Below are 144,179 nucleotides of genomic sequence, written 5' to 3'. Positions count from 1 at the left end.
CAAATAACATTTTCCATCTTGAAACCATTAAATTAACAGCTAGAAATGCATGGGAATAAACCTCAATAAACTTGTCACAAGATCATGTAAGAAAACAATATCAATCAGTTAAGAAAGCTAACAATCTCATCAAAATAAGGTATTTTAAGGGCAGGTCGTTCGTTGGAATGTTTTTATATTGTTTTGAAGTCGTGGTTGCCTGCGATGACATAGGAATGGCATAGGATGGATTTGGCGTGTAGCTTACGGATCTCTACAGTTGTGTGGCAAAGTAGGAGATCTAGACTCTAGAGCTTCTTCTTCTTCTTCTTTTTTTTCTTTTTTTTTTGGTCATCATCATCCTATGCGGTGAGGTTTAATATATGATAATTCTTTTATGTTATATTGTGAGTAAAATCATTTAGAGGCTATAATTAATCCTTTATTTTATTTTTTTTAGTTTTTACTACTTTGCTTTAAAGAAAGACAATTAAAAATATATAAAAAAAAAGTTGGATGAAGATTTTAAAATTATCAACTTGATTTCTAAAAGTGAAAAATAATTTTTATAGAAGAATATTAAAGATATATTAGTCAATTTTTAGTTAAGAAAAAAAGACATGACTTTGAATTAACTACATTGATAACTTTCCAAATCTCTAGAAGATGATGAACATTATTATTATTATTATTATTAGTTTTTTTTATTAATATAAATGTTCGAGCTAATTTATCTGTATATTAACTAATTTTATGAGTACTGAAATTAACAATTATATAAATCTCTAAGTAGCTTTAAAATTTATAAGAATTAAACTAATAATCTTTAAAAAAATAAATTTAATATTTGATTAGTTACCTACACCTAAAAGTTGACAAATATTATTTTTTTTAGATTTGCACCAGCTATTAGTTCGTAAAATTCAAGGTTTTTTATGACTTTTCCAGTTATATTCATTCTCCATGTAGGACAATTGGTGGCTATTAAAGCCAGTTCTCTGCTGTCGCAAAACACTACCCAGACCAATTCAAGTAACTATTTGTAAGGAAGTCAAGTGTTTGATATGTACGAGGTGAATGAGAATACAGTATTAATTACTTTTTAAAATATTAAAACAATATATTTTTTATTTTAAAAAAATTAATTTTGAATGTAAAAATAAAATAAAATAAAAGTTGCCCAATTTACCGAATAGGGGCTATGTACTATAGAAGTACAACTAAAAAGAATACTAAGTACAATTCTGTTACCTTTGATTGCCAACCACATCAATATTCATTGCTAATCAGTCACATATAATTTATAATATTTTTGTTTTTCAAAAATTAAAAACAATTCATTTAATTTAGTTTTTGAAAAAAATATTTATTTTATGTTATTAACAGGTCAAACATCACAATAGTAAATGACCAAACATTTAAGTGATTTTACTTATATCACAACATAACAGCCATTTATTTAATCTAACAACACAAGAAATAATTTTTTTTAATTTAAATAAATTACTTAAATCCATCAGCTTAAGTGATTTATTTAGTTTCTTGAAGAAAATAATTATTTTAAAAAATATATCTTTAGCGATAATTTTAAGCCAAACAATACAAAAATAAATTATCAAACAGTCACTCCAGCAAAAGTATAAGAAAATTAAATGCCCGGATTTTTTATAAATATGTGCCTAATTATAATTACAGTTATGTGATAAAAATAGTAATTCCTTCAACATAAAAAATCAATAAACAACATAAAAATGAACATTTAGTAAAGACATAATAAAAACGAAACAATCATTCTATTCTTAAGAATTGAGTATTATATTTAATTTTTAAGAATAAAAAACTTTGAATTTTAATTTTATTTTAAATTATTTTTTATATTTTTGAATATGTTTTTAAATAAAAAACAACAGCTATTATTATTATAAAACAACTCATAAAATTGTAAAAAACAACAGAAGTTTCTAACATGATTGCACCAAAAAAAAAAAAAAATTCTATTTTACCCCTGTTAAAGTACTTCCAAAAAATCAAAAGAAGGGAAAGGAAGTTAAACTTGATTCGCAATCTATGAGCCAAGCGAGAGAATCTATGATCCTATAAGCTAGAGAATCTAGCTGAACTCGAACTTGTCATCACCCATTAACCACATAAAGCAACGAAATGGTTGCATGGAAAAACAAAACAAATAGTTACTGCTACTGAATAGTAAATACCGACGCTGCCGCGCAGGTAATAATACCCTGCCTTTCACAGAACCTGTAGCAATCGAAAACAGTATACAAAACAAAAACAACAACTGATGATGAATCAAAGAAAGTGAACGCAACGGTCGTGCATAATTATCATACAGATTTTTTCTATTAATAAAAAAAGAAAGAAAGAAAGAAGAAGAAGAAGCAGACACCTCTAGGAGAGATCTCGAATTATTTTTCTTTCATTTGATTTGTTTGGTGTTTTCTTGTTGGGTTTGACAGGCTCGAAAAGGATATGGGAGAAGAAGCAAGTGAAATGAGGTGTGCGCCCCCTCCAAAAAGTCTAAACCCCACACCACTAAATCACTCTTTTGTTTGTTTCCTTTTCGTTTATCCTCTTCCTTGTGTTTTTATAATATTCCACACCTCTCTTATCTATCTCCTCATTTCCACCCCCGTCTTTGTTTCCTCTTCCTTTGTTAATTTTTCCTTATGCTGTTTTCAGCGCAACAGTACCTGCTCCATTGCTTGCTATATCTTTGTGTGTGTCGTTGGGTTTTGTTTTGAGATTTGGGGTTTGCTTACAAATTTTATTTTATTTCTTAATGTTTTCGTTTGTTGGGTACTATGATTGGGATCTGTGCTTCTGGATGATGAACTAATAATGGTTTTTTTTTTTTTTTTGGGTTTTCAATATCTTGACATGTTATCCTTGAATGGGATTTAGGATGTTGCCAGAAGGTTTTTGAGAGATGGCAACTGTTTGGTTTTGAGTTAAGCTGTGGTGTTAAAATGGAGATTTTGAGTGAAGAAGAGGATCAATTCTTCGACACTCGTGAGGATTGCCCCTCTGCATCTGATCCAGGCTCTGACTCCCCTGACAATTTGGATTCTGATTTTGGGGTTATTGGTTCCTTGCCTGCTAGTATTGGTTATGAGGTTTGGATCAAGAATCCAGGCTGTATTCGTGAAAGGCGCAATAAATTTTTTAAAATGGATGGGTTTGGATGTGGATCAAGCGGGGAAGGGTGATCCTGGCAATACGTCTTCCAATGAAGTGGAAGTTGAGACAGATAGGATTATGGAACACGGCGATGCAGTTCTAAGATCATACAGTTTAGATGACGGACTCTCATCGAGTCAGTCTTCCATGTCGATTTGGTCCAATGATGCCCAAGAGCTGTTAGATGGGGCAATGGAGGAGAATTTTGTGTGTAGGATTAGGAATTTGGACAACGGGACAGAGTTTATTCTGGATGAACTTCGGCAGGATGGCACGTCAGGGAGAATTCGTGAAGTTGGTTCAAATCGGTTACTAACTGTTGCTGAGTTTGAGAGGAGTCTTGGGTTTTCCCATTTGGTTCAGCAAGGGATGCGAAGAGAAGTTGAAGATGTGCCCAATTTGGGGCTGCCAAGAAAGCAGGTAAAGATGGGATGGTTTAGGAGATTAGGTGCTGTCTCTTGCATCGTTGACAGGCAAGTGGAAGCTGGTGGTAATGGTCCTTATCCTGTTGCAGGGGCTAGAAATCAGATAGTTAGGGTTAAATCTTATAAGAAGCGGTCCAAGGAATTCTCTGCCCTTTACATGAGACAAGATATTCCAGCTCACGAGGGTTCAATATTGACTATGAAGTTCAGTCCTGATGGTCAGTACCTTGCGAGTGCAGGTGAAGATGGAGTTGTGCGTGTATGGCAGGTGATGGAAAAGGAGAGATCAGATGAGTTTGGCATCCTTGATATCCATTCTTCCAAGGCCCACTTCACGGTTAATGATCTTTCTGTAGCTCCCCTTAAGGTGAATAGAGAGAAAAAGGGTAAATTCAAGAGTATGCTAACATCAGACTCGGCTTGTGTCATTTTTCCTCAGAAAGTATTTCAAATATCGGAAAAACCACTCCATGAGTTTTTTGGGCACTGTGGAGAGGTCTTGGACCTCTCATGGTCAAAGGACAACGTAAGTAGTTACTCGACAGCAGTTTAGTTTTTCTTGTTTGACAAATAAACTATGTTTCTGATTGTCCCATTACCTTTGCAGTATCTCCTTTCATCCTCAGTTGATAAAACTGTTCGCTTGTGGAAAGTGGGAAGCAACAAATGCCTTCAAGTTTTCTTCCATAATGATTATGGTGTGCTCTTCTGCATGCTGCTCATTCTCCAATAAATTTCTTGTCTTGATAATTGTTATGAGTAGTTAATGTTGGTGGATCAGTTCAGGCACTTTTGATTTGTTTAAATTCTAATTGCCTGTCTCTGTGCTACATGTAATCCAGTTACCTGTGTCCACTTTAATCCTGTGGATGAAAATTACTTCATCAGTGGTTCCATAGATGGGAAAGTACGCATCTGGGCAATTCCTGGTTGTCAAGTTGTTGACTGGACTGATATAACTGAAATTGTCACGGCTGTGTGTTATTGTCCTGATGGAAAGGTTTGTGGATGACCTCCTTTTTCTGCTCCCAAATGTGATTCACATGTGAAATTCTTAGAGCACTCTCTGTTTTGTGCAGGGCGGAATCGTTGGCTCCATGAATGGCAATTGCCGCTTTTATGACGCAGCAGGTTATTTTTTCTTATTCCAAAATATGTTATACAGCAAAGAATTGGAATACATTGCAGTCATTGTCGTAGTGCAGGAGTACTGTGCTGTGGTTTGCTTCTCCTGCATGTGTGAGTCATGAAATAATTCTATTTCTACACTGGTGAAGAATCTTGTTAAAAATATCCTGCTCATTTTTTTGGTTGGGCAATTGGTTTGCCTTTCACTTTTGGGAAATAGAAAGAAGAATTTAATTGAATGCACGAATTTAACATCTGTGGCTTTGCATTATGAACTTTTCACACTGTCATGCTTGATGCACCTCCTGAGTTCAGAACAAAGACTTTTACTTTGAATAGGTTGCAGGTGTTTCGTCAATTATTTTGATAGGATCGTTTTTGTTTTCCTCTGTAATATATATATATATATATATATATTCCTGATCAGTAATCAGATAGCTTTGTGTTTTCTTCCCTCACAACAAATGCTGGAGTTTGTGGCACTTAACGCAGGGGTGAAAATTAGTTCCATTGCAGACTTCCATACCCCAGTTAATGTCTATGAAATCCATCATAGATTCACGTTTCAAAATTGATTTTTATGCCATACTATGATGCAGGAGGGTTGCTTTGGTGCTAACTAGTGTATTTTGCGTGGATCAGATAATCGTCTGCAGCAGTATACACAAATATGCTTGCAGGGCAAGAAGAAGTCACCATTCAAGAGGATAACTGGCTTTCAGGTGATGATTTTTATATCTGCTAATTTTCCTTTTCCATCTTACACCTGCTTTTCAATTCAAAATCGTTTTGATGTGCTGGTGCATGTCGTTTGGCTTCATTCTTATGCTAAATGTATAATGTTAGCTTTTCTTATCCGCAGTTTTCTCCAAGTGACCCGACCAGGTTAATGGTCACTTCTGCTGATTCCCAAGTTCGAATACTCCATGGAGTTGATGTGATACGCAAATATCGAGGTGCGCACAACTTAGTTTTATTTTTATTTGATGGTGCTGGTAATTATGGTAAACAATACATTCAGTTTTCAGAAATAGCTATTTCTTCCCTCAAATCTAGTGTCTTGTGTGCAGGCCTCCGTAATGCAGGAAGCCAGATATCTGCATCATTCACGTCAGATGGGATGCATATTGTTTCAGCAAGTGAGGATTCTTATGTCTATATCTGGAATTATATTAGCCAGGATGGGCCTGTGGCTCAGGAGAAGAAGAGCAAGTGGTCTTGCGAGCGTTTCTTCTCAAACAATGTGTCAGTGGCTATACCCTGGTGTGGGATGACTTCTATGAATTGTAGCAGCTCCTCAACTGTCACTGGAAAATCCCCATCCTCCATTGTCTCAGGGCCGTGTAGTGAAAAAAGTGTGTTGCTGCAATCTGAGTTGGTCGAGAGTTCACAATGGAAATTGCCATTCTCTTCCCCTGAAAATTTATCACTCAGCCACGGATTTTTCTCTCACTCTTTGCCCAAGGGTTCTGCAACGTGGCCAGAGGAAAATCTTCCTGCAAGCTCATTGGTTGTATCATCTGCAATGTGCAAATCGCAGTACAAGTTCTTGAAGATGTCACGCCAGAGCATGCATGGCTCCCCTCATGCATGGGGTTTGGTGATTGTAACAGCCGGATGGGATGGACGAATCAGATCATTCCAGAATTATGGATTACCAGTTCACCTTTAAATAGAGAGGTTCAGCACATCATCGCCAAAAAACAGTGGTTGAACTTGCATGTGATTGCACGCAGGCTTGACACCTCAGGTATTGAGGGAACAGAACTCTTGACATGCACCGATAGCCGCCCGGAGATGTCTACTACATAGGCACCAGTGGTGGTTAAGAAGTGGTAGCAACCTCGGTTGTTTGGTCGGATAGCCAAGATTCCTCGGTGTATGACAGTTGAATCTTATCTCAACATTTTTGTGCTGTACAGGATTTGCTTTCCAGATCAATATATATATCATTCATTAATTTATTTATTTAGCAGCCCAGTACGCGATCAGAACAGTAGAGCTTATAAGATGGGTTAATAATTAAGAAAGGCTCTGTTGGGAGTTTTCCTTCTCTAAAGAAGGGTGGCATTATTGGTTGGGACCTGGGAGATAGATGCCTCTGACTTCCTTGGTGGGGATTCTTGCCTTTTTATGATTTGTTAGGTGTTCGAAGACACCTGGCTTCTTTGCCGGTGCATTGACAGTTTTTTGACCTTTCTGTTGGGCCCCTGACATTTTGTAGGGGACTGATGTCACCTCAAGCGCGTTCATTAGTCTCTTTCCATGGTAGCGCCGTGTTTGGATAGACCCAAGTAAAAAAGCTGCCTTTGTTTTGCGAGGATTTGTTTATTTCTGTGTTTTAAAGTATTTTTAAAAAAATTTAAATTTTTTATTTTTTATTTACTTTAAATTAATATATTTTTAGTGTTTTTAAACAATTTTAATATGTTAATGTCAAAAATAATTTTAAAAAATAAAAAAAATATTATTAACATTTATTTTGACATAAAATATTATTTAAAATATAACTATAATCACACTTTCAAACATGCTTACTCTAGCAGTGATGATGGTAGGCCCTAATTGCATGATTTTTCATTTAATTTTTTGATGTGCGAGCTTCTGCATTTCAAAGATTCATGGCAACGCGGGCGTGCACACGAAACATTGAAAAACTTGAGATGGATTATTAATATGAACAGTTAGCTACCTCAAGTTTTTTCTTTTCATTCAAATTATTTTTTTATTGGTGTTTTTTTCATTCAAGTCCTTTTTTTTAATGGATCTTTTGCTTTTCAGTTTAAAGTTTACAATTAAAATTTTTATTGAAAGTAAAAAGAGACATTAAATGCCCTGTATAAATCGGCGCATAATTGCAAGTGTCATGTGATCCTGAAAACTGCCGTGTTCAGTTGTCAAGCACATATATAAATGTCTTCATTTAATGGGAGATTCTTCCTAATGGCTAGAAAGAAATCGAGATGCTTGAAATTATGACATGAGGGAATTTATAAAATTGTAAGATGTTGCAGAAGTGCCTCATGAAAATTGACAGTGACAAACACCGATTGTACGCAGGGGTACAACTGCATGATGCTCCATCGTTACCAATAATCTTTTCTGCTTCCTTGTATGAAAATGGGGATATTATTGCCTGTTCAACTACAGACTGTTGCCTAGAGCACAAATTGCTTTTGATGGTGGCTGGATTGGACCGACCCTAGGCACAACTCTATGGACCTTCTCGATTAATATCTCATCACAGGCCAGGAAACTACTACGAGCCTGATCCAAGCCGCCAACAGTTGCGTCCAACCCAACTGAGCATTCGGTCCTTCCCATAAGTCTCGCTATCAACTTTTATATTTTCTAAGGGACTCCACATTCTGCCCCGGTTCACTAGAAAATAAATTACCGTGTGTTTTGCTATAATGATTTGTATTTTTTTGTCTGTATACTTTTTTTTTTTTAATTTCACACCCGGTTAATTAAAGCATATTTATTATGAAATGAAAAGATTAAAGATATGAGAATAAATATGAAATGGACAGTTAAAAAAAAAAGATGGTTTTGATCTTCAATTTTTTCAGTCCCTAATAGTTTATGAAATTCAATTTTTATCACGAACTTCATTTTTTTTATTTTTTTATTCAGATTTGAGAAATAAGAGAGAAAATGGTCGGAATCTGGTGGTAGTTAGAAACAGTCTCTTTTGAGACTAATTTTTAACAGCATGAAAACATGTGGTTTTTTGTGCCAATTGGTTCCTTTTGACGAAGAAAGTTTATGCAATGTGTTTTTTCACTTAAACTTGCATGAAATGGTAGATCTAAATAAAAAAAAAAAAATTGTTTCTAGTTAGGTGTTAGAGTATATGAATATGTTTTAGAAGGTGCATATAGTATTTTTTTTTTTTTCGAGTCAAAATATGATTGAAAAATGGTTTCTTTTAGTCTAAAATAGACCAGCCTGAATTTTCGACAAATCTAGATAATACAGGCAAGGCAAGCAATACGTCGCCTACAATTTTTTTTTTTAAGCATTAAGAAAATGAAAAACAAATAAGGCCCATAAAGGTGAGACGTTTTAGGCTCACATGTCTAGGCCTTTTAGGTTTTTTTATTGGAGACTCAGGAGCTTTAGGTTTTTTTGTTTTTTTTTTTTTAATGTTTCTATTTATATTTGTTAATTTTTTTTGATAGTGTGCTACCTGGAAAAAAAAAGAAGAAGAAGCAAGGGATAGAAAATCTAAAAGAATAATTAAAAAAAAAAAAAACCCAACAGCCTAGGTGAATGCACAGGAAAAACAAAGAAAAATTTAGTAAAGCACAAATATAAATACACGAGTGATTCGCTATAAAAATGGAGGAAAAAAAAACGTGGAGCCTGTCGCAACAATCAGAATTGTTGTCATGGGAAGAAGCTCTTGCTAGTGTTACCCCCCCACCGTTAAAGTCATAATAATAAATAAAAAAAAATCATATTGAAAACCAACACAACCACATATTATATGCCATTCAAACGACAGACATGGACACAAGCACTAGCAGTGTACAGCCATGCAGAGAAAAAAGAAAAGAATAAAAAATATCGCAATGTATTAAATACTTTCCAATAAAAGTATGGAATTGGTCTCTCATCGATTCAATTATAAGGTGAAAGTTAAGGTTTGGGTATAAAACCTACTAAAAAATTATAAAAAAACAAAAAAAATTAGCTTGTTGAGTTTTATACATAAATAAATTATAACCAATCACAATCTTAACTACAAAAACTAAAACAAATACACTATTAGTAGGAATTTCTAGTTGTACCTCGTGCTTCTTTCTTTTTTATTCTTTTGTTCACCCAAACAGTCCTATTGTCTTGAACTCCCTCACACGCTAAAGCAACTTCTTCTTCTTTTTTTTTTTCCCTACTATTTCAGTTCATTTTTAACTAAAAAAGTAAGGATGTAATGCTCTAAACACCCCCCCCCCTCGCAACTCTACATGTCTGGCTCATCTCAATCACTTTGGTTCCTCATGAGCAGCCAAAGCAGGGGAAAAAAATCAAATCAGAAAGAAGGTCTGACTAATCCCGATAAATTTCGTTGAGCAGCACTGGCAGTAAAAAGAAGAAGAAGAACATCCAATCAGAAAGAAATCGACAGAGAAAGACAGGTGATGCGATTAAACGGCAAGACAAGAATCTAATCACATGTAGTTTCGTTGTGTCTGTTCGTGCCCAATTCGTGTTTGACATTAGATTATGCGCAGCACCGGTCCACGAGAAGATATTTATTGGCCATGCTTGCATGGGAAGGAATTTCACTAGAGCCATTGGACATTTTTACAAGAAACAACTAAATTAATTGAACCACTAACTGCAGATCTTAAGCTCAAGTCCCCAAAATTCAACCACCCCACGTTCATCCACTCGGGACGAAGCATGAGGCAGCTGGTGGAGCCAAGGCCCTAGGAATAAAGTTAAAAATCCTTTCAACTGGGTGTACTTAATTCCACTAATTTTCAGTAAATTGCACATAATAATTGAATCTTTTTTTTTAAGTACCGGATATTGTTGAATTTTTTAAATTTGAATGCTCTTTGTGAAATTAACTTGTACAGCGGTTGCTTTTCAAATAACTTTTTATATCAAAATGCATGAAAAATTATGATATCAGTATATCAGAACGATTCAGACAAATGTTTTGGGAATATAAAGCTTCAAACACTGTAAATGGTTGTTTAACTAATCCTTGTGTTTTTAGTAAAATAATTAATTAATCTTATTTGTATTGTGTCTTTTTATTCTTATATTAGTCTATAACTTATTGTTATTTTATCAGATTTTTAATGATACTTTTATTACTCTACTCATTTTTAGTTAAGATTTTAAATTTCATCAATTACGGATAAAACAAAGTAAAATGAATATAATTTAAAAAAAAAATTATTTAAGAGAGAGTTGACTGTCACCTTTGATCAAAGAATTAATTTATGATTTCCGAAACCCAAAAACTAACTAACGAATTCATAAAAGCACAAAGACTTGAGTATAATTCGCTATGGATTCCAGCACCGATGAGAATATGCATCATCATAAATTATTTATTTATTGTTACCTTTTTCTTTTCTTTCTTGTCCTCAAACTCACAATGATTTATTTATGATACTTCGATTTAGCGTTTACATCAGCATTAACTTTGATATGTTGTTTATTAAAATAATTTTTATTTAAAATATATTAAAAAAAATTTTATTTAAAAAAATATTTTTTATATCATCACAAAACGATCCAAAAATAATAATAACAATTAACTTGAAAAAAAATCAAATTTTATGAAAAGCATGGTTAGTTGGACTGCAGAGGCAAGCAGTCTCTTAGAAGTCAACTAGACGATTAACTCGTGCTAGGTTGTGGGTTAAATTAATTTTTTTAAAAATATAAGAAAAATGTTTGATTTAAAATTTTTTTAGTAAATTTTTTTTTTAATCATGTGGAGGTTGACCCAAATTGATCCGTTTCAACTTGATGGGTTCAAAAAACAATCTATATTATTGGTAAAAATATATTTGACTAAAAAATATTAAAGAAAATATCTTTTTTTACAGTTATTAAGACGAAAATATATTAAATTGATTGAGTCAACCTAAGTCATGAGACCATGGTAATAATATAAATTGAAACAAATCTTGAAGCTCAATTTTCAATCAACTAAATGTCGAAGAATTAAATTTAAAAAAAAATAACTCGAGTCAACTCAAATTAACTTGTGAAATCCACAATCAAAGTCATGAGATCAAGATAACCTCATAGAAAGTAAATTAAAACAAATTATGAAGCATAATTCTCAATCAATCCAATATTGGAAGAAGAAATTTGAAAAAAAAAATCAATTAAAAAAAGATAGAAAAGAAATTATCAGAATCAATCCGAGTCAACCTACCAAACTTATGACTTAGATCATGGATCGGGAAAACCTCATAAAAAACATACTAAAGAAAACAACCTGAGTCAGCTTCGGTTAACTTACCAAACTTGCGGTTTGATTTATGAGTTTGAGATAACCCAAATAAAATAAATCAAAACAAATTATGAAACTTAATTCTTAATCAGCACATTGATAAATAATTAAATTAGAAAAAAAAATCAATATAAAATAATGACACTATAAAAATGATCCGAGTCAATCTGGATTAACCCACAAAACTCGTGGTCCAGGTCATAAGATTCGTATAACCTTGTAAAAAGCAAATTGAAATAAATCATAAAGTTTAATCCTCTAGTCAACCTAATATTGAATTATAAATTTTTTTTAAAAAAAATAAGAAGCATGAGTTAATAAATTAACTCCCCAAACCTTCAATATGTATCACGAAATTGGAATAATTTTTTTTATAAAAACAACCCGTAATAAATCATAAAGTTTATTCTCTAATCAATCCAATATTAAATTATGAAATAATAAAAAAAAAAAGCCCGGGTTAATAAATTAACTCGTTAAACCAGCAACGTGAATCATGAAATTAAAATAATTCTTTATAAAGTAACCAGTAATAAATTATAAAATCTGATCTTTAATAAATTAAATGTTGAAATGTAAAAAAAATATAGATTTTAGAAACAAATATCTCAAGAGCAAAAAAAAATCATTTTTAATGAATAGTATGATGTGAGATGGTGATAATAATTTTTTGTTTATAATAATAAATGTAGCTTTTAACGCAATGGACGGTCCACATTGATGTTGATCAATTCATGGCAATATTGGAAGGAGAAGGGCAGATAGGAAGAAGGGCCGTTGAGCTACGTGCACATTAATTACAAATCTATAAGTCCACATGTTTTTGCTTCTAGAAACTACTTGGTTTTAGAAGCCAAGGAGAATTATAGCTCTCCTTGTCCTTTAATTGATTTGCCAATCGTTTAAAAGGAGCAACAAATCTGTAGACTTTGTGTGCTCGTGAGTCGTGACTTGAGCTCTGGTCCCTTCCCAGCTTTTGTTCTAGCTTGCTACCTCTCTCTCTCTCTCTGTGTTTTTCTCTTTCATATTTAATATTTGAGAGAGGGAAAAAAAAATATACAAGCAAGGACATGGGAAGGGCTCCTTGTTGCTCTAAGGTGGGTTTGCGTAGAGGACCATGGACTCCCAGAGAAGATGCATTGCTTACAGAGTATATCCAGGCTCACGGCGAGGGCCATTGGAGGTCTTTGCCTAAAAAATCTGGTAATTATACACCACTATCTAATTAGTGGAAATTAAGTGATTGTACATGTTTCGCTCTTCTTCTTTCATTTTCCTTTGCTTTCGATATTTGCTCGAGCACTTGAAAATGTTGCTGTTCCAAAAGAGAGATAAAATTGTGGAAATTGGAGAGAGCTTTCTCGACGAGTTTCTTTGCTTCTTCTTCTTTTCCCTTGACAAAATCTCCAGAAATATTCAAATCTAGTAAAATCATTCGATCGTTTCCTTGGCTTTCCCCCCTCTTTTCAAACAAATTATCAGGTTTGAGGTCTGAATACCAACTATTAAAGGGAAAGAAATAACTTGCATTGTCGTGTGTATTTGGTGGTGTGCAGCTTCAACCAGCCATAAGACTGAAAACATACTGCTAGTCTTAAATTAACTTTTAAAAAGTGTTCAATTCTCGTCTTGACTCTATTGATGAAGCTATAGGCCATTATGTTTGTGATCATGATGTCTCGTCATGTGCTGCAGTACCTTTTTTCTCTCTCTCTTCGTGCATATATTTTCTTGAGTACATACTATTTATAACAAGAAGAAATTAAAACGAGACTAATCATCTGACCTATCTCTCACCCTTGTATTTCCAAAACTAAATGAAGGTCTCCTCAGATGTGGAAAAAGTTGTAGGCTAAGATGGATGAATTATTTACGACCAGACATCAAGAGAGGGAATATAACTCCTGACGAGGATGATCTCATTATTAGAATGCACTCCCTACTCGGTAACCGGTGGTCTCTCATTGCTGGAAGACTTCCAGGTCGAACCGATAACGAGATCAAGAATCATTGGAACACCCATCTCAGCAAGAGACTTAGAAGCCAAGGAACCGACCCCAACACGCACAAAAAGTTAGCAGAACCAGTAAAACGTGAAGTGAGAAGAAGGACAAGCAACAACGACAAAAACACCAGCAACAAGAAACAAAGCAAAGGCAAGGCTAAACCAGTGCCAGCTGAAAAGCATAAGATCCACCTCCCTAAGGCTGTTAGGTTTGCTTCTTTATCCTTGCCGAGAAATGACAGCTTTGGAAGCAGTACAGCTACTAGCCTGTCTCCAAGCCAAGGAAGGGATCAAGGGTACTGTTTCGGTACAGAACTTGCAGTGGATGTTTCTTGGAGTAATTTTAAGGATTGTGATAATGGGGTTGCCTTTTTTGTTGGAGATGTTGATCTTGTTAATGGTTCAGATCTTGAATGCCAATCTCTTCTGCCTACGACAGACACCTTAGAGAAGCTATATGAGGAGTATCTTCAGGTCCTGAACACAAATGAGCATCAAGATCAAGTAGAATTAAACTCCTTCACCGAGTCACTTCTGGTATGACAATTAAATTAAAGAAAGTAATGAATTGTGCAGGAATGATCAGCTGTAATATATTTTCAAGTTTCGTGGAGAAGATGAGCTTGATTGGCCTGTAGTTAATTTTCACGTGTTTACCAGCCTTCTCTTGCTTCGCTAGCAATAAAACGATCGAGTTGGAGTTATTCGAGGGTCCAAATCCTGTGATTAGATGATAATTATATGTATGACAGCGTATGCGAGGGAATTAATCTTGCGCGTTCTGTAATATTACCTTCAATGCCATATATATAATAAATGAACTCCCGTAATTAACAATAAGTATAATTAAGATAATGATATGGGATTTAGTTACGCTCAAATAACTTCAATCTGCACCATAATGCATCATGTTGATAAAATCCAAACTATATATTAAAAATATTTAAGATTTTATTTTTACAATTTTAAGCGTTTATTTGCGAATTTGCAATGGAACGCACTTCTATTCCAAATATGCTTCCCAACAGGAAGGAGCGAGGTGTCTTTTCCAGGGGAGGCTAAAATTAATATAATAATATATATTATTAAAAATTTTATTTATTTAAATTTAAAATATTAAATAAAAAAAAAATTTAATATGTTTTGCAGGGGCCGGGCCCTGCTTGCCACTCCTTGACTCCGAATACCCATGTTGAAACTACAGAGAGCATCCTAGGTTTTTATACGCACTTCTCGAAAGCTTCAAGGACTTTATATTTTTCTTGCAAAAAAATAAACTTAAATTCTCTAACTATAATCAATAATAAAAATGATTATATATCTTTATCTCCATCAGAAAATAAAGTTATTGGCTGCCCATGAATATCAAAATGAATAGGTTTGAATGAATTTCTTACTTTACATGATTTTCTCGTGGAAAGTAAATTTAGTGTTGTTTGCTAACAACACATTCTTCATTAACTTGAGGAGGAGCTTTAATTTTAGGAAGACTCGTCATCATATTTTTTTTAATATAAATACATGAATGCGTAATATAATAATATTTTAAAAATATAAAGGTGACACTCGACTTGCCATCATGCTAACTTTATCAATTAAGCCTATTTTGTCATCTTCAATTCTACATGCTCCATTTTTTAATATAAACTCTGTAACATTTTTCTTGAAGTTAACTAATGCTATGTAAATTTATTTTTAATTCTAGAACAAAAGGAGTATCAAAGTTGATATGAATAATATTCTTCTTGATTTTAATTTTTACCATTTATTTTCTCTTATTAGACTCATTATCAAACTTTGTAAAATCTTAATAAGATTCATCAAATTCAAAGAAGAGTGACTTATCTCCACTCATATAATTACAACACCTAATGTTAGATTACCATAAATTTTGGTGATTTTTCTCATTCATATAACAAGCCATCAATAAAGACATTTCTTTTTTTTTTTCCTACAAAATTATATTTTCTACCACCATTTCTATTCAAATTAGTTTAATATTCAAATTTATAATGTCCATACATGTGACATCTAAAACATTCAACGTTTGATTTGTCCACTAGCTTTGACTTGTAAAAGGTTGAATGATTATTATCATATCATTTTCATTTTCCTTTTTCTTTTTTTTATTTGTTTTTTTTTTTTTTTGAGGATTAGGAAAAAACATTATCTATGAATTTTGGATGTCAATTGTTGCTTTTTGCCCCTTCCTCTTTCTTGGCCACCTTTTTGTAAAGTAGAAAATAATTATAAGATGAAACTCATAAGGCTTGCTCTTACTTATCTTTGTCAGCTTAACCTTTTCTCATGAATTAGCAAGGAACTTTTCAATTCATCATTGAGATTTCATTAATATTCTTAGATTATTCTATTGAACTTATAATAAAATTGAATTTTTGTGCCAACAATTGAAGAATTTTCTCAATAATAGTGATATCCTCTATTTTATCATCATGAATTCATATCTTGTTAAAAATCACTATCATTCATGAAAAATAGTTTATGATCGACTCTCTCATATTCATCATAAGTAATTCAAATTCCATTCGAAGAGCGTGAAGTTGTTGTCTATTTGCTCTAGTTGTTTCTTGATATTTCTTTTCCTTAAATCTTAAATATCTTTGGATGGTTTGTTACAAAGAAGGGTTTTCTAGATTGGTTGGTCAATCTATTGGAAAAGATAACTTCTTTGTCTTGAAATCTTGTAATCATTGCCCTTCTATCTATTGTTTTTTTACATATATTATTGTTAATCTAGGTGTTATTTCAATTATTTCTTGAGAAATAATTTGTCAATACTCCTTAGACCTTAAAAAAATATATTCTATTAACATGCTCCATTAATCATAATGACTATCAAAGTAATATATGGTGGGTCAAACAAAGTTATTAGAAGTTATGATTTTTTTTATATCGAAATTGTTACTGGTATGTGAATTGTTGAAATTTTATTGCTACAAAAGAATTATTTTTCTGCTACTGCATGAAGTTTTTTATTACTTCCTTACTCTTTTAATTATCTAAGCTTTGATATCAATTATTTAAAAGAGAAAACTAAACACACAAGAACCTTCCAAGCTCTTATTAATTAATACACTCTTAAAATTATAAATACATTGGCCTTATATTTTTAGAGAGATTATGAGTTCCAACTATCATATTAATCTAATAAGAATTCTAATTAACTAGTTAAACAATAATTCTATACATCAAACCTATTTTTATTGATAATTCCCAATTGGATTAGAATTTCAATTAATATCTAACATTCTCTCTTCTTCTTTTCACCTTATTTTTTCTGTTTTATCATTATCATTTCTATTAGTTTTTAAAAATAACTTATTTTACTTTCAATCTCGTTGTTTGAATCTAGAGATTTTAAACCAAAAGAAGAAGAAGAAGGCTTCTGCGAAGATGAGATGGGTCAAATCTGATTCATACACTAACTTCAGCTAGTTTATTTTATATATATATTATTTGACTTAAGGCTTGAATTTGTTATTTTTCAAGGGTATTTAATTTCTTTTTTTCTTAGTTTTCTCATTTGGGTTTCATTTTTCTAAATAGTTTGGGGATTAAATAGGGACAAAGGAATACTGTAATTTTATACTTTCCAATTCATCCAATTTGGTATAAAATAAGTTTAAAATTTCAAGAAATTGGTTCTGTTTTGAGATGTATTGTTATTAGTGTTGGTCTTTATCATGGTGAAAAATTTTAATTCGATTAAAGAAGACACAGTATTTGGAAGAACAGAAGAGAATAAGGATAATTGGATTTTCAATTTCAAATCACGGGAACCATATTGTCCATTTTCTCATATATATTTGTAGCGTATCGTGAATTCCAAGTTAATTTTCAATACAAGAGCAGATGACATCATTGTTTTCTCAAATCATAATTTTTTTTAATTAACAAAGATAAGAATCATGTCTTTGCATAATAAAATAGATTAAGAAATATTACAAATAGATTTTTTTTAAAAAATGTTAAATTAAAAAGAAAAATCAATTTAATAAGAAGCCAAAAAATAAAGATTAAATCAAGAAAAAAAATCATATACCTTAAATTAAGATTAAAAAATAAAAATTAAGAACAAATCAAAGTTTTATAAAGAATGAAGAATAAAAATTAAAAATCAAAAGAATATCTGTCGAAGTCGAAGAGCAAATTTTCAAGAAATGAAAGAGAAAAAAAAAAAAAAAAACATAACATGAGACAAATCATGCCACCAACACGATGAAAGGGTGATTTTTTCCACCAGGTGGAGATGCACAAGCCACTTGAAGGTCATAGGTTCCTTCCACGCGTTAGTACCTGTGCAATAAACGCCCTTTTATTTTTTCTTTTATATTTAGTTAAAGATTAAATTATCCTAAATTAATATTATAATAAAAAAAAATATTTATCCGCATTCGAATTAATAGTAATTAATAAGTTTTGTGAAATATGCTAATGTTTTTCAGTACAGTGTTTTTCAGAACTGTTTTTAATATTACGAATATTGATGAAAGAAGGAGAGATTCACGCAACAGCATGGATGCTTCATGACTACCTCCATATATATATATATATATATATATATATATATATATATATATATATATATATATATATATATCCGTCCTGTTATTATGAGATTTTTTAGAGATTTTTAGTATGGTATAAATATAAGAGTGGAGAAAGTGGGAGATAAATTCTTATGAAAATCATATGTTAAAATTTATTTCACGAGGTAGAATCTCTAAAATCGATGCTCTATATGCTATGTTATTTTAAAATCTTCTAATTGCATTTCTTTCAATCATTAGGTTTGAGATATTTTCGTTGAGACCATAAATTTATACAAAGGGCACACGAACCTCACAATGAACAAAGAAAACCTCGCAAGTTTCAATACTAGCAAGTGAATCACACGTGTCACCATCCCTACACACAACGTGCCACCTCTGATCTGGCCAGATTCTGGCCATAAGCAAGGGTAAAAAAGCATATTCCCCTTGGTTTTACATTTTCTTTAAATATCCATGCGTATTTAATGTGTTGGGGCCCACAACGTAGCAACCAGGGTTTTAAAACCGTTAGGGATTATTCTGTTTTTGCTTTTCAAAATCAAAGTTTTGAAAAAATTTAAAAATATTTATTTGTTTTAAATTAAAAAAAATGGTATTTTAAAATTATTTTGATATATTAATATTAAAAATAATTTTAAAAATATATATTATTGTAATATATTTTTAAATAAAAAAATACTTTTAAAAAAAAATAATAATCACACTATTAAACATACTAAGATTAAATAAGCATTAAAATCAATATTGGGGTTGAGAGGGGAAGGATGACTTCAGTTTATTAAAGGCATAATGATTTGGCTTTGATGTTAAATTTTTACGTGTGATTCGTTATGAAATTTATGCCAAAATAAAGATTTATAATTAAATTTAACAAATGATAGCTTTTTTTAAAAAAAGAAAAAATTGTTTTGTTTGCTTTGATTTAATGTTTACGACTATGTTTATTTTTTGAAAAATAATTTTCGGGAAATCACATTTCAAACTTTCTTGTGTTTGTTTATCATTAGAAAAGTTGATCAACGGAAAATACTTTCCAGTCAAATGAAAATTTGACTTGGTTTCCAGGAAAGTGTTTTTCTGAAAAATCTGGACAGAAAACACTTTCCAGAAGTTGTGAAAAATTTAGAAATATCATATTATTTGCTTATTATATCAAATTTGGTCCTCAAACTTTTGATTGATATATATATATATATATATATATATATATATATATATTGTTTTGAATATATTTTTTTTCAATTTCATCTATTAAAATTTAATTTTTATATTAACTTTAGTCCTCGTTTTTATAATTTTTATTTGTTTTTTTTTATTATTTTTTTATTAAAATTTTTATTTATTAAATTTGATCTTTATTATTTTGATTGTTACTTATTTTATTTGAAATAATTTATGAAATGTTAAATATTATTATTTTAATTTCTTCATCTTTTTTTTAGTTTTGATTATTATTTATTTTATTTGAGATAATTTATGAAATTATATTTTTTTTTTCAATTTCATTCTTATTTAACTTTTTAATTTGTAAGATTTGTTCCTCGTTATTTTAATAAACTTAAAAAAATAATATATTAATAAGTTATTTTCCATCTTATTTTTCATGATATAACTAAATATTTGAAACTGTTTTCTTATTTATTTTTTATGATACTATCAAATATCAGAAAATAATTTTTTTTAGAATTTATTTTTTTAAAATTTATTTAAAAAAAAAAATATTTTCTAGCAAACAAACAAGTCTGTCATCTCTCTCGTGGAACCGAACCGTCCTTGTTGACTTGAGGTATTGAGCATGGGTTGTAAAAACGAGCTGAAGGGTTATGAAAGTCCAAGCTTGGTTTTCCAACAACTTCTTACAAAATCAATACCACGAAGCACATGCGCCACCATAATCATTACCACGTGAATCACATGCGCCACCATCCTTACGCAGCCCCACGTGCCAGTGTATGCCCTATCTTGTTGGATTGTATTTGTACGTGCCAGTGTATGCCCTATGTTGTTGGATTGTCCTATGTTTAAAAATATATTAATAATTATTTTTTAAAATATTTTTTATTTAAAAATATATTAAAATAATTTTTTTATTTTTTAAAAAAATATTTTTGACATTAGTATATCAAAACAATATGAAAACAATAAAAAAATAATTTGAAATAGAGAAAATTAAAAAAAATTTAATTTTTTCAAAATCATTTTTGAAAAACAAAAAAAAAAATTTATACATGTATGAAGTGTTGGGTTCATATTATTGTATGAGAACCATGGGGTTATGAAGTTATTAGAGAATTATTTTACAAGGTTAAATAAGGATTAAAATTAATACCCTATTATTGGGTTGAAAGGATCACAATGATAGGTTTATCAACGAAATTTTATTTGGCCTTGATGTTGAAATTTTATATGTGGATGTGTATGTTTGAAATTTATGTTAAAATAAATATTTTTAATTAAATTTTAACAAATAATAGGTTTTTTTATTAAAAAATACAAAAATGTTTTTGTTTGCTTAGTTTAAGTATTTTCATGTGCGTGTATCGATTCAAAAATCCCCAATGATTAATGGACATTTAAATATTTTTTAAATTATTTTGTTGCGTGTTAATCATCCTATTATCCAGAAATCAATTCAAGATAGTAAAATTATTTATCCACCCTATCCTAATTAAATGTTGACTAATGGATGATAAAAATAGTTAACTCATCACATGTCTTTTATTATGTGCAATTTTATGTATGTTATTTGTTTGTTATATAATGAATTAATTTTTGTTTTTTTATGTGAATCAATCCAATATATTAAAATTTATTATGAAATTAGTTGAGGTCTATATAAATTGATCTGGACATTCACGTAAAAAAAAAAAACATTATAAATCCTATCATTTAGAAATTTAACTGGTTGGTAATAAAATAGATTAATACAAGATTGTGTTTTTTCTTGTTTGTGCAATTTAATCTTGATGCTGAGAATGAAATTTATATTTTTATTATATTTATATATTTTTTAATTGTTTATCCAAAATTAACCTGGAAATTGTAAGACTTTTAATTAAATCCTATTCCTTGGATCACGCAAATACAAGTTAATTAATACATGACACCAATTTCTATATAAAAAAGCTTTTTTTATTCATGTCGTGTGTGAATTGTAACATGCTGGTTCAAAGGAGCCGTCAACGGTAATATCTTTTGGAGCTATTATTTTGACTACTCAGTTAATTGTTGTTTACGTAACGGGACTATCTATGATGATAATATTATTTTTAAAATTATGAGTGTAAGTATTTATAAGACATTAATATTGGATCGGGTCAGTCTGAGTCCATCAGGGTTATTGATGGTGAGTGGTGGTCTTCGAGTTTAATTTGGACATTATCAAAGGAAACATGCCAAAACCCAATTAATCATTCACCATCATCATGGGTTTAATATTGCCCTTAATTTTAAAGTATTTTAGATAAACAATTATAATCCTCATTAATTAATTGCCTGATCTGTCCTTAGGTTTAAGATCCACCATTCATTTGTTACGGTATAGTTGACTATTATTCTGTTTGATGAGACTAGAATTTAAAGGCAAACTTCTTTTATGTCTGTCACGTGACAGCAGTGGAAAAGGAAGGGTTTTCCTCTTGCCTGGTCAAGAGGATGCATTTATTGAGAGAGGCTACTGATTAACCGTGCCTAATTCAACTCTTTGTTTAATTTTATAATCAAAGGGCATCTGCACGTTTATCATGCTGATTTTACTTGGCAGAAATTCGAAGGCTAACTTATTAGCCTTGCGGTGCATTAAAAATGCTTCCCACCGGTTCATGGGTGTATTTATTTTTATGTTTAAAAAGAGTTTTTAATTTTTAAAAAAAAATATTAATTTTTTTTTAAAATTTTGAATCAGTCAAAAATAAAATTCAAAAAATAAATAATAATAATTTTTTGATATATTTCCAATAAAAACACATTATATATATATTGCCCTCAACAATACTAAAATCTCAATCTGAAAGCTTGTCTTTTGACCACTATGATTATAGCAGAATTGCGCTTCTTTCTTCTTCTTTTTTTTTTTTTTTTTTTTCACAGAGCATTTACTGAAAAAACTTATGTATATAACTGCCAAATAATTTCTATCTTTTATACTTTATTGCATTTTAAATTTTAGTTTTGTAGAAGCTAAATTAAATAATTTAATTTTTAATTTATAAATATTTACTTTTCATTTATTATATATATATATATATATAAATTCATTTAAAAATTTTAACTTAAACATATATTTTTTTAAAAATTTACATTTTTAAAACTATAATAAAAAAAAATTTACTTTTTTAAAACAAAAAACCACGACAAAGAAAAACCACCCTTGTCTCAACCTTGAGGAAGAATTAAAGAGCATTTATATTCCTGACATTCCAGTACACAAATATTCATCATCGCCCCAAATAGTATACTCACATAGTCAGATGAATTATTGATTCTGTGCTTCTTGTTTTTTTCGTTTTCTTGCAAAACACTAACTTTTTTTAAAAAAATAGTTAACACGTGATTAAAAAAAAATATACTAAAAGGCGTGGGTTCACTTATTAATATATTATATTATTATAATTATTATATTATATTATATTATAGAACTATCAGTTTTTTTTTTGTTTTTTTAATGAATTTTTCTGATTTAGTTTGTTAATATTAATTTTTTTTTATTTAGTTATTAGATTTTCATGATACGGATCCTAGATTTGATGAATTAACCTAATTTGACGGGTGAATTCAAAAAAAAAATTTTAATTAATTTTTTTTGTTTAGTATAGTTTATTAATATTAAATTTTTTTTCTATTTAATTATTAGATTTTCATGATACGTATCCTGAACTTAATCGGTTAAATATTATTTGAAACAAAACAAGTAGAGGATCGATCGATTCATTATATTTCATTGGAAAGGGATTCAAACAAGGAAGGAAAATCATTTACCAGCAGCTGGTTATTAGGCATTCCGAATATATGGTTAGTTTTTAAATTAAGTTTTGAATTTAGACGTACATTACAGGGATGAATTATGATTGATTAGCGTGCGTAGTTTCATTTCAAGTTGTTTTCTGCACCAGTCCTGGACCCTGGGCTAGAGGTTAGATGAGCTCGTGATCAACTTCCGTTCCCGGGTTGGTGCGTGAGACTTTCTAAAATGGACGACTGGGTGCGCTAGCTGTCGAGGCGGGCAAAGGTTGCTATCAGCGATTTTTATCTTTAACTACACATTTACTGTCAGCAGAATCGATTAGGACATCGAACGGGCGAGGGACGATGAAGATACTCTGTTGTAGTAATGATTAATTGACTAAAAAGAGAGGAAGAGACGGAGAAAAAGTCGAGCGATGCATGTTGCCAGAATGCACGTAACGAAGAATTATTGGCGATTAAACATTTCTCCGGTCGCCGACAATCTGCCCTCGGATAAGATCATCACGTCTTTCAATCTATGATTGCTAGTAATCATTAAAAAAAGACAGTAGATTGGCCTAACTCCAAGCCCAGTAGTCCACATGGGAGTTGGGAGCGAATTTGATTTCTATCTCACTTAAAGAACGTTTCAAATCAAATCATCGATCTATTCGAGATGTTATTCTAAGTTGCGGCCTGTTTTTTTTGTGTTTGATTGGGTTTATTTTTAAAAAGATATTATATTAATATTCTTTTAATAATTTCTAAAGATTTTGATAAATTATTGTCAATAATTAAAAAAAATTAAAAAAATATTATAATGAATTTTTAAGTTAATTTTTTTTTAAAAAAATACATCGCATCCTAATATCATAAACACCGTAGATGAGTATGTAGGAACACTTGCGATAAATGGTGCCTATACTTTTCTTTTGTAAAAAAATCATAAACACGGTAGATGAGCATGTATGAACACGTGCGAGAAATGGTGCCTATACTTTTCTTTAAAAAAAAAAATCATAGACACCATAGATGAGCATGTATGAACACGTGCAGCTTTCTTTCGAGAGAAAAGATAGATAGGGTGATTGAGTTTCAATGTGTTCCCACTCGTGCAGCATCACAACAAAAGAAGTAGATTGGAAAAACACCAGCGGGGAAGACCACGTCAATTTCAATAGTGCAATAGGAAAGTTATGCAATTTATAGGTATTAAGCAATTTTTTAAAAAAAAATCAAAAAATCATTTTTTTTATTACAAAAACATATTAGATTGAATTGGATCAACTCGAATTAACTCGTCATATCTATTACTTAGGTTATGAGATCTTCATAAGTCTATAAAAAAAAAAAATTATACTCAATTATTAATTATCTCGATGTTGAATGATGAAATTGAAAATAAAATTTAACTTAAAAAACAAGTTGAGTCAACTCGGATAACTTCATAAAAAGCAAATTAAAACAAACTATAAAACTCAATTGATCCACTATTGAATGGTGAAATTAAAAAAAAATCAATTAAAAAATAACACAAAAACCCACTCGAGTCAATTGACCAAGCCCATGATCTGATTCATAAGATCGAAATAACCTCATAGAATACAAACTAAAATAAATTATGAAGCCTAATTCTAAATCAACATAGTATTGAATGATAAAATTAAAAAACAATTATATAAAACGAAAAAAAAAAAACTCAAGTCAACTAGCCTAACCCGCAATCTCGAGTCATAAAATCATGATAATCTCATAAAAAGCAAATAAAAATATAAATCTCAATTCCAATTCAACATAATTTTAAAGGATTAAATTGAAAATAAATAAGAATTATATATGTTAATAAATAGATAATAAATTTGTTGATATCTATCTAATATTGAGTTTAAAAGCTGAAATAAAAATATTATTTTTTAAAAAAAATATTGAATACTTTTTTTTAGCTTGAAATTGTATCCCAACATCCAACATTATTTTATATGAACAATGTTCCCACCAAATTTTTTTAATGTTTTTATAACATATATAGTTTATTTAAAAAAAAAACAAATAGCAATTCCCTGTCCGTGTTGCTTATCATCGTGATTGTTTGTTTGGGATCAAGGCCCTTCATTTCTAGAAAGAAAAAAAAAAAAAAAAAAGAAGGAAACGACGAAGCAATTCTTGCTCTAGCATAGTGAAAACCTGCTCCTTCTCCTTCCCAAATTCTCTTCCAGGTTTCAGGCCGCTAAACACCCAAAATCAAGCCAGTTGAAATTATTGAAATAAGAAAAAGGCCCATATGCTGTGTGTAGACTTGGCACAAAAGATGGCCCATGAAATACCATTGCAAAGTACTGTAGCACTTGGCAAAGAAAGCCCAAAACGCCTTTCCTATTTATTATAAATTTCTCTCCCTCAAAAACAGGAGCAAGGACTAGATAGCAGAAGCAGCGAGCGAGCATGAAATGGGAACAGTAACCCCATCTCCATGGAAGCAGCTTCTTCTGAGCGCAATAGAGTCAAACTCTCACCTCAAGCACTCTTATTTCGTTCAATTTGTATGTATGTCTCTCTCTCTACTCGTAATTAAGTAACGCTAATTTATTAGTTATTAATTGCGATGTTGTTTTCTTTCAGGCAACAATTGGATCTAATGGCAGACCTTCCAATCGCTCTGTCGTTTTCAGGTCCTTCCTCTTAATTTTCAATGCCTATCTTCTTTTTTTGTATTATAAATTGGAAGTTTGTTTGTGTTTTACGAATTTTTAAGGAAGATGTCTGCTTGTTTATTGCTGGGTTTTCTACTTACAGAGGATTTGAAGAAAATAGCGATAGAATCCAAATCAACACTGATTTCGGTACACTCAAGGTTTTCTTGCTACTTCACCCCTTTTTTTCCCCTTTAATATGATTATTAATTATTGTGCTATTTGAATTTTTTCCTTAAAAAAAAAAAAACCTCGATATGCAGATTGAAGAGCTTAATCACTGTCCATTTGCTGAGGTAATAATAAATATATGACTCTTTTGTATTTCAGAATTTTTTTACTTTTCAATTTTCGATAGGAATGCTACTTGGATGTAACTTGGCTTGTTGTCAGAATTTGTTATTCTTCAATTTTCGATAGGAATTACTTAGATGTAACTTGACTTGATGTAGATATGTTGGTATTTTACCGACTCTTGGGAGCAATTCCGGATCAATGGAAGAGTTGATGTTATTGATGGGTCCAATCCCAATCCGGCAAAGCTTCAGGTTCTATCCCTTTATCCCTTACATTAAATAACATTTTATTACAAGATGTCTTTCCATATATATCATTGGTGTTAAATAAAGAAGTCAAATGGTAATGTGCTATTCTTGGGCTTAAGAAAAAGACTTCTGATGCTGAATGTTAAGTCATGGCTTGTTATATATATTCCACATTATCTTGTGCTTGCACAAAAATTAGAATTTTATGAGCCTTTTAATAGTGTGCAATGTATGAGAGAGAATATATTAGAAAGTTACAAACAGGGTAATGAGTGATGACATCTATTTAAGAAGAGAGCCCAGCATGAGAGGGTATGTGTTAATTGGTTTTGTCACTTGGAAGAGTTAAACATGGTGCAAAACATTTTTTTTCAGAGTGGCTAGTCGTACTTAGTTTTGCAAGAGGACATTACTCAAGTAAACAACCTTGTTAAGTTATGACAGTCACGAAAAAGTTTGCTTTGGATTTGAACCCCCCTTTTTTCACCTTGTTAGTTCCTTATGCCTTAGACTGAATCCTGCCAATGGGTTGCTTTGACTGTTTGAAAGTAAAAAGGGAGGGTTCCCAGCTCGATGTACCTCATTGTCTGCAAGTTGAAAACGTTACCCTTCCAACAAAGAAAAAAGGACCATTTGTCAGTTTCATGGCATTACTTTACTATAAATCTTTAATGAAACACAAGATTATCTTCATTAACATGGTGTTTTAGTTTCACCACTACAGGTAACCCATGAATCATAAAACAGAATTAGTTGAAAATCACATGATGTCCACAGGACATCTCCTGTTAGAAATGGCAAAACAAGTTTTGTATGGGATGGTGCTTGAATTACTTTTTTTTTAAATCAAGATAATGACTTCTAATGTGTTATGCAATTGAATTTTCCATCTTTTAGCATTCAATCTCCTGGATCTGCTTAGAGTTTGCTCATATCTTTAAATTCATGATGCAGCAAAGAGAGAAATTGTGGTTTGCTAGTTCTATAAAATCAAGGCTGCAGTACCTGGGACCTAATCCTGGTCTTCCTTGTCTAAGTGAGCAATCTCCAGCTGAATTTTTTCTTGACCCCTCTTCAGGCCCAGTCGCCACATTTTGTCTGCTGGTTTTAGAGCCAGATCAGGTTCAACCTTATACAATCTTGAATTGATTGATGACACTTTTAATTTTCTTTTAGTCTTTGTAAAATCCATCCTATTCACAGGTTGATTACTTGAATTTGAAGAGTAACCAGAGAATAGTGTCCACCTTGTCACGGAGTGCCAATGGAGAAATGTGTTGGAATTCAGAGATGATCAATCCATAAATCTACATGAGAAAGAGTCGTTAATTTGAAACCTTGTGTATCTATAGAAGATATAAAGAAGGAACTTACTGATGTTTGCTTGAATCAGTTTTATATAATCTTTTGTTTTACCTTCTACAAAAGAACCAATATGTGTTAGCTATAAAAATCTTCAATTTCATCTGAATGTGAAAGAACCTGGATCAGGCCCTTGGATTCGTAACTGTTATCAGAACTCAACTTTTATATCTATGCAAATTGCTACTTTGATGTTAAATTGCTGCTGCAGATATTTTTAGTCTTTGCCAGCCTCCCATTTAGAACATCTTGCCTAAATGTGTATCCCTGTCCTTCAGTTGAAAGATTGGAAGAGCAGATCGGACTCGATAATTCAATTATTATTTTATTTGGTTTTATTTTAGGTTTTAGTCCAAGTAGAATATGTTTTATGGTTAAAATGGGGGTGTTAAAAGTCCATTTGATATTTTCTTTGATTTTTTTTGTTAAAATTTAGGTTCTGAAGTAAAAAAGCTTGATCCTCGAATTTTTTTTTAATCATCAGAGCCACTGGCTCCAAAACTCAAATTAAAACGAATATAAAAAATTACTTGCTACTGCACTCGAAGACAAAATTTGCAACAAACCCTTGTAACTTGCATCTTTGTAAGAAACAAACCGTATATACTGCTACTGATGAAGGATTATTTAATAGCTGAGGGACAAAGGTGATGAAACTTTTTTCCATTTGTTCTTAGCTTATCTGATTTGTTACAGGGCAACAGAGACAGAGCCATGGGCAAACCATGTCTAGCTTTTTCACTTAGAAGACGAGGCAAAGTTCAGGTTCCATCTGCACGCTGCAACTTTTTCTTTCATTTTTTTCCTTTTCTGGATGACCATTCCCCAGCAAATGCATATAATTACACATAGCATTCTCAATCACAAAATAAATGATTCGGTGCCACCATAGCAGTCTTGCTGGCTTGATACCAACAATCCCATCACTCCACAATTGGATATATTTTTTGTATGCTGATTCTGTTGACTGATATAAGGAACCCAGTTCTTGGTGCTTTTGTTGTTTACTGTAACAAAGATGTATCTATTACAAAATCCTCTGAATAATTAGCTAAACTGCATTGTTCTTCGTCTGTAATAGCAGGAAATATAAAATTGCAAACAACGAAAAAGTAGTGTTTGATCTCTTCAGCCCGGTCCAAAAACACCATCCCTGCATTAGACAAATAGCATCGCTTACTTTTAGTATAAAGCTCAGGTCATGATTCAACGTTGACAACTCTAAAAAGAAAGCACTAACTATTTGCAGAGAAAAATGTCCATATTTAATACTATCTAAAATCTCAATCATTAAGTTTGGAAAAGCATGGCCTCAGAATGCATGACATAATTTGGCAAGCACTAATCTGTGGAGATCAAGAACAAAAACTCCCTTCCGATCAATGGCACAATTCATTATTATTCTGCATCCCAGTCAATGCCAACATGACAGTATAAAAACAGAGATATCACAGGATCATAGAACGAAAAGTCCCCAGTAGCGGTATAGATGTTTCAAAAGTTAAAAGCAGTCACATGATTTAGACTGCTGAAGATACGAGGATTAGATTCCTCGAAAGATCCACCTTTACTATATTCACCTGCACTCAGTAATAACCTGCATGGAAGTAAAAGGAAGACCAACTACCTACCGAGAGAAAGCAACAAGAAATCTAAAGTCTAAACCTGACCTTAAAGATGGCTCCTTTAAACGATTCGTTCGAACTAAGAGAATCTCCAACTGCAATCATTTACAATATCAATTCACAAGCCACGAATAACTTTTTTAGACAATGAATTATGACGATCATAACGAATAAAGAACAGGGTTCGAGAGTTTTAGCTGAGAGAATATCATAAAAACCACACCGCAATCAGTAAAAATAAAGGCCAATTTTGCAATAACACACAAATTACAATAAAGAACATCTTAATCATAGCAAGATTAACAAAAGAAAAAGAAACATCTTGCTTGATTGATAGAACATCAAAATACAACACTAAACACACAAGAAAAGAACAGCAAGAGTAACGGGTATTCTTATTCTTATTATCATTATTATTATTATTATTATTATATAGAACTATTTTGTCCAAGTGCTACAGAAATGAAACAAACCCTAAAAAAGAGGGTTAATTATCATCTTGATCATCATGATGATCAGACGGAGAGCTTAGGGGCATCGCCATTGATGGTGGGCTGGGCATCGAGGTGGTGATCGTGGGCCGAAGGCTTGGTGAGCATGAGAGGACGGTCCCTGGCTTCTTCATCGTCTTCAGGATCGGTGGTGTTAAGGTTGATGCAAGAGCATCTTTCAAGAGAAGCAAAGAAAGCAGACGCCACGTTGACCCCAACCCAACTGGCGACCCGATCCAGCTTTTCACATGACATGAAATTGCAATTGTTGTTATTAGGATTTGTGGTGGTGGTGGTGGTCGTGCTGTCCATCTCTGATTTATTTATCTCTTTCTTTCTATTGAGTTGTTGTTGGTGACGACGACGACTGGTTCTAGAGATTGCGCGAATTTAAGAGAGGAAAAAAGGAAAAAGGAGAGACGTGCAGAGGGATTAAACGGTATGGCTCTTTGCTTTCGGCTGCTTTTTATTAAGGCCGTTGTTATTTGTCCTTCAATTTGTTTTTAGCGGTGATTCCTGAGGCCCAGCTGCGCTTTAGCTTACCGATTATTACTAAGGTCATTTTACGTAGAAATATATCATTGTAAATTTTTTTAAAAAAAATTACTGTAAAAAAAATATATTTTTTTTGTTTTTTTTATACTTGATATTTTTATTATTTTACACTTCATTTATTTATCACTATTTTTTTGTAATATTTCTTTTCAATTTTTTTTTGTTATATTTGTTTTCGGAAAATAAATATTATTTTTAATTTTTTACAATTTAAATATTTATCACTCTACACTTAGCCTATTTATACCATTTTTTTTTTTATTCTTATCTCTATTCTTTTGCAATTTATTTTTTTTCTTACACTTTTTGTTGAGAAATTATTATACAAAAACTAAGGACATAATATTTTACTAGTATTATTCCATTCTTCTGCTATGTTAAAAATTAGTTTAAGATCTTAAATGTTATTATTAACGCATATGATATTTACTATATTTATTATATGTTAGTAAAAAATATAATCGTGAGTAAAAAAAATCAATGCTAAATATTAAAAACCACGTTAATAGTATCTACACATTAGTTCTTTTGCATTATAAAAAAAATTATTCGACCTATAATGAGATGAATTGAATAAACATATTAACACTTTATTTTTTAAATTTATTGACATAAATGATTCTTGATGTATTTAATTAAATGTATACATAAACCTTTTTTACTAATTTTGTTTCTTTTTTAGTCCCTTTGTTTGAAGGGGAAGAGAGAAACTAAAAAACAATAAATGAGGGAAAATGTCATTGATTTGTCGTGTTATGAAACAAAAAAAGTTAATTTTAGAGTTAATAGATTTTATTCTACTAAAGAGTTCTGTTGAGGTGTTTTTAGACATTCATTTTACCTATAAAAAAATAGATTAGTGTGGAGAGAATTTATTTTATTTTATTTTATGTTTTTAGATCAATTTAAAAATGTTTAGAGTTGTCATATTTTACTAAGAATGTTTTTAGACTAAAGTGAGTTAAGAAATGGGTTTTTAAAGCTAAAATTCTTCCGGCCACTTCTCCAATATCTGGAAAAGTAGGCAAGAAAACAACACATTATCTACTTTTAAAAAAATAAAAAGGAACGGTTAACATGTCGTCTACTCTTAAAAAAAAGTTAGTTGTGTGAGTTTGGCCTCGCAAGCCCACCCATTTGTAGCCCTTTATTTGTATACCCTAACCCTCTATGTGGGTTAAGTGCTTAATATTTTATTTTATTTTTATTTTTTTGGATTTAGATTTAAATGTACTATTAAAAAAATTATATTACATTTTAATTATTATTGAATTTTATCATGTTTTTATGAGAATAATGACATTGTTTTTCTAATTTTTGTATACCTAATATGAGAAGAAAAAATATAAAAAGATCTCATGAATATTCAATTAACATAGAAGTGATGTTTTTTTAATATTTTTTATATAATTTTATCACATTAATCAAAGAAATCTTATCTTCAATCATTATACAAAATCCTAAGATGTTATTTTAATAGTTTTTAATTTTCTTTTTAAACATGATAGATTTTTGTTTAAAAAACAGTTCTTGCAATTTAAAAATGTGTTTTCGTTAAAACAATCAAGAAAAGCATTAATAAGAAAATAGAATTTAAATTAGAGAAATATTTTTTTTCTTTTTTTTCAAATAGCTGAAATTTTGTATAAAGAGGGTATAAATTATTATTGTTTTTAAAATAATATTGGCATTTAATTGTTAAAAATTAAATACATGCATGTGGCACAAGATCACAAATGTTAATCTGCATATAATTACTGATTTATTTTATTAAAGACACACATTAAATTTTCATTTTATACTTCAAATATTTTGATGTTAAAAAAAAGGCAGTATCACCATAAGTATCTTATAATAGCTTTGTTTTGACTTTAAGCCATCAAAATTCCATAAATTATTATTAAAAATCCAAACATGATTACATTACAAAAGAAACTATTAAATTATTATCTCTATTTATCTCATATAGGATACTTATAAAACTTATCCAGGGTTCACAAACTTTATTATTTCTCTTGACAAACCATACTGATATTGAAAAATGCTTTAATTCATGTCTATATCATTAAATATTAAGATGCTAATATGCCCGCGCGCACGAAAAGCCAATATCACTATAACCATGGACATATTTTTCATTTTTCAATTCACTATAATAGTGAATGCCCTTCCCAAGAAAATCCATATGCCTTTATTCTAGAGATATTTTAATCTTTTTACATGATGCATTAACATCTTTTTTACAATAAAATGGTATAATTACCTTTAAAATAAAAACAAAATTATAAACTTGGCGGGAAATGGTAAATAAGTCTTTTTTATTTGTTAAATACAATGAATTGACAAGTATACCCCCGGGGTAAGAAAATTTAAACCATAGGGTGGGGCAACTTTAAGTCTTTTTATGTTGGTTTTTTGGGTAAATATTGGGGTAATCAATGACATATATGTCTTTTCATCCTTTAATCCAAGTGTAGTTTTATTTTTTCTAATTTGGTTCTTATTATTATGATTTTTTGTTTATCCTTTTGTTAATTTCTTTTTTGTTTTTAATTTAACCATCGATCAAAGAATTATTCTTCCCTTCTAATTTGTTTTTAATTTTGATTTTCATCCTTATTATTTTAATTGTTTTTTTTATTTGAGATCTTTTCATTTAATTTATTTTTTTTCCTGATTTTATCATTCAACATTTGATTTGTTAAGTATTAAATTTCTCGATTTTTTCATGTATTATGTTTTTAGTTTAATGACCTCTATCATAGATTTTAAAAGTTATCTATCACATGGTTTTTAAACACAACTCAGGGATCGACTCAGGGCAATCCAAAGTCACGAGTCAACCTGATTTTTTTATTTTATGAAAATGTAAAAAGGACATTATTGTGAAAAAAAATTAAAAAAGAAAAAGGTCAATGAGTTTTTATTGGGTTTTCCTAGAACTAATTGGGTTGCGGGTCAACATAGTTTTTTTTATTGAATCATACCGGGTCAATTCTCTCTTTATTTTTGTTGAAACTTGGCACAACCCAAGCCCCGAATCACCCGAGTCATAGGTCAAACTGTTGGGTCATGGTGGGTTTTAAAATAGTGATATCTCGGGTTATCTGATTTTATTACCTGGATCACAAGTTTTGCATGTTAACCTACTATGACTCATCTTTTATTACCTAATTTACATGTTTATCAACCAATCTCGGGTTTACTCGAGTCGGGTTATTTGTATCTTTTTCATCTAATTACATACTTCTAAAGGGTTTTTTTTTTGTTATCTGGTCATTTAAAAAAATTATTTGTTTACCAGTGTTACTGATTTTTTTACTATTTTCTTAAAAGAAAATAAAATTATTTAATCTGGTCAGGACTATATATGTCCCGAGTCATTTTATTTTTTATTTCTTTTAAATCCATGGGCGACCCTGCAGCGGTTCACAGGACTATAAACCTAGTTAACATGCAAAATGTTAATGGTGCTCTCAATCAAAATTTAATTCGCACTTTATTTATTAAGCATACTTAAATAGATTTTACGTGATAAAAGGAAACTTTAATTAAAACACATACAAGCGTGAGAATAATTTTTTATTATTATTATTATGCTGGGTGACTAACTAGTTATATTTATTTTATAAAAAAAAATCAAAAATAGAAACACAAGAGAGAAAAAAATAAAAAAAAATGTATATATTTTTTAAGCTTCATTAGTGTGACAAGGAAGAAGCACATTTGCCGGGGGCCTGACTCTTTTCATAAAAAAAATAATGCTAGGGTGTTACAAACAAGTGTCAAAGAAGAAGAAAAATTTGTTATTCAAGTTATAAATCTAATTGGGTAAAATAAGTTGGTTTTATTTTATTTAAATAATAAAACAATATATAATAATAATATATGGACCAAATTACAAAAAAAGAAGTGATTGTGATAACCTAGAGAATTTGGTTTTTTCAAAAGGGACCAACGATGCATCTTAATTCTTAACTTATTTAATACAGAAAAACAAAATTGATTAAAAAAAGATTTAAGAAAATCAATCTGGGTTAACCTAAGTTAGCAAGGTAAATCTATAACCCTGACAATCCGGATCAAGTCAACCCATATTATCTTGTCAAACCTACAGTCTAGGTTATGAGATTCGGGATAACCCAATAAGAAAAAAATAATAATTTAGAAAGCCTGTTTAAAAAAAAAAAACAAATATCAACCCGCATTAACTTTTCAAACATGTGGCTCGAGTTATTAGACTAGAAGCACTCTATCTAGAAAAACCATGAAATTTAATTCCAAAAAGAATTTTAATTATAGAAAATGGTTTTAAAAATAGCAATTAAAAAAATAAAATAAAATTGAAACATAAATTAAATTTTATCTTAAGGGTGAAATTAAAAAGATAAATTAATTTAACAAAAGGATAAAAAAATCAAAAGATTGACTATAAAATTAAAATAAGAAATACAAACAAGTTTTTTACTGAATGGTGAAACTGAAAAGAAAAATCAATTTAATAAAATATTAAAAATTAAAAAAATTAAAAATTAAAATTGAAATATCAAAAAAAAAAAAACTAAAAAAAATTTATTAAGGCGGAAAGAGAAAAGAAGAAGAAAAAATCACCGGCAAACCACTCATTATTGTTTACACATGTCGCAACAATATAAAAAAGACACGACAGCGTTTTTAATAACATGGCAGAAGGAGGGGTTTTGGTAATTAGGAGGCGCCGCAAGCAACAATAACTTTTTGTATTTTTTTTTTAATTTCTATATTTAACAGCAAGTGTTAAGATTTTTTGGATAAATAATAAAATCATCATTATATTATTTTAGTGAATAGTGTTTTCACCCTGTGCAAACAATGTTTTTTGTAGCTCGATTAGTTTGTGTTAGTAGTGCCCTCCCACGGTACTGACCAGGGTTCGGACACAACCCGTGCTCCTTATCCTTGTACGATATGCAAGACAACATCAATTCAAACTTCTTGGTCGGGACTGCCTGCTCAATCCAACCTTTACTTGAAGCAAGATACAACATTGAACATGAGAGTTTTGAGTCATTGCCGTGCCATCTAAAACAGATCTAAGTTAACGACCATCCAATTCCACGGAGATCTTGCGTTGCATAAAGCAAATATACAAAAAGTGACCATGGAGTTCAAGTCACTGCAGTCTTTATATTTCTATAATAGAGATGTAAATTGATTATCATCCAAATCTACAAAGATTCAAGTCCTAAGCGATTCAACAAGACTGAAAATAATAGGATGTACGTAGCCATCATATCTCACGGGATTGTAGCAATCAATCAGCAAAAGTGCCACCGCAAAATAATAGGATTTTTTGCCATCATTCTAAAGAATTCGAGGTATGTATCTAAAAGGAAGTTGAGTGAGAGCGGGTGAGCCTTGACTTAGCAATCTTCTTGTCCTCTTCAAGAGATATCATTAGAAGATTGGAAGGATTTTCTACCATCATTTTAGCAACCAAATAGCCAGCAATACTCCAGGTCTGATATTTCCTTGCTTGCTTCCCAACATATCTGCCGGTCTTACCATCATAATACTCAGGCCACCCATCTTTGGACAGCCGCTGCTCCGCCTGCTCTATTGCTCGTTTTGCAATTTGTGGCCTTCCAACCTTAATGCACGCTGCTGAGAGTAACCATAGAAGCACTACGAAGAGCACAGTTCAGCAAGTCACAAGCATGATTTAAACATTGTAACTGGCGAAAAAAATAAATAATCAAGAACAAGTATTTGTTTTTGTTCACGTTGAAGTTCCCGTGCATAATATGCCTTGACATGCATGGAGTCTATGAAACTCACTTGGCCATGATCCACCGTTGTGGTAACTCCACCTTGTGTTTTTAGGATCAAATCCAGTGACCAGCCTCCATTCATGTCCCTCCAGTGCTGGATATGTGATCTTCAAAGGCATCTCTCCAATCAAGTCTTCCCACCGCTCCTCGACCAAATCCATAATGGCTGTCGCCTGTGCAGGTGTAACCAGGGAGCTCAAAATGGCAACGCAGTTCCCAACTAAGAACCAACGAAAATCCATGCGAGCTGGGCTGACATTGCCTATCAGGTAACCTCCTCGCAAAGGCATGAAATCAAACACCCAATCAGGAATGGACTCTGGGATGACATTAAATTTATTGACAGCAGTGTGGGAGTACTCCTCCGTTTTGTAGCGGTATATGTTATTTAGCTGTGTGAAATCCAACCAATAGTATGTCTGAATGTGGTAGCTGAGAGCTGTGATGCGCTTCTCAATTCGCTCAATAAATTCCTTGCCATCGAGTTCTGGTTTTAACATCTGCTTCGCACACCTTAGTGCGAAATAGAAAAGTGCCTGTATTTCAATTGGATACCCGTATATTCCCTGTTCCAAAAACAAATAGAAGTTAAACTGCAAATTCCATTCCATAAAGAAATTACTATTTAATTTTCCAGACAATCTGTCAACCAAGATTAGAATGCACACGTCGTATACCAACTTTAATAGTCTCCATTCCGAATCTCTTCACTGATGCCAGTTGCCAATCAGAAAAACCATTACAATCATAGCCGTGCTCTCCAATAAAATAAAAAAGAAAATGAACTGAATGGGCTGTTATTTTAAATTCAATTGATAAGCTCTCTGCATTTGATTTCATTGAGAGGAAGAAGTTGTAGAATACAAGGGGAAACCTAAATTTACTTTGGGTTAAAGTGAATGACTCAATGAACAGACCAGTACTCTAAAGTCCGGTTCAGAATTATCAAGTTGGATTGGTATGGTATGTATAGTTTCCCATATTCTATCAAGATTGTGGATAATGATGAAGAGAAAACTCACCATCCTCCGGTCAATCATGCTACACCCATCTGCACATAGAAGAGTTGGGAAAGTGTCGAATCCATCCGAAAGGCAAAGTTTAAGTATCAGCTTCATTCCATTCTGCACCTCCGGGCGATCTAATAGTGCATAATCACGAGTGCGTTTGATATAGGACCTAAGAAGAATTATCCACCAGAAACCTGAATCAACAGGTGCCACTCTTCCGATTGCACTGGCACCAAAATCCACAAGCAAGGTTTCTTTTTCTTGATCAGAGTCATAGAGGACCTTAAAACTTGCAGGCAAGACACCTTCTCCAAGAGTGAAGTTATCAACCCTTTTTTCTAAACCCTGGAGGTGGAGGGTCTTCAACAGAAAATTCCTCACGATCTCAGGTTCTGGAGGCTCCTTCATTAGACATGCTAAGCCGGTAGGAACAAAATCTCTCACAAAAACCTGCAAGTAAAAGTGGGGGGGAATAAGACTAAAAGTCACTGAAAAGAAAGAAGCAGCTGGGGGCAGTCTGGAATAAGTGAAGTTACATAATATAACCATGAAAGCATTTGCACTATGATCTGAAACAATCCAAAATCATGATATGAAAGTTCCTATTAGATTAGAAAGCTGAACAAGGCACATTGCAAGCACCGAGTTCCATATCGAAGGAAATGAAAGCAGCTTTCAAAAGTGCAGAGTGGGTGGCTCATCAAATATGTGATCAGATGAGATGTAATTTCAAACGTATTTGGAATGCTGCAATATCAACAACTTGCTGTTATCCAAGTCATGTGCACTATGATCAAAGGACCATCTATCTAGACAGCATGAAAGATGGATTTGAACCTGAGGAGTCTTCAGGGAATCCAATTGATACATTTAATACACAATACACAGATCGGACTTTCTATCCTTCTGGAACTTCAATAACTCTGCGAAGTATTCGAAATAAGCAGACGCCAAACTAGCAAAAGTCTTTCTGGAAATTTCAGATAAGATTCTGCTGCTAAGTAAGTCACAAGTTAAAACACCCTTTCATTTAACATTTCTGAAATACTAAGACATCCTTAGATCAGCAACCGGAGAATACAAGTATAATGGGGAACCATTGCACCTAGATCATTATGAGAGACACGCTAACCCACCAAAGATGATTTTTGCAAAATGTGTTGTCAATTTCTATAACTAAATATAAAAATCTATGGAGGAATCTCATAAAATTAAAGACTAATTCCACATAGTTAGACCAATATTCTGACAGAGAAATTCCAATTGCAGTCAAGAGCAACGTAACTAAGTCATTACATTCTTACATTTGCAAAAGGACTACATTGAACATCAGAGTTCATCTTATTTGCAAGCTAGCCCCCTGATACCTAGTACGTTGCTCTCAAAGTGCACAAGTGCAGCCATAGAGCTAGGGATTAAAACTCTGAGATGAAGAAAATCTTGAATTATTTTCTCTATACAAAATAGCAACATGCCAACCAAATGAGCAGATATTACCTTAGACACACACATAACTGAAGTGAAGATCACACCGTGCAATTGCCAAAAGAATTCAGGAGAGAACGAAATAGAATAGTGTTCACGCAACAAGCAATTTGCATCACAAAATTATATATAGAAAATGGAATCAAGAAATTGAATTCATAAGAACCAATGCTTTAAAATCACCCACTGTAATATGAAGTACTCTGAAAATAGAAAAAGCATTTCATTCAATCTTTTCTCAAATAGCAGAAACAATCTGAAATGGATACAGAAAAAAAATTAAAACACCATACCAGTACTTCAAAATCACAAGAAATTGAATTAGATACCTGGTTGTAATTCAACGCATCAGCACTAGTATCCATAGCAGCTAGAGTCCCAACAGGCTGTCCTTTGAAGTACACGTAAGATTTGTTGAGCCTCTCCCACGCTTCATCCACCATCGTGAAACTTTCTGGACTCATCAGAAGCCCTCCACCGTTCAATCTTTGAGATATGTTCAAGTCCAAGACGTCCAGCTTCACACCCACACTAGGACACTGTTTTAACGCCATTGACTTGGCATTATCAGATACACAAACATTGCTCTGCACCGTCACCGTCGCTTCATCCTTCTCCGGAATCCTACCTCTCACAACCTCACGCGAAGTAATTACCGTCGATTCCTCTGACACAGTTTCCTCTCCTTTCTCTTCGCATTTCTCAACTGACTTAGCAATTACTTTTTCCAAAGAAGCTGAAGGCTCCTTAGTCAAATCAGTTAGAGTTACAGGCTCGATTTCTAAATCTGAAGAAACCTCGCTTAATTGTTTACATTTTAGATCACTAGAGAATGAAGATTTCTCCGCCGTTATAAGAACTTCCTTCACTGAAGAATACGAAGGTTCGCTTTCTTGAAAAGATTTATCAACAATCGTTGCAGCCGCAGGTTCAAGAGTTATAAACTCCGATGATTTCTTCAATTCTTCTTTGTCAAGATTCTCGTTCAGTTTAAGATCCAGTAAAGAAGCTGCAGGCGCAGTGACTTTCTTCAAGTTTTCTGGTGACTGTTCTTCATCAGACGAGAAAAGCGGCGAAGTATTTGTCGAATCTTCTTCATCAGAAATATCTCCGGAAACGGAATAACGGGTTGACGGACCTGGAAATGGAGGCTGAGAAGCCTCGTTTTCCCTCTCGGCGACCAGAAGATCTCTCAATGTGGTGGACATTCTATTAAAAACGTAATTAAAGGATCACAAGAAATCAGATAGAATTAATTTGTTGTATAGAGAGAGAAAGCACAAGAAAGAGAACAGAGAGCTTGCCTTCCTTCACAGTGCTTTGGTGATTGCTAGCTAGAGAGAGAGGAAATGTAACGGTCTAGAGAGAGAAAATGTGGAAAAGTCGATTACACAACCAGGAGGAGAGAGGGAGGGCAGGGTGAGTATATAGAGATTAGAGAGAGTTTTTGGATGGCATGTGAGAGTTGTGATCTCAGGTGAACGGGAAGGCTTGTATTGTTTTGTTTTTGGCGGTTAGATAGAGAATTCAAGAAGAGGAATGGTCTTCTTCAAAGGGACTATTCCAAGGCTTTTGTTTTGTATATTTTACAACCATGCCATTGAAGATTTTGCATGGATTGAGCAGTAAATATGGAGGAGGATTGGTTAGGTATTAAGATATTTCAGTAGGGGTATTTTAGGAATAATAATGTTTTGATTTGGAGATGTGGAGTGCATGTGGATATTGGTGAGCTTCAATCAGTTGGGCTATGGCTTCGAATTTCCCTACGGTTTATACCTTACGAATTGGACTGAAAGAACCACTTATTTCACTTTCGCGTTTATTCTTCTAATATGTGAAGCTTACCAAAAATATTATTAAATTAAAAGAGATTAAGAGGGTGGTTGTTTTCCACTTTCCAGTCAAATTTTTACTGTAGCAATAAATTCAACGGGTGGCTGTTTTTGTAGTTATAAATTCCCTGTGAATTGAAATAGTAAAAAAACTATTTTGTCAAAGTTAACACACCATAAATAGCTTTTGAATTGGGGGTATAATAGTATTTTTTATTGTTTATTGAATAGCAAAATAATTAATATACCAATGGAGAGGGAAAAAATGTACTGACAGCAGGGTTAGTTTTGAATTTTTTATTTTATTTTCACAATAAAATTACCATAAGGCTCTTGAATGAGAATTGTATTTGCCTTGGTTTAAGGGGTATTTTTATCTTTTTATTTTAGTTTTTTTGTAGTTATCGAGTATGGCCATACATAGTTTAGTATTTTTACATAAATAAAATATTGTTTGATCCGGAAAGAAAAGAATAGATATGGAGTTGTTGCAGGTGCGCATGAATTCTCCCATGGTCTTTGAATAACACATACAGCGTTATCCAATGACCAAACTCTAACTTCCATAATAGAGTAAAATCTTCATGACATTGCCTCCTTTCCTAGACAACACATGCGACAAAGATATGTCGTGTTTTACATCGACAATCGTTTTTTTTTCTTTTCTTCTCAGTTTCAGAGCCAACCCCTATAAATTTTTAAAGCAACCCTTAGATTTATTTTTCTTTTAGATTTGTTGGTCCTTATTATTTTTATTTCTATTTGTTTTATTTTAGATTATCCATCAAATTTTGATTTTCTTTCCATTTAATTCTTCTTTGGTTTTTCACATTTGGTCTCCATTATTTTAATTTTGATTTTTTTAATTATTACCTTAATTGAATTATCTTTTCAATTGCATCCCTCAATGTTTTACATCATTCTCTTAATTGGATAGTTTTTTTTTCAATTGCATCCTTCAATATTTTATATCATTCTCTTAATTAAATTTTTTTTTCAATTGCATCCCTCAATATTTTAGTCCATTTTATTTTATGTCAAACTTTGTCCTTGTTTTTTTTATTGCTATTTTTTTTGTTTTTAGTTCTTTTTTTTAGATTTTTTTTTTGTTTTATCCCTTTGTGTTTTATTGATAAAGATTTGTTAACTCTTTAGGCCATGAGTTTGAAAAGATTGGACCGGGTTAGCTTTTTTTTTTTTCCAGGTCTTTTTTAACAATTAATTTTTGCTAGTACCATTTTTCTGTAAAGTTATCTCAATCTCACATGTCAGGTTACGGGTTTCACATGCTAATCTAGCTTTGTTCTAGGCAATATTTTTTTAAAAAATTATTTGTTGTTGTTATTGCCTCTTTTTTTATCATATTATAAATTAATCAAGGTTTAACTAATTATCAAATTTTTCTTATTTCTTTTAAAACTAATCATCTCTTGAACCTTTTTTTAGGGTTGAAACAAAGTTTGGCCTAGCTCATGGCTTCACACATGCCATTAATATGGTAGAAAAAACTAACTGCTATTGAAAAATCATTGCACATCCTTTTACATACTATTATGGACTGCTAATTATTATAAAAGAATCAATGTGTACCTTTCACATACAACTGTGGACGAGAGCAATAGTTTTTTTTTTTTCAAATGTCGCATGCAAATCAAGAGAAAAGGAGAAAATGGAGGAAATGAAAAGAAAAGAAAACAGGATAATTTGAGCCATGCCATCAACTCACTGACATCATACGCCATCCTGAGATAAAGAACTTGTCGTAATGATTCTAGCGCTATCCAACGAGTTTTTTTTAAGACCCACAAGATGACATACCCACGTACTGTCACGGGCTTATAAAATAAATACACTTGATAGTGTTATAATTATGAATCAGCGCTAGATTAGTAATAGAAACTAAAGGTATGATGGAGCAAATATTTCATGATGGAAAAAAAAAAAGATTGTGTTGATGATTAAAAACTTAGAGACTGAACAAAATGATTTATAGCAATCCACATTATTTTGTGATAAAAGATACAATGTTTTCGTCACATGATTTAGCTTTTTTGTTAATAAAAAGCAAAAAAAAATTACAAAGCTAAATTCTTTACCAACTTAATATTAAAAAAAAACTGACAAAGATAGTTTTGGAAGGAAAAAAACCCTTGAGGAAAAACATTGTAACAATTGACAATGTTTTATGTGGAAAACTATAATGCTTTCCCCAATAAAATAAAATAAAAAACCATTTAGAGAAATACTGTAGCAATCCACAATGTTTTGTAAGAAAAACTACAACGTTGTTCCTATATGATTTAGCTTTATTTTAATTATAATTCTTAATCAACTCAATATTATAAAAAAAAATTGACAAAGATAATTTTGAAAAAATCATCATATGGGAAAACACTACAACAATTCATAGTGTTTTAAAGAAAAAAATTATAAAGTTAAATTCTTAATCAGCTCAATATTAAAAAAAAATCAGCAGAGATAATTTTAGACAAAAAAAACACAAAAAAAGGGGAAAAAATCGTGTTGGAAACACTGTAGCAATTCACAGTGTTTTGTGATGAAAGCTTTAGTGCTTCCCTACATGATTTAGCCTTATTTTTAATAACTTGTAATTGTAATTCTCAAACAACTCAATTATTAAAAAAAAAAGTGACAGATAATTTTGAAAAATTATAAGAAAAAAAAAACCATGTGGAGAGACACTGTAGCAATCCACAATGTTTTATGAGGAAAGTTATAGTGCTTTCCCCACATGATTAAGCTTTATTATAAAGTTAAATTTTAACCAACTCAATATATAAAAAAATACAATCGACGAAGATAATTTTAGAAAAAAAGATTATAAAAAATGAAAGCACAAAAGGAAACTAGAAAAAAACCATGTGAGGAAAAATTGTATCAATCCATAATGTTTTATGAGGAAAAACTTGCATTTACTTGTAATTGCAATTTTTAATCAGCTTAATATTTAAAAAATAAAATTGACAAAGTAAATTTTAGAAGAAAAAAAAAAAAAAACAAAAAAAACCATGTGGAAAAAAATATTGTAGCAATCCATAAGTAATTTGCGAGGAAAGTTACATTTTTTCGTCACATATTATAACTGTAATTTTTAACTAACTCAATATTAAAAAAAAAAAAGATAACTTCGGAGAAAATTATATAAAAAAAAACAAGAAAAACCATGCGGAGAAAGACTGTAGCAATCAACAATGTTTTAAGGAAAAAAAATTACAAAACTAAAATATTAAAAAAAAAATCGACAAATATAATTTTAAAAAATAAAATAGAAAAACTATGTGAGAAAACACATTAGAAATATACAATATTTTAAAGAAAAAAAATTACAAAATGAAATTTTTAACTAGCTTAATATTTAAAAAATAAAATCAATAAAATAATTTTGGAAAAAAAATAAATGAAAAAAAAATAAAACAAAGGAAAGTTGACAAAAAAAAGTGATTTTGGAAAAAAAAAAAAAAAGAAGAAGGAAAAGTTGGGGTAAAAATGCAAAAATAAAAGAAAAAAATATATATTATAGATTACTGTTGTAATCTATATTGATTATTGATTTTAGTGTAGGGAAACAATAATTCCCCACACATAAATTGGATCTTGAACAGGGTGACCAAATTATTTCTCGTCTATCTTTGTCAAAGGAGCCACACCAAGATACTCTAACATGGGTGGAGTTGGAACCTTGACCATGTAAGGGACCACAACATGCTGCAAAGCCAGATAAATAAAAAGCACATGAATTGTGCTAACATATTATTTTTTATGCTCAGCTTTTATTTTCCTTTCTTAAAAAAAAATATTGACACAATATTAAGCAAATATGTTAAATAGCATGACGTGTTGTAAGGATTTTTTTTTTTAGTCTTTCTTTATCATTAATGATTCCTTTTTTATTATTTATTAACACATATGATAATTGATTTATTTTAATGAATACAATAATCGAGATTTGAATATGCATTTGTGATTTTCCATCACCAATAAAAATGACTTCCACGTGTTTTTTAAAAGCTTTAATTGACTTGATCTAACCCACAATGTAACTTAAGCACCAGAACTAATATGAATTTTAATTATCAAGAAAAGTCCAAAAAATAAATTAATTTTTTCTTCATAAAATAACAAACAGCAAACCATAAATCCTAAGAATTACTTATTGATGTTTAGGAAAGTATGTATACAATTATTTCTGAAAACTTAAAAATTATGATTTTTCAAAGATTATTATAAGTTAAAGGAGTAATAGGGTGAACTTAAACAACTGAAATACCAGCAAAGCAAATTCATTAAGAAGTTTGGGGATCCTTTGATATATAAATTAGCTAAGGTTAGAGATAAGAGCTTTTGTGATGTTATGTATGTTTGAGTCCCCAAGAGGCGTGGCGTGGTGGCAAAGGATTTGAGATCTGCACAGCAGGTCTCGAGTTCGAGTCAGGACGTGTATCTCTTGTAAGAGTTTAGGACAGCCGGAGTTTTACTCATTCACTTCGGCCCACAAAGTGCATTTTTTGAAACGTGGGGTTTCCTCGAATCCAAAAAAAAAAAAATTTGTTATGTTATAGAGACTATCCATGTTTTAGTAAGAAGAAAATAATGGTTTCTTTTCATCAAAAAAAAATTTAACTTGTCTTGGAGTTCAAAATTATTTATATAGCATTGAATTCATGTGCGTATGTCCATATAAGGGTGAGATGGTCAATTTACTTTTCATATTTGGTTTTGGATTATTTAAGAATAAAGGCATAGAGTGATAATAGGTCACCATAAAAGCTATCAGAGTTTTGAGTTTTGTAAGTTGTATATGATTATAATGATAACCAAACCAGCTTTTAAAGTATACACAGTTACTGTATATTGCCCTCATTTAATGCTTGTATATTTTTTCCTCATGATTGTTAACGAGTAGACTATGTTTGACTAGGAGATAATGCATTCAAATGTAACAACTAACTTCAAGTGTATTAGTTATATCTTAGGTTCAGTCTGTCTATGGAATCTCAGTGAGCTTTTTATTTAGGAGTGTTGTCATGTTGGACCTTGTGGACCAAAGGTGATTATTTTTTTTTTTGTTAAGTTAAGTTTTTTATTAAAAAAAAAATAATCAAATTGAATTTTTTTTAAAAAAAACCGAAACCGATTCAAACTGACTTGTTTCAGTTTATTTTTTAAGATAAAAACTATTCAAACTGGTTTGGTTTGATTTTTTTTTTTTATTTTATTTTTCGATTTCAAATTTATAAAACCAAAACCAAATCAAACTGGTCAGTTTTTTTAAAATTTTAATTGGTTTTTTTATAGTTCGATTTTTTAAGTTTTATTTTTTTAAATTTTCTTAATTTAATAAGTTTTTTAATTTTTTTTACTTACCCCGTTGAATATCCTGAGTCCAATTTGATTATAAGTGTTTTGGAATTATTAGGTCATCGGGGCTCCTATGAGCCTAAAAATCGATGAGCATGTTCTAGGAGAAAATTAGGCTAAGTGATACGGCAGCTTCCAAATAAAAAAATGGATAGATATGAGCTTTATTTAGATCTTGGATACCCGAGTTTTGTGCCACATCATGGCTTTGTGATCATATCTTTTGCTAGTTTAATTTTAAATATTAGGACATTCGTCGTGTTCAAAGGGTACAAAGTACAAACCCTAGGCCCATCAACTTTTTTTCTTAATTTTTTAGTTCAAATCTTATAACCCGAAATTAGAAGAATTTATAAATTCATATGAATGCATTAATCAATGTGGAAGAGTTTGGTTTTAAGACAATTCAGAGAGAAGATTTAATTTAAGTTAGCAATGGAAGCTTACTTAAAAATACCCTTTACCATGAAATATAAAAATTAATCCTAACAAATATTTTTAATTTCTTATAAAAAAAAATATATTTAAACTACTCTTGAAATATCATAAATAAAAATGCTAATTAATATTTTTTTTAATTATTTTTATTTTTTTATAAATAAGTATTAAAACTATCCTTGAAGTATCATAATTAATTTTTTAAATTTTATTTTTTATAAAAAAATATTTAAACTACATTTGAAGTATCCTAAATAGAAATGCTAATTAATTTTCTTTTATAAATGTTTTTTTATTTTTTCTAAAACAAAAATATTTAAACTATTCTTTAGGTATTCTCAGAAATTCTAATTAAGTTTTTAAATTACACTTGAAGTATCATAAACAGAAATGTTAATTAATTGTTTTTCTATTTTTTTTTTTTTTCTATAAAAAAATTAAAACTATCCTTAAAGTATCCTAAAAAAATCTTAATTATTATTTTTTAATTGTTTTTATGAAAAAAAAAAACTATAAGTATCATAAACAAAAATCTTAATTAAGTTTTTTATAATTGTTTATATAAAAAAACATTAAAATTATCCTTGAAGTATCCTAATTAATGTTTTTATTTAAAAAAATATTTAAACTAATATTGAAGTATTCTAAACTAAAATGCTAATTAAATTTTTTTTAATTGTTTTTTTATTTTTCTAAAAAACTATTTAAATTATCCTTGAGGTATCCCAAACAAAAATCCTAATTATTATTTTTTTTATTTTTTATAAAAAAATATTTAAACTATCCTTGAAGTATCATAAACATAAATACTAGTTAATTTTTTTCTAATTTATTTTTGTAAAAAACAACATTTAAATTACCTTTGAAGTATCCTAAATAATGTTTTTATATTTTTTTTCTATTTTTTATATAAAAAAATTAAAATATCCTTAAAATATACTAAATATAAATCCTAATTAATTATTTTTATAAATTAATTTTATTTTAAAAAAAATTATTTGAATTATTCTTTAAGTATCCTAAATAAAAATTTTAATTAATTAATTAATTTACTTTTTATAGGCTTTTAGGTCTGATGGCCAAGCAAAATTTAAAAAACTTAGGTCTGATGATCATGGCAGACCCAAGAGCCTTGGATTTGGCAATAATGTCAGACCTAATGCTTGATCTTTTTTTTAAAAAAATTAGATTCATACCTAACCCGTGTTATTTTGCAATGAACAATATAATTTTCTAGGAGGAGAGAGGGCAGAGGAGGCAGGGAAAAACCCCCTCTCAAAGCTCTTCCGTGGGCCTTCTCGCCACATGCGCCCTGCCACTATTCTTGGGGTGGTGAGGTGCATCAAAAGACACCATGTAAGGCGGCTCTCGATTCTGTTTTGGAGCCGCATGTGCCACTCGAATAGTGCAAGCGGCGCCCACCTACTGGTGCATGCCCAGCATGCTTCGGCCATCACCCTGCTTCAACATGTATTTGAATTGTTTTAAAGAAAATAAAAAGGATGAAGAAGCCCTGACTGCATGCTTAATAAATTTCTTTAATAAAGACAATTTCATTATGACACCTCTCTAATTCACATTAATCTTTGTCTATGTGGATAGAAAAAGGGTGAACACTAAAATGTTTTTTTGGTAGCTAATAAATTATTTGTGTTATGTTATGGGTAGTAGCTCATAAGTTTTTAATGAAACAGAGAAACGTGTTGGTATTGTGAATTTTTTTTTCTTGTGCTACAAAAAATTTTAATTGAAAATTTAAAATTTGACAATCATATTTAATAAAACAATACAATGAAAATTAAATAAACTAATAAACCATAAAAAAAATATTTTTAATGCTAGCTTAAAGCTAAAGTAGAAAGTTCAATTATAAATGCATATGAGATATTAAATTTTGTGATATGGGTGCTCTTCAATTTTTTTTTCTTTTATTTATTTATACAATAATATTTTTTTTTTATCATAAATGTAATAATTTAATTTTTTTGGAAAAAAATTAAATGTTAGTATGAACTTTCTGTTTTTAACTAGTGTGTGTGTGTTTTAATTATTTCTTTAGCTATGTTATGTTGTGTATTGCATAAATACTACGAGAAATTAAAATTAATAAAAAAAAATCAATGATTTTAAATAAGTCTAAAAGAAATATCCCTTTAATAAAAACCTGTTACCTTTAGTGATGCTTTTCTTTTACAAAACATTTTTTTATTACAACTTCTATTTTTTAAAACAAAAACTTATCATAAATTTAAATGCAAGTTTTGATAAAAATAAATTAATGAATAATGAATTGATAATTTTAATGTGAATGCATTAAAAAAATATAACAAAAACTATATTGAGAAAACTATGTAAATTATTTTTAATAAAAACTTTTAAAATAAAATTCTCATTGGCATTTAGAAAATGTTCATATAGCACGCAAACCCTTCAAGTTTTTTTTTCTCTTTTAGTATTTTTTTTATTCAATTATTTAAAACATATTTAAATCATTATCTAATTACACCATTATTTAAAAAAAATAAGCATCTTCCATAATAATATTGGCAATTCATTTTTTTAATATATATAAAAAAAAACTTGAAGGGTTTGCGTGCATGGGTTGGACATGCTTGCCTAGCTCAACCTGAAAACCCAGATGTGCCCGATTTTTTTCTTAAGGGATGGACAACACGTCATACCCTTCAATTGTTATTTTTTTCTTTTCAAATTTGTTGGATGACATGTCACCGCCTAGACAAATAACTCACTGATCATCATCGTTCTTTTTTAATCACCAAAGGTGGCTGTAGCAACTGAAAAATTGAGGTTCAAAACCCATATTTCAACCAATTTTTCACGTAAGAACATTAAAAAAAACACACCTCACGAACCAATATAACCATGTCTCTATCAACAAAATATATTCTAATCGACTTAAAAACACAAAATCAAATTAAATAAAAAATATTTAAAAAACTTTTATCTATTTTTTTCGATATCAATGAAGACAAAAATCACTTTTATTAAGCTCTATTCTGATGCATCCATAAATACTAAAATCAAAGTTATTAGTAGCCAAAATTCTGCCACCCAAAAACTTTTCCTCTTTTAAAAAACTTCAATGGCTTTCTTTCTCATCTTTTAAGTCTTAGGGATTGAAATATAAAACAAATGAACTTTGTGGTCTAAATAAACATTACAAAATCAAATCAAATAATAAAAAAAAAACTTTCTAAACATTTATTTATTTTTTTCGGTATCATTGAAGATGAAAAACCACCTTTATTAAGCTTTATTCTCGAAAACACATCCGAAAATGCTAAAATCAAAGTTATTAGTAGCCAGAATCCTGTCATCCAAAAGCCTTCTCTCTCTTATAAAACCTCAATGGCTTTCTTTCTCATCTTTAAAGTTTTAGAGATTGAAACGTAAAACAAATGTATTTTATGGTCTAAATAAACATTACAAAACCATAAGGAATTGAACTTAAAAAAAATTAAAATTAAGGGGTAAAATGTAGATTCACGTGTCTTGTAACAATAAACATTGGAAAAAAGGTTTTTTTTGCCAAGTATCAATATGGGTCCTTGTTCTTTTAATCTTGTTCTTTTTTTCTAATAATCCAAAATTCTCCTATGCAAAATCAACATAACATTCAATAACAAAACAATCAGAAACACCTATAAAACATGATAAAAGGCTATCCAAAGAGAATGAAAAAATCAAGAACAAAAATAAAAAAAACTTTTGAGGATCAAATTGTAAGAAATCAAAGTTATATAACTGAACCAAATCAAAATAAAAAATAGATGGACCGGGGACGAAGACTTGTAGAATGAACAATGCTAGAAATAAAACCCTGAGGGGTGTAGCTTAACTGATCAGGTTCTATATTTGCTCTTTAGAGGTCATCAGTTTGGGTCTCACAAACTTCAGAACCACTGGAGGCTTATATAATTGTTAACTTCAGGGTTTATAAAATTAGTCAAAATACGTGCAAACTAGTCTGAACACTCATGTTAATAAAAAAAACACTAAAAAATAGAAATAGTGTTTTATAAGAAAATAAACAATCTTTTACACAGTAAGAACCTGTAATCTGATAATTTCTTTTAAAATTAAAATTACCTCTAAAATCACCCGTGGATAGATACGCAAGCTTGAATCAAATGAAGAAACGCTACAGGGGAGAAGGGTTTATCGGTTTAACAAAGCAAGGGGGCAAACAAAAAGTTTGAGCAACTCCGAAATCTTTTAAATTGAATTGAATTTATCCCTGTTTGAAAGTACAATTCAAATAAAGATACGTGAAAATTCATTTTTTTTAATTAAATTTTTTTATATTTTTAGATTATTTTGATTTGTTAATATTAAATATAACTTTTAAGAAATAAATAAATAAATAAATATTATTTTAATATATTTTTTAAAAAATATACTTTAAAAAATAATCACAACTATATTTTAAAATATTATTTTAAAGAAATTTCATATTTAAATTTTTTTAAGTATTAAGAATTGAATTTTAAATAAAATAAAATTTATAAATATACAACAAAAACAAAATCTCTTATTTACTATTCCATAAAAAATTAATATTAAAATTACTTTACTTTTTACTAACAAGCAGACACAGCCTCTGATTACGGTACTGCCCTGAAGCAGGGATCGCTGAAGAATGAAGCAAAGCATCCTGTTCTTGTAGAACGTAAAAAGAAAGGAAGGGGAATAAACAAGAGAACAGCACAGTAAAACTCGACAGTGGTAGTGTAGATGGTTTTTGGGTCTCTGTTTCTCCCTTTTTCGTTGTAAAGCTTGTTGTCAAAAGAAAACACCTGAACTGCTTCATCATAAGAAGTATCTTCCAAGCCACCATCAACCACCACCGCCGCCGCCGTTAATAATCAAGCCCTTTGTGTCAGAAAAGAAAAACCCATTAATTTTGCTACTCAATTTATCCAAAAGCCAATGTGAATCAAAACGGAGCCACTTTCAGCTCTCCATTGAACCGTAGAAACTAAACTGTATTGTAATATTGTAACTATGTTGGGCCTAGTCTCTGCAAAAACCACACCCAATGCCACCCCATTGCACAATTCCTTCCCTCAGAACGACAATCACATCCATGAAAACGGAAATAAAACCCCATCTCCGCTTCTAAAGCGAACCCCATCACCCTCCTTCTCCAAACCAAAAATCAAACCTTCCAAAAAGACACTGCAAGAACTACGCATCGATGAGTCGTCTCTTGATAACCCGGATCTGGGCCCCTTTTTATTAAAGCTTGCCATAGACACCATGGCTTCCGGTGATAACCAGAATAAGGCCTTAGATTATGCGACCCGGGCGTCAATATCGTTTGAGATATCCTCTGGTCCGGGTCTGGACCTGGCTATGAGCTTGCAAGTGGAAGCTGCAATCTATTGCAGCCTGGGCCGATTGGAGAACGCAATTCCGGTTTTAGAACGGTCTATTGAGGTTTTGGATCATAAAAGCTGGTCGGATCATGCGATGGCGAAGTTTTCCGGGTTCATGCAGCTCGGTGACACGTATTCTATGCTAGGCCGGGTGGACCGATCCATATCGTCTTATGAGTCCGGTTTAAAGATCCAAATTGAGACTCTCGGGGATTTGGATCCAAGAGTTGCTGAGCCTTGCAGGTAATTATTTTGGCATGTTTCGTAATGCGTGAAAATTATATTTTTTAAAATTTTAAATGTTTTTGTTATTTTTAAATTGTTTTGATAGGTTAATATTAAAAATAATTTATTTTTTAAAAAATGTTATCTAATATATTTCTAAATAAAAAATATTTTTTTAAAAAAATAGGTATGGTAATTCTAAAGCACTCCTTTTTAGCTTTTGGCTTATTTTAGTCTTTTGCCTTGTGGTTTGCGAACTTGCGCTAACCATTCATAAGTGTACGTTAGTATGCCAATACTCTAACCAAATAGGTCCCATTTTAAACAAAATGCACTTATGAAATGTACCCAACTAATTCAATTAAAATTCTGCCGTGCAATTTCAATTACCTTCTCAGTTAAAATAAATTTGTTACTTGTAGTGATTATTAAATATTATTTTTTGTCCTGCTTTTCAAAATCTATTTTTTAAACTATTAAATAAAAATTCTAAAGAATTTCAATGATTTAAGTTATATATAAAAAATATATTTATTTAGTTAAAACTAGATTTTTGATTGCTCCATCGCGGACTGATCAATTTTTTATGTAAAAAAATTGAGACCCAAGCATATTGGTTCAATTAATAATTTAAATGAAAAAATAATAACAATAAATAAATTAATAAAAAAAATAACAATAAAAAAAGGTAAAAAACTCAACTCACACCCATTCAAAGTATAAAAAAACTCAATGTTTACAGACGAAACTAAAAAATTAAAAAGAGCAACAAAAAACCCCCTAGTTAAACCGGATTTAACTCGTAAACTCTGTAAACTATGAATAAAAAATTGAAATAAGCCTTATAAAAACAAAAAGAAAAAGGAAAATTTAAAAATCAATTCCTGATAAATCAAATGAGAATATAATAACTCTATAAAAAACAAAATAAAAAGGAAAAACTAGAAGCTTAATCTCTAGCAAATAAAATATTGTAAGATGAAAACCAAGAAAATAAATATATAATTAGGAAAAAGGTTGAAAAAATTCTATCCAAACCCACACGGGTCAAGATACAAAATCTTTGATCTGGCTGTGATACCAGGTTGATCGTTTTTAAAAGCAAACTAAATAAAATCATAAAACTCAATTATTGAATAACATAATGTTGTAAGATAATAATAATAATAAAAAAAATGTGAAAAAATATGAGTAAACTCAAAGTTAATCTGATAAACTCGCAACCATGAATACAAGATCGTGATAACCCAATAGAAAGAAAAAGCAAAAAAATTATGAAGATTAATTTTTAATAAATAAAATATTATATGGTGAAATTGAAACGAATTAATTTTAAAAAAAGACAAAAAAAGTCAATCCTCATTAAGTTTTGAAACCGGTGACTTTGGTAATAAACTTGTGACTAATCTTATAAAAGGTAAATAATGAAAAATAACAAAACAAAAACTCTAGAAAAAAAGGGATAAAAAATAAGAAAATATAGGCTTAGAAAAAAAAAAAAAAAAACAAAGCAAACCTGGACAATTCTTCTAAACCTGGTTTAATATCTATAACTTGCAACCCATAAAATCCTGGACCCGAGTTCAATCAAAAAGCTTGACTCCCAACCAATTTAATTTTCAATGACAAAAATCATAAAAAAAAATACCAATCTAAAAAACTTGTCAATGCTAAAAAGATAACAATAAAAAAATGAGAATCAAATTTGATAGAAAAAAAACCCAAAAATGATGAAATTATATATATAAAAAATTATAAATAATGATCCAAAACAAAGTAAATAGTAATAAAAAAGAATGGAGATCAAATTGGAAGACTAAAAAAATATAGAAGGTGAAATTGAAAAACATTTATAATTCAATACATTATTCAAAATTAAAAAAAAAATAGTAGTAAAAAGAACAATGACAAAATGTGGAGGAAAAATAAATTGTAGGGTTTGGCACTGAATTCAAACAAGAGAGAGAAGAGAAAAAAAAGAATGTCAACACCAAACTAGAGTCGTATTTGTTACACTTTCCACCTCAAAAGGGTATTGAAACTTTTCAAATATTGTCGCGGAAGACGGTATTTAGTGGTTGGACGACCTCGCACATGTCGCTCAAGTGGTGTTGGGCCCGTTCATTAGCTGACCAATGTGAGCCCGTGCCATCATGTTTTTTAATTAATGTTTAATATATGGTTAATTATAAAATTACCCCTAATTAACCTTTAAATTAACAATAAAATCAATGTAAAATGATAAAAAAAAAACCTTAGGAGAGAATTATGTTGATTTTTTTTTCAAGGATAACAAAGTAATTTAATTATTTCAAAAAAATTGACAAGACCATAAAGCCCCTACTCGAAATTAATTATTTTTTTTATTTTAGAGGTAAACCGGTAAATTTACTGTGAAAAAATAAAATCACTAACTTAACCCATCATAAATTATTAAAGACAATTATATTATGGTGAAAAGATCACATTGCCTCTAATGTCTAATGTCTAATGTAAATATTTTTTTAATTCAGGGATAATTTTGTCAAATCATTATTCAAATGAATAATGATTTGTTCCTAGAGTTACTCTGACTTTTTCTTGTCTTTTATTTTTTTATTTATACTTTTTTTTTAGTTATTTAACATAACCATGACCTTTTCAATACAATGATTTTTCAATTCAAACTTGAAACAAGAATTGAAATAATTTAAATTACGAATTGGAAAATCTTATGCTTTTTTTTTTCATAAGCTTGTTTGTTCATATAAAAATTTATTATGATTTGAAAAGTAATTTTTAACTTTGAAAAAAAAAAAAAAACATCTCGATTATTTTAATATTATTATAAAATTCTTAAATTTCTATTTGAAACTGTGTCATGAGGATATTAAATATCATCTTAGCAATTTTATTTAAAATAATTGTTTAAAAAAAAAAAAACAAAAAGTCAAGGGGTTAGGGGCATGCGGCCAGGCGCGCGCAGGTTGGAACCTGGAAGAGTTTTTTTATTTTAAAAAAATTGATCTACGGCATGTCGTCTTCCCGGACTAAAGTTGTTAAAAATCTTTGTTCCCCCGACGTCCACAGGGTGTCTGAGTCTAGGGAACAGTGAAACACCATTTTCATTTAATATCTCTTATAATTATAATTATACGATGCTTGCTGTGAAACTTGTTTTAATAGTGAAAATGGCAGGTATTTAGCCGAGGCTTATGTTCAAGCAATGCAGTTTGACGAGGCAGAAAAACTATGCCAGAAGAGCCTTGAAATTCACAGGGAGCATAACGCACCAGCATCAATTGAAGAGGCAGGTGATCGCCGGCTTATGGCTCTTATTTATGAAGCGAAGGGGGAATATGAATCTGCTCTTGAGGAACTTGTACTTGCTAGTATGGCGATGATCGCTGCCGGTCAGGAAAATGAAGCAGCTGCTATTGATGTTAGCATTGGCAATATCTATGTGTCCCTCTGTCGCTTTGATGAAGCCATTTTTTCATACCAAAAAGCCTTAACAGTCTTTAAATCTACAAGGGGAGATGAATACTCTACTGTGGCGTCGGTCTATAATCGCTTGGCAGAAGTGTATTATAAAACAGGCAAGCTAAGAGAGTCCAAATCATACTGTGAGAATGCGCTGAGAATATTTTCAAAGCCAGTGACTGGGATTGCAACCGAGGAGATTGCTAGTGGTTTGGCTGAAATCTCAGCCATCTATGAAGCTTTAAATGAACACGGGGAGGCGTTGAAGCTCTTGTACATGGCCATGGAGTTACTGAAGGACACACCAGGGAAACGCAGCATGATTGCGGGAATTGAAGCACAAATGGGGCTGATGTTTTACAAGGTTGGAAAGTATGGGGAGGCTCGAAGTTCCTTTGAAAATGCTGTAGCAAAGCTCCGGGCCAGTGGGGATGCTAAATCAGTCTTCTTTGGGATTTTGTTGAACCAGCTGGGACTGGCCAGTGTGCAACTGTACAGGATACATGAGGCAGTTGAATTTTTCGAAGAAGCAAGAGAGGTTTTAGAGCAGGAATGTGGGTCATGTCACTCGGATACCCTTGGAGTGTATAGCAATCTTGCAGCAACTTATGATGCTCTGGGAAGGTGAGAATTCTTTTGTACTCAGCCGCATGATCTTTCTTACCTCATTACCTGTTATAAACATGCAGCTTCTTGTTGATCTGTATTGCAGTCACTTGTTTGGTTTTATCGTAATGTCATTTCATCAGAACCAGACAAAACTTTTTATTTTCTACATACCATGTGGTAATCATTTTGGGTATGATGGTTTTGACGAATGACATGTATATTCTCTAAAATGGGATAACACTCACCCTTACTATTGATTCACAGAAGGTGTCTACCAGGAATAACAATCACCCTTTTCACAATATCTACTCCAGTTGTTCATGGTTTGTCATGAAGTCCTTGTTTTCTGCTTTGAAAAATCTTCGGCCCGCCTATTTGGGACCTATTTATGATTATGATATTTTGCTATTACATGTTTTGGTTTGGACCATCTACTCCCCCATCTTACTTTCTGGATGATCTTTGAAGCCATAGTGTATTTACTCAAATATTATGTGGCATAATGCTTTGCAAAAAGTCCAGCAAGTCCCTGATGCAAGTTTCAGTGGGTTGGCTAATTGGAGAAACTTTTGTGCACTTGTTGGTCACATTTAAGCGTTCAATTCAATCGTGGTAAACTTTACAGGGTCGAAGATGCAGCTGTGATATTGGAGTACATACTAAAGTTAAGAGAAGAAAAACTTGGAACAGCAAATCCAGAAGTTGCTGATGAGAAGAAAAGGCTAGCCGTGCTCTTGAAGGAAGCAGGGAGGGCTAGGATCAGGAAAGGCAACTCCCTTGTAAATCTCCTGGATTCCAGCTCCTAGAGGATGGAGGAGGAGGCTTCAAAGAGATGGTCTGGATTTGGTCGTAGAACTTGATTTGAAATCTCACCCACACTTTTTTCCAAGAGACTCGACTGTTTGTGATATAGAAAGATCATGACACAATGTACATATACAAAGGAGTCTTCGATTTTCTTGGGATTCCTCTTAACAATTCATTTCCTTGGTAATTTTCCTACTTGTTTCAATATTTTGTCCTTCTTTAAAAGCCAGCTATAAAATGAAACAGATCTCTGTCGATTCCAGGATATGCATGTCATTCAAAATTAGATTGATCTTTACTCTATTATGCTGTAGGTGCTCGTTAATTGTCAATAATCTACTCTGGTATCATCCTTTTTCTGTGATGTTGCAATTCATAGCACAAGAGGGTTTTTGTTTTTCCTTTTGTTCTGTGTAGCACTAGCGCTCTCCATCATAGCCAATTCGTAGTGTAGAAATACAAGTTTAGTTTGCCCCTTGAGCGTTTCTTTCCTCTCCTTGCGTCTTTCCATGCAGCAAAACGACCGACAACCACCTTTCTCTTGCTTTCACTTTCGGTGCCCAAATGGCAATCGACGTTGAGGTTCCTCCTCATCAGACACTTTGAATATAATTTTGTTCAAATTTCAGGTGGGAGAATTCTATGTTTTCTATTCGTGGGCGTTTGTCGAAAATAAAAATAAAGAAAGAAATTCATGAGCAACTGAGTTTCACGAGGCCAAAACTCGAGTGCACCTTTTCTTTTAAATTTTATCTATTACAATCAGTCTTCAAACTATTTTACGGTTTCAATTGAGTCCTGAAGTACACAATTAAGGGTTTTTTTTTTATTTGTTCACAATTTAAGCTTGATTTTATAGAATGAATTTTAAGAATAAGCTCAAGCTTAACTCATTATTCTTAATAAATAAAGCTTAAGCAACTTGTTGATGGCTTGAAGTTAACAACCTCTTGTCATCTTATTTGAATGTTATTGTTTGTTTGATATTGCAAGGAATAGTAATTTTTTAAAGTGGTTTTTTATTTAAAAATTATAAAAATTATATATATTTTTTATTTTTTAAAATTTATTTTTAATATCAATATATCAAAATAATATCAAAATATTAATTTAAAATAATTCTTTTCCAATATAATACTGCCACTATAAAGATAATCACTAAATTAAAATGTGCACGATATTTGATTAATTTTATATTTTTTTATTAATTTAATTATTTTGATCATTTAATGTACACCTTGACTAATCATACATCTATTAAAATTAATAATTATATAAGTTTTTAATGTATTCCTAAGATTTATGAGATTTAAAATAATAATTTTTAGAAAATGAATCTAGAATTTAAATAAACTACACCTTCAAGATTAGCTGATATTTTTTTTTTTTTTTAAAGGGTACCGTCGTTTTAAATTTATACTTTGAAAAATCAATTATTAAAACTACTAACTAATACAGTATAAGGACTCGTTTATACCTTATAATTCTTCCTTCTCGAAGACAAACGGTTACTATCGAACCCGCGATTATATACACAGATCCGTCACGTCTGTCTCTCACTAACTCTCTCCTCGCATCACAGGCGAAACCAAAATGCCCGAAACAAGCACTGCCTCTCCTACTCGAGCCTCAATTAACCCCACCGACCACCTCCCTCTCTCTCTCTTAAGATCCGACATCATTCCACCCGCCCCGACCCGCTCCGCTTCCACCATCGACTGGTTACCTGACTTTTCCGGTTACTCATGGGTTGCATATGGGGCCTCCTCTCTATTAGTGATCTCTCACTTACCCTCTCCACTCTCTCCCGAAGAAGCCGCTATCGGTCCCATTCTTCAGCAAGTCTTCGAGCTCTCCGGCGACGATTCTTCCCCTGTCAAATCCGTTTCCTGGTCTCCGGTGACTCCGTCTATTGGTGAGCTTGCGGCCGCGTCAGATAACTGTATATCCGTGTTCTCGCATGATTCAGCGAGCTCCAAAGGTAAGTTGCGAAGTTGAAATTTGATATTCCGTTTGGTTGCTGAGAAAATGGAGCAAAAGGAATGAAATGAACTGTAATCGGAAGTTTGAATTGTGTGCATTTTGCGCAATGTAGACAGAAAAGTTTCGATTATAATTTGATTAGACTATACTTCCGATCGATATTACTGGAGAACTTGAGATAAATGCTGGCAGATGAATTTAGAGGTTTAATTAAACTGATTTGTTGTCTTTTCTGAGAGAAAGATGGGAAAAATGATTTGATTGCGTAATCAATATGGTTTTTAATTTTACTAATATCATTGAACTCTGTAATTGCTTTCAGAGAATGGATTGTGTCTGCAACTTTTAATTATTTGATGTGGTAAATATGAATTAAAATCTTTTGCCCATACCGATGTTGTAAATATGAATTAAAATCTCTTACTCATATTCAGGTTCTTTTTGTTGGAGTCAGAATGTAATGCTTGTACAATCTACAAAGGTGGGAGCAATCACATGGACAGGTTCGGGGGATGGGATAGTTTCCGGTGGAATTGACGTGGTTTTGTGGAGGAGGAGGAACATGTCTTGGGAAATAGCTTGGAAGTTTAAAAGAGACCAGCCTCAAAATCTGGTTTCCGCCACTTGGTCAATTGAGGGACCTTCAGCTACTGCAGCTTATCCGAGTAAAGTAGATGTTAAAGGATCTGACCAGACTAGCAATTGTGTGCTAGTATGTTATGGTAATGGAACATCTGAGTATGTGAAAACTGAGTTGCATCACCCTCAGCCTGTCTCAAAGATTCAGTGGAGGCCATCAACAGGAAGACAGGCACAGCAAGATAAGAAAGATTTGCGTAGACATTTTCTACTAACATGCTGCTTAGATGGAACACTAAGGCTATGGACTGAGGTAGACAGTGGAAAGGTAAGAAAGTCAGGCAAGGACAATCATGATCACAAAACAGTGAGAAAGTCATTTTGCATTGCTGCTGTAATTGAGATAAACCAGGTCTTGAAGGGAACTCTGGGTATGGATGTATTTTTCAGTTGGGCAACAGAAATTGGGGGTATATATAGAATTGGAGAAGGTATTAGCCAGACATTTTCAGTAGAAGGCAATGGGCACGACAGAGTTGGCAGATGTGAGTGGTTAATTGGGTTTGGTCCAGGCAGAGGAATTACTTTTTGGGCCATCCACTGTCTTGACGATATCTCTCCCATAAGGTTTCCTCGTGTTACACTATGGAAGACACAGGAACTAGAGGACCTTGAAGCAGGACATCTTCATGGTGCTGGTTTTGCAAATTTCAATGCCTGGTTACTTCTGGATAAGGTTGTTATCTTGAGGAACTGCTTGTCTGGCCCGCCAAATATATGCAGTTTGATGCATTTTTCACCTTGTAATTTCTTGGTCAGGTCTTTGTTTTATTGCCAAACACCTAGTGATATAGAGGATGAATCTTTTAATAAATCCAAGATAAATAAATACTCATCATGTTCATCTGGTGGTGTTTTAAATGGAGGTCATACAGGAAAAATACTACAGGTTGCAATGCACCCTCATATTTATGAAGTGGAACTGGCTGTTTCTCTGGATTCTGATGGACTGCTTCTATTTTGGATAGTTTCTACCATTTCAAACTGCAGTTTGGGTCCCGCAAAACTGATACCTGGATGGAAACTTTCTGGAAAACTTGCAACTTACGACTCTTGCTCTAAATATACAAGCTTGAGGTGGGCACCTTCAACATTGGGCGAAGACCATGTTCTTCTAGTGGGACATGCTGGTGGAATTGATTGCTTTATAGTTAAGATTTCTCAAATTTGCAAAGAAGACATAATATGCCACTACATAGGCACTATACCTCTAACTGGTCATGGTCCATTTGAGGATGGTCCCACTAATATCTTTGCAGTTCCCCTACCCTCTTCTTGCAACAAGACATTCAGATACAATAGATTTTTGCTCTTAGCGATATGGTTGAAGGGTTTTCAACCAATTTCATGGGAAGTTACTTTACATTCTTTTGACTTATCAGGAAGATGTTGTGACTGTAAGTTTGACGATAAAAATACTCCTGTACTGAATTTTGAAAATACTTTTGCTGATAGAAGATATTGTGTTGGTGTCGATCCATGCTCATCACATTTACCAGAGCCATACTGTCACGACCAGATTACAAGTTTTTCTGTTGTGTGCCCAGGAGATTTCATTTCCATGCCAGAAAGCTTAGGTTCCAATAAAGATCTAAGCTCTGGTGTTCCTGCATATGTCATGGCAACAGGCTGCTCTGATGGTAGTTTGAAACTGTGGAGAAGTAACTCTTCTAAACAGTCAACTCCTCAAATACCGTGGGAGCTTGTGGGTAAGTTTGTTGCACATCAAGGCCCGGTAAGTGCTATATGTTTGACTGCTTGTGGTCGGAAGATTGCAACCATTTCTGCAGGTAGTCATTTAGATGATACCAGCATTCTTCATGTATGGGAAGCTGTACACGTTATAGGGGCTGGGAGTTTTATATTAGAAGATAGGTTAGCTGTTGGAAGAGATGTCATTTCTTTAAACTGGTTAACATTAGGCAATGGTCAGTTTTTTCTTGGGATTTGCATGCATAATGAGTTGCAGGTATATGCACAAAAGCATCATGGTGGACAGACTTTGTTGAGCCCTCAATCTTTGAATGTCAACAGCTGGTCTTGCATTGCAGTTTCTCATACTTTCCCTGCTATCCGTGACTTCCTTTGGGGGCCCAATGCGACAGCTATTATTGTCCATGATAGCTACATTAGTCTACTAAGTCAGTGGTTATTTCTTGAAGGTGATAAGCAATGGGGCAAATATCCTCCAAATGTTATAAGGGAAGGTTATAAAGGTGGAAAAGACAAGGAAATCCTCTCTTGCATATTCACAGATGGTGAAATTGATCTCAAAGAAACATTAATTGAAGGTATTAGTAGAGGATACAAATCCCCAATTCATGACAAACTTGATGCAAAAAATGATTGCTCTACAAGCAGTTTGTTTGTAGCCATGGCTCAACTCAAACATCATTCAAATGCTGTGCGAGGGTTTTGGAGTCTGGTAGAAGTAGCAGAGAAGTTAACGGGAACTTTAGCTGTTTATCACCCTGAGGCACTTATTATGAACATATATTCAGGTACTTAAGGATAGTGATTTAAATCATCACAATCCATTTTGAATTCTTATAATTCAGAAATTTGAATGAGCCACTGAGGTTTTGCATGAATTATTCAAATTGCAGTGATGATCACCTTTTTAATTAACTTGTTTTTGGAAAGCTGTGCGAGACTCTAAGCTGGCTTCTTTTACTTCATTTAGGCTGATGACCTGCCACTTAATACAAGTAATCTCTGATGTGTTTAGGAAACTGGAAACGTGCATATGTATCTGTGAGGCATCTTGTTGAATATCTTTCTTCTGGTTGTGCTGCTGAGAAGATATACAACTCTGCAGATCATAGCAAAATTGTTCCACAGATCCTTTTGTCAAATTATTTTGAGGGATTTCTCCTGAAAGATTCTGGTTCAACTAATAAGGGATTTCAGTGGAGTGCTGATGCAAGATTGCCAACTTCATCCTCACAGTTTTTTGCCTATAATTTCACCTCTGATGCTTCTAATAATATGTTTGCTGCATCTTCAACGAAATCTGAACTTAGTGCTTTTGCTGAAACTCTAGAGAAGTATGATTTTGAGTCTCTAACCAATTTAGAGAAGTCAGAAATGCTTGCAATTATAGATCTTCTCAGTGATGTTCAGCACTCTGCTTGTGCCTATGCAAATCTCGATGAACCTGGGCGAAGGTATTTCTAAGTTTTGTTGATTGCCTAGTTTATACAATATTTCCTCTGAGATATATGTATCTAATGATTGTTTATCATGCCCATTTTAGTAAAGGTATGGTTGCTCCACATCTGGGTTTGAATCTTGTCTAGCAAGATTTGTATTAATGTTTGAATATCATGAAGGGATATAGCATAATGGTGGTTGATCCATTAGGGAAGGAAATGCTTTGGAATAATGCATTTGAACTTTTGTATGAACAGTAAGATAGCAATGCTTGGAATGTAAGAGAATAAAAATTTTGGTCAGAAATTTTATATATCTGGCCAGATCAAGATACATGGTTGGTGTGAAATACTACTGATAGTGTACTGTTTACTATACAATTGAAATTACTTGAAATAACATATGGAACCTGATCAGCCAAAAAATAGAAGATGGTATGTTTATGACAGAATTAAATTTCTGAGATTGATCTTTCACTTATGGTGCCTGTTCCATGTTTGTTTTTATTAGTGCAATACTGAATCATCCGATTCTCTCCTGAGTGCCTGTAAGTACTGATTTTATTTGCTTGTTGCTTTCTAGGTTCTGGGTCTCGTTAAAGTTTCAGCAGTTACATTTTTTTCGAAGCTTTGGTAGATCTCCTTCCATGGAAGAGTTGGTTGGTGACTCTAGGCTGATGAGCTGGGCCTTCCATTCTGACTGTCAAGAAAATTTATTGAGTTCTTTTCTTCCTAATGAACCTTCATGGAAAGAAATGCAAACTCTTGGGGTTGGATTCTGGTTCACCAATGTTGCACAACTGCGTGCAAGGGTAATGCTTTTGGATATTGTTTCTTTATTCTCTATATTATGAAAGAAGCTTCTCTTGCCTTTCAACTGTAACTCTGTAAGAGAAAGTTCTGCCCCATATTTTTATGCAACATAATTTGGGTCATAGTATTGGTTATACCAATTGGCATTAGTTGTACTTGAGCATGTGTGCCATTGAAATTTCATGTCAATTAGCGAAACTGTTAGCAGTTGAGTAACAAGTAGCTGAAACACCAGAAATGCTGACTTTTTACCAACGGATGGACCAGCTTCCTGACATGAGGAATGGTAGTTCCTATGAAGGCTGTCCAGGCCAAGATTTGCAAGGTGTACGATTGACTTTGATGCAAATTTGAAATCAGTCTGCTTGCAATAGGATTTCTAATTCAGAAAGCATTTGCAGTAGATCTATTTGCGCTGTTGATGATTAATTCACTGTGGTTGATGTTTTTTCTTTCATGCAATTTGTCAATCTGTGTAGCAACTGATGTTGTGTCAGGGATTTCATGTGTTGATGAGCCACATATTCTTCAAAAGTACATTTGAGGACTATGCTGATGAACAGATATTGTTGCAATTGATGATTGTATTGATAGCGAATAATCAACAACTCCTAAACATTTTGATCATTGTATTCAAACTGAATTTTTTCCAGCTCTGTTATGTGGTTTTCTAATAATTACATTATTAAATTAGTTTTTCCAACCTCATCTCTGGCTATGTGCTCGTGTCTATGTCTGCACACCTCTTTTTGTATACGTTTCTTGTTACCGAGTCTGGTTATTTTACTGCAGATGGAGAAATTAGCAAGATCACAATATCTGAGAAAGAAAGATCCCAAAGATTCTGCCCTTTTGTACATTGTGTTGAATAGACTTCCAGTATTGTCTGGTCTTTTTAAAATCAGCAAAGATGAAAAGGATAAACCCTTGGTTGCATTTCTCTCTCGCAATTTTCAGGTATGTGCCAAGTCATGGATTCCTCAATTTGTGACTTAGTTGCTGAGATAGTTCAGAAGAGATTGTGAGGCCAGAGGTTCTCTCCAGTTCAACAAAAAGAAAAAAAAAAGATTGTGAAAAGCCAGAGAAAATATCTCAAAGAGGCTCTCATTTATGCCTCTAGCATGCAACATCTTCTTTCTTGCCATTGCTCGACCATTTAGATGGACATTCAGTTACATTTCCCAAATAAACATGTTGTATAGATGCATAATTACTCCACATAAATGCTCAGATATATTCTGTCAGCTAAAGTTTTTTTCTTTTGTTTAGGAAGTTTCATGTTTTTACTCTCTTTTTTTTTAGTTGTCATAAACTTGTATTATTGGAATGCAACATGCCTACATGAAAAGAGGGGAAATAATATCAGCTGTCTTTTTATGCCCTTTTATCATTGTTACAGGAGGAAAAAAATAAAGCAGCTGCTTTGAAAAATGCGTATGTCTTAATGGGAAGACATAAGCTGGAGTTGGCCATTGCTTTCTTTCTGCTAGGAGGTGACACTTATTCCGCTATCACCATATGCGCAAAGAATTTTGGAGATGAACAGCTTGCCTTGGTAATATGTCGGCTTATTGAGGGTCGTGGTGGACCATTGGAACATCATTTAATTACAAAGTTTATACTTCCATCTGCAAGTGAGAGAGGCGACTACTGGCTTACAAGCCTGCTAGAGGTCTCTGGATTGTGAATATCATCCTTGTCTTTTCATTATTTTTTTTTGGCCTCTTTAGACTTTAGAGACTTCTATACAGGTGCAAGCATGGCATGTGCCCAGTTTTTTGATTTTGTAATTTGTTTGCAGTGGGAATTGGGCAATTATTCTCAGTCTTTTCTGAGCATGCTTGGTCTCGAAGCAAGTTCCATGACTGACAAGTCTGCTCTTTCGTCAAATAATGCTGCTTTCATGGATCCCCATATTGGTCTACATTGTCTTTCACTAGCATCCAAAAATAGCATGAGGAATGCTGTCGGGGAGCAAAATGCTGCAATTCTTCGCAGGTGGGCCACGATTATGGCAGCTACTGCCTTCAACAGATGTGGACTTCCTGTAAGTTCACTTTTATGCCATATTTGATAGACTGCCGAGTCTTTAATGTATAAATATTTGATTTTTCTATAACTGCTAGTGTGTTTTGCCATTTTACTTTCAATGTAGGGCCCCTCCTATCACTTCCCATGCAGGCATGAAAAAGTATTTTACTTGATGAATTCATGGTTTCTATTTTACCAGTTGTGCGAGTCTTTGGGATGCTGGGGCTTAGAATCATATTTTTTGCAATGACTTCCTATTTTTTATGGTTGATAATAATTTAATTATGTCTGAGGTCCTATGTGAATTTCATAGTCTTAAGAATGTTCTCTTTTGGTTCGTTGTATTAGGATATAAAATTCTAGTAGGACAAAAAGTCTATAGTCGCTACTAATGCCTATTTGATCTTGGCTCTGTATCTGAAGGCAGGTGTCATTCTCTTCTATTTATCTTTTCATCTCTCCACAGATTCTTGCTCACGTATTTTTCTTTCTACTTTTTTTTTCTCTCTCCTGTTTTGCAAGAACTGCTGTTTCTGTTCATAGAGCCCATGCAAGCATGCTAGTTCCATTCTTTTCTTGTTATTCAACTTGAATTCTTACCCCATTACCTAACTGCTGCAAAACCCACCAAATTATTTTCTCAGTCCTACCTGTTGATTATTCCAATCAAATCCAACCATTGATAATTTGTTGCTGCCAGGAAATTTTAGCAACCCTGCTGTATTCTCATATTTCCAGCTATAATATGTTTTTACCCTTTAACCTCACTTATTCAAGTGTCCATTGAATATACAAATGCTAGAGCCTTTCTTCTTAAACTCTAAACCTTTAAGTCATCAACTTTGCAAATCCCATCTAAAGGAAAACAAAAGGTTGTTAAAGGTGAAGTCACAATAAAAGCTTGATGGTAGAAGCAATGTTTTAATTTTAAATTAAGGATGCTTTTGTCATTCAATAATTTTAACCCCTCTAAACCTTAGACATTGAAGGTTAAGAGTTTTTATCTAAAGGGTGTGAAACCCTCCAAAACTCTACCCTTCCCTCTATTAGAAGTGAGAGCCAAACAAGGGTTGGGAGTTTTAACCCCACCTTTTCATTCCTTCAAAACATAGTGTAGTAGATGCACCAAACAATCCTTAGCTTTTTGCAAGGGAATTTAGAACTAGGAAGTCCATTTAGACTGTCCTAAGCTACTCTACATTATTTGAAGTTGGTACAAGTTTAACAACATCAACCTACTGTCTGAACAATTCAGTACTTTGTTGTAGCTTGTTGCATGCATCCGTGTAGTGATGTGTTTGATTGATTTTACAATTTTTATTCCTGATTGTAAGATTGAAGCTTTGGAGAGCCTTTTGCCTGCTCCATGATGTTTTTGCATGTACTTGAGTATTCTTTTGCTTGTCATGATTATTATTATTTGTGTGTGTGCACTTGTGAATTTATTTTCTTGTACTTCTAATTGTAATTTGACGAATATCATTTAATATCAGCTTGAAGCTTTGGAGTGCCTTCAATCTTCTTTGAACATTCTTGGGGGTATTGATCCAGGAAGCGTATCAGATGTTGATCAGTCTCAAATTTTACATGGCATTTTGAATCCATTTGCTAGTGAATCCTGTAACTGGCTGTCAGGTGATGTGGCTTTATGTCTGCAGTCCCATGGTAAATTAGATTTGGCTCTTCAGTATTTTTCAAAATTGATGAGTGAGCATCCTAGTTGGCTTAACACTATAGTAGGATCCATTCAACCTGGTACATCCTCCAAGGATTGTGAAATTCACCAACATGAGAAATTATTAGAAGAATTTCGAGAAAAATTATACACAGGACTTTTAATGTTTGAGCAGAAGTTTTTGGTGGTTCCTTCCTGCGTGATCAAAATGGTATGTAGCTTGCAGTTCTAATACTCGTACCTTATCATCAAGTCATTTGACTTATTCTCCCCTTGCCTTTTCTGTCCCATGGTGATTAATTTTGTTTTAACTCTGCTTTACAGATTTTAGTTTGGTCATGCAGTAATGGATTGCCATTTATTGGGCATGATCTCATAGTTAACTACGCTTCTCGAAACCGTACACAAGATAAGAGCGATGGTGTTGAAAGTTTCATCTTATATCCACTTCTGCATAAGCCTTGTTTGAAATTTATGGAAGATGCTTCCCTGTTACTTTCAAGATTTATTACTTCGTGCAGCATAACATGCTTTCAACCTAAACCGTTTTATATTGAAGGAACTATGTCTGTCGAAGTTAAATCCATGTGGTCAGACGTGCATGGGTTTTATTTTCAGGGTATCATGCAGAGATTGTGGAGTTTAAGAGCTGCTATGAGGATTTTTTCCAGCTCAGAAGATGTCTCAAGATCCCTTGTTATTCTTGATTTATTTGAGTATTATATATATTTTGCATCTGCATGGCTTCGGCGAAAATCAAAAGGTCTATTGTTGATGGTACAACCCCTCTTGATAACCTTGACTAGTGGGCACACTCCTTATGAAGTTGATATTGGGAATCTCAAGAGCATACTCCACCACATTGCAGAGTTGCCATTCAGTTTGTCAATTGATGATGCAGGATCAGGACATGAGGTTGTAAAATGTTCATCACATGAACAAGATGGACAAACAATGCTCTCATTTTCAGAAGATGAAAAATGGCACGTCGTAGGGGCTTGTTTGTGGATGCACATGTCTAGATTCATGAAACATCAATTACATTTGCTGTCCATTAAGCTTGAAGATGGTTGCTTTTCTGGGGTTTCACATGGCAATGTTTCTTCCTTGGCATCTAGTTTGACAATTTTTGGATCTGATAGCATCAGCAGAAAGGAAGAAATTGGGTTTTGCTCATTGATATTGGCTAAGTTACTAAGGACCACGCTTGTACATGTTTCATCTTATCATTTAAAACTACTTGGGTTATTCCTGCAGCAGGAAGTAGAGAATAGATTACAAATACCAACTCTAGCATGGATGAAAGAATCCAGTCTTTCTCAAGCCAAAGCTCTCTATCAGGATGTCAGTGCAGACATGATGAATAGCAAAGATGAATTATCATCTTTTGATGTGTTGTGGGATGCCTGTGCCGACCCTCGCATGGTATCTGAAGGTTTTGTGCAAGAAGAAATAAATTTATCGCTGTTTTTCAATCATAAATCATATGAAGGATGGAGTGATGAATACATGAGCCTCACTGGAGAGCTTGAAACTGAGGATACTTATGAACATGAATTAAATCTTGGCAATCACCCTTCTGGCGATGAAATTGGATCGCCTTCTATTGGTCTTTTCAGGAATGGCCGTGCTTTTCTAAGTTCCTGGCAGAAGGATGCAGTTATGACGAAGGAGGTGTCTCATTTTCAAAATGCTAAAGTAGTACATAAGAGAGATGGAGAGCTTTTGGAGGTAATTTTTATTACATCTTTTATCCTAACCATAATCCAAGGCTCTGGCATTAATTCGGTGCCATTAGTCAGTTAGTTTGAAAAGTGAATAATATCTCTTGAGTTTCCATTATGTTTGATGGTTATCTATTCAATTCTGCACAGGCACTGTGTATCAACTCTGTTGATGAAAGGCAAGCTGCTCTGGCCAGCAACCGTAAGGTTAGTTTTTGCACACATATTACTTCTTTTGTTCTGAAGGATTAAATTTTATGGGTGTCCCCACCCCTTGGAAGAGAGAGTTTTAATATCTAAGAAGTATCTGAGGTTGTTTGACCACACTAATGATGCATGGTCACGTTTAGTCCCATCCCATGCACATCATGCCAAGCTATTGTCAAGGGGAATCACAATTGGTGGTCTCTAACATCTGTCATCTTCTGTGCCTGAAGATTCTTAGAATAGCAACTAGGACTTCGAGATCAGTTTACATCCTCTAGTTTTGGCCATCAAGGACATTGCAAGTATGCAAATGATATATTTGCATTGGATATGATTGCATTAATTTTGCATTGGATGACATTGTGATTACAAGATGTGATAATTTAGTTTGACTATTGAAGGATGTGTATGTTTATATGTCGCTGTGATGTCTAAGTAAGACCAAAATTGTATGAAAATGATATGTGTTATCTTAACCTTTCATTATACAGATGCCTCTCTTTAGGTTTTTTATCTTCCTTTTTTCACCCAACCGACTTCCTCAATTTTTAGTCTTTATTTAGTTAGTAAATACTTACTGAAATAATCATCTGATACAGAATATGAGTGTCTATTGCTGAAATTCTCATGACAGTGTTGAAGATTCATGTGGAATATTGAAGAATCAGAGGTGGACTTTAAAAAAGATGTATGACAGTGACTAATTTTGTTTTGTTCCAAAAAAAAAACACAAAAACTAATTCTTCCAGTCAATATCTAATGAGATTCTTTCCAAGTAGATTCTTTCCATGAGCTTGATATAAGCAGCAATAAAGTGGAAAGGAAAATTTTATTGGGATCGCTGTCACAGTGTGTGTTGGAAGTTGCTTCTCTCCTTTTCCTTTTCTGTTTGTTTTGTTCTTCTACATATTTTTGTCTCCAATATACAGTCAATATCTAATGTTGAATTGTACCTATTTCAGGGCATAGTTTTTTTTTCTTGGGAAGATGGGATACCTTTTGGAGATCAATCAGAGTACATATGGTCAGATGCTGATTGGCCACCAAATGGCTGGGCGGGTGCTGAATCAACCCCAATTCCTACATGCATCTCTCCTGGTGTTGGTCTTGGGAGCAAGAAAGGGGCACACCTTGGGTTGGGTGGGGCAACTATTGGTGTGGGTGCTTTAGCAAGACAAAGGAGAAATTTGACAGGCAATGGAGCATTTGGCGTTCCAGGTTATGCTGGTATTGGTGCCTCAGGCTTGGGTTGGGAGGTTCAAGAGGATTTTGAGGAGTTTGTTGATCCACTAGCTACTGTGGAAAATACAAGTACAAGAGCTTTCTCCAGTCACCCCTCAAGGCCTTTCTTTTTGGCTGGTTCCAGCAATACACATATTTATTTATGGGAGGTATGGAAATATGATCAAGAAATATGGATGTTACTTCTATCATGCCCCCCTGACAAAACCCAAGTTATGAAGAAAAGAACACAAGTAGAATCTTTGTGAAACAATTTTTTTTTAATTAATTAATTATAATATTAATAGCCTGTCTGGCATGGCTAATGATGGTGCTAAAAGGCACAAAACCAAATAGAAAACAGGAACACGAAGTGCTAATTAACAGTTGAAGACCTTGAACAACTAGGGCTAGTCATTAAATGGGTGAACCAACCATGATCGGAAATAGCAGTATGGAACAAGATTTCTAATAAGCTGCTGACTACTGAATAATAGAATTCCTACAAACTGCTGGATATCTTTAATAATCAATTGTTGATAAATCCTATGTTATGCATGCGTGTAACACTTCTAATGACAATTGCATCTGTTGCACTGTTCTTTCCCTTTCAGGAATTTTCCTTTTGAATAAATCTTGCAAACAAAAAAACCATATGGAAAAATTTTACAAATAGAGATAGCATTTAATGCAATGATGTCATTATATGAAATCATACCACTTATGGCTAATAATAGCACCATAAATCACATCCCTCTTCATTTTATAAGATTTTTCTACACAATTTATTTTCATGTAAAGCTTTTTCCTCTTTTTGTTTCTACTTTCTTCAAATGTCTGTCTTTTGTAAATTATGCAGGTCAGCATTTATTTCCACCACATAGTATTATTACAGGGATTTTTGTGTTTTTTCTTGGCTTGCACTGATAAATGGTATTGTTGATATCAGCTATGCATCAAATACAATCAAAGACTAGGAAAAAAAATGAAAGGGGATAAGACTTGCTTTTGTCTTGTGAGGCATTTCTGATCTTCTTGCTTATATCGTTAAGTTTCTCGCAAATTATGGACAAGTCTTTTTTTTTTTAAAAAAAAGGGACTGTGATGATACAATTGAAATAAAAATCATATGGCGGAGCTGTTGTCTCTTATTTTCCCCAACTGCCACTGTTGTTTTTAAATGATCACTTAATTATACATCATGCACTACTTAAAGCACCGAATCAGTGCTGAGGAGAAAGTCACAAAAGGCTCTTCAGATGGAGAGTCATTGAAGATTTGATTTTTTTTCCCACTCAGAGAAGCTTTTGGTGAATTTTTTTTGTCTTACATGCTGTCACTGTATGGTACCCATTGGTAATGTGCAACACAATACTTTGCAGTTCGGTAAGGAAAAAGCTACTGCAACTTATGGGGTGCTCCCTGCTGCAAATGTTCCCCCACCATATGCTCTTGCATCAATATCAGCTGTGCAGTTTGATCACTACGGACATAGATTTGCTACTGCTGCATCAGATGGAACTGTCTGCACATGGCAGCTGGAGGTTGGAGGAAGGAGCAACATCCATCCGACAGAATCGTGTCTCTGCTTGAACGGCCATGCATCGTATGTATACCATTCTTTCTACTTTGCAAGGCTACACTGATCCCTTACTGGGTTTCTGGGAACTGTTGAAGTAGTCCAAGGAACAGATTCCAAATGCACTTGATCAAAAAGATCCCTTAATTCTCCAAAACAATGAAAGAAACTTCCTCTAACTCTTGCAGGAAGTTTCCTCTTATGGGAATGTCCTTTGTTTTATTTCTTCTGTAGCAGTATAGGAAGACTGAAGAATGCCCACTAAGTGTTAACCTTTTAACCAGTGTTTGTTTCCAGTGCATCTGTGGTTGGTTAAGATACTCGACCAATTTACATGATGAATCTTCTTTGATGCTAAAGAAGTTCTACCTATGTTTCAACATGGTTATTAATATAATATTACCTTTGCAGGGATGTCACATACATTACTTCCAGTGGATCAGTTATTGCTGCAACTGGATATAGCTCTAACGGTGCTAATGTGGTTATCTGGGATACATTGGCTCCACCCACAACCTCACGAGCTTCCATTGTTTGTCATGAAGGTTTTCTTATTCTAATTTTGTAACTGCTTAATGCTGATTGTATGCGTGATTTTACCATGTCTTCTACATTCCATTGCATGATCATAGACAAAATAAGCAGCAGACCACTGTAAGCTAAGGTGGCTGGCCAATTACTTATCCTCACACTTAAGATACTTTGTCGGTGCTGACTTAACCAATTGGTAAGATTGACAAGGAATGCATGGTGTACAATGACCAAAGAATCCAAGTTGAAATTTAGTTTTCTGGTTCCCAAAAGAAATATAACTGATGAAACACAGAACATACTCATTTTATCATCTCAAGCATCTCATGCACTGTGTATTTAGTTACCAGATATTCTTTCATCTACACTGGTACCAACCCTGTGTGTGCATGACTTTGTGAAGGTGGTGCCCGCTCCATTTCTGTGTTTGATAATGACATTGGAAGTGGTTCTATTTCTCCTCTTATCGTAACTGGTGGTAAAAGTGGTGATGTTGGACTTCATGACTTCCGGTACATAGCAACTGGAAGGACTAAAAGGCACAACATGAACAGCAATCTCCCTTCTAATATTGACATGCAGACAGGAGTTGGTCGCCAATTGGGAGGGCAGAATCCAAACGGGATGCTGTGGTACATGCCAAAGGCTCATTTAGGTATGGAAGCTTCTTTTTAATGAAAAATAAGCTTACATATGGATTTTTGGTTTTTGAATCTAACTTTAAGTTTATAATCTGAGTGAAGGAAGTGTCACCAAAATATCCACAATCCCTCATACCAGTTTGTTCTTGACTGGAAGCAAGGATGGAGACATTAAACTTTGGGACGCCAAAGCAGCCAAGTTGGTTTGCCATTGGCCAAAATTGCATGAAAGACGCACCTTTTTGCAACCAAGCTCGCGGGGTTTTGGTGGAGTTGTCAGGGTAACTAGCTGCTATTGAGCTTTGTATCAGAGGATTTGGTTTTGTTTAAAAGTAGAATTGACTTTGTCAGTGTGCTTCTGCTAAATAGATCCTTATCTGGATTTTGCAGGCTGCAGTGACAGATATACAAGTTGTTTCTCATGGTTTTCTTTCCTGTGGTGGAGATGGCATTGTAAAGTTTGTTCAGCTCAAAGATACGCAATGTAGGACAGGATGAGTTACTGATTAGGAGCTGTTCTTGGCAAGATAAGAAATCCAGAGAACTTTGAAATTCATGGAACTGATTCTTGGTGGAAGTTTGGTGTTGTTTCCCACCAGACTGCTATATGTTCATCCAACGTAAACACACAAGTTAATTTGCATTGGAGAGCAACGTTCTTGTCAATTGATCCTTGATGAACAATTTTTGTCGGTCTCATTAAAGTCAGTCTGGACTAACAGAATAGAAATGAAACCCAGAAAGCTAACTTGAAGCTACTCAACTCATTACTAAGTCCAGAAAGTCAGAAAGGGATCAATTAAACCAATCAGACTGGCCACTGGTATTGATGTTTGGATTGGTGTCAATCGATTTTCACTGGCGTTGACCAATGCTCTTGTAAGTTTTTTTCTGAACCCTGCTGGGACGACGTTTCTGAAATATCCAAATTATAGAGAGTGTTTGGGTTATCGTGGTATGACATTTTGATATCAACTTTATGCATGTGTAAATGTGTGTATGTATGAGAAGGGAACAAATTTGTACATTCAGAGCTTCCTGTTGAATTTGTGGAAGCATAGTTGCTTCGTAGTTTCTTCTTTTTTTTTTTCTTTTTTTTTTTTTTATTGTTTCTGATACAAATACTATGTATACTTGACATTGCAAGTAATGAAAGCCCTTCCTGACAATTAGTCAACCGACATTTTCAGTCATCTCAGGATTTCATTTTTCATGTGTTTTCTGGTCCGAAATATGCATGTAATTTTTTTTAAGGTTGCAAGGACAGGCTCCAATTATCGGAAAGAGGGAGACATGGATGTTATGTTGGAATTGGTTTATAAAACATATGTGAGGTCTATTTATATTTGGAGTTAATATTTTTGTAATTTAACATGTGTATTTTAACAATGAGATATTAGCGTGCTTTAAAAAGTGAATGAAAATTTATTCTAAGAATAACAAAAGTTTTAAATTCAAAATTGCTTTATGATTGAACAATAGTATGTTGACTCATGAGTCTTGGTTTAAGTTTAAATAATAAAAAAATATTTGTTATTTAGTTCTTGTTTTATCAGTAGTTTCTTTTAGTTCCTAAAATATATTATATGATGAGAATAAATATTATTATGAATAATTCATAAACCATGAATATTCATTAATTTTTTCATGAAGTATATGAACTATGAATATTCATAATTCATGAACTAGGAGTATTAATATTTTGATTTTCAAGTCTTATAAACATGTGTTTTGGATAAGTGAAATAGAATCTAATATTTTCCTTGAGTTATTCTCTCTTTATTGTTGGTGTTTATAAATACTTGTTCTTCATTTTTTTTCCTTATATTTTAGAGTGTAAGTTCAATTTTTATAGAGAAATATTGAGTATAATTTTTTTGAATTCTAGACCTTGTTTAGGAATACACCTAAAACAAGATAATGTTATTGAAAGTTTAAGAGACTTGTGAAAGTTTTTTTGCATCAAGTGAAGAACAATGAAAAATTAAAAACAAAGAATTGATTATCAACAATAACAAAGCTTGTCAATTTTAAAGTGTTTCAATAATCAAATACCCATTTTATTTTTAATTTAAACATATATATTTTATTTACTAGTATCCTTATTAGAACTTTGGTTTAAAATTAATTACAAGTTTGAATATATACCTTGGATGCATGCTAGGTTTCTACTAAATTTTTCATGATATATATGTTTGCATGCTTATAATCTAAACTTGAATGTTCTCTAGGGCATCTAATTTAATCAGTATGGTTTTTATTTTGTTAAACTAAACAATATTTAGTCACTATATTTAATATTAGTTTTGGATTACATGTTCTGTTATGTAGCCACAAGGCTCATGGCAGTTGTAATGATGAACTATGACTTCAGGATAAGACTATAGTGCAAATATTACTTGGATGTGAGCCACACGCGTGTAGCTTGGTACTTGTTTATATTTGATCAAGGCCATATCTATCTTCCCTTTTTTTTTTTATGAATTTTTTTTTATTATTATTATTATTAATATAAATATTTAGATCAATCAATTTACCTGTATCTTAACTAATTTTATAAATTTTAAAGTTAATAATCATATAAATATTTAATAATTATCATATTAGCAATCTGATAATTTAAATCTGAAACTATATCTTTTATCATTGAATCATATCTAATAGTCTATGAACTCTTTTTATGAGGACGGTTCCTGGGTATTCATTGATACGGTCGAAACTTTTCTCACATGGCTCCTTTGAAAAGTGAATCCAGCTAGGAAAAGTCACTTAAATGGTTGCCTTACTGATATCGCCTCTTAGATTAGATTTTTTTTTATTAAAAAAAAAAGGCACAGGAGCCATTTCTTCCTTCGTTCTCGCCAACGCGTCATAGCCTAACACTGGACCTGCTTTTGTACAAGGACTTTTTTTTGTCTTTTCATTGTTTTTTTTACATATTAAATGGTGTAAATACCCTTTAAAAAAATATTAGCTTTTTCATCTTTTCATTTATGACACGGTGAAATGACATAATTATCTTTAAAATAAAAAATCTAATGCTAGTGTTTAAGGGCATTTTTATTGTTTGGTAATTAATAAATATAAATATAATTAAAAAAAATTAAAAACATTTTTGTTGTACATGTAAGCATTCACAAGATCATCTTGTAACTAAACACAACCTTTCAAGACGATGTTGGGATAATCACGATGGCCCTTCATGATTAGATGGTTCGCGCGGCCAACAATCCTTTGCTTTAGTATATGGGGCTCTTTTTTTTTTCTTTTTAATTTTCACACATTACCTTTCAAAATTTCAGGGCATCCCTACAATTGTTTTCTCTTTCAAATTTAATTTATGTTCTTTTGATTATTATTTATTTTATATATAATAATTTATCAAATTGGATTTTTTTTCAATCTCATCCTTCTTTAATTTTTTTTTATATGTCAAATTTGGTCTCAATTCTTTTTATTTTTATTTTTTTTATTTAAGATAATTTTTAAAATTGAATTGTTTTTTGTAATTTTATCCTCTAATTTCTTTCCTTTCAAATTTGATTTTTATTGTTTGCTCCAAATCTTTGGAGCTCCGTCTCCAGTATGCTTTTTGTTGCGTTTTCGTAGATTCTTTGCCTACCTTGAATCTTGAATCTCTCTCCTTTCTATCAATCACAAACTGACACATAAATTTCTAGTTGAAAATCTGCCCTCTTACGCCATTGTCGATCAAAGAAACCTTGAAGCAAGAACGAAAACAATGTGCACTCGCTACCATTGATCTTCCTTGTCAAGCATCCGAGTTACCCACGGACTGCCTAGTGGCTACTGTTAAAAAAGTTGTTTTGAAACTGTGGTTAATTGGAATATTTAAGTATAAAAGTAAAATAAAAAATTAATCTGAAAAAACTCTTTTGTTTTTTTTGAAATTCAAAACTCTCTGTGCTGTATAATAAAAATACAAAATTATTTTGTAGTTGATATAATAGTAAATTGAAGGCTCAATACACTGATTTGACCGAAATAAGATCTCAGATTGACATTTTAATACACGGATTTACCATAATAATAAATAGAGTCAATGGCGACTCCGCCGTGGAAAGAGCCGCTTCTTTCTTGCTTGATAGGATGGGCTTCCATTCACCACCGCAGACTAAAAAATAACTAGACGACATTTGGCCTAGGAGAAGCCGAAAGGGTAGATGGGGACCTGGGATTTGCGTGGCACTATCAGTTGATGGTCCCCCAGCTAAAAGAAAGGAGGGAGGTCCTATCTTGAAAATAAGGGGTGGACCCAGAACCCTCATCTATGCTAGTGCTATCTTAATCGACTGACACGTGTAATATATAATTCCAATTTAATATGTGTAATTTAAATTTAAATTTAAAGATAAATTAATTTTAAGTTATGCCATCCAAATTTTAAACAGAATCAAAATATAATTTTAAAATTAAAACATTCAAGCATAACTTTTATGTTTTAAATTTTTCAGATCAAACGTAAAAAAAAATCTAAATGTAATTAATATTTTTTCAGTAGAATTTATTTTTAATTATATGAAAATTGACTTGATGTGATCTAATCGAGTCTCAAAAAACATGGGTGATTGATAAAACACATAATTTAACTAAAAAAAATTCAAGATGGTTTTTTTAGAAAAAATAATAAGACGACAATATATTAGATTAACTCGGGTCAACCTACGTTAACTTTTCAAATTTACAACCTAGATTATAAGTGTTGTTCAAGGATTAATGCAACTTAATATCTAAAAAGGGGGATGAATTATGTGTATCATTAATTTTACAATTATAACAAATTACTTCAAGTAAATGCAATAACCAATAATATAATTAAAGAAATTAAAGAAAAGAGTTAGGAAAGAGAATTTGTAAACTCAATTTAACGTTGTCGGCAAACCTACATCTACACCTTGAATATCAAACTATACTTGGGTATTACAATTTAAAGTTTTAATATTTCTATACCTCACTAAATAGCACTTATAAGATATAAAGGTGTTTAAATATAGTGATAATGAAATTGAATGCTATTTATGCTAGAATATAAAGCTTTAATAGCATAAACTAGAGTATGATTAATGATTGATGATTTTGATGTTGTTTTACTTTCATAATAGCTTGTATATTATATATATTCGGATTCTCTTTCTAATTTTGTAATTAGACAAGTTATACATACATATATATTTCTAAGAAAAATTAGTCATTTATAGTCTTTACAGTTCCACTAAAAGCTAAAATGGTCTATCAGTTTAGATTAGCCAAGCCAATTGGTCGACCAGTTCCTGAAAAATTCCGAGGTGTTCATTACTAATGAATAAGCAGTTGACCAGTTCATTTGATAATCTCAAACAATCAACAGGTTCATGCAGAATTTTAGATTTAACAGTTTAATCTAGAGGAATTTTTACAATTGTCTAACTTATATTTGTATGATTATTATCGATCCTTTAATGCATGTAGAGTGAAATGTGTAAGTTCATTTTAATTGTGTCATCAAGTAAGATATAAAGATTAATATTTAATCACTAAAATAAACATTTATTATAAGTCTTCACTTTGCTCTCTTCTTGGATTTCGAGATTGAGTTCTTCATGTAATCCATCATGTTTGTTGATATGGTCTTTGTATAAAATATGTTTAAAGCTTATTCTCAATCAGGCATATTATTAGTTTATTTTTATTTTATTGTTATCATCAAAATATATAAAAATATGAATGTGTGACTCTAAAAGTCAACAATAAGACCATGATAATCCTATAAAGAGAAATTGAAATAAATTATAAAGCTCAGTTCCTAATAAACTCATTTTTGAATGATAGAATCGAGAAAAAAATAATCTAAAAAAATGACACAATAAAACAACCTAGGTCTATGAGTGTGTTTGGTATTGTGGTAGCTGTTGTGGTTGTGGTTTAAAAAAAGTTGTTTTATAAAAAGTACTTTTAGTTGAGGTTGGTTTGAAAAAATAGGTGTTTGGTTAAAACTGTGGTTGAAATTGAGGTTGAAGAAAAAGTAGTTAAATGTGTTTGGTTATAATGCTTTTGAAATTGAGGTTATAAAATAATTTTTTTTAAAAATATATTAATATTGATGGTTTTAAATTTAAATATTATAAAATTAATTACTCCTATTACATCATGAAAAAAATAGTACTTTATATAAAATATTTTTTATTATTCCATTAAACTATTTATAATTTCATTACGTACAAAATTCATCCGATAAGAACTACAGTTTTCATAATTTTTTGAGCGTGTAATAAAATTAAATAAAATATTATCAGATATAAAATTGATATTACTGTGCGAGTGAATTTAATTCACTCTATACTAGTTTTTCAAAAAAAAATATTGTTCACATCGCGAATGAATTTAATTCTTTAAACTAGTTTTTTTAAAAAAAAAAAATTAATACAATTAACACACTTAATCCCAAAAAAAAAAAAGACAGTGCAATTCACGCATGAACAGTGCAGTAAATTGCACTGTTCGTTAATTTTTATCAGCTACAGTGCAAATAAAGCAGGTTTTTGTAGCTTTTCCTTTCCGGCGTTTGAAACGCAAAAAACACGTGGGTCCCATGCACAGTAAATTGCTTCTTTTTTTTTACCAAACGGCTGCGGACTGCGTTTTAAATAAAACACAGCCGCAGCCACGTAGACAAACACTCTCTATATGGATTGACTCGCAAAACTCGTGATCCATGTCATAAAACCATGATAATTTCATCGAAAACAAATTGAAACAAAAGACAAAGCATAGTTCATAATCAATTAAATGTTGAAGTGTTGAATGATAAAACTAAAAAAAAAAATATCAATTAAAAAATAGACAAAAAAATCTTGAATCAATTGGGTTAACTCGTTAAACATATAATATGAGCCATAAGACTAAAATAACCATAAAGAAAGCAAACCATAGCAAATTATGAAGTCCAATATTCAATAAACCAAGTGTTGAAGGATGAAATTAAAAAAAAAAACATTGTTTTTTTTTTTTTAAAAAAAAAAGAAACAACAAAAAGGAAAAAAAAAACATTATTCATGAAATGAAATGGATGGTGTTACATCTGACATCGCGGCGGCCATAAAAATAAAATGTATTTTTGGAAAGAATGGATTTCTGGTATCCTATTCTTTGATGGGAAATATTTTGTTTAAGGAGTCGCCACCTAGTATTATGGTCACTAGAAATCCTGACTGGTCAGCAGAGATTTTATAGTACAGGACTGGTTACGCAAAAGGAAAGATATTATCACCCCTTAAACGTCCTGCCTGAGGCAGGCTGCATTGCTAATTTTGTCATAAATTGCTAATGTTTTGTTGGTTTATGCTATGATGGTTTGCATATGATATTCCTGACTTTAGCACCAGTGAATATTCAACTACGGATACTTCCAACTCTGGCATTGGTAAATATTATGTAGTTATAAAGCAAAATAAATTTAAATCCATATTTTTATTCTTAACTCTAGCATCGGTGAATAAAAACAAAAATAAAATTTATTTTCATGCATACACATAATTTTTATTTTTTTTTATTTTGGGTTGGGTTGGGTCACATATTTTATTTTTTTGGGCTGGCTAGGCCCATCCAGCCCAGCCCAGCCACTGGCCCAAACCAGTGGCTGGCTGGGCAAAGATAGATGAAGCACGCGTAGAGTGGCTCCACGCGTGCATTATGCACAGTGCAAAGGTAATTAATTTGCCTTCGCACAGTGTAACGATACATTCAAAATGAATGTACAAAAAACAAAAGAAAAATGACTTACCTATTCTCTGGAGATGGTGTGGATGGTGGTAGCGCGGTGGTGACTTTCTTCTGCTGGATACCTCTCCTTCTGCTCTTCCTTTTGCTCTTGTGCCCACCGTTTGCTGGATTTATTTTGACTGATTTCTGGGTTGTTCTTTTTCTACAGGAATGAAGACAATGGTTGTTCCTCTGCTTTTCTCTCCTCTTCTTTATTGTTCTTCACTGGTTTTTCCTGGTTTTTGCTCTGCTTTTTTTATCTGTTCTTTGCTCTGATTTTTTGCCTTTGTTCTAGGTTTTTCTTCCCCTTTTATAGAGACCTAGCAGCTTGCCTCTAACCAGTCCTACCTTTACATGATTGTTATCTTCCATGAACGAGATCGTGGGCAAGAGATGTTGTCCACGATTGGATCTGTTGCAGATTTTCAGGTCTTCAGTTGAATCAGGATTAAGATCACATGGTTGTTCCACTAGCAACGACGACGTTTCGGCCAAAAGATACATTTTCATTTTGACCCTTGCTTCTTTGGAAATTCAGCAATTGGACCTCTAAGCAATTAAAAATTTCTTTTAATTTTTTCCTTTTGGATTAATTTGAATTAAATCCCTAAATTATAACACTGTTTACAAAACAGTTCTTAATTCCTGGATTGTTCAATTTGGCCCTTAATTAAATCTTTAACTTTTAATTCTTTCAAAATTGATCAATTAACTCTCAAATTTCATAATTACATCTCCAAACTTCAAATTTTGTGATTAAATATAGTTGACAATTGGATTAAGACAGATGAAATGGAACTAAAACATCTTAAGTAGAACTTAAATGAAAAATCTAGAATAGGTCGAGATTCAAAGCGAGATGAAATTTTTCTCAAGTTGTTTCATTTTTTGAAATGATACAAGATATATTGGTCATTCCGAGTGAAACAAAACAAAATTGATAACCTTGCATTTAAGTAGTCAAGGATGATAATTTAATCCGAACCTAGCCCGAATTGGTGGATAATTACCTTATTTGATGGGTAATAGATAATATGAATATGATTAAACCCGACTCAAACCTAACCCTATATATATTACTATTTTTTAATATTAAATAATGGTTGAATAATAGATATGCACATGAATACCCAAAAAAATGATGGATAAAATATGAATATCTATTTTTTTACAAGTAAATAATAATGACTTGTGGATATTCATTTACATCCTTACAAATAGCTAACAAGTATGTCTCCTAGGCAAAAATTATTGGGAAGGCCATGTTGGGTGTAAAGGGACGCATAGAGACGGTGTCATGTTAAATGACTTCAATAAAAATATAGCTAGTTGGTCCTCGGCAGCATAGTTATGAAACCCGGCTCGGCCTGACCTGACAAGTTAACCTAGGACCTGGGTTCTTGGTCGGGTTTCAAATAGGCAAAACTTAGGCTTGCAATTGGCTTGATCAAACCCAGCAACCCACTAGATCAACTCGAAACTCAGGTGGCTCAACGTAATTTGGGTGAACCCAAGTTTTTTTAAAAACAATTTCTTAATAAACCCAAAAAACATTACTTCATTTATGAATACTTAGCCTCATAAAAAATTTTATAGCCTATATCCACATAGATTGTTTCTTAACTTTTCGATGTGGGGTAACTATACTACACTTCATATTTCTTTTTTATATCCTACATTCACGTGACTTGTTTTTAACTTTTTAATGTGGGATAACTATACTACATTTCATGCCTTGCATTTTTTTTTATATCCTACATCCACATACATTGTTTCATATATTTTTTTTAATGTGAGGTAACTATATATAACTACATCTACATGAATTATTTCTTAACTTTTTTATATGGGATTAGTATATTACACCTCACATTTCTTTTTTTATAGTTTAAATTCATATGGACTGTTTCTTAGCTTTTCATAAATTTTCAATGTAGGACAGCTATATATAGTATATATCTACATAGATTGCTTCTTAACTTTTTAATGTGAGATAATTATATTGCACCTCACATTTTTTTTTTTATATAATTTACATCCATATAAATTATTTCTTTACTTTTCAATGTAAGATAACCATACTACATTTTACCAAAGCTTGACTAAAGTCTCATGATCAAATTCTTAATATATTTGCTTGGTTAGTAGAATCTAATAATATCATTGAATCAAAAGCGCAAAGATTTTAGTTATTATTAATAATCATACCATGATGACTTAAGTTGACTTTGTATTTTTTTTTTAATTTAGTTTCGTAGTTTTTTTTATTTATTTTCTATTGGGTTATCCTGATTTCATGACCCGAGTTGGTGGTTAGCAAGTTGAATCGAGTTGACTCGGTTTATTTTTTTGGATCTTTTTTTAATTGATTTTTTTTCAATTTCACCCTTGAACAACTCAATCTTTTTTCATGTTTTTTTCAATTCATCTTTCAATATTAGGTTCAGTAAAAAAATTTCATAATTTTTTTCAATTTGTTTTTTATGGAGTTATCTCAGTTTTATGGATTTTTTTTTTTAATTTCTACATTTAATATTAGATATGTTAGAAGTGAAGCTTTGTAATTTTCATTTTATTTACTTTTTATAAAGTTATATTGGTCTCATGATTCAAGTTGCAGATTTAAAAGGTTAGGTCAGGTTGACTTGAGTTTTTTTTTTTAATTGATTTTTTATTACTTCATCTTTCAATATTGAGTTGATTGAAAATTGAGTTTTATAATTTTTTTTATTTATTTTTTATGTGTTTATCTCGATCTTATTATCCAAATTGAGGGTTTAACAGATTAACTCCGATAGTCTGTTTTTTTTTTAATTAATTTTTTTATTTTATCCTTCATATTAAAAACTAGTTTTAATAATTTATTTTTGTATGCTTTTTATAAAGTTATTAAAGTCTCTTGACCCAAGTTAAAATAATATATTATCATTTTAATATTAAAAAAAATATATATTTTAAAAAATATATAATTTAATACTATAATTGTTTTTTTATTAAAAAAAAACTATTAGCAATGCTTAAACGTTTTTTTATGTTTAAAAAAAATGATTTCACCCGCAGCTATAAACCTACTGCTGATAATACTATCTCACAATGGATTGAATTAAACTCAATCATACCTGCAATTCTGCGAATTAGGAATAATATTATATACCTCCAACTAGAGTCATCCTCCGCTTGCTCATATCCAATTTTTCTGACTGATTCAACCTCCACATCCTCTCTCTCTCTCTCCCTCTCTCTCTGCTTTGCTCTGGTTTGTAATCTTCTCTTTCTCCCTCTTTATTAATTTGTTTGCTTTAATCGGATATGTTTATTGCTTCTTGGATGCTAAAGTGAAGGCAGATTTATTAGTTTCTGTTTTACTGACAAGAGTTTTGTGTTTATGCTTCAATTTTATGGATTGTGCTTTTGCTATTTCTACATACAAGATAAATCTCGTTTAAATCTACGCCGCGTTGTGTGTGTTGGCAGTGTAGGATTTTGCAAAAGAGACGCTGAGCATGCGTGATGTTTGGCTTTGGTGATTATGTGTGTGTGAGAGAGAGATGTCATTTTATTGGCATTTATGAAATTTGCTTGCATCCAGACATGCTTTTTGCAAGTCTGTTAGCACCTACCTAGCTTAATGCTTGGAACTCTTTCGGCTCTATTTGTTGCTCTCATTTGCTCTCAATGATCCACTACCGTCTTCATTGTTGTTTTAGCTCTATGCTCTGGTTTTAGTGCAAAAGCTCTTTTATAATCTTTGATTCTAGTTACCGTATATGGTATTTCTCAAGTTCGGCTGCTATTTTATAGGATGAAAACTTCCTCGACTACTTTGGAATCCTCTACAAGCTTCTCCTACTCACTTACATTGTCAAGGGATACGTGTGGAGGTTTTCAAGCTCAATGTTTTCATTGGTTAAGCATTGGTTACATGTACCAAAATCCTGGTTGCGGTATACCTGAGCATAACTTGCTTTAATTTTTCATTCAAGTTATCTAGTTCCAGGGTACTCTATATATACACTCTCTTTTGTGTTTTAACTGTTACTTCCCCTCCACTTTGGAGCCTCACTGGCTGTAGAGCCCATACAAAATTTGAGCTCTAATGTAGGTGAATTGTAATCAAAGTTTCTTACGCGTTGCTGATGTGTGAAATAAAAGAGAGTGATGGCAGCAGCAGAAGCCGGGGCTGTATGGCAAAGAACAGCTAATCGCTGTTTTGTTCAAGAAGATGCCAAAAGAGCTCCCAAGCTAGCTTGTTGCCAATCATCATCCTCATCATCTAAGTAACTGGATGGATAACCAACAAGTGCAGCAGATATGCCAGATCAATCTTCTGTAGGTTTCATGCCCACCAAAACGAATCCCTCATATTACAGTCTACCCCCTGATACAAGTTGGTGGCTTCAACTGCAACCTAGCTATGGGTACCAAAAATGTTTAACACGTGAGCAGTTGAATGCTTTGGAAACTGAGTTGGAAAGCTTGAGAGCTAACATCGTAGACTCACCCTCTAAAAATGAGATTTGTAAACAAGATGACGAAGACAACATGTTTCTGGATGGCAGCAAGAATAGCGAGTCATCTCTTGATTCATATTGTAGGATCTCTGCTGATTATATGAAGAAAGATTGTGATGTTAAGAAACAAGAGCTAAAGGCTTTATATGACAAGGATTTTCGAGAATTTAATGAGCTTAAGGATGCAAGGAAGAACTCCAAGTTGATGGAGATGGATCTTACTGGATGGCCCGAATCACAAAAGGACAATGAGTATGGCTTTGATCCAGAATCATCTTGGATTGGGAGTGAAAAGAATATGCCATGGTGGCGCAAAACAGATAAAGATGATTTGGCCTCCCTGGTTGCACAGAAGTCACTTGATTATATTGGGAATTGTGACCTTCCCCCACCTCAAAAGGTTCACATCAGGAAATACCCATGTGCTCATTCTGGATCTTTTCAGCATGATAATACACTGGCATCATCTTTGGATTGGAAGGCACAAAATGGCTGTATCTCCTCCGCAACTGGTCATGTGCAGGGCTGTCCCAAATCTGAAGGCATGCCTGGAAAACAAAGAGGTTCAACTGAAGGGCAATCACTAAGTGGTTCTGACAAGGCACGCAGGTATTTCTTAGATCATGTCTTCTGGTGGTATTTGTTCTCCATTAGTTCTGTACAACATATAAATGCGTCAGTCTATTGTTCAAACACGACATGGTTTTGACCAGTCATCCAGGTTTTCTCTGAGCTTATATCTTCTGGTGATATTTATTGGATGAATATTGCAACACTTCTCCTATTATTTTGCTGCACTACCTCTGCTATTATTTTGTAAAAAAAAGAAGCTAATAGCCTAATATAGCTGTTTATTAACATGTAAATACTAATATTTGCGTGTTTGCTACTCATCCATGGTGTTCAAATTTCTTACCTCCAAAAAAAAATAAAAGGATTCTAATTCTAAAAGGTTGAGTAAATAAAAAATCCGATTGATTATTTAATATGCCATGCTTAGTGTGTGTTTCGTTGGTTTTTCAAAGGTCAAGATGAAAAAAAAATAAAGACCAATGCATACTATGAACTAATGAATTATCAAGTATAAAGCGACAATGAACTCATTGCTTCACATTATGTGGATCTGGATAAAAAAAAAAAAAGAAGTCGAAGTCATGCTACTCATCCATGGTGTTCAAATTTCTTATATTTGTTCTTGAATAAGTTTGCCTGATATGTAAATGCATCAATTTATTGGCCAAATATCTCTACACTTGTCCTTTTATTTTGCTGCACTACTTCTCTGCTATTATGTTGTAAACAAAGGCTATTGTAGAGTTTACTAACATACAATACTTCAATTTGCATGTATGCTACTCATCCATGATGGTCAAATTTCTTACCTGCAACCTGAAATGAAGTTATGCAGCAACCATTAAGGAAGCTGCAGAAATTGGACAAATTTCTGAGAGTGATCCTTGCAAGGCTCAACTACTGGAAGCACTCTGTCATTCTCAGACACGTGCAAGGGAAGCTGAGCAGGTAGCAAAGCAAGCATGTGCTGAGAAGGACCATATTGTCAAACTCTTCTTCAAACAAGCCTCACAACTTTTTGCCTATAAGCAGTGGTTCCAACTGCTGCAGCTCGAAACCCTTCACTACCAGATGAAAAACAGCGATCAGCCAATGTCTAATCTCTTCCCTGAAGTTCTTCCATGGATTCCTCAAAAGGGTAGGAAACCGTGCAAGAGCTGGCAAAAGTCATCAAAGGGTAAACGAGGCAAGGAAAGTCATCCAAAGCATGACATTGGCAAGTATGCTGTTGCTTTTGCATTAGGGTTGAGTCTCGTTGGTGCTGGGTTGCTTCTGGGATGGACAGTGGGTTGGGTGCTGCCTTTCTAGACTATCAGCCAAATTCCCCCCTTGTGAAAATTGATTTACAAGGAAACATATGTTTCCATGCATGTATTTTTTTTTTATTTGTTCTTTGTCCTGAAGTTATCTGTGTAGATGATGTGAGGAGCTGTTCGTGTGTATATTTTAGAAGATCTCGTCAATCATCTCTTTCGGTGATCATCTGTATATTTCATTGAACTTTAGTATCGATCTAGTATTAGTGTTGCTCTCTCTCTCTCTCTCTCTCTCTCTCTCTCTCTCTCTCATCCAATATAGTGTTTATGGCTTGAAACAAAACTATCACATTGATGCTTCTTTTAGTTCTTTATAATGAACTTGATGTCTGGATCTTAAAAATAAAAAATAAAAATTATTTTAATGTATTTTTGTAAAATAATTTTAAAAATCATTATACATTAAAATACCACCACAAATACTAGTATTGGTTGATAGGTGGTATGGTGGATAGCATAAATGGCTGCATGAATACTATCTTTTTATGCGGTAGTCGCAATCTTCCGATAATAGCCCTTTCTTAATTTACGTCATTTCGGGTGCAAGCTAAACTTCAATCCTAGGTTAGTTAGAAATCAATTGAATTTGGACCTACTAAATTCAAATAAAAGATTATAAAACATGATAATGGACAATGCCCAAAAAATATTGTGGTTGGATTATTGAGTTATCACCTGAGCTTCAACTATTTTTTTCTTCGGTACCTGACCCCTCAGCTAAGAACTTCTGCAAATGCAATTTAATTAAGCTGCTCGACATTTATATTTACAATCCTTTTCCTACAGCTGTTTGGCATAATGTTTCTTAAAAAATTGAGAATTTATTTGTTTAAAAATATATTTTTTAATTTTTTTATATCGTTTTTAAACGATCTAGGCTTAGAGGACAATGGCCCTTATATAAAAGTCCAACCAACTCAATTATCCGGCCCACACTGGCCCGGCCTGAACACTCGAGGCTCCATCTGGCTTTAAAGAGAGGACCTGGATCCGTGCGAGTACCCATCGTCTTCAAAGTTCAAAGATCCTCCCAACTACATCAGAAATTTGGAGAGAGAGAAACAAAAATGCCGGTGATGGAAAAGTTGAGGATGTTCATAGCGCAAGAGCCAGTGGTGGCTGCTTCTTGCCTTATTGGTGGTATCGGTAAGTTTTCTTCGTCAATTTGTTTTTCAATTCCGTCCTTCAATTAATTTTTAATTAATGAGATTATGGTTCGTTAAGATTAGATAAGATTAACTAGTGAATAAAATGCTTAACAATCAATTTCATGTTGGTGGGATTTCCATGTGAACTGTACCAAAACAGTATTAGGGACTTAGGGTTTCTCATTTCAATTTTCAATTCATTTTTTCTAAAATTTACTTTAATTGAATTGGTAAATGAATGTTCACGGTTTCATTGAAATTGACAGTAGAATTGTACCCGATGAAGATTTCGCTTGCAGATGATCACGTTCCGACTGAATATTCCTTGAGTTGCCAAATTCTAAATTTGCAGTAACTGTAAATATTCTACCGATCCATATGGTGTTCTTGCTTATAAACTGGAGAGACCTTATGCAACGACAACATCCTACTTTATTGTACTCGATGGAGGCTTAATTTTTTTGGAAAATGGAAAAAAATCTCTAGTGCTTTCTTTAAACTTTATCAAAATTTCAGGTCTCTTCCTTCCAGCTGTGGTGAGGCCCATTCTGGATTCCTTAGAAGGAAGCAAGCACGTCCCTGAAAAGCAGCCTTCCATTAGTGATGTGAGTATTTAGTTTTATAGCTCGTTATAATTGTTCCAATCCAAAACGTTGGAACAAATGTTTAGTCTCTGTACTACTTTTGGGTGGATTGTGTTTTGTACTAGTATGCATAGCTGAGCTCCTATTTTAGGTGTTAACCCCTTAAGACCTTTGGATAACCCCTCAAGACCTGTGGATAATTTTAGCAATTAGCACTAATTAGCACTGCCTTACGACCTGTGGATAGTTTTAGCAATTGGCACTGCACGGTCAACTTTTTCTTGATCATGGCATATTTTTCATCCAGTAATGATCCTTGTTCTGAATAGATGAGCCTTGCAATAAGTATTGCTTTGTTGATACTCTGTGGTGTCTCAACTTGTTCGCCCACATTGATATAAATTGGAATATTCTGTCCAGTCATGGCATTTTGATTAATTATATGAAAGGAAACAATTCTTGCTGGGTCTGATTGGGTTATGATGCGGATCTCTTGATTACGTGGTGAAGCAAACCCCCAGCAACATTGAAATACAACTCGGAAAGCTGAAAACCAGATTTGATAGGACTCTGGCCTAGAGATAACGATGTATTTAAGAACCAAAGGTATTATAACAAACTTAAACCCAAAGATAACCATGTAACTAAGAACCCGAAGTATAAAAATGACATCACGAAGCCAATAATCTTTGATAAGTCGGATGTACGATCTTTATCCTTGCAAAGAAATGATGTTTCATTGCAAACAATCAAAATAAAGAAACTCTAGTTTATTATCACCAAGCTAGCGAAATTTGTAGCTCTAAAAACATTATATAGTCTCCTCTAAATAACTCTAATTGGTCCTTTTTGGATTGCAAGTTAATAAAGCTAAACTAGAAATCAACAAACATAAATCTAATAATGAAATAAATCCCTAAACAATGTCTAATGGGATAGAACAAATCCAAATTAAAAATAATTGTTTAATATCAAATAAATAAAATAGGATAATAAAAACAAATTTTTCATGCTAGAATCTCTCTATGTAGTTGAAATATCCAAGCTCTTTTGAGTTGTGTTTTGGCCAAAACTTTTAAGGTAGGAATTCAACTAGGAAACTTTTTTTTTATTGCTAGAATTTCTTTTCTTATATTGTATCCTCTTAGTCTCCTTGATATGCTAGGAATACCTGCAAAATAAGGAAAAGAAACTTAAAAGAAAGATCCTCTTAGATGCCGCCACATCAAGTTTATGTGGGACATGGAATCCTTGCAAAGTATGGATTTCAATTCTTCGATGAATCCAAGCATTAGGAACCCTTTTAGCCCAAGTCCGTGCATAAGCTTAGAGCCTAAATAAGCCTTATTTAATTCTCTTTTCTGTCCAGAATTAACTCATTACAGGTCTGGATTGATTGATTGGGCTGAAAATAGCCAAGAAAGAATACTTTCTCGACGAATCTATCAAAATAGTAACAACTTCGATCAATTTAAAAAATATGTTCCCAAATTCTGATTGACCTGAAATCTTGCCACAATATAACTCCATATGTCTAGTATCTCACTGTAAAATCTCAGTTCAACCCAATATATGGTTTGAGAGACATGCTCGATCTCGCAAAACTATTAGTGGACAGTTTAAGGTAAAATTCAGACCTAACTTGGTTTGTATCATGTTACAGCTAATTGGTTGTTTGCATATTTTAACAAAAGTTTGCATGGTTATGCATTTTCAATTTCCCGTCATTTGTTCTGTTTTTGTAAGTTTATGATTATATTTAGATGAAGAATGCATAAACCTGCTGGAACCACATGTCTACATTATCAAAGCCTTGGAGGTTTGTTAGTACCTTGCAGGGACGTGTTGCATGCTTGATTTTGTTGTTTTAGGTGCTGCACTTAATTGGGCATCAAAGGGCTAAGCCAAGTTTGTGATAGTGAAAGGGCCATTAACATCCTTGAACCATCATCATGAGAATTTCCAACTATGCTATTGTTCCTTTATATGTTTTTGAGTATTGATGTCTCGCATTTTTGCAGGTGCTTGCAGGTATGACAGGCAAAAGGCAGGGATGAATCATTTGTTGAAGCAAGTGGCAGGGTTTCAAACGTTCTCCCAGCCCCATTGTATTGTTACTCTTTTTTCCGGTTCCTAACAGCGTGAAATAAGTCTTGCCTGTTTACATGATGGAACCCTCATAGATATTGAATGTTGGACATCAACCTGTTTTGTGTAAGCACATGAATGTTTTCTTGTCAAGTTGATTGCACTTTAAGCAAAGCTAGCTTCATTTTTCTCCAAAACTCATTTGTATTTTTATCAGCTGAATTTGAATCTCTTCATTACAGAGGCCGCAGGAGTGGATTCCTTAATATCTAAATTAACATTAATATCATAACGGTATCATATTATGATGGGCTGCTAGCCACCGTAGCTTATGGTAATGATGAATAACTAAATTTTAAATTGTTTCTGTGATTCAATTGGTCAAATTACCAAGGAGAGACAATCAAAATGTTACTAGCTATACAAATTGGAGCTGGCAAGCCCAGTTGAGGCAACCTGGTCGACTGGTAATCTATTCTGTTTTCTTATGCAAAATGTTGATGGTGGAGGGTGCGTGTACCAGCAGGATTTTAAGGGTAACGCTCTAAAATGTTTAACGCGGCTCACCGAAAGAAGATTCTAATTGTTGGCCATGTACTGACATCAATTCATAGAAGTTTGGTTTTTAAACATCTGATAATTAAGAGATCGATAATGGGCAGGGGCTTCCGGTTTTAGGCAGTGCATGCAGAATATAATTGGCAGCGGTAATTTCATTTAATCTTTCAACACTTCTTGCCTGTAGGACTGTTGCTCGCTCTAAGCGAACCATCAAAAGTACATTTTAGTCTTTGCAAAAAGCTCTTACTGCTATTCATCAAACAAGAAAAGAAAAGCTTGCACTGCTAATGCATTTGACAATACCATCAAATTGCTGCCATCTCCGACCACGTCACAAAAGGGTCCTGTAATTCTTTTGACCGATCAGATGAAGGTTGCAGGTGAAGGCCCTTCCAAAACCGGTGCAGATGACAGCATAGTAGGAGAACAAGCATGGGGCGGTGGGAAATGCCACAATAAAAACGTCATTTTCATTGAAAGAGAAATATCGAAGGTCGATAGAACACAGGACCATCCCTAGCGGTGTACAGATAATTAATTGGACTTTTTCTATCCTGTGGTGACCCCCAAGATATGTCAAATCAGAAGCCCGTGGTCTTTCTTCAGCTCCTTGCTCCTCCAAGGCACCACCTGCTTCAAGCCCCCGTAGATATTCGCCTGCAAAATGTCAACACAGTGGTTTCTTTATAGTAATCGAAGCTCGAATGGCTACTGTGCACACTGAAATTTATACTGACCACGCTCTTGGAGCCCCCTCTAACAACCTACTCTAAGCAAAAGGCTAACATTATTGCACTTGGCAAGCTGCTTCGCTGGTGAAATGGGACCTCTCCTGAATTATTTGTTCAAATTACCAGCAGAATTGAGGCTGTTCACTCGTGGCCTTTTATGACCGTATAATTTTGTTGTTTTGTCATGTCACAAACTCATTTGTTAAACTTAAAGAAGTGAAAACCTAGTTTTAGAATGCGAAAAAAAAAAAATCTTTTGCGACTAATGAAGAGATTACAAGAGGAAAATCGCTAGTTCCTAACCGGATAAGAATCAGAATAGATTATTTTTCGCTCAAAGAGTACGAAAATTGTATTCTTTACTTGAGGAAAGGTAATTCACTCAAGAATCGCACATAAGTAAGAATTATAGGAAATTTAGGAAGGTTAAGACGAGAACTAACCCAGAATTGAGACCTGGCATTAGAGACAGCAGAGAGACTCCCTGACCTTGTCATCTTGACGTTGTCGCTGCTACTGATCATCTCTTCCTCTTCATTGACGCAATGATCAGCAGGTTCCCTATCCACTGAAGATGGAAAGACATAACTACCCCCACCAGACTCTCTCTTACCCTTCAAACCCCTCCTTACCCAACTCCATGAACCCAGAAACCTGCCTTTCTCTTTGACTCTCCTCTTGCTAGGAACTACGGTGCCAAGCTGACCCTTCTCAGGACTGCAACTGCGAAAGGACCCATAACATTCCCTTGCTCTGATTATTCTGAACGAAGAAGACTGGAATCTTGATGACTTGCCCATGTAAGGACCCTCCAAGACTGTGGTGGGTGAAGGTAGTTTGGTCATGTTGGTGTCTACTAACAGCCTCGGAGGTAACTCTAGGGACTTTTGTGGAAAGTTGATGGGCCTGGGGACCAGGGCGGTGCTCTCCCGGGGTTTGCCGGGCTCTTCCTCCCACCGAAATGGAACAGAGGCTGAAGTTTGGAGTGGTGGGGTTAGTGTCCCTGACCTCTCTGGTGACTGTAAATGTGCGTGTGGTTTTGGCATCAGCAGTAGCCTTGGTGGTGTGAAGATTGGCTCGTCTTCTGAAGTTTGGAGTGGTGGGATTAGTGTCCCTGACCTCTCTGGTGACTGTAAATGTGCATGTGGTTTTGGCATCAGCAGTAGCCTTGGTGGTGTGAAGATTGGCTCGTCTTCTGCCTCAGATGCCATTTCTCTTGTTTACTCTCTCTCTCAAAATGCCTCTATATCCAGCAAGTCTGCACTATATGAAGAAGTTGCCTGTGCCTGAAGGGATCTGGCTTTTGTACTTGGGAGACAACAGGGAAAAGAAACAAGGTCCTTGTGATAAAAGGCCAGATTTCCTAGTTCCTAGTCATTACTCTCTTCATTGAACACAAAAGTTAGCACAGGAACATTTCCTAGTTTTTATTATAATTATATATTTAAAAATATTATTTAACTAATGCACACCCATATTATGATATATGGTCCTTAAAAAACTTTTTTTTTTTTTTGAAATTTTAGTTAAAAAAAAAAACCCATGATTTATAATTTTTTTAAAACCTATTTTTAAATAAAAAAATATGATTGCAAAAGCTACTATAACTTTCAAAAAACATCATTAGTTATCCAGGCATTCATATGAGAGTACAACAATTAAAGACGCTAATGATTACCACCCAATTTTTGTTGCTTTAAAATACATCTTATTAGGGCTCGCCTGTCGTATTAGAGAAAAAGAAAAGCAAAGAAAAATAATTTGAAGGACATCCTCATGGTTAACTGCATGTGCATTAGCTGATGCTGTTCCTAAAACAAGGCCTGCCCTCTCATTTTAAATTGAAAAAAAAGGAACAAAACAACGAGAACACTAAAGCAGAAAATGTTTTTCCCCTTTTATTGTAAGATTAAAACAGCCTGATTTGAGAGTGACTTTGTGTCGCTTTACTAAAGTATTTCAAGGTTTTATGAACTTTTTTTTTTTTCAAAATAAAGAAATGTTAAGAACAGGAGCACATATTTCAAATATTTCAGCCAATCTCAGCTTTTTAGGAGTCAGGATCTCAGTGCATAAGAGCACACCTGATTTTGCTTTGATTAGGGCAGCATCAGATGCCATCGGGAGCTTGAGAAACAATCTCTTGCAAAGGCTCTCGATCCATCAATTCCCGGGCTAGGCAAGCCATTCTTGTTGCTCTGGAAATTAACACCCTCGTTTACCCTTCCTCGAGGCAATCATTATTGTTGGCGCCTAAGATTTTCGAGTGCAAGGCATCTGATAAAGCTTGTTAAAAAAGAAACGAAAAGAGAGGAAAAGAGAGGAATATGAGGATTTTATACTTGCTAAAATATAATTGTTACTGGCTTACGAAAGGCAGCGATCAGCATCGACAACGAAGATGCACCATGTCGTTAAGATCGGGTAATAATTATAAAAGAATTTTTTCAATTCAAAGAATTATAAAAGATGCACCATGTCATGTCATTAAGATGGGGTAATAATTTTTTTAATTCAATAGCTTAAGTTTTTAGATGAAATTTTAAAATATAATTTATATTATTTTTTAACACAACTCTTCAAGTAAAAACACTTTGAGCTTGAAACTTGCATAGACATACATTAACTTGTACTTAATTTTTTTATCAAATAAATAAAAATAGCAAGATTCGAACTCATGACCGCTTGATCATCAAGACTCTGATGCAATGTCAAAGAAATCATCTCAACCCAATAGCTTAAGCTTTTTAGATGAGGTCTCAAGATTAAATTTAATATTATTTTCTAACAATAATTAAGCATTTTTTTTTTTATGAATATGGGTGTCCAGGCTAACTTACGCATACCTAAATTAATTTCACGAGTCTTAAAGTTAACGATCATGTAAATCTCTAGCAGCACTCATAAAATTTATAAAACTCAAATTAATAATTTTTAAAAAATAAATATAAAACCTAATCAATTAAACAAAACCTCTTTAAATTATTCGTTGTAATTTATATCCTTGCGAGTCAGTGTAGATGACTCGTAACCTGCCGGGCCATGAAAAGGTTACTGAAATGCAATATATAATTATTTTCATAAATCATTAATCACACAGAAATATTATTTCTCTTAACTAACTCGCATTTTGATGCTGCCAGTTCTTCTACTGCTTAGCCAACACTGTGCCATGTGGGCAATATCTACTTTGAGATCTACGACGATTACGGAGTTTTTTTCCCCACATTAATACAATATCAAAAAAAAAAAAAAAAAAAACATTTTTCATCCTATCAACGTTGAAAAAAGCAATTTTGTATGTATAATATGCGCGATGAGTATACATATCTATTGCATGCGCAGATCAATAATCAGTGCATGTAATACACGCGCCACTACCTAAATTGAAAACTCAAAGTCTTTATTTTGTTTTCTTTTCCCCTCCTCTTCTTTCCTAACATCATCCGCAACCTCACCCACTAACAGACATTGACTCTCTTTTTTCTCTCGCCACCGTTGGCTATCTCTCTATCATTTCACACGCGACAATCTCTCTCTCATGGTTAGCAAGAGCTCTGTTTAATTAATTTAAGGTATAATTTATTTTCTCTCTATTAATTTGATGTTTTATTAGGCTAATTTGTGAATTTTTACAGTTAAGGTTTTAGAATTTAGTTTAGGGTTTGTGTTAGTTTTTTTGTTTAATTAACTATAATTGAAGTTAATCATATATAAAATAATTAGTCGTTAAGTTTCTAAAATGCAATGTTTAGTAAGAAAATAGATGAATTTGTTCTATTAATAAACAACACTGTGTTTTCTTGTATTTTTAACATAATATCTTATGCATGACAAGGTAGATGCTAGAAAGGGATATACACAAAATAAAAATAGATTATGTGGTGAAAAATATCATAATATAAAAAATATGTCAAAGTGAACAGCATAAATTAGATATTTTTTTTTCATTTCTTCATGTATTACTGTGTATTTTTATCCAATAATCATTATATGAATCAAATATGATTGTGAGTAAAAAGACAAGTTTTTAACATTGTTCTTAAGGCATCTTTTTATAGTTTTTAGCCCATGGTGTTTTTGTTTTCATTTTTATTCCTTTTATTTTAGAATTTTTTTAATTTAATCCAAAAATTTCATTTTAATCATATTATAGCTCGTGCGTCTAAGAGTTGAGAGAGCCATTGAAAAACAGTGTAGAAAAAAAAAGTTATCAACTGCTAACGTTCTAACAATAATAAAAAAAACTGATATTTATTTCAATTATTTTTATTTCACAAGAAAAGCTCTATTTAATTTCTTTTTGCACTTATATTGCCATTAAATGGATCTAATAAGTGGATTTTTTCTAGTCTAGTTATGTTCTATTTATTTATAAAAATATATACTATGCTTTCTATATGATTTATTTAAGGTAAATTCTTCTCATCCGGCTATTTTAAACCTTCAGTTTTTGCTAGCTAGAATGTTTGCATAATATTTATTAAAAATAAAGTTAATTTTCTCCTCAAATAATCTCCTCACATCAAAGAAAATAATCTAAATGCTGACGAAAGGTACAAATTCAGAAGAGATCAGTCTCAATCAAGGAAGGTAAGATTAGAACAGTTTATCAAGTGGAATGGAAAGGAACCAGCCATAGCCACCAGCCACACGCAAAAGTCAAAAGTGAAATAAAAAAAGTATTCTGGTCATATAAGCTAACCATCCCTAGAGGCACAGGCCACATCAGTGCGGTCACGTATAACGTAGATCAAAATGAAAATTTAAGCTAGGTCAAGTATTTTTATATTTTTGTATTATTTTAATACATTAATATTAAAAATAACTTTTTAAAAATTAAAAAATTATTATTATTTTAAATATATTTCTAACCCAAAACATCATGAGTGGTGTACAATGAATTATTTGTATTGTTATCCTAAAACCAGATGGGCAGAGCAGAGCAACACAATTTGCCTGTCTTATCTAGAATAATTAAAAAAAAAAAAAAAAAGGAAAATATAATCAACTTAACATGGTAAATAATCATTAGCCAGGTACAAAGAGTGGAGAGCACAATAATTTAAGCGTTGAACATCGACCACGTCAATCTAAAGATTTGATAAGGTGGGCAGGTGGCTTGGTTTCTTCTAGATCGATGGAAGGGAATGCAGAAACACGCTGACCAAGCCCATTGATTAGTTTCGAGCCTAACGTTTTCGGCTGCTTAAGGCCCAGTTAAGCCTACTTCAATCTTGGTGAAGCCCATAACGTTGAAGCCCATAATGTTTTATGAACTAACGATAGCAGATTAATGAACGGATAAAAAAATAACATAGTTATTGACGAAATTGTGAGAACACTCCAAAGAAATTAGATTTTTCACGGTTAGGTTGATGCACTTAACTAGTAGGCTTGAAAAAATATTTTTTAAGAAACAAGAAATCATTCAATACTTACTTAAGTGCGTGTGTAAAAATAAAAAAAATAAAGTGAAGAAAAAAAATAAAATGAATGTTAGCAAATGCATATCTAGTCTAGATTTCATATGGACTCGCCTGGTTTTGTCTAGCTTTCAATGTTTTGGCCTCGTTTCCATCCCTTCTTTTGTGGTTAGGTGGCTTTGACTAAGATTGTCTTGTTAGAAATTGTTTCTATCTTGTAGGATTGGTTGTCCTCTAGTTTCTTGTTGGTTGGGTGTATTTATACATTATGTCTTAGAATCTATTCATGGAGAAAAGATTGTATTATCGGTGTCGTATGAATTTGGTTAGCCATCGTAGCTCTTGATTGATATGTCATATCATGTCATGGTTGTTATATCATGCATGCTCTTGATTTGAAATTAATCAAGTTAAATAGAGCCATCAAAACCTTGCCATGGACATTTCATAGAGATATTTTATTGGAAACATAAAGATTTTCATGGAAACATGTTGAAGCACTTTTGTTTTTCATTTGAAAATTCAAAAGACAAAGAATAACTCGTTTGTCATTCATATGTTGTATATTGCACCGTATAAGCATATGTAGAAACATGTAGAAGCACCTATAGGTTCTATGTTATATATTGCATCTATAAGTTCTATGATGTATATTACATCGTATAAGAGTGTGTTTGGTATTATGGTAGTTGTTGTGGTTGTGGTTTGAAAAAAAAAATTATAAAAAGTACTTTTGATTGAGGTTGATTTGGTATTTATATATGTTTGGTTAAAATTGTGGTTGAAATTGAGGTTAAACAAAAAGTAGTTTAATATGTTTGGTTAATAATGCTTTTGAAATTGAGATTATAAAATAATTTTAAAAAATATATATTAATATTGATGATTTTTAATTTAAATATTGTAAATTTAACTATTGTTATTACATCATGAAATAAATTTATATAAACAATTTTTTTATTCTTTCATTTAAACTATCTATAATTCCATCACGTATGAAATACATCCAACAAGGACTATAATTTTTTATTTTTTTAAGCATCAACATCAAGTAAAATATAATCAGGAATAAAATTAAAATTGCGATCAAATTCTACAAATGTTATGTCATCAAGCAATCTCTGTCTAATTTATGTAGTGTCATTGAATAATGTTAAACACTAGTTTTTCGAATAAAACACAATTAAATAATAAAAAATAATTTTCATTTTTCATTTTACTGAGTCGGATCTGGTTTAATGTATTTTAAGCTTTGAACCGGAACTAGTCCAACCGAAATAATGGAGCTTGCTACACTATTCATGCTAATTAATTAGCTTGAACAGTGCGCAAGAAGCATTAATTACTTACTTTTCTTTCCCCTGCGTTTCAAACGCAAAAACATGTAGAATCTATAAATAGCAGACTATGTTTTTTCCTTTACCAAACAGGTTACATCTGTATTTTAAACAAAACATAGACATAATCTGATTACCAAACGGCCTCTAAGATAGACTCGATTGCCGTTCATATGCTCAGACACCTTCAATAAACGATATTATTCTTGTAACTATAGTACAACCTAGTATATTGCACAACACACCGTATCTAGCTAGTGTTGTGAGAACATATCTCATCAATGAGCTATTTAAATTATTGCTGATGGCATTCAAGACCAATCTCTCTGGGCCAGTAGCTCCACTTCTCTAGGAACAAGATATATCACGAGCCTATTTAAGGAATGAGTGATATTTGAAAACCACGGGCAAATAACAATCACATGACAATTGCCAATCATATAAATAAACGTTTAGGTTTTCGAAAAATTAAAAAAAACGTCGGCGCATATGGCTATAGTTTTCTGAACTAGTGCTTATGTGTGCTTGTAAACACTGAACAGAAGGAAAAGAAATTGCATAGCGAGAATATATATATATATATATATAATATATATATATATATATATATATATAAAATTCATGTGGGTGTTCAGGTTTAACTTACGTGTACTTTGACTAATCTTACGAGTCTTGAAGTTAACAATAATGTAAATCTATAATGACCCTGAAGTTTGTGAAACTCGAACTGATGACCTCAAAATAATAAATTTAGAATCTAGCCAATTAAGTATATCCTTCAATATTAGCGAGAATAATTTTTGTGACGAGTAGAGAGGAATGCATTGAGACCCAGATGGAGATAGTGGGTTGTTCTCCTAAAAGAGATGGTGGCAATGAGTACAAGTTGGGATGAGAATTGGACTGTGAGACCTGAAATCAGATATCCAGTTGCGGAAGATACAAAGTATCCAGTCTAACAGCACAGCGTTTTCTTGTATATTTTTTTAATGTTTTCTTTCTTTCTTTCTTTCTTTATTTGACTAAAAAGAGAGAGAACAGAAATACCCTTTCTACCAAACAAAGAGAGGAAAAATAATACACCTAACAGAGATTTGATGTAAACTGTAGTGTAATAGAAAATAGAAAATTGAAGGTACTAGACTATTTGAAGAAATCTTTTTATATGTTAATTAAAATTAAAAGAAACTCTAAGATACGTAGGGAAAACACTTTAGATGTCCGTGTTGTTTTCTTCATTTTGCCCCTCTTAGCACATAAATGAAGCCTTGCACTGGGGGTATTTTTGTCCTTTTTAGTGACACAAATGTCTGTTAAAAATCATTAAGGGCACAAATGTTTTTTCCCATTTTTTTGAACAGTAGAATTACTAAAATAAATTTTTTTACTTGTACTTAAAGAAGATTTAAATTTAAAAACAACGTTGTTAAAGCTTTTATACATGTGTGTGTATGTGTGACCTGCGGCCAACTTAGGTTAAAAAACTAGTAAAAAAAAACTGAGATGGTATTTTTTACCGTAGACATGGACATGGACACTGACACTGACACTGACACATTATATTTTATTATTTTTTTTAGTCTTGAACCACGTGGCCTGTTTTAAGCCCCAAGGGAGAGAAACCTTTCTCCCCCTTTGACTTCTCTCCTCCCTTTCTCTTTGCGTGTACGGAAGCAGAGCAAGGGGTTTGGACGAAGAGAGAAAGGGAAACACGAGTTTTCTAGGGGGGAAAGAGGGAGGAGGGTAGAACAAGGATGGGATATGGAGATAAAAGAAATAGAATGAGAAAGTAACATAAATTATATTATTTATTAATTTAAATTTTTAAATTCAGATAATTATTTAATATGGTATTATAATTTTGTTGATCAAGTAGTTATAATTTTAAATTTTTTTTATTTTTATTCTATTTGATAAAAATTAAATACAATATAATATAGATTTATGTAAGTTTTAAATTTTAAAAAAAAATTATTTAAAAAAAATATATTAAAAAATAATATAAATAATATCTTAAAACCTTATTTAAAATAAATTTAAATTTATTTCTAGATTTTGCTATCGTTTATTACTTAGATTTATGTTTTTGAGCCTTCCTTCCCTCTTTTTATACTCATGGAAGCGAAGCAGGGAGCAGAAGCAAAGCAATGAGTTTGGAAGAAAGAAAAAAAAAGGAACATATTCAAGGAGGGAGCTGTAGAATGTTGGATTTGTGCTCGGCATTTATATGGGATTTAGCTTCTCTATTGGTTATCTCATGAACTAATTGTCATCACTGTTAAATATTATGGATTTGGATGCTCTCAAGTTGTTAAGAAGAAATTCTCCATCCCTGGACTTTCTGAGTTTAAAGCTTAGAGGTAGCATATAGGAGAATTTATTAAGCTTATATGAAGACACCATGTCGATGTGAGAGATATGTCTTTAAGATCGTTCGAAGATGGAACCATTATGGGAGTTTTAATGGAGAAGATGCAAACCATTATGTGGCAAAAGCCTCACCAAAGCTTCAATAAAAAATGTAGAACTTCATTTAGGGAGGTCAGGACTCTAACCTACCACCTCTTGATAATTAACGTGGAAATGAAAAAAAATCATGCAACGCCCTTTAGAGTATATGAAAACGTATCATTTATATTACTATTTATTTTTGTGTTTTAAAAAATTTTTTAATATTTTTTTTTTTATTTTTTTGTGTTTTCAGATTATTTTAATGCATTAATATAAAAAATAATTTTTAAAAAATATATAAAAAAATATATTATTTTAATATATTTTCAAATAAATAGCATTTTAAAAAATAATTACAACATATTTTTAAATATGCTGGAAAGATTGAACAAGATAATAAGCTTGGATTTCTCTAACATCCTCCAAACATGAAAAAATCATGTTATTCATTTATTTATTTTTACTTCCAATAATTTTCGTTGAATGACATGGATTGATTTTTTTTTTTTCTTTTCCTTATTACTCCATCAAAACTCAATTGTTTTAATCCATCGTGTCCTTCTTTTCCTTCTTTCATGCATTTCCCCTTTCCACTTTAAAAGAATCCTTTCTGGTTCCCATCCATAAAACACAAAGTTCTTCATGGGGTTTTTTTTAGCGAGAAGGTGTTTCGTATTGTAATGATGTTTGGTTTTTAAAAATTATATTTAACATTAGCATATATAAAAAATTTAAATTATAAAACAAATTAATTTTTAAAAAATTTTATTGAAATATTTTCTCAAACAAACACCTTGTATTTTAACCAAATTTTAATTATTTTTTAGATATTTTTTCTAGAAAGTTTTCATTCTTTACATCTAAACCTGAAATTTTCAAGCAAAAAAAAAAACACTCTGGAATCTTTCATGTAAAAGAAAAACATTTAGAAAAAAATAAAATCAAGTCAGGCACATCAACCTACCCATGCGCTTGGCCCATAAAAAGAGGTATGGCTTGTAGGGGTGTGCAAAAAAACCAGAAAATTGAATAAACCGAGAAAACCGAGAAAAAATTAACCGAAAAAACCGAACCGAAAAAAAAACCGATTAAACCGATTAGAATAGTTAGGAAAAATTCCGGTTCGGTTCGGTTTTTGGTTTTGTAATGCAGAAACCGGTTAACCCGGACCAAACCAAACCGGTTCAAAAAAATGCACTATAAATAGAAAAAATTATCCCTCCCTCTCACTCTTTCTCTCCAGTAACCCTAGCCGCAGCCCCCTCTCACTCTTTCTCTCTAGTAACCCTCTCCCCTCTCCCTCTCCCTCTCCCTCTCCCTTTTTCTCTCCCTTTCCCTCCCCCTCTCCCTCATTTTAAAATTCAAAAACGAGGAACGGATGGATGGCAATAACCAGTCAACAGCTTCAGCTTGCTTTTAAGGAGTAAGAGAACTCAATGGCTCTTTGGTATTTGTGAGCCCCACTCTCAGATCTTCTTTTCCCCTGCCCTTGTTCATTCTGTTTATGGTGGATTGCCATAGAAATTGAGTTTTTCATGGCTATATATGTTCTGATCTGGTGAATATTAACCTTTGTCTTGCATGATTTGACTTGTTTCTGGAAAATCAGTCCTCCATGGAAACAAGGAACACTTCAATTCTTAAGTCAGCATAAAATAAAGAATGGTATTACGAAGGAGAAGGAGAAAAAAATTAAAAAAAATCCCAATTTTAGATTTAGGATGAAATCAGTGGTGTTGATTTTTTGCTTTTAATTCGTTTGCACAATGCAGGGAAAACAATAGTTGTGAAAAGGCATCTTACTGGCAAGTTCGAGAAGAAATATGAGCATATAGGTTTTCTCGGTTTTTTGAAATTAAGAATCGGACCGAAATCGGTCAGTTCGGTTCAATTTCGGTTTTTTTTTCAAAAAAAAAACCTGTTTGGTTGTTTTTTATAGTTCAAAACCGAACCAAACCGAAAATGATCACCCCTAATGGCTTGTGTGTCATACCTTTTTTTTTTCCTAATATTAGAGAATAAACAACGTGCAATCTGCCCTCTATTTATTTTAGGAAAAAAAATACAATGTGTCTTCTACATCAACAGATCACCCGACGCTAGCGTCTCTAGAATTTGTAGACTAAAGTGTCATTGAAAAATTAGGGCAAGGGTATTTTATGCTTTAAAATTCATTTTCAATCCATTTTTACCAAAAACAATTAAAAAACCTTATAAACATTAATAAATCAGTTTATGGCCTCAAATAACCCATAAACTTGTCCAAAACCTCAAAATCAACTTGAGTTCAAAAACTTTTCTGAGCTCAAACCTACCATATAAGGAGATGGGAAGGCCAAAAAATACCTTAATGGAACTCCTATCATCGAATAAAACTCATTGACATCAATATCAATCTTTTTCATGACTATTATTAACATCAACTAACATTTTCTCTCTCTACCACTAGAATTAGTGACTTTCTCTCTTTTCTCTCAAATCAAGGAACAAAATAACAAAAATAAAGTTTTTGAATCTTACCTTGTGGATAGTGAAGTAATGATATAGAATAATTGACTTTTCTTTGTAGGTAACTTTAAATGTTAACTCTTTTGTTATTGTGTCTTATTGTGCTATTGATGTAAAGGTTAGCACTCGAGAGTAATTGATGTAAAAGGTTGGTGCCCTTTTAGGATCAAGTTGGTGGGAGAGATATTGGCAAAAAAGTAGACTCCATTTGAGGAGAGAGGTTAAAAGGGATAACAATTATCAAGAAAGTACATATCGTATTACTAGTTTATATGTAAATATAGAATAACACAATGTCATACTTTCTTGGAGGTTTGTAACTCTGTATTATAGTGTGTGCTAATGCTATGCTCGATAGAAATTTGGATGGGGTTAGGTCGAGGCTCAAATAGTGTTGCTTGAAACAAAGCCTAATCCATGTGATAAGCTGTCCAGTTTGGTGATAACTAGTAAGCCACATTAACTAGTCTAATGCTTGGGTTGAGGCTCAACAATGTGATCAGACAACTTGATTGTTCGGTTTTGTTGTTGGGCTAAGCCTAACTCATATGACCTATTACCTTAGCTAACTAGTCTAGTGATTGGGTTGAGGCTTAGATTTGATAACAAGGTGTTTGATCTACTAGTTTTTTTAAAAAAAAAGTATATCATTATTTGCCCTCAATCTTTCAAATATATACATAAAGGACTTAACTAGTAGAAGTTGTTGTTTTATGCATGTCATGTTACTTTCTTGTGGCTTTTACTAATGTGTTATGCAAAAATGATGAGAGTTCAGTTGACTTATTTGTTTCTCCTAGGATGGAGAACACTTTCACTTGTAGAGTGGAGAATGTTTATGCTCATGAAAGTATTGTCAAAGTATTATGTGTGAAGAAGTTGAATGGAGATATGGAGATTCTTGTTGGAGACATGTAAATTTTGGTTGGTGTTTCATTTAGAGACATGAATATTTCTATTGGAGCTATGGAGAATTTGTTTGAAGATATTAAGATTTTTGTTGGAGGCATGGTGATTTTGTTTAGAGACATGGAGGTTCTGTTTGGTGCATTCGATAAGGGAACTCTCTATGACAGGAGCAAGCTCCCATTAAAGAGAATGAAAAGTGTAAGAAGTATGTGTGACTGGTGTTTGTAGTTTATGATCTTTTTTTGTATAATGTTCTTGAATTCCATCTTAGTCACTTAAAATTACCTCATGAAAAGTAAAGTAATGATAAAGAATAATTTTTTTTTCTTTACAACTTGAAAAGTTGAGTTGTTAGTTGTTGTACTTTATTGTATCATTAATGAAAAAGTAAAAGTTTACGCTCGAAAGTGATTGGTATGAAAGGTAAAAACCAAGGAAATAAGCATAGTACCAACCCTTCATATGTAAGCATAGGAGAGCTAGCAGGTTTCAAGGGAATTTAAACAAGTTTGAGTCGAAGCTTAACCAATATGATCAAACAACTTGGCTATCATGTTTAGTGGTGCTCCATCAATCAAGCTAGTCAGTTTAGTGGTTGGGTCAAGACCCAACCATGTGACCAAAACAGCTTGGCTATCAGATGATAAGCCTAACCAATATGATCAACCAAAATGCTCACGGGTCAAAACCAGGGTTGATTGATCTGGTGGCAAGACCATTTATTCTAGCAATTAGGTTACAACAGGCCATGCAATCTAAAAAAAAAAAATTGTATCATCATTAACCAGCTATCTGAGACTTGTTTGCAATTACCATGATAAATTAACGTGGTAAAAAGTGCATCCACATTATCCGAGTATAGAGCCAGACCAAGCGTCACCTATCATCCAGCTCTCAGAGCTGGTTTTTCATATAACAAGTTTCTAGGACCAGACACGATATCGATCAACTTTGAGAAGACAAGTCCTTATCAGAGAAATGTCCTGTCCAGCATACCTGGGACCAGCAGCAAGGACAATTATCACAACCTGAAAAATTTATTGACTGCACTGAACACTCCAGGCCTCCTCATACATGCTGACACTTTGAAATTTAATGGTCCCGGATAAAATCAGAGAAAGGGAGCTCAGGGAAAGAAAATGAGGGCATCTTCTCTGTAGGATTTTTCTGAGGCAGGCACACAAAATGTTAAATAGTGAAAGCCAGCCAAAACACAAGCAAGCATTCATATATTTTTTTACACGCTGATTAATTTAAGTCATCACCAACCCACAATAAAGGTATGCACAAATTCCAGTTCTAATCTTGATTTAAATTGAAGTTCCTAATTTAAAAAAAAAAAAAAAAAACATGAAATCCCTAATCAGCTATCTAGACTCGAAAGACTTCCACCTTACTCCCCTGCCTAATAAGTGCAAGCTCCCGAAAAAACTGAGCAAACTTAAGCACCACGTTTCCTCCATTTTTACCCCAACTATATAAAACTAGTTACTAAGCTGTATAAAGCAAAATGATTTCTGAATTTCATGCATCAGACCTATGCTCCGATTCCATGCTTACAACAGTCTCTTCACCCTCAAAAGAAGATGCTGGAAGCTTGCATCTTGTGCCCGTCTTCTTCACTTCATCACTTGAATAGATGAATATCTTCTTCACCATCTTACAGAACTCCCTGCGGTTAATAAAATAGATTTCAATAATCCAGTTATAATTTAATGGAAAAGAGACAATCAAGTGATATACAAGTTTCTAAATTACTTACGGCCATGGATCATCACCCACAAGCATCATATCGCCCTCATCATCTGTAAACACAACAGCCCATTTTTTGGGTGTGGAGAGTTCTCCTTCGATTTCAAACATCTTCTCCAGCTCATTTATAAGATCGCTGTATCCTTTCAACACAGTTAAATCAAGAGCACGACCAACAGCAATCCCTTGCATTTGCACCTTTCCAGAATCAAAGAAAATCTTACTCGTCAGAAGCTCAGACAGAAGGGAAAAAACTACGGAAGGCAGAACTTCAAATTTTACCTTAGTACGAGTTCTCATGGAGGTTGTGGAGCCTTGCTTGCTTTGTGACTCCTTTACCATCGCCTCTGATAAAACTTGCTTCTGTTCTTTCAAGTACATTGATACGTCCATTGTTTGGGCCCTCTCAGCCTCACTTACAGCTGGACCAAGTCCTTTGGTGCCATTAGAATCAACAGTAGGATATCCAGGCTCCTTTTCTGAAGGAGCAGAACTACCTGAGTTACTTGTCAGATCAATTCCAAACAACCGGCAACCTACAGAGTTCTCATACTTTCTCCCCTTCTCCACCTGCTCATTTATCAGGCAATTGCTTTGCCTTGATGATATAGGAGAAGAAAAACCAGAGATAATAGACCGTGATGTAGCAAAATTATTGTCCCCCACTGAATCTGGAAAACAGTTGAGAGAGACATTCATGTGAGGTGAAGGAGGCCAGATTCCTTCTGGTCGAGCCCTTGTGTTGCAGCTACTACTATTATTGAGGAGATTGCTATCAATTTCCTTCTGCCTCATAGACCAGACATGGCTTTCAGAGCTTTGGACTTCAATACTACTCCCTAGTTGGGCTAACTCATGGGATTGGGTTGATCCATGATACCAGAAAGACGAAGCAGCTGAATTTGGCGCAATCACTACACTCCAATTAGTGCATAAAGTTCAAGAAAGTATAGATTAAATAATTCAAATAGAGAAACCACGACAATCATTCCACATACCAGATGTAGGAATATCTGTAGGTCGAGGCCTTTTGGTCTTCATCCCCTGTTGAGTAAGATTTGGGGAAGCAGGGGCTGCAAAAGGCTCTATGTCCCATGGAGAAACTCTCTCTGGCCTTTGAATAGTTGCTGGTTCATCCCATTGAATCTGTGGGGAAAAATAATAGGGAAAAAAGCATAAAAAACAAGACAATGAATAAGTTAGCATTCACATAAGAATTCCACAACTGTAATCAACCTTCAATGACCGCCATATAGAGCCAGACCACTCTGGAGAAATATCTCCACCTCCAACTATTGTTCCTGTGAACCTGATCAAGCAGTTGCCACAAGAATTAAGGAACATCTTAAAACAACCATGAAACCCAGAAACCAAAAATATATGGCGGACATACCTTCTCTCAGGAGAATCCTCTCCCTCAAATCTCATCTTGAAGCGCATACCTACAGAAAATCCATTCTTAACAGCCTCCAGATATTTGTTCAGCCCGATGATATACTGGTTTGTCCTGCAGAAGGGTACAGAATGTAAACAAGCACTGCACAGGTTTACAGTGATTTAAGGAAATGATCAAACCTTGGCTTGTAGTACACAACAAAGAGGGTCTGTGTCAAAACAGCATGAGAGGCAGTAGCAAGCACTCCTAAGTGCATGCTTTGGCTGGATATCACTGATGATGGAATGGAGCTTTGCTGCCGAGCAAGACGCCGAACTCCAACTCGCAATTCCCCATTATCACCTCTACACAGCATATACAGTAGAATTGTAAGCAGAAACAGAGACCTGAATTGAATAATAAATCAGAACATCTAGGTCCAACTACCTGAGAAACACAAAAGCATCTCCTGCAACCAGTCTTTTGGAAGTGACAAATGTGCTCCATCCTGTTGTAAGTAAATGCCTTCGTGGTTGACCTAGTTAAATAAGTTAAAAGAAAACATGTAAACTAGAAGATAGAGTAATACAACAGGTTGTGCTCCTAGTTATCAAAAAGTCTAAACTCCAGCTTCTTAAGCTTTTCTCCGTTCAGTAAATCGGAAAACAGCAACATTGCACAAAGTAAAATCGATATGGAACATTTACCTCTAAATATATGCTTGAACCGCCATTCAAAGCCATGAAGATCTCTGGCAGCCAGTTCCTGAGTTGGTGTTGCTTGGCTCATGTCCTAATGAATATGAAATAGTAGTGGTAATTAAAAACAGGAGTTTCAATGAACAACCACTACTACATCTAAACACCATTTAAGAGTAATTACCAAAGGAGGCAAGCATTCAGTGGCATGCTTTCTGAGAACAGAGAAGCCTCCATGGGTGCTAGTATCAGAAGCTGTTAAAATTTTGCAAAAGGAATGAATTGTTTGCTTTTCCGGCTCAGGTGGACAAGGGTCAGGACTTGTAGGTTCGGTTTGCTGAAATTGAATTGTAGAACAAGAACATTCATTCAGCAACCAAATGAAACAACAAACCCGAAAACAAAACGCACGAAAGCCCAAAAAGGAAAAACATTTACTCACATCTGCTTCTGGGTGCAGAGTAATCTGAGCATAAACTTCATCCGTGTCTTGTTCAGCCTAAAAATTTAAAGAAAACAAAGTGAATAAAAGAAAATAATAAAAAACACTTCAAAGAAAACAGAAATAGGAAACAAGAGCAACGGTATTAGAATTACCAGCAGTTGAATGTTTACAACACGACAGAGGATCTTAGGTGGAAGATTAAACCGTGGGATTTGCTGATTCAGTTCTTGATTTGTTGATGCTTCTAACTGCATAAAGAACCCACATGCCAAAAAACAATAAAGGTAGAGACTAAGATTTCGATCTAAGTGCTTTAAAACAATGGAAGTAGAGCTATGAAGGAAAAAAAAAAAAAAAAAAAAAGCTACACACTTGTTCCATGTGACCTTGAGGAAAGTAAAAAACTCTCTCTCCATCCTTTGGGACATCCACCAATGGCCCTGCACATGCCTTCCATAGCTCTGTATACAGATCATCACATCCTACATCCATCAAAAACCAAATTAAAACACACAAAATAACGAAAGTTCTTAAATAATGATTAAGCGGGTCTAAAACTCCGTTTGGTTGCTGAGAAAACCCAAGAAAGGAAAAGAGAACAGCAGATTAAGAAACATAAGTTTGGCATAATTTTTGTCCCTTCGAAGCAAAAACCTCCACTGCATCAAAATTTATAATCTTTTGCACACCAAGATTAATTAATAGTACAGCTCAAAACCCCATTTATTTTGCCTTTCTTCTCCATTCTCAGCAACCAAACAAAGCAACAAAAGCCCATTCATTTTCTTGGTCACCAAATCAACACTCACCTCTTTCAGCATGAGCCATCAAAAGAACCGGTCAAGCAAGGTGGTATCAGAGAAGTAGAGAGAAAACGGAGTAAAGAAAGAGAATCCGCTAAAGAGATGGAAGCTGGAGGAGGGAAGGAAAGAGAAGGTCTTTCAGGCAGTACAGGACTACCCCATTAAATGAGCCAAAAACCATATAAAACGCTGAGCAGACAGGACGGTTATGTAAGGAGTCATTTTACTTTCATGATTAAAGAGTATACAGGGAGTGGAAAGTGGCTCAGGCCCTCTCTCTCTCTCTCTCTCTCTCTCTCTCTCTCTCTCCCCCTCCGTCTCCTGTTTCAGTGACAAATCCGCTCCTGCTGCTTTATAGTCTTCTCATTCACACAAAAACCACCGTTTTTTTTTACACCACACAAGAGGGAGGAGTGTTTTGTTGCTGCTGCTGCTGACTTCTTGTTGTGATCTCTTTCTCTGTCTAAAAGGACTTAAAATCAACGTTATCGATATTTTTACCTAAAACCGCCCCAGATGTAATCTTTGAGTATTGTAATCTTTGAGCCTCATTCTGGTCTCTCTCTCTCTCTCTAGTTTTTAGTCACTCTCTACTCTCTTTCCAATCTCTAGTCGTTTTAGCTTACCTTACATCTTGTTTGTGATTTTTCCTTCCTTTTTCTTTCTCGCCAATCGCTATTTACTGCTACATTTAAATAGCTAGGCACCAATCTATAGAATTAGAGTATATTAGACCGGACTACTACAACAGGGAAAACAAAAACAGACAAGGCATCGGTGAGGCATCCATCCACGCTAACCTCTTATTAACCATAGTTAAAAGTGTGCTTGTTTTTTATTTTGAAAAAACGTTTTTAAAAAATTTATAATTTTTTTATTTTAAGTTAGTTTTTTTTTTTTAATTTGATGTATTGATATTAAAAGTAAATCTTAAAAATTATTATTTTAATACATTTTAACTGTAGGGATTAATTAAAATATGTATAGGCTGGTATAAACACCTACGTGAAATAAATAAAAAAATGAACAAATGCAGTGCACAAACTATATGATTGTCGACATCACATGAAACTCATTCGTGGGGTCCACCATAAGACGGTTGCCTTAATACGTGCATTTTCCCTTTACGCGCATTACTTGGTGACGAAAACACTTTTCCTTGATTTAAATGGTGGGCATTATTAACTAGTGAGTAAATTTGTATTCATAATGGATTTTAATTTTGCTGCTCCCAAGGCGTTGCTTACAACACAGTTCTTAAACACTGCCTGACCCGAAAGTAAATTCAGAACATGATAGATCCGCCTATTAGTTCGGGTTGAGTTTTAATAAAATTAGTTTAGAGTTGATTTGATTGACTTATTTAAAACTTGTTTTGATTTTCTTGTAAAAATTTCTTCAAAAAAATGTTGTTTAAAATTAAAAGTAAAATGATACAATTTTAAATTAATTTATATCAACTTATGATTCAATTTAAACCAGGTCTAGTTTAAAAACTTTAGTTTATAATGATTGGCATAGTTATTAAACTTAATTAAAAATTTGACATGATTCAAAACCCAAGTTATAAACTAGCGAATTTAATTTATAAATATGTTAATCCACTTAAATTTAATCACAAAATACATTGATTTAGACAAAAACTAAAAAAAGAAATCTTTGAAGTTTACTCATTTAGATTTTAGTGAATTAATTCTCAAAATAAATTGAAAACCAATTAAATATATGATTCAGTAAGTCGACTCACCGACTTGTAAAAACCTATTGTACTTGGTAAGCATAGCATTTATTTAAGGGTTAATGGTGTATTTTACTTTTCCATTTTCTTTTAGGCCCGTTTATTTATTGGAAAATTATTTTTTTTTTAAAGTGAATTTCAGGAAAGTAAATTATTTTTTGATGTTTGGTAGTGTAATGAACAACAAGTTGGAAAATATTTTTCAGTGTTTTGGTTATGTCATGAAAAATGAGTTAGAAAATAACTTATTAATATTTTGTTTTTCTCAAGTTTATTAAAATAATAAGGAACAAATCTTACAAATTAAAAAGTTAAATGAGAATGAAATTGAAAAAAAATATATAATTTTATAAATTATCTCAAATAAAATAAATAATAATCAAAATAATAGAGATCAAATCTAAAAAATAAAAATAAAAATAAAAATAAAAATGAAGAAATTAAAATAATAATAATAATTAACATTTCATAAATTATTTTAAATAAAATAAGTAACAATCAAAAGAATAAGGATCAAATTTGATAAATAAAAAATTTCAATAAAAAAATGATAAGGAAAAAGCAAATAACAATTATAAAAATAAGGACTAAAGTTAATATAAAAATTAAATTTTAAGGGATGAAATTGAAAAATAAATATTCAAAACAAAATATACATAGCAATCAAAATTTTGAGGACCAAATTTGATATAATCAGCAAATAATATGATATAATATGATATTTCAAAATTTTTCACAACTTTCGAAAAGTGTTTTCCGCTCAAATTTTCCAAAAAAATACTTTCTTGAAAACCAAGCTAAATTTTTCTTTGACTAAAAAGTGTTTTCCGTTGATCAACTTTTCTAATGACAAATAAACACATGAAAGTTTGGAAAATGATTTTTTAAAAATCACTTTTCAGAAAACAAACATAGCCTTAAATTGTGCTCCTCTACAAATTTAGTGGTTCTATCATTAAAGAACTTTTTTTTTAATTTAAGATTTATGTTCTTCTCTTAAGCTCTATTAATTAAAATACCATGTGGATACCTACTACATATAAAAGATAACTAAATGAAGAAAAAAGAAAATAACATCTGATTCTACAAAAAAAAAAAATATAATGATTTTTTTTTACCTATTCAAATATTATATTTTTAATTCTCTCTCTTATGTTTTCCTCTTGTTTTGTGTTTATCTCTATTTTATGTTGCAAGTATCTATAATTACTATTTAACAACTATAAAATTTCTCATCAATCATCTATATATTAAATCAATAAAACACAACACATGTAAAATAAAAAGGGAAATTAAGAATTTAGTTACAAGTATTATCATTTATCAAATATTTAATATTAGTTTAATAAGTGTCATTATAATAAAAAATAACATCTAATGAAAATGTTGTTGTCGATAAAATTATGAGAAATTTAGTATTTTTACGATTAGTTGTATATTTGAGGTAATTTGACTTTATTGAAAAATAAAAGCAAATGGGTTTTTTAACTTGTTTTTTTTTTTCATGTTTTCATCACATTCTACATTTCAAATTTATTATTTACTATCTTTTTTTTCATGTATAATATTTTTAAGAGTACTTGCAACTAAATTCTATTCTGCTTTAGTTTTATAATAAATCTCTATTAATTTAGGGTTTTTTTATTCAATTTCTTTTTTTTATTTTTTATGCATGAATTTTTATTTTTCAGGTGATGATCTTGTCAGTCAATATGCAAAGATTTATGACAAAAATCATTAAAAAAACAAGAGTAAAAGTGGAAATTTAACAGGAAAAAAAAAACTTTTCTTTTCTTAATGTTAATTTTGGTTCTTACTTTTTTTATTTTTTCTAACAATATCCTAAAATTCTATTTTATATAATTGATATTTAATCTAGTGTTAAAATATTCTAAATAATATAAACGAAAATCGACGACAACAAATAAAACCATGATGACTTAATTTAAAATGATAAAATATTATACACCATAATTATAATCTTAACTCTCGATCCCTCTCTCTTTCCTTTTGATTTTTTCCTAACCTTGTAAGGGATCGTGGCTTCCTTTCCCAACCTATAATCACGTACCATTGAAAATCAATACATGAGGGATAATCACGTGAAAAATGATTTTATCAAGCAAATAAAAATCTTCCCACCATTAAAAGTTGTTGAGAGAAATAATTTAATATGAATGTTTTGTATTGTGGTGTATAGTATCTTTTAAAATTATTTTTATTTTTTTATTATTAACATTAAATAATATATCAAAACCCTAAAAAAATACAAAAAAAAAATATCAAATTGATATTCTTTAATCCTAACACGCTTTTAAATAATGTTTCACACGCAAAAAAAAACCCTCCAAGGACTCACTTTCACCATCTACTCAAGTCATTAACTATGGATGATATCAAAAACTTCCACGCTGGCTAGTTTAGGTATTGGAATTTCTTGCCGTGTTATTATTACATGATGTGTGATCCTAGAGAAGAGTTGAAATAATTATGACAATTAATGTTATAAACATCTCTGTAAGACATACGCAAGAAGACATACAAAAATCGAGATTAAATTTTATAATACTTAAAACGATCAATCTTGAGTTTCAATGCTTTATTTGTATTTGATTTTACGGTATAGGGTATTTTTTAAAAATATTTTTTGTTAAAAATTTAAAAATATTTTTTTTATTTTTAATATTAATACATCAAAATTAATAAAAATTACTAGAAAAATATTAATTTTATGTTTTCTCAAGTTAATATACTCTTACAATAAATTTCCGAGTACAAAAATAAATGGTGATTTCAAGCATATGGTGAACACAAGCTTCATATCTAATGAGATCTCAAGGGCCGAGTTATTTATCTCCTTGAAACTTATTTTATTTGCAATCATACATGTATCTGATACCTTTTAAAGGCCAAAAATAAATCACCGGTCAAATTTAAGGAGTGTTATTTTGGATATTAGGATAATAAAAAAAATATAAAATAAAATATTATATTTATGAGTTGCATATTATACTTGCGATTTATGAATTACATGTTATATCTGCAACTCGTAAAGTCACATGCATGCCTTGTAATTCCCTAGAAAAAGTGATCAAGGCAGTTTTTTAAAGTTTATAACCCATATAACAAAAACTCAACCCAACCATAATCATAATTTACAAACACAATTCACAATTCACCTTCAACAAAATCCACATCATATATACTACACAATTTAAAAAATCAACACACTTCACAATTTAAAACTAAACACAATAAAAATTCTCACAACATTATATTGAATTTAAATTAAATTTATAATTCTCAAAACATAAAGCATATAATATAACTACATTTAAAAATCATTCCAACTCGTGGATGAGTCTACACCATCTCCCCAACTTGTCAATCTCAAGAACAAATCAGCATGGATTTGATACTAAATTGATAGAGAGAAAGCATGTATTATTCCTCTAAGTGTTGAGTGTGGGTGGTGAAGATAGCAGCTGAAACTTGATGCAAGAGCCGCGGGTGGAGAGAGAGCCTTATCATAATAATAAAGGAGGGAGGGAGGTTGTCTCACAGTGATCAAGAGGGTGTTTCACGGTAGGGAAAGAAGGTGATGGTTGTGAGCAACAACGAGGAGTGGAGGCAAGTGGTGGTTGTGGAGAGAGAAGAGAAATAAAAAGAGAAATGAGAAGAAACTAGGCATGTGAGTTATAATTTGTTTGAAGTCGCCAGTTGTATATATGACATATGACTCATGAAAATATCCATTTTTCCTAAATATTTTTTGAAATGTGGTATTTTAAAAGAAAAAAAAACCTCCAAATTTGAATGTAATATAAAAAAAAAATGATAGATTTAAATGAAAAAAAATAATCAAGTTTATATAGTGATATTTTTTTCAATTTTTTTTAAACCTCTCCTTCATGACATGCCTCATGGCTACTTTTCTTCTCCTTGAAGTAAGAATATCTTATTTGAGCATATAATCATATCAATGACCATAGTAAATGAAGCTTTAAAGAATATTTAATATTTTGATAGTAATTATTTTTTAAAATATTTTTTATTTAGAAATATATTAAAATAATTTTTTATTTTTTTAAAATATAATTTTAATATTAATAAATTAAACCAATCTAAAAGTACTAAAAAAATTTTTTTATAAAAAAATTTAATTTTTTAATAAACGATGCAATGTCATGCAAGCGTTTACCGCAGTGAACAGAGAGATCACTGCTGGAAAGGAAACCCGTCTTGGTAAAGGCGGCGGGACTCAAATAAGGAAATACATGTCACATCATCATACGGCACCACGGGAAGGGTGACCGCTCTCCGTTCCGTTCCGTTATCTCGGCCGCCGTTACAGTTTATTTGCCGTCTATTTCTTTGTCTGCATCGTGGCAGGCAGAGGTGTTGGCTCGTGTATACCCGGCAGACCCAATTTTTGTTCTTGCTTTTCTAGTTTTAATCTCTGAGGAATTTTATGATATTTTGTTTTTCGACATTGGAGAAAACAAATGGTAATTTACACGTTTTACTGACTCAGCAGGAGAGCATGGTAAGGGCGATGGCTTTTGACGTGTCAGTTTCCTTTTATACAAAACCCACTCTCCTTTCATTTCAGGTAATACACGCGCATAATTTCACAGCAGACTGGAGACGGGGATTGGGTTTTTGTTTTCCACCTCTTAAGAGCCTTTTTATTTTTTCATTTCAGATAATTTTAAATGAAAAATAAAATTTAAAATATAAAAAATATATAATTTTAATATATTAAAAAAAACACTTTAAAAATAAATATTAAAACAATATCAAGTGCCATTCAATAATGTAATAAAGTGTGGATTTGGTTTATGTGTTTACATTAAAGCTGCAGCACTTGTTTAAAAGTGTGATTATATTTATTTTTTAAACTTTTTTTATGATGAAATATATTAAAATAATTTTTTTATTTTTTTAAATTATTTTTAAGATTAATGCATCAAAACAATTAAAAATATATATAAAAATTAATTTTAATAAAAAATAAAATATTTAAAAACATGATTTATACTGTTCACAAACAGTGTCGTGATCTCTTAGGTGGTCCCTGGTACTCGTCATAATGAGAACCTAATTAATCTAGGCCACGTGGTTTTTGTACCCACGTGTCATTATCCGACTTGTCTTCCATGTTCAATGCAGGACATTCTGTCTCCTTTTTCTTAAACACGGTGAAACTTCTCAAATTTTCAGGGTACAGAAAATTAATTAAACAAACGTCGTATCTTGTCCTCAATCCTCCACGTGTTTTCACTTAAAGTCAGTTCCCCTGGTAATTGTGTCGGCCCCCAATAGGTTGATTCATGTACAAAAGAGAGTGCTTGGTATTATAAGAAGCTTTCGTAGATATGATTTAAACTAAAATTATATAATAATTTTATTAACTAAATAAAATTAAATTTGTGATTGAGACAAAATGTAACCTTAATGATATAAATAAATACTTCAAAACTCTATCAGCTTTGTGGGTTGATTTGATAAATTATGATTTGAAAAGTTTCAAATTAAAAAATAAATAGAACTAAAATGTAATTAATTTAATTAAGTTTTTAATAACTTGATTAATTGAATCAAATTTAATGAAATAAATATATATTTTTTCAATAATACAGGATAGGGAATTAGTTAATGCAAAATAAATTGAGGCATATATTTAACAAAATAAATTTAAAATTATAAGTTCTAATGAAAATTATTATATTTTTTAACTCTAACAAAAGATTAAGTCGTAAAAATAAGAAAAAATAAATATTAAAATATACGATATCAACTTCATAAATTCTTTAATTTTATTTTATTTTATTATGCGATAATAAAATATTTGTAATATGAGTAATAATTTAAATTCAAGTGAAATAAAATAAATTTCTATTAGAATTCCTCCTTTTAAGTAATATATTTTTTCTCCATATTCTATGCTATAAAAGATGTTGATTTGGAAAACAATTGATGAGGAATTTATTGAAAATTGATAAAAGGATACAGTTGAGAAATGTTTAGAGACATAATTGATAATATTTTTATTTTGGGATTTAATTGATAATCAGATAATATGTTATGGGCTTATTTTGAGTTTTTTCTTAAAATCTCATCCTATCTATTTTGAATTTCCCCTCTTGACCGTATCTCTCTCCTTTTCTTTTCTTTTATTTTTAATTTGCTGGGGGTTAAGATAGCACAATTTATCTAAGAAGAAACTTTGTGTAATTGAATGCGATAAAAGCAGCAAAAATGTGGAGTCAAAGAATTCTAAGATTTTTTTTTTTAAAGCACTTTTTTAAAAAAATAATTATGTTTTTGTTTTTTTATTTCAAATTAAGTTTTTTTGATATTTTTAGGTCATTTTGATGTACTAATATTAAAAAAAATTTAAAAATTTAAAATATTATTTTAATATATTTTCAAATAAAAACCACTTTAAAAAGTAATTACTATCACACTATTAAACACTCTTTGAGAAAAGGAGCACGAGCAAAGGAGCACGAGCATGCATATATATACTTTTTATCATTGTTATCTTTTAGAATCTTTCCAATATTAATTATATTTTTTTTACACGCTGAGGTGTGCTAGCATGGTAACTTTTGTTTTGTACAAAATACTAAAATGTTTTAGAACTAAATAATAATAACAAAATAATAACTATGAAATTACTACCAAGCGCATGAAACCAATGTTAAAAAATCTGGATGGTAAGGGCAATTTAGTTTATTTTTAAAGATTAATACAATAATCTTATTGTTATTAAAAAATAAAAAAGATAATGTTGCCCTAAAACAAATAAAGAATGATAAATTAACCTGATGAAAATATAATTTTACCCTTTAAAATTATCCATTTGATTTTTTTACTTAAAAGTAAAATCATAATTTTATTATTAATATCCATAGTAATCGAAGGTATATTTATAGTAATTTCCTCACAGGGTTTAGGTACTTGTGATATTAATCACCATGCCCCGTATCGAGTTAAACTGATTCGATTATTCATGAGGATATGGTGAAAGCGCGAAGCATAACTCAATTTCTTTAGTTTTTGGGTAAAAAGTAGGTTTACACATATGTTTGAATAGATTTTCTTTCTATTTTTATTAAATTTGAAATTTAAGAAAAACTAAGAAATCAGTTATAGAACTGGGATAAAAAAATTCAATTTGGCTTACAGGCCCGTTTGAAAAAGCAGTGGAAATCGTGTTTTTTTTTAATTTTTTTATTTAAAATAATTTTTTATATTTTTAAATTTTTTTGATATATTAATATTAAAAATAATTTTAAATTATTATTTTTTTCACAATTCTAAACACACATCCGAACAAGCTCACAATCAACACCTTGCATGATTTAGTGTCAAGTTTTTATTTATTTATTTTTATGAGACATCCAGCGTATGTTATTTGCGTATGTTATGAGTATGATAGCTGAGAAATTGAAGGGAAGCAAAACCGAGTGGCTAGTGTGGTAGTGGTTGCAAATACGTCCAAAAAGTTTTAACGAGTCCTAATTAATATTGAAGTGTGTGGTGGTTGGGGGGCGAAGATCACCGTGGGAAATGAATCAAACGAGGCGGTAGTGCTGTGGATGCGCAGAGGCTTTTTTTTTATTTTATTTCCTTTAATTTAGAGAAGAATCGTAGCGAAAGCATAAAGAGTTCGTTAACAAGGACCAAAACTTTAACTAAGCTAAAACCGAGATTTTGTTCCTCCGGCATCTTTTCAAATCTAAGCAACTCTTTTGACTAACGAGAAAGGAAAATCCCATTAATCATGTTGTAATTGGAGGAGATTACACTGAGCTGGATTTCTTCTCGTCCATCTCTAACCCCAAATATTTAAATTAATCACCTTTCTCACGTTTAATTTAGTGAAAGTTAGTTTTATTTTTTATATCAAAACCATAAAAATAAAATATTAATTTAATATTTTTCCAAGACAAAATAATTTTAAAACACTGTTAGAAACACATTTCCAAACATGAACTTAATACCTCAAGAAATTTCATAATATTTTTAAAAGAATAAAATAAAAGGTAGAATCGTGTAATCTTATACGTCCATCCGTTTCGATCCGTAGCTTCCTCTAGGACTATAGATTAGAATTTAGATCCCCTGTAAATTGTTTTTTTTTTTTAAAAAAAATAGGTTAGATATTTGACCAAATGACAAGTTAACACAAAATTAGCGGTTCCTCGTGACCTGACTGGAATGCCTTTTCTGGGCATGAAGGCCTGGTATCTTGACAGAATCTTCTGCATTGTTCCCGTTACTTCTGGCTGTTGATACTAAAAGAAGAAGAACAATCTCTCTCTCTCTCTCTCTCTCTCTCTCTCTCTCTCTCTATCTATCTCTGGTTGGGTGATGCTAAAGTAAAGTAGGTGATTAAGAGAGGGAAAGAGCTGTTGACCTCTCTCTAGACAATGTGCCCTCCTTTTGCAGCAAAAGATAATGGCAAAATTCACGATTGGTGGGGGCTGGTGATCTTGTATGAACACCCCATGTGGAGACCAATTCAGTTTGTGCTCCTTCGCCACCCTGAACCTTGCAAATTTGAGGTGCCCCACAATTCCGAAAGGGTTTGCCCCCTCATGCTATGGTTTTTCTCCTCACGCCCACCCGTGTTCTTGTACACTTGATAATAGGGTACACTGTATCATTATTATTATTAAATTATAAGCGTCCGAAGTATTTATGACCTTCACAGATACAGATCTTACTGAAACGCGTAGATATTTGACTTATATGTTTTTATTTTTTATCCTAAATCTGTTTGTATAATCAAACCATATTTTTATCAATTATTTAGTTTATATTTAAATATTTCAAATTAATTGATGTTATATCAAGAAAACTCTCACATAATTTAATTTATAATTAATGTAACAAGAACTTGAATTATAAAGTTTTAATATTAACAATCTCGATCATCGGGTTTGATAATATTGTAAAGAATTTACAGGCGACCTAATTTTTTTTATGTTAAAAATAAGTGGTCGGAAAGGGACATTTATCTTATACTTATGTGGTTACCGAGGGAAAGATAAAAGAAACTAGCATTTGGAAGAGAACCATGAACGATTGGAGTAGATGCAGTTGGGGGTATCGTTTTCCAATTTACTGTTTCTTTCTTTTTTTAAGAATAAAAAGGAGTTTACTCTATTTACATTCGACGACCATTATATTACACCACTTCTATTCTTGTATAAGTGTCTTATTCTTTCTTTTTTCGGTATTCTCCTCTCAAATGGCAGTTAAAAAGTCTAAACATAATAAAATACTCCACTTTATTTTCTCCTTTCAAGCTTCTTGTTTACTCTGACGAAATCACGTTCATTGGAAGGTAAAGAGGCAGGATTATCTACTAATAACTTCATCTTGCAAATATATAGAGAAATAGTAATTTTGTAATTAATTTTTTTTTATAGTTTGGTAGTGGCTGACGTTCAAATGTTTTTAACTTAAGAAAATGATGTGAAAATATTAAAATGATATAAAAAATTAATTTTAAATTAAAAAATTAAATTTTGATGAAATACGGTTTTTAACCTCTTCTCCAACGGGACTAGATGAAGAAATAAGGCCCACTACAGAAGGAAAGATCTCTTCACAAAGAGAGGAAAGTAGCCGGGACAGGTGTCTCACCATGCTTGAGCCAGTCATCACTGCAGAGTTAAGTTCAAGGACATTAGCTCCCCTTAAATTCAAACAATAGTACTGATAAACATACAAAGGCTGTTGGAATTCAAAAAACGATTTGGATGTCTCTACCATTTATTAACTTAACCATGCTGAATCAATAGTTTGGGAATGCTGTAGACAAACTAATAAATGCAATTCATGTTTCTTTCAAATTAATTATTTGTCAATTTTTTTATTTTTATTTTATCTTAACTAAGATTCTGAAAATAATTTTATATTACTTTATAATAAACTTATTCAAATAAAAGTGTGTGTATATATTATTATCATGTGCTTAATTGTAAAACATAATTAGAGAGAATAATGGATTTGAGTAGTGTTTGAGATTGTAATAGTAATTATTTTTTAAAATAGTTTTTATTTGAAAATAAATTCAAAATAATTTTTTTTTTTTAAATTATTTTTAACATCAACCGAACGATCCAAAATTATAAATATATTAATATAAAAAAATTTAAAAGTATTTTTTAAACACAAAAAGAAACATATTGAATATAATTTGTTTTTGAAGTGACATTTTGGTTTTGAAAAAAAAAATTATTTTCAAATTAACATATGAGGTGACGGAAAATGTGTCTAATTTAAAATGTTTTATGAAAATTAATTGTACTTTAAAAATGTGTATTTATAATGTTTTCATTGATAAAAAATATATGAAAACCAATGCCTCCAACAAAAGTAAAAAATAGAAAACATGCATTGATATTTATAAACTTATTATAGGTCACCACACCGAACAATTAAAAGCTTTTTTTTCTCGTTCCACGGAGATCTCAATTGCTTAGAACCAAATGGAATGATTGTGCTTTTAGTTCCCTTTACATTTTAAGAATTTTAATTAATTTTTTCATTTTTTTTAATTTTAAACGATATAAATGTGACTTTCGAAATTGTAAATCCAGAAAAAGAAGCTGAATCGTAGAAATTCTTGAGATGTCACGTCACATATGAGTGTGCATGGAGACATGTACTAGCCAAATTATTAATGACCCAAGCACGTGACAAAAATAGTAGTTCGATCAAAGTGTAAGTGCTGGAGAGGCCTCCCAAGAGCACTGTTATTAAACATTAATGAACAAATTATTGGCCTTTGTCTCATAATTTGCAGATCACAACCCCAATCATGGGCTTCTTTCCCCCTCCTTTTAGGTTCTTTATTTTCATAAAAAGAATGAATGGATGGCTTTTGTTATTTTTGCCTATTAGCACCTTTTTTAATATTGGTGGAATAACATATTTAAAAAGAAATATTAAAATAACATCGTTTGTACATATTGTGATTGAAAAATATAATATTTATATCTTGTTGGTATTCTTAATAACTACAAAGAAAAAAATTATTAAATTGGAAGGAGAAAAGGGAGAGAAAAGGAAAAAAAAAATTGAGACATCATGACACTAGTGTTATAAAAAAAAATCTCAATGAAACGAATTCAACGACACCAAAGTCACAATTTAAAAGAAATATCAAAATAACATAATTTGTACATGTTATGATTGAAAAATACAATATTTATAGCTTGTTGCTATTCTAAATAACTACATTTAGAAAAATTATTAAATGGAAGAAAGAAAGAAAAAAAACTCCAAAAACATATCAAAACTCTGATTCTGACACCACTAATATCATAAAAAGTTCTCAATGAGATGAATTCCACAACATTAAAGTCATTAAAAATGGCAAGTGGTTCACTTGTCTTTAGCGATAAGTGTAGCACAATCGAATCATCGTTGATGATTTTTTTTGGTATCGTTAGATTCATCTCATCGAGATATTTTTATGATACTAGTTGTGTCGTAATTAGAGCTCTATTATATCTTCGAGATTTTGCTTTCCTTTCCTTTTTGTTCTCTCCTCTCTCATGCCCATTTAATATTTGTGTTTGGATGTCACTATTCTATACAAGTTATAAATATCATGTTTCTCAACCGTGACATGCATATCAAAACCCTAATTCTGACACCATATCATAAAAAGTTCTTAATGAGATGAATTCAATGCCATTAAAGTCGTCAAAAGTGACAAGTGGTTCATTTGTTTTTATCGATAAGTGTAGCACAATTGGGTCACCGTTGATGGCCTTTCTTAATATCATTAGATTTATCTCATCTAGATATTTTTATGATATTAGTGGTGTTGTAATTAGAGCTCTAGTGTGTCATCAAGATTTTTTTTCCTTTCCCTTTTGTTCTTTCCTCTCTCATGCCCATTTAATATTTATGTTTGGATGTCACTATTTAATACATTTAATATTCACTATTCAATACATTTAATATTTGTGTTTGGATGTCATTATTCTATATAAGTTATAAATATCATGTTCTATATAAATTATAAATATCATGTTTCTTAATCGTGACATGAATAAACTATACTTTTATATCAACATTTTTAATTGTGTTAATTTTTTTTAAAAAATATCATGGGCTTTACACTTTTTTTCCATACAAATAACGACTCACTTTTGACCTAATTGGACACTTCTAAGTCATTGGCTCCTTGTCTGATGTTGAGAATCTTGAGAACTATTTGCACTCCATCGCTCCTACCTCTTACCATAGTTTTTTTTTTTTTTACCAATCTCAGTTTTTACCTCTTCAAATTTCCCTCTCAAATTTCAAGGCTAATCACAATTTACTCCAATTTTCCCCCTAATTCTCTGTACGATCTGATGAATTCTATCAAACATCTCCTGAATGAATAAATTGTGGCCCTTGTGACCCTTCCCTAGTCCAGATCCTGCTCCATAAAAGTCTGAAATAGTTCTAAAGAACATGAAACACAAAATCAAAGCATAGGACGGGGGCCAAGAGGCGAAAGTTTCAATAAAAATGGGATGTCCTGGATTTGTACACACTGCTTTCAGCCGTGTAATTTGCAGCTCCATGTTACTTAACCACCCACCTGTTGCTATACAATAATAGTAGGGGATTCTTGACGGTATCAAGCTGGAATAGCTTGTTCTCTTGAGATGCTCACGAAATTTCTGCCACTATCAGTCTTTATCTCTATTTGAACCATCATCATTCAACAGGAATAAATCGTATGTGAAATCAAATCTACCACAAGAACATGCAAGTAGTAGTTGTGAAGCCTTGCAAAAGCAAATCAGCCAAAATTCACCTGCACTGTGACCGAATTAATTCCTTCAAAAACTGGTATTTTTTTTTTTCACAAGCCCGTTGACAGCAACGCATACATGTATAGTACACAAACTACAACTCAACTGACCAAAGAATATAGGCCTAAATTAAATCACAGATGCAGCCGAGCAGGACTGAAAAAACTCTTCACAACAAAGCCTGAACGGGGGTTTGTTACACAGACCCCATAAAACACATTGTGGAACTATCATTAACTCTTCAGGAAAATCACTGCCAGGCTGTGGCCGCAAAATCAAGTCATTACTGCAATATCATAGGAAGTTGCAAGCAAGTTTACTACTTGGTAAAACCAGTTGACCACAACGCAAAGAGTATACCATCTTGTTGTAATGTGATGAAAAACCTTGTTGACCACATAACAGAGCTCAACTCCCACATGAGATTCTGAAAGAGAGCACAACAAAATTGTAAGATCTCTCTTGTAGTTGCATGTATATTTAAAAAGTACAAGGTGGAAATATGTTAAAGATGTTACATCAAACGGCAATTAGCATTGCAAATTTAAAACAATCAAAGACATCCCAAAACAAGGCAGCTACAGGTCCATAACACGAGATTTCCTGAGGGCTTAACAATAGATTCAAGGAAGATTGTAAAAAACAAAGCAAAGTAAAAATCTGATGAGCGAAGTACAAATTTACAGTTTTAGAGAAGAATAATCAAACATAGAAGATTATGAGCTATCAGAAATGTTAGTATGATGATTCCTACACTGTACCACAACTTCATAAAATAATGTTAATAGCCTTCAACTACAAAAACACTGTACTGGTGATAAACTCTGCAATTTACCATATATGTTCTATGCTGTTGGAGCTAAATGAGTCAGTTTGGAAATTTACAACACTATTCCCAGTTGAATCAAGTATATTGTAACATTCAGCTAGCACAGGCTTTAAATTCACAGTTTCAGTTTACAATGCCATGGCATTAAAGAATCAATTGAGATTCAATATGAAATAATGACCAAATGCCGTTAAGAAAATTTTAAGAAGCCATGCATTGAAGGGGTCTTTTTGACTACAAACACGAGAAAAGAAAATATGACAATTGCATGATACAAAACACAAGACAACCAAGAGGCTAAGTATCTACACTACTAACACTTTGTAAGAGAAAACAAAGCAGATGCAGCTACACCCTAGAAGCTTGCAGACTCTCAGTAGGCCTCTCCCTCTCTTGCAGGAAACACAATGAAACATAAATAGATTAGTACTACAGAAACATTCAAGAGAACAGAACAATCAAGTCTGTTAAAAAAAAATCACAATGAAAACAGGTTATGGCACCATAATCATAACACCGTATAAAAATCATGTTGATTATATCATTATTTCCTGTTGCAAATGTTTGGTGAAGATAACCAATTACATTATATCGAGTTAATAGGAATGCTTAAATAAGGCATTCCCTGAATACATGCAAAACAATTAAATTCATTTAAAAGACTCGCTACGATTGACATAATTTTATTTTATTTTCTGATACACGAGCAATGCTACTGATCTTATCCAAAACATAAAAAGAAAAAAAAAAGACAACTGAGAAAAACAGAAGCAAAACAATAATAAACAAAGAATATGAGATGATAAATGTAAGGCTAATATAGCTACTCACTCAAACAACTGGGCAATTGTATGTGCTGCAAATCTGGTGCAATGCTGCTTGATTCGCTGGATCAAGATTTTCACTGATGATCTGGGGAAATCTCCCAGGGGAAAGAGCAGAAAGCTTCGCTAATGAAGTAGCTAAGAATTCCCTAGGATCTTTTATGTCCTTCAGAGGATCCTCCTCCTTCTTTCCAGCGTTGTAAAGATTGACAAATGCAACAGTATAACCTGTATTTTCAGCAATATCTGGCATTTCTGGTTCATCTCCAACTCTATCCTCCTCTGGTCGTGAGAGGAGAGTTACAATACTGTCCAGCATTTTCCCCCAGTTTCTAACAGCACCAGCATCCAAAAGGGTAAGAAATTCACAGATAAGCCGGGTTGAGGCAACTGATACTAACTTAACCTCAATGGGCCCAGTGATCAGCTTGAGATTAGGTATCCAGAACTGCTCCAAAATCACCAAAAATATACCAGCTTGCACTGAATTCATAGAGTCCACAAGGTTTGCAAAGCCATGCTTGACCAAAAAGAGTGACATGAAGATCAAAAGAGACTTGATATACTTTACTGTGCGTTTACTTTGCAAGCGTGTGAATAGGGCATTCCATATGTGACTAACATAGGGAGCAATGGCTCCATAGTCAAGATTCTCAATAACAGTGTTCAGCACAAAGAAGCCTTGTTCATCAGTGCTAGGGACTGACACAAGCCTGTTAAATATGCCAAGCACCTGGGCTAGTCTCTCCTCTTGGTTGAGCTTTTCAGGTGCTTTCTCAAGGAAAGCCTGAAGGAGACGCACAAGGGCTGGGACATTTGAATTTCTGGTCCATGAATCAGGAGACAGGAGAAGTTTAAAAATTTCCATGTAAATATCTGAGATGGGTGGTCTATTCAACTCAACAAGTTGAGCCAAGAGCTGGAATGCATAAGGCAAAAACTCAGTCACATCATTTCCCAAGATCTCCTGGAGTATAGGAAACAGGCTTGTTTCAAAAGATGGTATGAGAGACATATCTCTCTCACATGCCCGCCTTACAAGAACAGCCACTGACTCAAAGAGATAGTGATTGAAAATTGGATTCTTTGGATTCTTGCAAACTTCAGCCAGAATAGAAGTCAATCCAGCAATGCAAGGTCCTGCAATCTCAGGAGTTATTTCCGCAACCCCTAGAACCCGCATGATACTCTTCATTATGTATTGATTCTCCTCAGACTCTGGAAACCTTAAGGCAGTAAAAAGGTTATTCATCAGCACTAGCAGATTTGGAGCTACATCTGCCGAGGTATACCTTGATCTTCCCCCCTCGTCCTTGACCAACAAGAGTTTCTCTATACAACTTGCAGCATAAGAATGAACCACATTTGACTCTGCACCTAGGAATTGAGTCAAATATGGAAACAGCTGAAGTACAAGATGCTTTGGTATCTGATTCCTAAACATTGTAAAGAATTTAAGAGCACCAGCCTTGAGCATCAGAAAAGCATTTACATCCTGACTCTGCAACTCAGGCACAATTACCGACCCAAAAAAGCTCTGAACATCAACAAGATCAGTTGAAACAGAATTACCTCCGATCTTCTTAGTTGAAAGGGAAACAACCAAATATATTGCACAATCCTTGTCCTTCCAGTTTGCAGCTGGGTTTGCAGCATACGAAGTCAACAAATTCTGAATCTGAACAGAAACTATACTGATCACCTGCTGCTTATAATTTGTTGCAATCCCTTTAAGTAACTCACAGGCAATCCTTCTCCTAGTATCTATATCACTCCCTTCCATATCCCTCCTAATAAACTCAATATAATTCATCTCAAAAAGTTCCTCATCCTCATCCCTCAACCTCACATTAGGAATCACAATACTTTGGCAAATCTGTGGTATAACCCCATCACCTGCAAACAAAGTATGATGAACACTGGTACTCACCGTAGTCAAAAACTTAATAGCCATAACAGCTAAACTATCACGACTCGAAGACTGGGACACTTTCCCTAACAAAGTCCAAACTGCTTGCGCAAAATCATTCAAATAATCCTTAAACTCCTCCTCATTTTTCTCCATATAAAGACTAATATTCTCGCATACCGCAGCCCTAAGCTCATCAACCAGACCTAATCCTTCCGCACTACTCTCCAGCACAGGATAGTTATTCACTAAATATTTCTTAAATTCAGTCATCCACTCTTTCATATGATCCTCGAAAAACTCGGGCAACTCTTGAAAATTCAATGAATAAAATACTCTACAACACAATCTCTGTGACTCAAACAACGGCTTTAGAGTAACCGGAGACCCCCCACCTGAACCAACCATGGAATCTATCAAAGCCGCTGTCCTAAGGAACATTTCTAGCAATGGAGAAGAGAAATTATCCAGACAATACTTTAAATCAATTAAGAGATCGTTCGTTTTGTACTGATAACGAAACTTCTTAAAAATGGAATTAGCAGTACCGAGAATACCATTAATTGAAGCATAATTATCGGATTGCGAAGCGGCTCGCAGATTTGACACGAGTTCAGGCAGCAGAGTGGGCCAGGATTTAGGGAAATCGTGTTGTCCAATAAGAGAGAGCGATTCGCTGAGCTGAGATTGGATTCGAGGAGTAGAGGAGAGCATGAGATTGACAATAAGGATTTTGATTTGGTCCTTTTCGGAGTCGATGATTGGAGTGAAGGAGGAATCGAGAGATGGAACCCACCGGGTGCGGAGGTGGTTTTTGAAGTTGACAGCGGCGGCGTGGCGGATCTGTTCGTCGATTGACTGTTCAGCTACGAGGCGGAGGACGGCGAGGGCGTAGTTAGGGTGGTTGGCAAGTTCGGCGAGTTTGGATTCGGCGGCGCGGCGAGGTTCGGGTTGTGGAGAGAGTGTGTGGAGGAAACATCGAGAGAGGAACTCTGGATTGTATTCCATGATTTGGTTGGGAATTTTTTTAGAGTTTGTGAGTGTAGGCAGCTCTCTGGGGCTTTGAGAAATTGAAATACGAAAATTAGAGTGCGTGTGAGAGAGAGAGGAAAGTGAAATGGCTAGAGAGGGAAAAGTAAGGGATTTTTTGAAGAGAATTTTGGAGGGGTTCTGACCGTGAGTGACAGACAGGGTATGGTAGACTGACTGGGCTTTATTCTGGTGGACGATGGATGGTTCCGTTTCGTGGGATTGAAGGAGAGAACCCGGAGAACAGAGGCAGGTTTCCTTGGGCCGGCGATCTAGGCCCTAAGAGAAATAGTCGAGTCCAAGCTCTTATTGTTAGTCCAAAACTAGTAGTAGTAGATCCATGATGTCAACGTTGAATGAATGATTTGTTTATCGTAATGTAGTATTCATTTATTTGTTGGAGTTTTTTTTAAGTGGTTTATATAGAAAATAAATTATTTTTTTGATAATAAATTTAAAAATATTCTGTAGTATTTTTTTGATATCATGAAAAATAAATTAAAAAATTATTTTTAAAATTTTTAATTTTTTTTTCAAGTTCGTCTGTTTAACATGCATAGAATATTAAATGTAACTATTTGATTACTTAAGAAAATGAGATGTATATATATAAATATATATATATATATAATACAATATATATATATAATGATAAAAAATAATTTAATGTATCATATATTTATATATAGTTTGTTTTTTAAAATCTAACTATACACGTAATATAAATATTTTAAATACAATGTTATATACATATAATCATTTTTTTGGTACTTAGAGAAAATTAAAAATAAATTTATTTTTTATAGTATTCTAATTTTACAATACAATTTATATGAATTAAAATATATGATTATTGTATAATATAACATATTTTGTATTCAGATGTATTTTTTAGTGATATTATTTAAATTAAAATATTATATGCACTGATATATAAAAATAATATATCCTAATACATTATTTTCTATATAGATATATTAGTAATTTATAATAATATTATATTTTAAGGTAATATATATATATATATATATATATAAATTATTTTTGAAATTAATATATCAAAATAATTTAAAAATACTAAAAAAATATATTAATTTTAAACATATAAAAAAAAATCAATTTAAAAAAAAAAACCATTTTAGTTAGAGTTTAAATATTATTCATATATAAACGTTGAATCACCTCACTTTTTTTGTCATTAGTCCCTGTTTCTTTCTTTTTTTTCAATTGGGACCTTTTATTTCTCAATTAATGATTGAATGGAGAGATCCATAAAGAAAAAACAAAACTCAAAGATAAAAAATCAAAATGTAAAAAGCAGGAAACCACATGGTCGATCTAAAATTCACGCAATAAGTCATTTTGATCCAAACCAGTTAATCTTGTTATTTTTCTTAGTCCTTGTGTTAGAAAGGAGAGAAGACCTTGCCAGAAAAAAATGAAGGAGATATAAAAATAAAATTATATGTTGACTATATTCCATGAACCAAAATGAAAGATCATTGTATAAATGGATTCCTCTTCTTAAGATCAATTCAATAATTCAATGAAGGTGTATTTTTACCTTTAAATTGCTGAAAAAAATAAATTATAATTAAGAGATTTTTTTTCAGGTTTTATTATGTTTTTTTAATGAATTTTAGAGTGTTTTAAGTTACTAAATTGATTTATAAACATTAAAAGGATGTTCATTATATAAAAATAATTGAAAATAAATTTTTAAATTAAAAAAACAAAACTTTATTTTCCAGCCTTTAATTTAGTGGCAAGAAACTAGGTAGGCAGATGATATGACATATGAAAATAAAAACAGATAGATGACATCTTAAATTATTAAAAACAAAATGAAGAAGAAAAGAAATAAGGGAACAGGACAAGCAGGCTTAGCTTTGCAGGCCCACGCATAAGGCCCTTATCTCTTATTAGGCCAAGAATTGAGTCACTCAGCCCGACCATCTAGTCTATTTTCTTTAGCTTATTTTTACCTTTTTGTTTTAGATTTGAAATAAAAAGTTTCAATATGTTTATTTTTTTTTTGTAATATTAATATTAATATAATGTTTTTATAATAAAATTATTGAGCAATTGTTTTCTAGCCTTTCATGATCTATCTTCATTTTCTTCTTAAGCTTAGTTTTTTGGAATAATTTTAATCATCCATTTATTTATATATTCAATTTAATCATTAACAATATTTTATAACAAAACATATATAATCCATATATATTCTCAAATGACTTTCGTTAGCAGGCGAGACGTTGTTAACACACGAGGATATCTTTAGCCTCAAGCAAAACGTAAAATTTTATTTTAGACTACAGTTTTGTCCAACAATCAAATTGAATGTGGTAAACATAATCGTGAATTGTGCTCATCTTTCACAATATTCCAAGGCAATATCCACGAAAGCAAGTAGTTATTTTAATTCTTTTTAACGTCAACTTTGGTTTTATGTAATTAATGACCCAAGAATCCAAAACGTCCACGATTTGTATAAAGGGCTAGAAGACAACAAAAGGCGAGTGGTCCGTCGCTCATACTGGATGGAGACGGCGAAAAACTTGTTGCTTGTCGTCTTCCTTGCTGTCAGAGCAAGATTGCATTTCAATTTGCCGATCTGCTGTTTATCTTTACCTCAGCCACAGCCCAGTAAAATCCAGATTCTGCAAATCATGCTCATGCTCGTTCCAGAGTCCTCGTTCTTCTTGCTTGTGCCTTGCGAGGAGAGATTAGGCACCATAGCCAGCCACTGTCAACAGAGTATCGCCATGCTTGTCCATCGCTAACCGAACATAAATAGCCTGGTTTGGTTTGCGGGGGTGCGTTATCTTTAATTTCCCCAGTGTACGTGGACAATTCAGAGTCAATTTAAGGTGATAGAAAATACATCAACAAGTTTTACTAATAAGAACACTAAGCAAGACAAGTTCTTCCAAAAAAACAGTCCTCGAAAAACAAAATTGATCTTTTGAAGATTAAGAATATTCCCGTCTATCGTGATGGTTATGTTTTCTAGCACCTCGAATTTTACAAAACATCGGAATCGAGATGAAATTGCACCGTGTTTATTGTGAGGCGACTCCTAACCTCTCTGGTGGGACCAGACATATCTACATCAAGAGCTTGCAATCTAAGCGTGGGTACCATTTAACATGATTAATTTAAAGTTATAGTGTGTCAATCTATCCCTCACATGTTCCTCTGCAATACAGGTTAGAACCTGATAAGTCAAAATCGAACTCTACCATTTTTTTTAAGTTTTAAATCTGGAAAAAAACCACGTATGAAACAGTAACTTCCATGAATATTTCGGTTCTGAGAAGGGCTTGTTTCAGTGCACTAAATTGCTCTAAGAATTTGAACCAGAGAAAATATTGCCACGAGAATACGAAGACTGCACGTTAAAAAACTGGAGTAAAGTGGTTTGAGGTTGATATATATGATAGCTAGTATAGCATCTACATCCACCATGAGCATCTTCTTTAGGAGGGGAGAAAACTGATAACGATCTCTGCATAAACCTCATTCAGCACGTGTATGATGCCAAAACGATCTCAATTTGAGGAAAATAAGATGTATAAATAGGTAAACTCACAATTATTGAGGCCACTTCAGTTTATTAGAACAAATTACTTAACTGTTGTAACAAAAACATACACACACATATTTTCATATATACAGAGAGAGAGAGGGAGAGAGAGTTTAAAAGGACATGAAGATTTGCTACTTGCCTGGAATTAATGTAGGCACATTAAATTACATGCCATGGATGGCTGTAGACCCTCTCCATCCGGCTGCCACGTTGAATGATCACTTGCAAGAGTAGTATTCCATCCACAAGAATCCCAGCTGTACCCGCTATTACTCAGCAGCAATTCCGGCAATTCAATCTCGCCCCAGAAATCATCACCAGCAACTTCACCGTCACTGCCGCCACCATTGTTTGTTTCGCCGCTCTTTGTCATCGGAATCAGTACCGAATGTGCAGCCTTTGCTGCTGCTGCTTGAATATCCCTGGCCGTACACGTGGACGGTACAGGCAAGTCATCGAGTTCTTCAGGAAAATTGAGCTGCGCTTTACGACCTTTAAGACAATACGCTGCCACATCATATGCCTTGGCTGCCATTTCTGGCACAGGAAATGAGCCAAGCCAAATGCGTGATTTCTTGCGTGGCTCTCTAATCTCAGACACCCATTTTCCCCACCTCCGTTTTCGGACACCGCGGTAGGCGGGGTGTCGGGTGCCGCTTCCCCGGGTAGCATCGGGAATTTGTAGTCGGGTCATCTTCAGCGTGTGGGAGTTGCTCCATACACGTTTAGAGCCGTTGGCTTAGTACTCCATGACATTATTAATATTTATATTTGTAGCGGACGGTAACAAGAAAACAACAGCTAGGTAAATTACTTAACTGTCCTTGTCTAAAAAAAAAGTTAGAGTTTGACCTATAGTTTTAAGACCTGGTCCGGTTTAAAGCCCAGGTTCTGGGTTTTGATCAGAGTCACTAGGTTTGCCGGATCAAATTTTTTTAAAAAACATCAAAACGACATTATTTTAGTAAAAAAAAAAAAAAATAAATAAAAGTTAACGGGTTTGCGACCAAGTCTTGCCAGGTCAACTGGGTCGCGCGGGTCACACCGTGTTTTTTTTCCTTTCTTTTTCTTCAACCTTGCCCGATTCCAGCCGCGGGTCACTCAGGTCCCGGGTCGACCTGCCGGGTTTCAAAACTTTAGTTTGACCCTATAAATTTCCTCCAGATTGCTATATTTGTTTTTGCATTTCAAAAATATTATTAAAAAAATTAAATTTTTTCATTTTCTTCAAATTAAATATATTTTAGATCCTTTTAATGCACTGATATAAAAAAATATGTTGAAAAAATAAAAAATTTTTATTATTTTAATACATTTCTGTAAGTAAAAAATACTTTAAAAAATAATTACAACTATACTCCTAAATATAACATAACAAAACATATATATATATATATATATAAAATAAGACTCAAGGCAAAAACATATTGCAATAAACTTAGTTTATCATTTACCACTACACTGCAATGTAGTTATTATTTTTTCTTACAAAAAATCACTAAACTTATTTTTAAGGCAAATTTTTTTTTAATTTAATCTGTTTTTTTTTAATTTTTATATCAAATATATTCTTCATTTTTTTATTTTTATTTTTTTAATCAATTTCTTAATTGAATTCCTTTCTCAATTTCATCCCTATCATTTTATTTTTATGTAAGATTAAGTACTTATTTTTTTAATTATTTTTTTTCTTTTGATCCTTTTTTTAAAATTGATTTTTTTATTCCTTCAAAAAAGCATTGAATTTGTTGATAATTGGGCTTCAATGTTTTTGTTCGACATGGTGATCCTAGTCTTATAACTCGGACACTAGTATTTAATGTTAGCCTGGGTTGATATTAGTCTTTATTTTATGTAATTTAATTTTTTATTTTTATCATTCAATACTAGGTTTATTAGATATTAAACTTCTTTTTTTTATTAGCTTTTTATGAGGATAATTTGGTCTCATCACCTTGGTTGTAAATTTGACGTACTAATTCAAATTTTCATGGGCATTTTACATCATTTAATTTCATGTTGTTTTGTATCATATTTGGTTTTTATTTTTTTTATTTTATCTTTCAACATTTAATTGTTGAGAATTAGGATTTATAATTTATTTGTTTATTTGTTTTATTTTGATTTTTTTTTCTTTAATTTCATCATTTAACATTTGAAGTAAAAATATTATTCATATATTGACATTCAATCACCTCACTTTTTTGTCATTAGTCTTTATTTCTTTTTCTTTTTTTTAATTGGAACCTTTTGTTTCTCAATTAATGATTGATAGGTGAAATCCATAAAATGAAATAAAGTTTAAAAATAAAGGATTAAAATATAAAAAACAGGAAATCCAAATGGCTAATATAAAATTCATAAGTCATTCTGGTTCACATGTTGATTTTGTTATTTTTTTTAGTTTTTATAATAAAATAAAGAGAGAAAATTGCCGTAAAATAAGGAACAAGAAATAAGATTATTAATTGGCTACATTCTAGAAACCAAGATGAAAGATTTTTGTATTAATAATACTTTTTTTTTAAGATGAATTCAATGAAAGTGTTTTTTAACTTTTAAATTGCAAAAAAATAGACCATAACTGGAAAAGATTTTTTCGGGTTTTGTTATGTGTTTTTTAATGAATTTCAAAGAGTTTTGGGTGATTAAATTAATTTAAGAATATTTAAAGGATTTTCATTAGATAAAAAAAAATTAAAAAATTTTTTTAATAAAAAAAACAATACTTGGATTCTCCAGCCACCCAAATTCAACATCCACAAAAGCAAGGAGTAATTTTTTTAACGCCCACTTTGGTTTTTTATGAAATTAATGACGCAAGAATCCAAAACGTCGAGGACTTGAATAAAGAGCTAGCAGACAACAAAAGGCGAGCGGTCCGTCGCTCATACTGGATTGAGACGGCGAATAACTTGTTGCTTGTTGTCTTCCTCGCTGTCAGAGCAAGATTGCATTTCAATTTGCCGATCTGCTGTTTATCTTTACCTCAGCCACAGCCCGGTAAATCCAGATCCGGCAAATCATGCTAATGCTCGTTCCGGAGACCTCGTTCTTCTTGCTTATACCTTGTGAAATAAGTTGAAGAAGATGTGAAAAGATGAAGAAGGAGAGAAATTACATAAAGGACGAAATCTTCACTGTGTATATCAAAAATAATTCACTGTTTTGCTTTTCTTTACATAATTGCATACAAGGGTCCGTTTGCCACTGCTGTGCATGGGGGTACCGAAACATGTTCGGGGAACAGTGTGGTTCACAGCTGAATTGCTGTTTGCAAATGAGCTTTCGTGAACAGTGCGAAGTAAATTATGGCAATAATGTTTTTTATTTTTTTAAAAATTATTTTTTGTTATCAGCACATCATAAAAAAATATGTATTATCATGAGTAATAAGTACAAACCGAATTCAATTTTTTAACAAAAAAAAAAAATTTAACCTTAATTTGCAAAAAACACCTATTTTTTCAAATACCTAGTAAAACAACTTTTTTCAAACGGCCAGCTACTGTAATGCCAAACACACTCTTAGTATAACTGCTTCTTAACACACTACACTATATCGTTCTATACATTTATAACAGAATAAGAGAATTTGTTGTATTTACAAATTTTGTTATAGCTGTCAGAGTGACAGGCGGCTGATGTGCAGTTGCTGTAACGTCCTGCATGCCCTGCGTGGTGCTGGCTGAGTGGCATGCATGTGGTGTGTCATCTAATACCTTGCGACGGGAGTTTAGGCACCATAGCCAGCCACTGTCATCAAAGTATCGCCATGCTTGTCCCTCGCTTACCGAACATAAATAGCCTGGTTTGCGAGGCTGTGGGGGCGCGTTATCTTCAATTTCCCCAGTCTTTTTCTTGGGTCATTTCTCTCCTTCCGTACTCCAACAATCAGGTACAGTGCTTATCTGCAAAAAGGAAAGGTGTGAAACAAAAAACAGCAGCTGAGCCTATCTGCGTAAGCCTAAGATTAGATTCTGTTTGTTTTTTATTTTAAAAAATAACCGTAATTATTCTCCCAATATACCCCCACGGAGTGCTTCAACACCAGCCGACCACATTAATCTGTGGGGTTTACAAGCAGTAACAAACCTAAAGCCCGGTCCAAGGAAAGAAAAATCAAGAGCCCTAGGGACACATGGCCTTGCTCAAGGCTATTCAATCTTCGTCTTTCCTATAGGAGCTAGAGCTATGGAATCATTAATGGACGCCACCCACCAGAGAGCAAAGAAAACAAGATCGGATAAACATTTATAGTGGCTATGTGTAGTTTTACACTTATTTGTTTGTAAATTATTATTTTTATTTGTTTCCTTAAAGATTAAAGCTAGAAAATATCTCTATACTTTATCAATTTGGTTTACTTTATCTTTTTTTTTTAATTTATTATTTCTATCTGCAATATGCTTATGGTTTTTTATATTCTCGAGTTAAGACTATAGTTAATTTTTAATACATGACAGAATTTTATGTTGACATGTGTGGAAGAATCTTTCTTTCATATCCTCTAGGACCTCTACCTTTCTCTCTTTTTTTCCTTTTTCCGTTTCCCTTCTCGTATTTTCCTCTCTCTCGTATTTTCCTCTCTCTTTCTCCCTTGCTTCTCCATATCATCACCCAATTTTAATCTCAATAGAAAGTAAAGGAAGAAAAATACCAGGGGGGAAACAACAACAACAAAAGGGTATATATGACCTTACTTAAACCCATTCAATCTTTATCATTTCTGAGAGCTGGAACTATCAAATCATTAATAAAAATTTAAATTTTCGAATATAGATAGCATTGGGTTCCCATAATAAAAAGATATAATTTTTTTCTTTTTACTCAAATTTTTTTCTATCGTTGCTTCTCCTCAATAAAAAGAAAAAAAGAAGATATGATATTCTTACTTATTTAAACCTGTTTAGGAATGTGATTGTGGTTACTTTTGAAAGTATTTTTTACTTAAAAACGTATCAAAATAATATTTTTTTTATTTTTTAAAAATTATTTTTAACATCAACGCATTAAAATAATAAAAAACATCAAAATATATTAATTTAAAAAAAAATTTAAATATTTTAAATTTTTTAAAATATTTTTAAAATACAAAAACAAACAATATTCATTTCAATTTTTTAATTGCCATCCAGCTAGAACTATCAAATCATTAATTGATGCCACCCACCAGGAGTTTTTTGTTGTGAATATTTCGTTGATAATCTAGAGGTTATAATTTAGACTTTCAAATCTAGATAGCATTGGGTTCACACAATAAAAAGAAAGAAAAAAAGTGAAACGGATAAGTAGCTTTTCATACACTATTTTGCTTGTTTCATAAATTTAACTTTAAAAAATTATTTGATTAAGTTCAAATAAGGGGAAAGGGGAAGGAGAAGGGTAAACTTCATGGATAATCAATCCTATATAAACAACTAAATCATTCCTTGATAATTATATTTTTATGTTCCATGACCCATAATTTATCATTTATAGTTGCCATGCATAGTTTTAGACTTAGTTATTATTAATTTGTTTTTAAATTAATTTTTCAAAAAGATTAAAGCATTAAAATATTATTGTACTATGTCGATCTGGTTTATTATGTCCTTGTATATCTTTCTAGGTTAATTTATTATGTTCACGTGGCTATTTATATCCTTTGGTTAAAGACTCAACAAACCATAATTAATTTTGAATACGTGGCAAGATTGTATGGTAACACATGTAAAACAAATTTCATACTCTCCCAGTCTCCCTCTCTCTCCAGTACTTTTTTTCCCCCTCTTTTAAAGCTAGTTCTTTCAACATTTAGACTTCACTTGACTACGCGGTTGCGGTTGCGTTTTATTTAAAACGCAGCATGCAGCCGTTTGGTAATTAAAAAAAATAATTTATTATTCATGGGACTCATATAATTTTTGCGTTTAAAATGCTGAAAAAGAAAAGCAACAAAAACATGCTTTTCATTCTTTACCGGTTATAAAAAAACAAGGAACAGTACAATTCATTGCACTGTTCACCAGTGAATTGCACTATTCACGTGAACAGTGCAATTCACTTGCACTGTCCGCAGTTTTTTTTTTTAATGTTTTAATTGTATTAATTTTTTTTTTTAAAAAAAAAACTAGTTTAGAGAATTAAATTCATTCACAAAAAAATATTTTTTTCTCGAAAAACTAGTATGGAATTCACTCGCACAGTAATATCAATTTTGTAGTTTTTATCGAATGAATTTTGTACGTAATGGAACTATAAATAGTTTAATGAAATAATAAAAAATATTTTATATAAAGTATTATTTTTTTCATGATGTAATAGGAGTAATTAATTTTACAATATTTAAATTTAAAACCATCAATATTAATATATATTTTTTTAAAATTATTTTATAATCTCAATTTCAAAAGCATTCTTAACCAAACACATTAAACAATTTTTTTTTCAACCTCAATTTCAACCACAGTTTTAACCAAACATTTATTTTTTCAAACCAACCTCAACTAAAAGTACTTTTTATAAAACAACTTTTTTTAAATCACAACCACAACAGTTACCGCAATACCAAACACACTCTTATATAATTAATAATTAGATTTTTTTCCTTCTACAGTAGGCCATGCAATATATATATATATATATATATATATATATATATATATATATATACACCCTTTATTTTTGTGTAATTTGATGTGATATATACATATCCATGAATCACCGTGTGACAGACGATAAGGTAGAGTGTTTTTGTTTTTTGAGGTAATTTTATTGATTAGAATTTAAAAAAAAAAATTTTAAAAAAAATATGATCAGGTATAATTAATTGAATTTAAATATATATTTGATAAAAATTATGGTTGAGATTTATTTGCAACAAAAATATGTTTGAAATGTTTGGTTATAGTTGTTTTTCAAAGGTGTTTTTTATTTTTACATCAAAATAATATTTTTTATTTTTAAAAAATTATTTTTGATATCAACACATCAAAATAATTTGAAGTAAAAAAAAAAAAAAAATTCAATTTTTTTTTAAAAAAAATGCTTTTTAAATGTAAAAATAAATAGAATTTTACGAAACTCAGTTAAAAAACATTTAAAAACTACTTCATAAAAAATATGTTTTAAAATTAATTTTTTAATAGGTTTCACATAATAAAACACAGTTAATATATTACTAAATATCTAATTATATTTTTTACACTGCAAACATGAAAACAAAGGGTAAACAAACGGATCTTTATACATGCATATCACATTCCGAATTTTCACAGCACCTGCTTTTATTATCTTCATTGATGCACTATACTACGTACAGCATATAAACTTGAAAACTACATTTTTCACACAGCTTTAACTAATTTAAGCACCAGGGCACTCCAAGTCTAATAAAAAACTCGTTTTAGGTATTTGTGGCCATTCCAGTGTGGTGTTTTATCTTCCTGCTTTCCACCTAGTTATCAGGCGCAAATCCAAGGAAGTTTGCCGTGAAACTCATCATTTAATAATTTTTTTATATATAATTATAAATTTTGAATTAATTTATATGTATCTCAATTAATTTTTTTAAAATTTTAAAATTAACAACTATGTAAATCTCTAGCAATTCTGAAATTTATAACACTTAAACTAATAATTTTTAAAAAATAAATATAACTAATTAATCTTCACCTCTCAAAAATACATTACTCAATCATTTAATAATTTAGTTGGTAAACAAGATGTCACATACCAAAATAAATGAAGGATATAGACAATTACAGCTGGATGAAACCTTCAGCTTGCGGAGTATCTGCCTATGGGGTATCTTTCACAAGATAATACAGTACCACCCCACCACATGATAATTGCCCTCTCTTGTCGTCTCCTCTCCTCATTCTCCCTCTAAATTCTGTCACATGTAAATTTCACTAATTTTGTGTTTTCAATGTATGGTAGATGGACCGCCTCGAAAACCTGCCAAAGCCATTAAATTCTGACCACGATCTCCACCGCAGTCCCCTTGTCGTTTCCGGGGTGTTACATTCAGAGTTTCAACATGTTTTAGTTTTTTTTTTTTTTTTTTAAAAAAAAATAATGCTTTGTTTTTAAAATTTAAAATTTTTAATATGTCAATAACAAAAAAATATTAAAAACAATCATTACCGTTTTTAATATGGTTTTGACTGCGTCGTCTTTGTCAAAGAATAAAAATATGATCACTAAAGAACTGTTAGTGCTCATCCAAATAATACATCCGTGTATTGTAGAAAAGAAAACGAGGCGTTCGGCCGACCTTGGACGAAGCCATTGTTTCCCAAGTTACTGAAATCATGGAGACTGAACGAGAACGACGATGCTCTGTTTTCTGTTTCCAAACAGAGCCATTGTTTCCCAATTCTGTAGCTCTGTTTCTCCTTTTGAGTTAAAACAGAATTGCCTGTTCTGTCACCATCCTGGTGATGCTTTGTTAAACGGAATCTGCATTAGTGATGCTCGGAAACCCAATGCCGATGCATGCCAACGCGAAACTTTAAGAGCTCCCACGATAGAGAATTGAGAGAGAAGAAAAACAATGAAGGCGACATAAAAGACAAATGCATTCAAAATGTCCCGTATATACATCGTTTTTCTCAACTTTATTTATGTTTTGACTCAACGATGATACCGTGGTCCACAGAAGAACACGCAGCCCGCACATCAAACACTGATGGAGAAGCACAAGCACCGTGTGCTTGATATGATTTCAGAATCAAATACTGATCGCATCCCCACCTGAATTAATGTGAGATACTAGAACTGAGGGAGGACGATTCTGTGTTATGAATATAGCTCGGGACCGAACAGATTTTTAGATTAAAAAAGAATATGCTTGCATCAAATTACGCATAATTGATAATTCCCAAGTCCTGGAATAACAGATAAATCGGTGGACTGCTGAGAGAACTAATCAGGGCCATTCTGATTTAAGTGATCGATGAATTCAATGGCTATTTCAGTTTTGTCATCTGTGGCATTGCACAGCACAAAAGAGACCACGTCAGAATGACGTTGGGGAAACGAAAGCAATGGCAGCGATCTCTTTCCCCTGCAGATTCACTGTGCAGCTGAGACCACAAAAGTCTTGCAGTCCTATACAATTACAGCGGGACCTATGTTCCGTACTTTCTTGTTTCTCTACTCAAATGCAGAGTAACTGGAATTGGCGTTATGTCTGAGACGACAAACTGATGACAGTACTGCATACTTTATTCCTTGCATGGCAAGTGTATTCCCAGGTTTTTATCTTCTTCGTGAGTTTAAAATAAAGAAAAGTCCAGTGTACGTCGACAATTCAGAGTCAATTTAGGGTAATAGAAAATACATCAACAAGTTTTACGAACACTAAAAGTAAGACAAGTTCTTTTAAAAAAAATAGTCCCAGAAAAACAAAATTGATCTTTCGAAGAATAAGGATATTCCTGTCTATCGTGATGGTTATGTTTTCTAGCACCTCGAATTTTACAAAACATCGGAATCGAGATGAAATTGCACTGTGTTTATTGTGAGGCGACTCCTAACCTCTCTGGTGGGACCAGACATATCTACATCAAGAGCTTGAAATCTAAGCGTGGGTACCATTTAACATGATTAATTTAAAGCTATAGTGTGTCAATTTATCCCTCACATGGTCCTCTGCAATACAGGTTAGAACCTGATAAGTCAATATCGAACTCTACCATTTTTTTTAAGTTTTAAATCTGGAAAAAACAACGTATGAAACAGTAACTTCCATGAATATTTCGGATCTGAGAAGGGCTTGTTTCAATGCACTAAATTGCTCTAAGAATTTGAGCCAGAGAAAATATTGCCACGAGAATACGAAGACTGCACGTTAAAAACTGGAGTAAAGTGGTTTGAGGTTGATATATATGATAGCTAGTATAGCATCTACATCCACCATGAGCATCTTCATTAGGAGGGGAAAAAACTGATAACGATCTCTGCATAAACCTCATTCAGAACATGTATGATGCCAAAACGATCTCAATTTGAGGAAAATAAGATGTATAAATAGGTAAACTCACAATTATTGGGGCCACTTGGGTTCATTAGAGCAAATTACTTAACTGTTGTAACAAAAACATACACACATATTTTCATATATACAGAGAGAGAGAGAGAGAGAGTTTAAAAGGACATGAAGATTTGCTACTTGCCTGGAATTAATGTAGGCACATTAAATTACATGCCATGGATGGCTGTAGACCCTCTCCATCCGGCTGCCACGTTGAATTATCACTTGCAAGAGTAGTATTCCATCCACAAGAATCCCAGCTGTACCCGCTATTACTCAGCAGCAATTCCGGCAATTCAATCTCGCCCCAGAAATCATCACCAGCAACTTCACCGTCACTGCCGCCACCATTGTTTGTTTCGCCGCTCTTTGTCATCGGAATCAGTACCGAATGTGCAGCCTTTGCTGCTGCTGCTTGAATATCCCTGGCCGTACACGTGGACGGTACAGGCAAGTCATCGACTTCTTCAGGAAAATTGAGCTGCGCTTTACGACCTTTAAGACAGTACGCTGCCACATCATATGCCTTGGCTGCCATTTCTGGCACAGGAAATGAGCCAAGCCAAATGCGTGATTTCTTGCGTGGCTCTCTAATCTCAGACACCCATTTTCCCCACCTCCGTTTTCGGACACCGCGGTAGGCGGGGTGGCGGGTGCCGCTTCCCCTGGTAGCATCGGGAATTTGTAGTCGGGTCATCTTCAGTGTGTGGGAGTGGCTCCATACACGTTTAGAGCCGTTGGCTTAGTACTTCATGACATTATTAATATTTATATTGGTTGCGGACGGTAACAAGACAACAACAGCTAGGTAAATTACTTAACTGTCGTTATCTTAAAAAAAAATTAGAGTTTGACCATATAAATTGCCTCCGGATTAACAAAAACATACAAAAAAAATACTATAACCGAAGGCAAAAACACATCGCAAAAAATTTAGTTTATCATTTACCACTACACTAAAGTGTAATTATTTTTTTTCTTTACACGTTATCTATCAATCATTATTAAATTTAATTTCTTAATATCTTTAAGAAGAAAAAAATCAATGAAATGCCATCCTTGGCTATTTTATCTTTTTTTTTTTTAATATTTATGTTGGCTTAGGAGTAATTAATTATTTGTTAAATATAAAACATTAAAAAATAATCAGGACACGTCAACGCATCGACTGCTCCTTCACCTTCAAGCTATGTGTGTGAAGGCTTTCAACGATCAACATGGGTTTCCTTTAGATTCTTCTCAGAAGCCCCTCTATTT

At 32.3% G+C, this 144,179-nt stretch overlaps 13 protein-coding genes and 1 long non-coding RNA gene across 18 annotated transcripts; 7 read left to right on the top strand and 7 right to left on the bottom strand.

The window, feature by feature from the left end:
* The first annotated feature begins 2,192 nt into the window (after positions 1–2,192).
* Positions 2,193–6,695, top strand: LOC118063432 (uncharacterized). Its single transcript, XM_073407606.1, is given in 8 exon segments — positions 2,193–3,155; positions 3,157–4,125; positions 4,207–4,297; positions 4,442–4,599; positions 4,679–4,730; positions 5,370–5,449; positions 5,590–5,683; positions 5,798–6,695. Coding segments are annotated over 8 exon segments (2,238 nt in total). The 5' UTR covers positions 2,193–2,963; the 3' UTR covers positions 6,400–6,695.
* Positions 6,696–12,651: 5,956 nt separating this feature from the next.
* LOC118063478 (uncharacterized) lies at positions 12,652–14,510 on the top strand. Its single transcript, XM_035077522.2, has 2 exons — positions 12,652–12,921; positions 13,542–14,510. Exons 1-2 carry the CDS (start codon positions 12,789–12,791, stop codon positions 14,264–14,266), a joined length of 858 nt encoding a protein of 285 aa, XP_034933413.1. The 5' UTR covers positions 12,652–12,788; the 3' UTR covers positions 14,267–14,510.
* An 11,116-nt stretch (positions 14,511–25,626) lies between these two features.
* On the top strand, positions 25,627–28,037 carry LOC118063492 (pyridoxine/pyridoxamine 5'-phosphate oxidase 2). The gene is made up of 7 exons (XM_035077545.2): positions 25,627–25,781; positions 25,861–25,910; positions 26,035–26,092; positions 26,195–26,227; positions 26,384–26,479; positions 27,431–27,598; positions 27,680–28,037. The coding sequence occupies exons 1-7, from the start codon at positions 25,689–25,691 to the stop codon at positions 27,779–27,781; spliced, it is 600 nt and encodes a 199-aa protein (XP_034933436.1). The 5' UTR covers positions 25,627–25,688; the 3' UTR covers positions 27,782–28,037.
* A 355-nt stretch (positions 28,038–28,392) lies between these two features.
* Positions 28,393–30,415, bottom strand: LOC118063494 (uncharacterized). Its single transcript, XR_004689912.2, has 3 exons — positions 29,937–30,415; positions 29,509–29,558; positions 28,393–28,991 (listed from the first exon to the last, which is right to left on the bottom strand). It is a non-coding gene; the product is annotated as an uncharacterized lncRNA (long non-coding RNA).
* A 4,799-nt stretch (positions 30,416–35,214) lies between these two features.
* LOC118063436 (probable alkaline/neutral invertase F) lies at positions 35,215–40,022 on the bottom strand. Its single transcript, XM_035077464.1, has 4 exons — positions 39,144–40,022; positions 37,342–37,779; positions 36,327–36,885; positions 35,215–36,173 (listed from the first exon to the last, which is right to left on the bottom strand). Exons 1-4 carry the CDS (start codon positions 40,020–40,022, stop codon positions 35,875–35,877), a joined length of 2,175 nt encoding a protein of 724 aa, XP_034933355.1. The 3' UTR covers positions 35,215–35,874.
* An 11,073-nt stretch (positions 40,023–51,095) lies between these two features.
* Positions 51,096–57,173, top strand: LOC118063491 (protein KINESIN LIGHT CHAIN-RELATED 1). 2 transcript variants are annotated; one of them, XM_073407503.1, is made up of 3 exons: positions 51,096–52,108; positions 55,268–56,176; positions 56,426–56,767. In XM_073407503.1, exons 1-3 carry the CDS (start codon positions 51,492–51,494, stop codon positions 56,493–56,495), a joined length of 1,596 nt encoding a protein of 531 aa, XP_073263604.1. In that variant the 5' UTR covers positions 51,096–51,491; the 3' UTR covers positions 56,496–56,767. The 2 variants fall into 2 exon arrangements, with proteins under 2 accessions (XP_073263604.1, XP_034933435.1); XM_035077544.2 differs by lacking the exon at positions 56,426–56,767 and adding an exon at positions 56,787–57,173 and having other exon boundaries at positions 51,098–52,108.
* A 1,280-nt stretch (positions 57,174–58,453) lies between these two features.
* Positions 58,454–74,357, top strand: LOC118063490 (uncharacterized). Of its 2 annotated transcripts, none has more exons than XM_035077542.2 (16): positions 58,454–58,949; positions 59,386–62,091; positions 62,319–62,757; positions 63,326–63,554; positions 64,348–64,512; positions 64,955–65,227; positions 65,357–65,602; positions 67,080–67,472; positions 67,586–68,992; positions 69,136–69,192; positions 70,155–70,583; positions 71,796–72,019; positions 72,404–72,537; positions 72,927–73,178; positions 73,267–73,445; positions 73,555–74,357. In XM_035077542.2, the coding sequence occupies exons 1-16, from the start codon at positions 58,562–58,564 to the stop codon at positions 73,660–73,662; spliced, it is 7,629 nt and encodes a 2,542-aa protein (XP_034933433.1). In that variant the 5' UTR covers positions 58,454–58,561; the 3' UTR covers positions 73,663–74,357. The 2 variants fall into 2 exon arrangements, with proteins under 2 accessions (XP_034933433.1, XP_034933434.1); XM_035077543.2 differs by having other exon boundaries at positions 58,784–58,949; positions 59,406–62,091.
* Positions 74,358–84,008: 9,651 nt separating this feature from the next.
* Positions 84,009–87,533, top strand: LOC118063489 (uncharacterized). The gene is made up of 3 exons (XM_035077538.2): positions 84,009–84,178; positions 84,724–86,042; positions 86,834–87,533. The coding sequence occupies exons 2-3, from the start codon at positions 85,234–85,236 to the stop codon at positions 87,312–87,314; spliced, it is 1,290 nt and encodes a 429-aa protein (XP_034933429.1). The 5' UTR covers positions 84,009–84,178; positions 84,724–85,233; the 3' UTR covers positions 87,315–87,533.
* A 777-nt stretch (positions 87,534–88,310) lies between these two features.
* Positions 88,311–91,383, top strand: LOC118063488 (uncharacterized). The gene is made up of 3 exons (XM_035077536.2): positions 88,311–88,468; positions 88,987–89,075; positions 91,076–91,383. Exons 1-3 carry the CDS (start codon positions 88,390–88,392, stop codon positions 91,109–91,111), a joined length of 204 nt encoding a protein of 67 aa, XP_034933427.1. The 5' UTR covers positions 88,311–88,389; the 3' UTR covers positions 91,112–91,383.
* A 457-nt stretch (positions 91,384–91,840) lies between these two features.
* On the bottom strand, positions 91,841–93,833 carry LOC118063487 (uncharacterized protein At4g00950). The gene is made up of 2 exons (XM_035077534.2): positions 92,878–93,833; positions 91,841–92,360 (listed from the first exon to the last, which is right to left on the bottom strand). Exons 1-2 carry the CDS (start codon positions 93,643–93,645, stop codon positions 92,280–92,282), a joined length of 849 nt encoding a protein of 282 aa, XP_034933425.1. The 5' UTR covers positions 93,646–93,833; the 3' UTR covers positions 91,841–92,279.
* A 12,418-nt stretch (positions 93,834–106,251) lies between these two features.
* Positions 106,252–110,789, bottom strand: LOC118063485 (auxin response factor 18). Of its 2 annotated transcripts, none has more exons than XM_035077532.2 (14): positions 110,145–110,789; positions 109,708–109,817; positions 109,488–109,583; positions 109,333–109,389; positions 109,075–109,227; positions 108,900–108,984; positions 108,640–108,730; positions 108,393–108,557; positions 108,211–108,324; positions 108,054–108,126; positions 107,816–107,963; positions 107,100–107,731; positions 106,828–107,015; positions 106,252–106,737 (listed from the first exon to the last, which is right to left on the bottom strand). In XM_035077532.2, the coding sequence occupies exons 1-14, from the start codon at positions 110,161–110,163 to the stop codon at positions 106,590–106,592; spliced, it is 2,079 nt and encodes a 692-aa protein (XP_034933423.1). In that variant the 5' UTR covers positions 110,164–110,789; the 3' UTR covers positions 106,252–106,589. The 2 variants fall into 2 exon arrangements, with proteins under 2 accessions (XP_034933423.1, XP_034933424.1); XM_035077533.2 differs by having other exon boundaries at positions 107,100–107,713.
* A 13,813-nt stretch (positions 110,790–124,602) lies between these two features.
* Positions 124,603–129,469, bottom strand: LOC118063483 (exportin-2). Of its 2 annotated transcripts, XR_012169227.1 has the most exons (3): positions 126,379–129,469; positions 125,866–125,939; positions 124,603–125,145 (listed from the first exon to the last, which is right to left on the bottom strand). XR_012169227.1 is itself a non-coding variant. In XM_035077529.2 (2 exons), the coding sequence occupies exon 1, from the start codon at positions 129,286–129,288 to the stop codon at positions 126,379–126,381; it is 2,910 nt and encodes a 969-aa protein (XP_034933420.1). In that variant the 5' UTR covers positions 129,289–129,469; the 3' UTR covers positions 124,603–125,145. The 2 variants fall into 2 exon arrangements, 1 of the variants encoding a protein (XP_034933420.1); XM_035077529.2 differs by lacking the exon at positions 125,866–125,939.
* Positions 129,470–132,867: 3,398 nt separating this feature from the next.
* Positions 132,868–133,620, bottom strand: LOC118063484 (ethylene-responsive transcription factor ERF023). Its single transcript, XM_035077530.2, is given in 2 exon segments — positions 132,868–133,581; positions 133,583–133,620. Coding segments are annotated over 2 exon segments (573 nt in total). The 3' UTR covers positions 132,868–133,046.
* Positions 133,621–142,770: 9,150 nt separating this feature from the next.
* LOC118063482 (ethylene-responsive transcription factor ERF023) lies at positions 142,771–143,644 on the bottom strand. Its single transcript, XM_035077528.2, is given in 2 exon segments — positions 142,771–143,605; positions 143,607–143,644. Coding segments are annotated over 2 exon segments (573 nt in total). The 3' UTR covers positions 142,771–143,070.
* Between the last annotated feature and the right edge of the window lie 535 nt (positions 143,645–144,179).

This window comes from Populus alba, chromosome 2, assembly GCF_005239225.2.
Source record: "Populus alba chromosome 2, ASM523922v2, whole genome shotgun sequence".
Lineage (NCBI taxonomy): Eukaryota > Viridiplantae > Streptophyta > Magnoliopsida > Malpighiales > Salicaceae > Populus > Populus alba.
Note: the sequence above shows the minus strand (reverse complement) of the source record. Positions and strands in the feature narration are given on the sequence as shown.

Bases quoted from the DNA above. Each gene is read 5' to 3' on its own strand.
- LOC118063478 (XM_035077522.2), top strand. From the start codon at position 12,789: ATGGGAAGGGCTCCTTGTTGCTCTAAGGTGGGTTTGCGTAGAGGACCA. The intron at 12,922-13,541 runs GTAATTATACAC...AACTAAATGAAG, and splicing joins GTCTTTGCCTAAAAAATCTG to GTCTCCTCAGATGTGGAAAA.
- LOC118063492 (XM_035077545.2), top strand. From the start codon at position 25,689: ATGGGAACAGTAACCCCATCTCCATGGAAGCAGCTTCTTCTGAGCGCA. The intron at 26,093-26,194 runs GTTTTCTTGCTA...CTCGATATGCAG, and splicing joins CTGATTTCGGTACACTCAAG to ATTGAAGAGCTTAATCACTG. The intron at 26,228-26,383 runs GTAATAATAAAT...GACTTGATGTAG, and splicing joins ATCACTGTCCATTTGCTGAG to ATATGTTGGTATTTTACCGA.
- LOC118063436 (XM_035077464.1), bottom strand. From the start codon at position 40,022: ATGTCCACCACATTGAGAGATCTTCTGGTCGCCGAGAGGGAAAACGAG. The intron at 36,886-37,341 runs GTGAGTTTTCTC...TTTTTGGAACAG, and splicing joins GCATGATTGACCGGAGGATG to GGAATATACGGGTATCCAAT. The intron at 36,174-36,326 runs GTGAGTTTCATA...TGCTCTTCGTAG, and splicing joins CAACGGTGGATCATGGCCAA to TGCTTCTATGGTTACTCTCA.
- LOC118063491 (XM_035077544.2), top strand. From the start codon at position 51,492: ATGTTGGGCCTAGTCTCTGCAAAAACCACACCCAATGCCACCCCATTG. The intron at 52,109-55,267 runs GTAATTATTTTG...TGAAAATGGCAG, and splicing joins AGAGTTGCTGAGCCTTGCAG to GTATTTAGCCGAGGCTTATG. The intron at 56,177-56,786 runs GTGAGAATTCTT...TAAACTTTACAG, and splicing joins ACTTATGATGCTCTGGGAAG to GGTCGAAGATGCAGCTGTGA.
- LOC118063490 (XM_035077542.2), top strand. From the start codon at position 58,562: ATGCCCGAAACAAGCACTGCCTCTCCTACTCGAGCCTCAATTAACCCC. The intron at 65,603-67,079 runs GTAAGTTCACTT...ATTTAATATCAG, and splicing joins TCAACAGATGTGGACTTCCT to CTTGAAGCTTTGGAGTGCCT. The intron at 72,020-72,403 runs GTATGTATACCA...TTACCTTTGCAG, and splicing joins TGCTTGAACGGCCATGCATC to GGATGTCACATACATTACTT.
- LOC118063489 (XM_035077538.2), top strand. From the start codon at position 85,234: ATGCCAGATCAATCTTCTGTAGGTTTCATGCCCACCAAAACGAATCCC. The intron at 86,043-86,833 runs GTATTTCTTAGA...CCTGAAATGAAG, and splicing joins GGTTCTGACAAGGCACGCAG to TTATGCAGCAACCATTAAGG.
- LOC118063488 (XM_035077536.2), top strand. From the start codon at position 88,390: ATGCCGGTGATGGAAAAGTTGAGGATGTTCATAGCGCAAGAGCCAGTG. The intron at 88,469-88,986 runs GTAAGTTTTCTT...TCAAAATTTCAG, and splicing joins TTGCCTTATTGGTGGTATCG to GTCTCTTCCTTCCAGCTGTG. The intron at 89,076-91,075 runs GTGAGTATTTAG...GCATTTTTGCAG, and splicing joins AGCAGCCTTCCATTAGTGAT to GTGCTTGCAGGTATGACAGG.
- LOC118063487 (XM_035077534.2), bottom strand. From the start codon at position 93,645: ATGGCATCTGAGGCAGAAGACGAGCCAATCTTCACACCACCAAGGCTA. The intron at 92,361-92,877 runs GTTAGTTCTCGT...GACATTTTGCAG, and splicing joins ATGCCAGGTCTCAATTCTGG to GCGAATATCTACGGGGGCTT.
- LOC118063485 (XM_035077532.2), bottom strand. The intron at 109,390-109,487 runs GTAATTCTAATA...TTAAATTTTTAG, and splicing joins TTGTAAACATTCAACTGCTG to GCTGAACAAGACACGGATGA. The intron at 107,964-108,053 runs GTTGATTACAGT...TTTTCCCCACAG, and splicing joins CTATATGGCGGTCATTGAAG to ATTCAATGGGATGAACCAGC.
- LOC118063483 (XM_035077529.2), bottom strand. From the start codon at position 129,288: ATGGAATACAATCCAGAGTTCCTCTCTCGATGTTTCCTCCACACACTC.